This window comes from Heptranchias perlo, chromosome 20 (assembly GCF_035084215.1).
Source record: "Heptranchias perlo isolate sHepPer1 chromosome 20, sHepPer1.hap1, whole genome shotgun sequence".
In the NCBI taxonomy this organism is placed as follows: domain Eukaryota; kingdom Metazoa; phylum Chordata; class Chondrichthyes; order Hexanchiformes; family Hexanchidae; genus Heptranchias; species Heptranchias perlo.
The window spans coordinates 3087413-3212182 of NC_090344.1; the positions used below are offsets into that span (position 1 = coordinate 3087413).

The 124770-nt window shown below is 43.8% G+C and overlaps 16 non-coding genes across 16 annotated transcripts; 9 read left to right on the top strand and 7 right to left on the bottom strand.

Moving 5' to 3' along the window:
• The first annotated feature begins 55595 nt into the window (after nt 1-55595).
• Nucleotides 55596-55669, top strand: trnai-aau (transfer RNA isoleucine (anticodon AAU)). The gene has a single exon. It is a non-coding gene; the product is annotated as a tRNA-Ile (tRNA).
• A 526-nt stretch (nt 55670-56195) lies between these two features.
• trnap-ugg (transfer RNA proline (anticodon UGG)) lies at nt 56196-56285 on the bottom strand. The gene is given in 2 exon segments: nt 56196-56231; nt 56250-56285. It is a non-coding gene; the product is annotated as a tRNA-Pro (tRNA).
• Nucleotides 56286-58159: 1874 nt separating this feature from the next.
• Nucleotides 58160-58233, top strand: trnai-aau (transfer RNA isoleucine (anticodon AAU)). The gene has a single exon. It is a non-coding gene; the product is annotated as a tRNA-Ile (tRNA).
• A 3080-nt stretch (nt 58234-61313) lies between these two features.
• trnap-ugg (transfer RNA proline (anticodon UGG)) lies at nt 61314-61403 on the bottom strand. Its single transcript is given in 2 exon segments — nt 61314-61349; nt 61368-61403. It is a non-coding gene; the product is annotated as a tRNA-Pro (tRNA).
• Nucleotides 61404-63291: 1888 nt separating this feature from the next.
• trnai-aau (transfer RNA isoleucine (anticodon AAU)) lies at nt 63292-63365 on the top strand. The gene has a single exon. It is a non-coding gene; the product is annotated as a tRNA-Ile (tRNA).
• Nucleotides 63366-63891: 526 nt separating this feature from the next.
• On the bottom strand, nt 63892-63981 carry trnap-ugg (transfer RNA proline (anticodon UGG)). The gene is given in 2 exon segments: nt 63892-63927; nt 63946-63981. It is a non-coding gene; the product is annotated as a tRNA-Pro (tRNA).
• Nucleotides 63982-65871: 1890 nt separating this feature from the next.
• On the top strand, nt 65872-65945 carry trnai-aau (transfer RNA isoleucine (anticodon AAU)). The gene has a single exon. It is a non-coding gene; the product is annotated as a tRNA-Ile (tRNA).
• A 526-nt stretch (nt 65946-66471) lies between these two features.
• On the bottom strand, nt 66472-66561 carry trnap-ugg (transfer RNA proline (anticodon UGG)). Its single transcript is given in 2 exon segments — nt 66472-66507; nt 66526-66561. It is a non-coding gene; the product is annotated as a tRNA-Pro (tRNA).
• Nucleotides 66562-73249: 6688 nt separating this feature from the next.
• On the bottom strand, nt 73250-73320 carry trnag-gcc (transfer RNA glycine (anticodon GCC)). The gene has a single exon. It is a non-coding gene; the product is annotated as a tRNA-Gly (tRNA).
• Nucleotides 73321-82084: 8764 nt separating this feature from the next.
• On the top strand, nt 82085-82166 carry trnas-gcu (transfer RNA serine (anticodon GCU)). Its single transcript has one exon. It is a non-coding gene; the product is annotated as a tRNA-Ser (tRNA).
• Nucleotides 82167-91289: 9123 nt separating this feature from the next.
• On the top strand, nt 91290-91363 carry trnai-aau (transfer RNA isoleucine (anticodon AAU)). The gene has a single exon. It is a non-coding gene; the product is annotated as a tRNA-Ile (tRNA).
• A 4376-nt stretch (nt 91364-95739) lies between these two features.
• Nucleotides 95740-95821, bottom strand: trnas-cga (transfer RNA serine (anticodon CGA)). The gene has a single exon. It is a non-coding gene; the product is annotated as a tRNA-Ser (tRNA).
• Nucleotides 95822-100402: 4581 nt separating this feature from the next.
• trnai-aau (transfer RNA isoleucine (anticodon AAU)) lies at nt 100403-100476 on the top strand. The gene has a single exon. It is a non-coding gene; the product is annotated as a tRNA-Ile (tRNA).
• Nucleotides 100477-106916: 6440 nt separating this feature from the next.
• trnan-guu (transfer RNA asparagine (anticodon GUU)) lies at nt 106917-106990 on the bottom strand. Its single transcript has one exon. It is a non-coding gene; the product is annotated as a tRNA-Asn (tRNA).
• Nucleotides 106991-112601: 5611 nt separating this feature from the next.
• Nucleotides 112602-112674, top strand: trnav-aac (transfer RNA valine (anticodon AAC)). The gene has a single exon. It is a non-coding gene; the product is annotated as a tRNA-Val (tRNA).
• Nucleotides 112675-121578: 8904 nt separating this feature from the next.
• Nucleotides 121579-121660, top strand: trnas-gcu (transfer RNA serine (anticodon GCU)). The gene has a single exon. It is a non-coding gene; the product is annotated as a tRNA-Ser (tRNA).
• The last annotated feature ends 3110 nt before the right edge of the window (nt 121661-124770 follow it).

Sequence of the window (124770 nt, forward strand, 5' to 3'; positions counted from 1 at the left end):
TGTGGTGCCCAGAATTGAACACAATACTCCAGCTGCAGCCTAACCAGTGTTTTATAAATGTTTAGCATAACTTTGTTGCTTTTGTACTAGGCCTCTATTAATAAAGACCATTTCACCAGGCTGTCTATGTCCTCCTGAAGTCTGATACTATCCACCACATTGTTTACTACATTCCCGAATTTCATGTCATCTGCAAACTTTGAAATTATACCCTGTATACCCAAGTCCAGGTCATCAATGTATGTATCAAAAATGAAAACTTTTTGCACTGTGACTTGTGTGATTTTAGCCTAGTTTATGTAGCCTCTTCTCATAATTTAACGCATTGCACCCTGGTAACAATCTGGTGAATCTGTGCTGCACTCCTTCCAAGGCCAATATATCCTTTCAGATTCAAAGGGTATAAACTTGAAATAAGTCTCACTGTGGATCATTTTTCGCTCACTCAAAGTTATCTGTTGATTGAAGTAAAAGAAAGAGCTTTGAAAGAATAAGGAAGCAGCCACTCTCGCCCCTTTTGACAAGCCTATTTTGTGGCACTTTGTCAAACGCCTTTTGAAAGGCCTTTTACACAACATCAACCACATTGCCCTCATCGGCCCTCTCTGTTAACTCATCACAAAAACTCAATCATGATTTGCCTTTAACAAATCCACAGTGGCTTTATATTATCAATACACACTTCTTCAAATGACTATTAATTTTGTCCCAGATTATCATTTCCAAAAGCTTCCCACCTCCATGGTTCAACTGGCTGGCCTGTAGTTGCTAGGTTTATCCTTGCACACTTTTTTGAACAGGGGTGTAACATCTGCAATTCTCCAGTCCTCTGGAACCTAAACCTGTATCTAAGAAGGATTGAAAGACTATGGCCAGGACCTCTGCAATTTACATCCTTACTTCCCTCAGCAACCTGGGATGCATCCCATTCGGACCAGGTGACTTATCTACATTAAGAACAGCTAGCCTTTCTAGTACCTTTCTTTATCAATTTTCACCCCATCCAGTATCTCAAAACATCCCCTTTTACCGTGACTTTGGCAGCATGTTCTTCCTCAGTAAAGACAGATGCAAAGTATTTATTTAGTACATCTGCCTCCATGCTTAGATCTCCTTTTTGGTCCCTAATCGGTCTTACCTCTCCTCCTACTAACCGTTTACTATTATTATGCCTATAGAAGACATTTAATGACTTGATGAAGGAACCGAGTGTTATGTATCCAAGTTTGCTGATGGTACAAAGCTAGGTGGGAATGTAAGCTGTGAGCAGGACACAAAGAGTCTGCAAAGGGATATATACAGGGATATATGTAGAAAGAAAAGAAAAACCGAATGTTTTTAAATGGTGAGAAACTATTAAATGTTGATGTCCAGAGAGACTTGGGTGTCCTGGACATCTGAACTCCAGGTTGAGCTAACCTAGTGTAACATACATAACCTGATGACGGACAAAGGCTAAATAAACATTACGACATTAAACAAACCTTCGTGATTTCTGAGAGTCAGCAAAGTGGGATGGTTTACGATCATGAGTTAAGATCAGCGGTGCTTACGTACAGAACAATGCAACCGAATCGTATAAAGATCGGGCATGCTCCCTTCTCAAATGTTCGAGCTCTCAATAGGGGACAGTCAGAAGTCCATTGCCACAGGCAGTCTGCAAATGTCAGGTCTGATCGACCTGGATTCGCAGACAGGTCAGGTTGTGTTGATTGCTTGTCATTAATGTAATCTGTAGACAGTTGTATTATAACTATAATACCGTTGAATGTAATGTTGAAGACAGCTGGAGTGCAACTCTGTTGTAAGTCAATCAATTAAACTTGCAATTTTGTAACCACTCGGGCTAAAATCAAGCGGAAGTTGTTGTTGATGGATTAGCAACCCATAGTTGCGACAGTAACGGGAGAAATCCGCGAACAAACATTCACTTTATATATAAACATCACACCCATAGTTTATATTTTCACACTCTCTTTTTTTGCAGTTCTGACCAAAATCCAAACATCGAAAGTCTAAGTGTTTTTCAGAAGTTTCCCGTCCTGTTATGTATCTTGAGCAGTTTCCTGCATCCTTTGCCTGTGATGTGATAATTCTGGGTGCAGGTTGAATGTAATTGGATTTGCTGCAGTCCGCTGACAGCAGGCGATGGAAGCGAGCGCCGTGCTGCCGCTGACAGGTGAAGGCAACTTCTGATGCTGCCTGACATCCGGTAAAAGTGGGCGGGGATTTGAAAGCCAACCCATTGCACCAATATTGGAGAAATAAAGCGGTGCTTGATAAACATTCACATAAACAAACACTTATAAGTATGCACATATCTTGTGGCGCAACGGTAGCCCGTCTGACTACAGTATTAGAAAGTTGCGTGTTCAAATCACGTCGCGGTTCCACATTTTCCTTCGAGCTGGTTTGTATAATTCCGCAATTAATGTTTTCTTTGCGTCTTCACAATTAACAGAACCCTGCTCTAAAGTCTGCCTCTGGTTCCCCCGTGTCAGGGAGGGAAGCACCTGATGGCCTCATTTATTTAATGTAACAAACAGAAGACAAACACACGTCTTCTTTCAAAAAACAACCTGTAGGTGGACACATAGTGAGATAATCACAGGGCAGAGATGCAGACAGTATCCGGAAACACCGGGAAATAGACAAGAGAAATGGATTGAGTACTTTGTGATCCGAAAATTGTCTGAATCTCCACGGTCAATGAAAGGGTTTTTGTTGGTCGGTCTCCCATTGCACCTTAGAATTCAGGAGAACTTGGCAGGTGATTGTTTAGGTTCCCTTGTCTGCCACCAGCGAAAAAGGTTTGTCGATCCCACCCGAACCAACTCCTTTCAAAAATCCACTCTGTTCAAAGCCAATATATCTATCCAGATGAAAAGGGAATAAAACTTGAAATGAGCGTCACTGTGCATCAGTTTTCTCGCACTCAAAGTTATCTCTTTAATGAAGTAAAAGATGCAGCTTTTAAAGAATAAGGGAAGAGCCACTGTCTCCATTTTCGGCAGGAGAAGAAAATCCGTCAGGATGTTTATGGAGACCAAGTTCCAACATAATGTTTCCACCCGGGATTGAACCGGGACTTTTCGCGTGCAAAGCGAATAAGGATAACGATTACACTGCGGAAACCGGTGGCATCCCACTCTACACAATGGGTAACTGAATGGTGTTTTCTCTCTGCTCTTATTTGGCATGTGTTGTTTCAAGTACAGCAAGAGATACAGACAGTGGCTGCTTCACCTTTTCTTTAAGAACTCTTCCCTTTACTTCAATAAGTAAATAACTTTGAACAAGAGAAAACTGATCTGCAGCGACGCTCATTGCGAGAGCATGAGATCTCAGGGTGGTGGGTTTGAGCCCCACGTTGGGCGAGTACCGTTTTAAACTTTTATGCTGCTTCCCCTGGTGAGCCCCAGCTCTGACAACCGCCCCCGCCCCCCCCCCCGCCACTTCGCAACCTGCACCCCCACCCCGTCTCACCGCGCACGAAAGGGGCCGCGCCCGGGCTGAATCTCTCCAATTTGGTGTCCGCCCCTGTCGCAGCATGAAATGGTCCTTATCAAAGTCACAATTGATATCCGATGTGACTTCCACCATGATAAACTATCCCTCCTCATCCTTCTCAAGTATAATATCTCACCGTGCTGTTATGCTGTTCGACTAGTTTCCTCTCTCTGCTCCTATTTGGAATGTGTTGCTTTTCTGTCCGACAACACTTAGTATCATCGTATTATGTTTGTCCACAAGATGAGATCATTCGGCCCATCGTGCCTGTGCCGGGTCAAACGCACGGATTCGTTCAAAGTTAGTTCAAAGAGAGATAGACAAAGTGCTTTGTTCGCAGAAAATTGCCTGAACCCTCACAGTCTACAGCTTTCCTCCTCGCTATCAACCACGCGGCCTATTTTTGTTTCACCCGCAAATTTCGTAATCATGCCCCCTACGTTTAAGTCCAAATCGTTAATGTATACCACAAAAAGCAAAGGACCTGATACCGAGCCTTGCGGCACCCCACTGCAAACAGCCTTCCAGCCGCAAAAACACCCGTCGACCATTACCCTTTGCTTCCTGCTACTGAGCTAATTTTGGATCCAACAAGCTACATTGCCTTGGATCCCATGGGCCTTTAATTTTTGACCAATCTGCTTTGTGGGAACTTTTTCAAAGACTTGCTAAATTCCGTTCCGACGACATCAATTGCGCTACCCTCATCGATCCTCCTTATCAACTCGTCGAAAAATTCAACCAAGTTAGTCAGACACGACCTCCTCTTAACAAATCCGTGCTGACTGTCCATGATAAGTCCATGCCTTTCTCAGTGACAGTTTATCCTGTCCCTCAGAATTGATTCCAATAATTTGGAAATGGAGTCTTCTGCTTGCTACAATAAGAGATAAGGCGGCTGAGTGCATATAAGCCCGGCTAGCTCAGTCAGTAGGGTCTGATACTTTTAATTTCAAGGTCGTGGGTTCGAGCCCCACGTTAAAAAAAATGCCATTTTAAACTTTTGTGCTGCCTTCACTGGCGAACAGTGCAGAAATGATGGAGAATGAAAAACTCAAATGCTCGTCAGAATGGCCGAGTGGTCTAAGGCGCTGCGTTCATGTCGCAGTTTTTTATGGAGGCGTAGGTTCGAATCCCCCTTCCGACGTTTCCCATTTTTACTGCTCCATGGAAATATTTTATTTGCGGATTGGGCTGCAGCTAATTTTTCTGCCAAGTCGATTTGCTCCTCCCATAAAAGCAACTGGCTTTGTCATGGATTTGTGACTTGAGAAGTTTTGAACGGTGAAATGTTTGACATATTAATGACCTGGACAAAGAAATAGAACAGCAATGGGAAACATTTAAAACGGTGATCAATAACGTCCAGGAGAAATATATCCCACTAAAATACAAGAACAAACTAGCCAGAAATGATACACCAGGGATGAATAAAGAAATACGGGCAAAATTGAAACGATTGAAAAAGGCACAAACTAGACAATAAAGGAGAGGATGACAAATGGGAATGTGAGAAGACTGGGAAAGAAGTCAAACGAACTGTTAGAAAGGCAAAAAGGAATATCAAAAAAGCAAAGTATTCTGGACACATTAACAGCCAAAGAAAATTTAGGATAGGAATAGGGCCACCCAGGGATGAACGCGACAAACTCAAAGGCAATGACAGCGAAATGGCAGAAATATTTAATAATCACCTTGCTTCAGTATTTACCAGGGACACTAATATTGTGGGCATGACGGTAGATGACGAGATCAAAAAAATATGTAAAGACATTTAAGATCGAAAGGGGGCAGATAATTGATAAACTTATCAAATTTAGAGAGGAAATTTCATGTTAGGAGCATAACCAGTTTTAAACCGCTCAGCCACGCTAATTTCCGAATTACTGTTCAGGAGCTCATTTCACAGGGACACGATTACTGCGCTCCATTTAGGGAGGCTCAGTGAAAGGCGGAAATCGATCTATTAATAGAATCATAGAATAAGACAGCGCCATTCGGCCCATCGTGCCTGTGCCAGCTCTCTGAAAGAGCTGTCCAGTTAATCCCACTCGCCTGCTGTTTCCCCATCGTCCAGAAAATGTTTCCATCCAAGCGTTTATCCAATTCACTTTTGAAAACTGTGAGTTAAGAAAAACAATATTGAAAGGGGTGCTGGGGCCTCTGAAGCGTCGATGTGGAGCGTGTGATGATTGGAGTTATCAAGATGGTTGCTTTACACGTGGTATGTTGTGCAATCATCCTGAAATTGGAATATCTTCAATATCCAATAAAAATTGAATTGCAAACCTGACGGACAAACATTGGAAAACAAATCACGAGTGAACGCAAATCAACTGGAACCTGTTTTCAGCCTCACGGCAGTCGCCTTTTAAGTAAAGTGAAATAACTTTGCATTGAAAAGATTTGGAACTTGCATCTGTGCCTTTATCTGTTATATTTCTTAAAGTTGCTGGCGTCTGATAATGCACACGCCTCTGCTCCCTCTATTGAATAAGGAAGGAGATGTTTGACGTTTCCAGGACCTGCTGGTTATGAGCTTATCCTTCACATTCAGTGGGTTCGCGTCCTTTGAACGGCGTCAGCTTTAGCCCAGCGGTTACTTCATAGCAAACAAGTTCTCATGTTTTTATACATATGACTGATTCTCAAACACCGTTTCATTTATCCTACTTTGGTTGAATCGATAGGGCTTATCAAATCTCCGCCAGGTCCCACCGGGTGTGAGAGAGTGTTAGATGCAGCCTTCACCCCCAATATCACACTGGCTTTCATCGCCTGCTGCCAGCGGACTGCAATAACAGGGCTGGGAGATACGCACTTGTCCACATTTAATCAGCAGTGTGAATCGTTCAGTATTTTAGCATTTGAAATGGAACAAGTTTTCAAAATGTTGCCGCCTGGTTTTGAACCGGGGACATTTCGTGCCTTAGGCGAACGTGATAACCACTACACAACGGAAACTTGTTTGCTAAAACTTTGTGTTAGGGACATAATCCCTCAGCCAAACTAATTTCCGTATTACTGTCCAGGAGCTCAATTCACGGGGATACATTTCCTGTGGTGCATTCGGAGCGCTGCAGAGACGGATCGGTGGCGATGGTTCGTCACAAAAAGGATAAGGGGAGATGTAATAGAGGTGTTCAAAATTATGAGGGGATTTTGACAGAATGGATGGGGAGAAGCTGTTTCCATTGGCAGGAGGGTCGATAACCAGAGGACACAACAATAGCAACCCGCATTTATAAAGCGCCTTTAACGTAGTAAAATGTCACAAGGCGCTTCACATGAGCGTTATGAAACAAAACTTGACACTAAGCCACATAAGGAGATATTGGGACCGGTGACCAAAAGCTTAGTCGAAGAGGTAGGTTTTAAGGTATGTGTTAAAGGAGAGAGAGGCGGAGAAGTTTAGGGAGGGAATTCCAGAGCTTAGGGCCGAGGCAGCTGAAGGCACGGCCGCCAATGGTGGAGCGATTGAAATAGGGGATGCGCAAGACGCCAGAATTGGAGGAGCGCAGAGATTGTTTTCATTTGTTCATGGGATGTGGGCGTCGCTGGCGATGCCGGCATTTATTGCCCATTCCGAATTGCCCTTGAGAAGGTGGTGGTGAGCTGCCTTCTTGAACCGCTGCAGTCCGTGTCGTGAAGGCTCTCCCACAGTGCTGTTAGGTAGGGAGTTCCAGGATTTTGACCCAGCAACGTTGAAGGAACGGCCAATATATTTCCAAGTCTGGATGGTGTGTGACTTGGAGGGGAACGTGTAGGTGGTGTTGTTGCCATGTGTCTGCTGCCCTTGTCCTTCTAGGTTTTAAAGGTCGCGGGTGTGGGAGGTGCTGTCGACGAAGCCTTGGCGAGTTGCTGCAGTGCATCCTATGGAAGGTACCCACAGCAGCCACTGCAGAGAGACGGATATAGAGACAGAGAGGGAGAGGGACAGAGTGAGAAGCAGAGAGAGAGAGAGCGAGACAGGGAGAGGGTGTGAGAAAAAAACAGAGAGTGATTGACAGAAAAAGGGAAACAATGAGAGGGAGAAACAGCGAGAGACGCAAACAGAGAGAGACACATAGAGTGAGACTCGCACAAATACATATATACAGAAACAGAGACAGAAAGAGAGAGACACAGACAGGGAATGACCCAGAGGGATAGAGGCAGGGGTGAGAGAGGGGGGGAGACAGACAGACAGACAGAGGAGCAGTGAGAGAGAAGAAGAAAGCGACAGAGAGAGAAACGGTGAAAGAGAAAGATCACAGTGAGCGAGAGAAAGGCAGAGGAACGGAGAAAGAGAGAGCGAGATAGAGAAAGGGAAAGAGAGCGGCACAGAGACAGAGAGAGAGAGAGACAAAGAGAGTCAGAGAGAGAGAAGGAAAGAGTGAGACAGAGAGAAAGAAATAGACACAGAGCAAGATAGAGAAAAAAAGAGAGACATTCAGACAGTGAGTGATAAACACAGAGAGCGGGTGAAACACAGAGAGACACACTGAGAGAGAGAGGCACTGAGAGGAAGAGAGACACAGGGAGAGAGACAGAGAGAGAGAAAGAGGGAGAGAGTTAGGGAGAGACAGACATGGACAGAGAGACTGAGAGAAAGAGAGAGAGAGAAAGTGAGAAAGAGACGCAGAGCGATGGACAGAGAGAGATACGGAGAGAGAGATAGACAGAGATAGTGACACGCAGAGAGACAGAGAGAGTCATAAGCAAGAGAGAGAGAGATTCAGAGAGAGAGAGACAGAGAGAGAGATATGCTCAGAAAGATAATTACAGAGAACGAAACATAGTACATAGAAAATAGCAGCAGGAGTAGTCCATTCGGCCCTTCGAGCCTGCTCCACCATTCAATATGATCATGGCTGATCCTTGATCTTAATACCATATTCCCGCTCTCTCTCCATACCCCTTGACGCCTTTTGTGCTTAGAAATCTATCTCGCTCCTTCTCAAATATATTCAGTGACTTGGCCTCCACAGCCTCCTGTGGTAGAGAATTCCATAGGTTCACCACCCTCTGAGTGAAGCAATTTCTCCTTATCTCAGTCCGAAATGTCCTATCCCGTATCCTGAGGCTGTGACCCTTGTTCGGGACGCCCCAGGGGGAAACATCCTCCCTGCATCCAGTCTATCTCGTCCTGTCAGAATTTTATATATTTCGTTGAGATCCCCTCTCATTCTTCTAAACTCGAGTGAATACAGACCGAGTCGACCGAATCTCTCATTACATGACAGTCCTGCCATCCCAGGGATCACTCTGGTGAACCTTCGCTGCACTCCCTCTATGGCAAGTATATCTTTTCTCAGCTAAGGAGGCCAAAACTGCACACAATACTCCAGATGTGGTCTCACCAAGGTCCTGTATAGCTGCAGTAAGACATCCGTTTCCTATACTCAAATCCTCTTGCAATGAAGGCCAACATACCATTTGCCTTCCTAATTGCTTGCTGCACCTGCATGTTTGCTTTCAGTGACTGATGTACTAGGACACCCAGGTCCTTTTGTACATCAACATTCCCCAATCTATCACCATTTAAATAATACTCTGCCTTTCTGTTTTTTCCTTCTGAAGTGGATAACTTCACATTCATCCACTTAATACTGCATCTGCCATATTTTTGCCCACTCACTCAACTTGTCTAAATCACCTTGAAGCCTCTTTGCATTCTCCTCACAATTCACGATCCCACCTAGTTTCGTGTCATCAGTAAACTTGGAAATATTACATTTGGTTCCCTCATCCAAATCATTGATATATATTGTGAATATCTGGGACTCAAGCACTGATACCTGCGGTGCCCCACTAGTCACTGCCTGCCACCCCGAAAAGACGCATTTACTCCTACTCTCTATTTCCTGTCTGTTAACCAATTTTCAATCCATGCCAGTGTAATACCACCAATCCGATGTGCTTTAATTTTCTGCACAAACCTCTGATGTGGGACTTTATCAAAGGCCTTCTGAAAATACAAAAAAACACATTCAGTGGTTCTCCCTTATTTATTCTACCAGTTACATCCTCGAAAAACACCGGTAGGTTTGTCAAACATGATTTCCCTTTCATAAATCCATGTTGACTTTGTCTAATCCCGTTGATACTTTATAAATGTCCTGTGATCACATCCTTTATAATGGACTCCAGCATTCTCCCTACTACTGATGTTCGGCTAACCGGTCTATAGTTCCCTCTTTTCTCTCTCCATCCTTTTTTAAATCGTGGGATTACTTTTGCCACCCTCCAATCTGCAGGAACTGTTCCATAATCTATCGAATTTTGGAAGATGACAAGTAACGCATCCATTATTTCCATGGCTACCTCTTTTATTACTCTGGGATGCAGATTAGCAGGCCCTGGGGATTTATAAGCGTTCAGTCCCATTAATTTATCCAGCACTAGTGATTTACTAATACTAATTTCCTTTAATTCCTCCTTCTCACCAGTCCCTTGTCTCCCTAGCTTTTCTGGGAAGTCATTTGTGTCCTCTTCCGTGAAGACAGAACTAAAGTATGTGTTTAATTGCTCTGCCATTTCCTTGTTCCCCATTATAAATTCTCCCGTTTCTGTTCTTAAGGAACCTACATTTGTCTTCACTAATCGTTTTCTTTTTACATACATGTAGAAGCTTTTACAGTCCACTTTTATGTTTCTTCCAAGTTTATTCTCATATTCTATTTTCCCCTCTTATTCAATCTTTTGGTCCTTTTTTGCTTAATTCTAAACTGCTCCCAAATCTCAGGCTTGCTAATTTTTCTGGCAACTTGATATGACTCCTCTTTGGATCTAATACTATCCTTAATTTATTTTGTTAGCCATGGTTTCGCCGATGTTCCTTTTGTGTTTTTGCACCAGAAAGGAATGTATAAAATTGTTGCAATTCATGCATTCGTTCCTTAAATGTCAGCCATTGCTTAACCACCATCATTCATTTCGATGAAGCTTCACAAACTATCATAGCCAACTCACTCCTCATACCTTCCCAGTTTCATTTTCTTAGATTTAGGACCCTCGTTTCGGATTGGACAACTTGACAACTTCACTATCCATCATAATGAAGAATTCTATCATGTTATGGTCACTCTTCCCGAAAGGACCGCGCACGACAAGATTATTAATCAACCCCTTCTCATTATCTGATTCGCCATAAGGGTACGGTAGCATAGTGGTTAAGTTACAGCCCTAGTAATCTGGAGTTGTAAATTGAAAACCCACTACTACTGCTGGGGAATTTAATCCAAAACAATTAATTAAATAAAATGTGCAATTAAAATACTAGTGTCAGTAATGGTGGCCGTGAAATTAATGGATTGTGGTAAAAATGTGCTGTCCCTTCCAGGTTTGGCCTCTGTGTGATTCCCCACCCCGAACAATGTGGTTGATTCTGAAATGACCTAGCAAGCAACTCAGTTGTTAAATCTCGCTTTAAAAAAAAGTCGTAATTAACATTGAACCGGACACCACAAAAACCAACTCACGCACCATCCCGACTTGGAAATATGTCGCCGTTCCCTTATCGTCGCTGGTTCAATCCTGGAGCTCCATTCTCAACAGCACTATGGGAGAAACCATCACCACACAGACTGCTGCGGTTGAAGAAGATCAGTCAGCACCACCTTCTCAAGGGCAATTCGGGATGGGCATGAAATGCCGTTATAACCAGCGACGCCCACATCCTATGAACAAAATGAAAATCGAGAATCCGTGATTGGTACAGAGCCAATAGAAAGGAGGAGAGGCACTGAGATAGAAACAATGAAAAGGAGAGATGCAGATCAGAGAGGGACGCAAGGAGAGTGAAGGGCAGACAAAGAAATGCTCACTGAGAAAGAAACGAAGAGATGCAGGCACCAAGCACAAAGATAGAGGTATGGTGAGAGATAGCGGAAAATGTCGAGGGTCAGAGAGGCGAGGAAAATAGAATGATAGCGGAATGGAAGGCAGTAAAACAGGATACTGAGCCGGAGAGTGGCGAGAGAGAAAAAATATAAACGGTGCACAGGGCGCTGCTTCCACTAGGCTACACATCATCTCGAATTGCCGGTCCCCAGATTAGAGTGAGGAGGAAGGCGGATAGAGAATCACATGAGAGAAAGAAAAACAAACAGAGGAGATAGCGTGTGAGAGAATGAAACAAAAATAGTGGGAGAGACTGTCGAGGACAAAAAGAGAGAGGGAAATAGGATTGTAAGGGGAGAGAGAAAATATAAAGGGTGCAATTCTCCCACTCGGCTGCACATCATCTCGAGAGAGAAGGGAGAAATGCAGATAGAGGTACAAGCAAGGAGAAAGAGGTAGATAGCGTGAGAGAGAGAATGAAACAAAGATAGTGGGAGAAACAGCGAGACAAAGGTGGAGGATCGGAGATAAAAGGAGAGGGAAATATCCTGGGGAGGAATGGAGGCAGTGAAACAGGATAATGAGAACCGAGACAGTAAGATAAAGAATACAATTCTCACAGAGCACTGCTACACATCGTCTCAGAGACACACACCATCCCACTTAAAATACCTGCACACTGAGACAGCGAGTTTAAAGATGCACACACCATCGTCTCAGCCGCAGGACATTAGTCTACTTTCCAGATTTTGCAGCTCAGTTCACGAGATTGTTTGTTATTATCTAGTTTGGCTCGGTTCCTTATTCTCTCTTTTCCCCTCTGTCCTGCATCTATTCCGCTTTCCTCACATGTTTCAACCCCACAGCACTCAATCTGTTTCCGTGTTTAGACTAACCAATTAGGCCCCTTGCCGAATTTTCAGAGTACACTTGGCCGTCTGCACCATGCCACAGAGATACCAAATCAATGGTTTCCCTCAGGGATCAGTCCTAGCATCTATCCTTTCTAATCTGTACATAAACTCCCCGAGACCAGATTACGGAAATTAATTTCTGCTGATGACAGTGCCTTTGTTACTGAAATTCGTGAGTTTTCTACCCTGTCAACCACAGTCATGAATGATATGAAACGCATGGCAGAGAACTGTCTGAAATGACGTCTTCATCCGAGTATCACAAGAACTGTGAGATCCATCTTACATTTGCTCTCTGTTAGTGTCTCTCCTGAACTTATTATAAACTTTGGTCAACTTTTGAAACATGCAAAATTGAAGCCCACGGAATAAAATAGCAGAGGCAGCATGGATACTACATTTGGTAAGTGACAGGTTACAGAGAGTTGTGGTGAACAGTTGTTATTCGGACTAGAGGAAGGTATATAGGGGTATTCCCCAGGGGTTAGTACTAGGACCATTGAATGTTGATATATATTAATGACTTCAACTTGAGTGTGCAGGCACAATTTCAAATTGCAGAAGACACAAACTTGGAAGTGTAATAAACAGTGAGGAGGATAGTGATAGAATTCAAGAGGATATAGACAGGCTGGTGCAATGGCGGACACATGGCAAATGAAATTGAACACAGAGATATGCGAGCTGATTACATTTTGGCAGGAAGAATGAGGAGAGGCAATATAAACTAAATGTTACAAATCTAAAGGGGGTGCAGGAACAGAGAGACCTGGGAGTACGTGTACTCAAAACTTTGAAGGTAGCAGGACAGGTTGTGAAAGTGTTTAAAAATCATACTGGACCTTGGGCTGTATAAATAGAGGCATAGAGTACAAAAGCAAGTGAGTTATGTTGAACCTTTATACAACACTGGTTCGGCCACAACTTTAGAATTGTGTTCAATTATGGGCACCGTACATTAGGGAGCATGTAAAGGTTTTGGAGAGGGTGCAGAAAAGATTTAATAGAATCGTTCCAGGGATGAGTGATTACATTTATGCGGATAGACTGGAGAAGCTGAGGTTGTTCTCCTTAGAGCAGAGAAGGCGAAGAGGAGATTTGACACAAGTATTCAAAATCATGAAGGTTTTAGATAAAGTAAATAAAGAGAAACTGTTCCCATTGGTGGACGGGTTGAGAATTAGGGGACACAGATTTAAGGTGATTGGCAAAAGAACCACCGACGACATGAGGGAAAACTTCTTTACCCAGAGAGTAATTTTGAACTGGAATACGTTGCCTGAAAGGGTGGTGGAAGCAGATTCAATCGTGGCTTTCAAAGTGGAATTTGGTAAATAATTAATGGGAAAACATTTGAAGGGCTACAGGGAAAGTGTGGGGAAATGCGACGAACTGGAATGCTCTTGTAAATAGCCGGCAGGGGCTGGGTGGGCCGAATGGCATGCTTATGCGCTGTAACCATTTGTTGATTCTATGATAATCCCAAATTGCTTGCTGAAATATCGAACATTGTTAATTTGTAATCGCAGAGACCGCAGTGAATGGATTGGACAAACTAACAGACCACATTTGAAAGAAAAGTTATGCAGATTATGGATGAAGATGAAAAGGCTCCATTATTGTCCAGGCTTAGTTACTTGGGAAGATGAAGGAGGACATCTTGTGGGTTGTATATACAGTAACCACTGTGCGTCATTTTGGGAGAATGGATGTTCAGGGGAGAGGATGAATCGAATAGCGTCCAAGTAAGAATCTAATGTCAGGAATTCTTCCATTCTGTAAATTATTTAATTAACCTGACAATTACAATGAATGGATATTTCACCACATTTTTCAACTGCTTTCTGAATTTAGTCTGTGTTATTGCATAAATACAGGTGTTTGTACAACAGCTCAGAAGCTGAAGTATGAATCCCATTTCTCTTACGAATGTAGGGAGATATACAGAGGAATACCCCATAAACCACATTCGCTCAGAAACTACAAACACCAGAAACAGCGCCCATAACAGGATGAAATTCCCCGAGATAACAAACAGTAAAATGATGGATTTCCTTCGGTTCTCCATCTCTGGGTCACGGGGACTCTCCCCACTGCTGTGAACCCGGAGTCTGCTGCGGGCTCTGCTGGCCACTAAAATGTGTCTGACAGTTGAAGCATTGAGCAACAGAATCAGAACAAATGGGACACCCGGAGTTAGAATATAATGGAGGAATTCAATGCCTGCCCATATCTGCGAATATACAGCACCGCTTGTCACACCACAGAACCAGGGGCTATTGGATAACATATAATCACGGGTATAGAAAAAGTACCAAAAAATATTCTTTAAACAGAACAGAACAGTCACTGTTGCTAAAACCACATCCGCCGTTTTCTCGGTGCAATATTTTGTTTTCAACTTCTGACAACAAATGGCTACAAATCGATCAAAGGTGAAAGTGACGGTGAACCAGACAGAACAGTCTGTGGCTGCATAAAGCAGGACGGCGTGAATATTGCACACTGGAATGTGGTATAGAAAAGTAAACTGTGAACGATAAGTAATGGGGATCCGCCTCAATACCAGATCAGTGATAACGACCAATAGATCCGCCGCTGCCATGGCCACCAGGTAGCGAGTGACACATTTGGAGAGTCCGCACATTCCACGAGACAGGACAATGATTGTCATTAAGTTAACTGCAATTCAGCGGAAGACAAGCAAATTATAGTAAACTCAGAACAAAGGCGAGAGTGTGACAGAAATAATCATAGGTTCACAGTGTTATAGAATCGTAGAATCATAAAATCAGAGAATCACAGAATCAGAGAATCACAGTACTATAGAATCGTCGAATCATAGAATCCTGAAGCACAGAATGAGGCACTTCGGCCCGTCGTGCTCCTGCCAGCTCTCTGAATGAGCCATCATGTAAGCCAATTTCCCCATTATTCTGCATTTCTTTATTTTCAAGTATAAGTCCAATTGATTATTGTACCTTAATGAAATGTGATAAATACACGTTCTCTCATTGCTCAAGTAATATGTTTGTTACATAGTGAAAATCAAGTCAATGTCTTGTGTAGTCTGATTCCATGCACTCCATGCAGGATCATTTGACAGCGCTGATGCAATCAATAGCAACATTCTAAGGAATCTCTTTAATAGTTTGATGGACGTGCTCAGAATTAGACTGTGATTCTTGGGCAAAGATACATCAATGTGAAACAGACAAGACACTTATTTCTACAGTAAAAAGGAACGACGAAGTTGTTAAAACATCGCACCCACACCCAGAGGTAAGCATGGGATGTGGAACGGTTACTCTGTAAGGTGACTGTGGACATGAGGCACGGACAGGAGAGGAACTATTTGGGACTTTAAGGTGATCGTTTACAGTAACTACAACCACTAATGGAATAATTAGTAAAATCAGAACATTCACATAACGTTTATAAGAATGAACAGTTATTTCAAACAGTCTGACAACATTAAAACATTAAAGATCTGAACTCAGTGGCAGCGCTGGGCTTCTGGGTTTCATCAGTTGATGAGCATCAAATGTTTCACGAAATGAAACAGGGAATGTGGGAAAATAAAACATGAATTTAGTTAATAATTCATCGCAGTCCAGTAAGGATCGTGTGGTTACATACCCATATAATAAACAGGTAAAAATTAAGTTAACTCATTTGTATTGTGGAATAGCAGGAGATGGTAGAAAATCAGCGTGAGACTCGCTGATAGATCCATTGAACCGTGTTAGACTGGTCTGGGACGAAATGGTTATTTCAGAGCAATGATTGGAGATAGATCCACAGCAATATAATAAAATGAAGAATTGATCCTGATACATGTAGCACTTGCATTCCTGTCCTCAGCAACCGGGGTCAGTGACACTGGTGCAGTGAGGGAGATGGAGAGAAGTGAGGCAGCTGACGGGAACTGAATTATTAGAACATAAGAACATAAGAAATTGGAGCAGGAGTAGGCCAATCGGCCCCTCGAGCCTGCTCCGCCATTTAATAAGATCATGGCTGATCTGATCCCAACCACAAATCTAAAGAACACAAGAAGTCGGAGCAGGACCCGGCCACATAGCCCCTGGGCCCTCTCCGCCACCCACAGGGCATTGACCGATCCGAACTCAGCTTCATGTCCAATTTCCTGCCCGCTCCCCATAACCCCTAATTCCCTTTACTTCGAGGAAACTGTCTATTTCTATTTTAAATTTATCTAATGATGTAGCTTCCACAGCTTCCTGGGGCAGCATATTCCACAGACCTACCACCCTCTGAGTGAAGAAGTTTCTCCTCATCTCAGTTTTGAAAGAGCAGCCCCTTATTCTAAGATTATGCCCCCTAGTTCTAGTTTCACCCATCTTTGGGAACATCCTTACTGCATCCACCCGATCAAGACCCCTCACAATCTTATATGTTTCAATAAGATCGCCTCTCATTCTTCTGAACTCCAATGAGTAGAGTCCCAATCTGCTCAACCTCTCCTCATATGTGCGCCCCTTCATCCCCGGGATTAACCGAGTGAACCTTCTTTGTACTGCCTCGAGAGCAAGTATGTCTTTTCTTAAGTATGGAGACCAAAACTGTATGCAGTAAATTCCTCCCACAAACTGAACCACTTGGAGCTGGAGTTAAAGGTCCCTGGCAAACACATGCTGAGAATTTGTGAACTGACACAGGTTTCATTGGAGACCAAAGAGAGTAATCTGATGAAGGCAGGGAATCGTTCAGTGAAATTGCTGATTTTAGAACCTCAAAGAGTTTTTGAACCACGTAGAGCAAACAGCGGTAAATAAGGGCGGACTATTCATTCAGCTGATTCCAGTAAATGGGTGACTATCGAATAATCGCAGCGAGGAAGCTCGAGTATTGTATCAAACACAGGAAGGGGAACGCGGAATTATTCCCAACACTGCAAGAGGAGCGCGGTATTAGACTAAAAACCCAAAAGGCGCGCATAATTATACCAAATACAATAAGAGGAGCGCGGTATCATACCAAACACAGTAAGAGGAGCGGGGTGTTATACCAATCACAGTAAGAGGAGCGCCGTATTATACCAATCATAGCAAAGAGAAGCGTCATATTATATCTAACACAGTAAGATGAGTGATCTGAATGTAACAGTTAGCTGGATGTCATGATGTACATCACAAGACCAGTGTTACAGTATTACATTGGTGACAGAATCAATAACTGGAAATAGAGGCTTACCAGGAATCCCAAAAGCGGCAACGAGGGGATAGTAAATAACAAGAATAGCAATACATTGAAACATGGTTTATAGAATTAATAACTGGATAAAAGACTTACCAGTAACACCAACAGCTGCGAGGATGGGATAGTAAATCTTTTGGAAATCGTAAAGTGTCCAGAGTATCAGATATTTTATCATGAAGAACGAATCCATTCGTTCAGTTTGTTGGTGGACTGATGATTCCAGTTGATGCTGGAGGCGATGCTCTCCTGACACTTTGAGGTAAGATGATGAATTAAGCGCCGTATTTATTGTAGAGAAATCCTCTCCTGGGAGAATTGTATTCCATGGTGACGGATATTAATCACGTCATTGAACAAACAGGTTACACTAACCACTGTTACACTAACAATTTTCACTGGTATTGCAGAAAGGTATAATCCAGCGCTATGACGATCAGAATATAATCTTAGTAACTTTGAAAGAACAGAACATGAATGTGAAAGTCACGGTCTTGCAGCAATTATACCAAGTGACAGGTCAGAAATACTAGATGATAAAAGACCAAGGTCCATCTAGTTCAACTTCTACCATCCTGATACAATGATAATGGTGTTATTGACTATTCATAAAAAACAATTTCTATCAATTAGACTACAACAGACCCAGAAATAACACGAGGAAAACCCCAGTAGTGGAGTGCTTTGGGAACCATCGGTCCAAAGTCACCCTTTGAGCCTAAATATGGTACACTTACCGCATGTCTTGTCTCAAATTATTCATACAAAGTACACCAAAATATATTTTAAAATTTAAATCTATCAAATTTACATTTGCATGAATAAATATTGACTGCTTCACCTACTCCATAGTGCGTCTGTTCCATCGAGGTATCACTCGCACACTGAAATTTTATTTCTGCAGTTTAGTTTTGAATTCACCACCCTTCAAGCGCAGGCCATGTCCTCTGATACTATGTTTCTGGAAAGGTGCAATAACTTTTCATGGTCCACATTATCTAGTCCATTTAGAATCCTAAAACCTGGAATCAAATAAACTCTCAACCTTCTCTGTTCCAGGGAGAACTTATACAATTAACATAAACGCTCCTCAGAACTGAATCCCTCCATCCGCTCACTCATTCTGGTTGCTCTCTACTGTATCCATTCATCAGCTGCAGTATCCTTTTCCTACTGTGGCGACCAGTACTGTAAACAAATTCTAATTGAGGTCGCAGTAATGATTTATGAAATGACAGGGTGACCTCACCATTTCAGCTCAACGTTGACCATTTATTGCATCCCAACAGTTATATTATTCAGTGTCACCGAGCATTTTTACGACAGCTTCAATTTATTGTCAATCAGGGCTGACAGATCGCTTTCATTTTCCATGTTTATTATTCATCGTACACTGATAGAATCACAGAATGACACAGCACGGGATGCAATTCGCCCGATCGTGCTGTGCTGTCTCTTTGAAAGAGCTATTCAATTCGTCCCATCAACGTGCTCTTTCCCCATAGCCCTGCAAAATTGTCCACTTCCAGTATTTATCCAATTCCCTTTTGAAAGTTATTATTGAATCTGCTTCTACCATTCCAGTTCATAACAAATAACTGCGGATTTTCTTTCCTCAAATCACATCTTGTTCTTTTGTCAATTACCATAAATCTCTGTCTTCTGGTTAACAACCATTCTGCCAATGCGAACAGTTTCACGTTATTTACTCGACCAAAACTCTTCATGATTTTGAACAGCTCTATCAAATCTCCCCTTAATCTTGTCTGCTCCAAGGAGAACAAGCTCAGTTTTTCCAGTCTTTCCACGAAAGACGACCTCATAACTGGTACCATTCCAGTAAATCTTCTCTGCACCCTCTCCAAGGTCTAGAATATAGTGCTCAGAATTTGGAACAATGCCACAGCTGGGGCCCAACAGGTCCTTTATAAAAGTTTAGCAAAACGTTCTTGCTTTAGCACTCTATGCCTCTATTTATAAAGCCAAAGATCTCGTGTGTTTTTTTAACAGCCTTCTTAAATTGTCCTGCCAATACTTGTGTAGGTACACCATTTCACCTGTCTGACTAGATCGTCCTCAAGTCTGTCACCATCTTCCTCACTGTTCACCACATTTCCGATTTTCCTGTCATCAACAAACTTAGAAATTTTCGGAACATAGCAACAGGAGTTGGCCATTCAGCCCCTCGAGCCTGCTCCGCCATTTGATTAGACCATGGATGATCTGTGATCTAACTCCATTTACCTGCCTTTGGCCCACATCCCTTAACACCTTTGGTTGCCAAAAAGCTATCTATCTCAAATTTAAATTTAACAATTGAGCTAGTATCAATTGCTGTTTGCGGAAGAGAGTACCAAACTTCTACCACACTTTGTGTGTAGAAATGTTTTCTAAACTCACTCCTGAAAGGTCTAGGTCTAATTTTAGAATGTGCCCCCTACTTCTAGAATCCCCAACCAGTGGAAATAGTTTCTCTCTATCCACCCTATCTGTTCCCCTTAATATCTTACAAACTTCGATCAGATCACCCCTTAGCCTTCTAAACTCGAGAGAATACAACCCCAATTTGTGTAATCTCTCCTCGTAACTTAACCACTGTAGTTCGGGTATCATTCTAGTAAAACTACGCTGCACTCCCTCCAAGGCCAATATGTCCTTCAGAAGGTGCGGTGCCCAGAACTGCTCACATTACTCCAGGGTTTTGTATAGCTGCAGCATAACTTCCGCTCCCTTGCCCTCCAGTCCTCTCGATATGAAGGCCAGCATTCCATTAGCCTTATTGCTTATTTTCTGCATCTGTTCATGACACTTCAATGAACAATGTACCTGAACCCCGAAGTCTCTTTGGACATCCACTGTTTTTAACGTCTCACATTTAGAAAGTACCCTGTTCTATCCTTTTTTGATCCAAAGTGGATGACCTCACATTTGCCTGCATTGAATTCCATTTGCCACAGTTTTGCCAATTCATCTAATCTATCAATATCCCTTTGTAATTTTATGTTTTCATCTATACTGCTTACAATGCCACCAATCTTTGTGTCATCAGCAAAATTAGATATGAGACTTTCTATGCCTTCATCTAAGTCGTTAATAAATATTTTGAATAATTGAGGCCCCAAGACGGATCCCTGCGGGACTCCACTAGTCACATCCTGCCAATGTGAGTACCTACCCATTATCCCTACTGTCTGTCGCCTTTTGCTCAGCCAACTTTCTCACCAAGGCTGTACTTTTCACTCGATTCAATGGGCTTCCATCTTAGCTAACATCTCTTATGTGAGACTTTATCAAATGTCTTCTGGAAGTCCATATAAATAACATCCATTGTCATTCCCCTGTCCACTACATCAGTCACCTCTTCAAAAAATTCAATCAGGTTTGTCAGGCACGACCTACCTTTCACAAATCCATGCTGGCTCGCTCTGATGAATTGAAATTTCTCGAGGTGTTCAGTCACCCTATCCTTAATTATAGACTCCAGCATTTTCCCCACAACAGATGACAGGCTAACTGGTCTATACTTCCCTGGTTTCCCTCTCTCTCCTTTTCTAAAAAGCGGAGTGACGTGCAATTTTCCAATCTAGAGGGACAGTTCCTGAATCTAGAGAACTTAGAAAGATTATAGTTAGAGCACCTGTAATGTGCTCAGCTACTTCCTTTAAAACCCTGGGATGGAAACCACCTGGTCCTGGGGATTTGTCACTCATTAGTGCTATTATTTGCTTCATTACTGTTATTTTACTGATGTTAATTTTATCGAGTCCCTGTCCCCGATTCAATATTAGTTATCTTGGGATTTCTTACGTTCTATCCTCTGTTTCGACTGTAAATACTGAGGCAAAGTTATTGTTCAACATGTCCGCCATTTCCCCATTGTCAATGACAATATCCCCACTTTCATTTTTTTATGGGCCAACACTGCTCCTGACCACCCTCTTTTTCCGAATATAACTATCAAAGTTCTTCGGATTGGTTTTGATATCCCTTGCAAGTTTATTTTCATACTCTCTTTTGTTGCTCTTACTATCTGTTTTGTGACCCTTTGTTGATCTTTGTATCTTTCCCATTCACCATGACCTGTGCCATTTTTGCCTTTTTGTGTGTTCTTTCCTTATGTCTTATACTGTCCCTTACCACTTTATTTGTCCACGGCTGTTTCTTTTTTGGCAAGTAGAGTTCTTGCCCCTCGCGGGAATACACAGATTCTGTATCACATTAAATATTTCTTTAAACATTTCCCACTGATCATCAGTGGTTTTACTCATTAACAGATTTGCCCAGTTTACTGTGGACAGTCTCTGTCTCATCCCATTGAAGTCAGCCTTACGCAAGTCTGGAATCTTAGCAGCTGATTCACTTTTTTCCGGTTCAAACACTACCTTGAACTCGATCATGTTATGACCACGATTGGATAGATTTTCACGCACAGTTAAGCTGTTAACTAAATCTGGTTCATTACTTATTACTAAATCTAGTATGGCTGCCCCCTTGTTACCTCTCGGACATACTGCTGTGGAAAACTATCCCGGACACACTCAAGAAATTCACTTCCTTCTGGACAGTTGCTAGTCTGCTTTTCCCAATCTATTGAAGGTTAAAGTCCCCCATTTAGACCACTTTGGCTTTGTTACACCCTTGTCTAATCTTTGCATTTATACAATCTAGCACTTCAGAACTGCTGCCAGGGGTCCTATACACAACTCCCACTATAGTCTGAGATCCTTTCCTATTTCTCAATTCAACCCATAAGGTCTCTGTTGGCTGCTTACCTCTCGTTATATCCTCCTTTATCATTGAAGTGATTTCATCTCTAATCACTAAGGCTACTGCTTCCCCTCTTCCATTTTCCCTGTCTCTCCTGTAGACCTTATAACCCGGTATATTTAGTTCCTAATCCTGACCATCCTGCAGCCAAGCCTCAGTCATAGCTATCATGTCATACCCTCCAAATTGAATTTGAACCTGTAGTTAATTTAATTTATTCCTTATACTCCGTGCATTTGTTTATAGAACTTTTCTTTGAGCCACACACCCGAGCCTGACCTTCAGCTTTGAAGCTGGGTTAATCGCTTTATGCATTCTAGTTTTCTCTTGATCTGTAGTGCCTAAAGTGCACTTTCTTTCTGCTGCTCTACGCGTTTTGATTTCACATGTTCTTGAACAAATGTTTGTGCTATTTGTATTTCATATTTCCCCTGTGTCGTCCCCTCTCTTGCCGCTCTCAACTTTACTCCCTTCTGGCTCCCTGCTCACGTTCCCATCCCCCTGCCACTCTCGTTTAAACCTTCCCCAACTGCACTAGCAAACACCCCCGCTAGGACATCGGTTCCGTTGCTGCTCGGGTGTAATCCGTCTCGCTTGTACAGGTCCCACCTTCCCCAGAACCGGTCCCAATATCCCAGGAATCTAAATCTCTCCCTCCTCCATCATCCCTGCAGCCATGCATTCATCCGGTCTATTCTCCTGTTCCTATACTCACTAGCATGTTCCACTGGTCGTAATCCTGAGATCACTACCTTCGAGGTCCTGCTTTTTAATTTATCTCCTAACTCCTTAAATTCACTTTGCAGGATCTCATCCCTTTTTTTACCTATGTCGTTGGTACCGATATGGACCACGACTACTGGCTGTTCACCCTCCCCTTCCGGAATTCCCTGCAGCCGCTCCGTGACATCCTTGACCCTAGCACCAGGGAGGCAACATGCCATCCTGGAGTCACACTTGCGGCCGCAGAAACGCCTATCTGTTCCCCATACAGTTGATTCCACCATCACTATAGCCCTGCCACTTTTCTCTCTCCCCTCCTGTGCGGCAGAACCACCAGTGCTGCCACGAACTTGGCTCTTGCTGCTTTCCCCTGATAAGCCAGCTCTCCAAACAATATCCAAAGCGATATATCTGTTTGAGAGGGAGATGTCCCCAGGAGACTCCTGCTCTACCTGCCTAGTCCCTTTACTCTGCCTGGCGCTCACCCATTTCCCTTCTGCCTTCGTAATCTTTAACTGAGGTGTGACCACCTCACTGAACGTGTTATCCAAGATGGTCTCAGCATCACGGATGCTCCACAATGAACCCACCCCCAGCTGCAGCTCCGAAATGCGGTTCGCCAGTAGCTGCAGCTAGACACACATCCTGCAAACATGGTCGCCAGGGACACAGGAGGAGCATATCTGCATCCAAGTCCAGGTCATTAATATATATTAAAATGGGCAGTGCTCCCAACACCGACCCCTAGAGGACACTACTGCACATTTCCTCCAGTCTCACAAACAAACGTTCACCACGACTCTCTGCTTTCTGTCCATTTGACAATTTCTTTTCAATGTAGCGACTGGCCCTTTAATCCTATAGGCTTCAATTTTGCTAACAAGTCTATTATGTGGTACATTATCAAACGCCTTTTGAAAGTTTATATACACAACATGAACTCCACTGCCCTCACCAACTCTCCGTTAGATCATCAACTAACTCATTCAAGTTAGTCAAACACGATTTGCCTTTAACTTATCCGTGCTGGCTTACATTTATTAACCAATGTTTTCCAAGAGCAAATTAATTTTGTGCCTGATAAATGTCTCTAAAATTTTCCTCACCACTGACGTTCGGCGGACTGGCCTGTAGTTGCCAGGTTTGACCCTCCCCTTTTTTGAATAGGGGTGTAACATTTGGATTCCTCCCGCCCTCTGGCACCACTCCCATATCAAATGAGGATTGAAAGCCTTGGCCAGGTCCTCCGCAATTTCCACCCTTACTTCCAACCAATTCGGACCGGGTGACTTTTCTACTTTGAGCACTGACAACCTTTTAGTATCTCCTCTTTATCTTTCTCTATCCTATTAAATTTCGCTACTCCCTCCTCCTTTACTGCTAAATTAGCAGCATCCTCTTCTCTAGAAAAGACAGAAGAAAAGTTATCATTCACTACCTAAACCACGTTCCCTGCCTGCAAAGAAGATTTCCTTATTGGTCCCTAGTCACCCCACCCCCTTCCTTTGATCGCCCTTTTACAATTTATATATTTATAAAAGACTTTCACTTTTATGTAACCCATTAATCTAATCTCATCAATTATCTTTGCCCCTCCAATTTCCTTTTTGAGATCTCCTCTGTACTTTCTGGATTCAGATTGATTCTCTACTGAATTGTGAACCGGACTTTTACAATAAGAATCCTTTATCAGTTTCATTTCAATCTCTGTATTTTTAGTCAATCAGCGAGCTCTAGCTTTGGATGTCTTTCCTTTCCCCCTCTTTGGAAAGTGTCTACGCTGTCACCAAACTATCTCCTCTTTGAAGGCCTCCCATTGCTCAGTTACTACTTTACCTGCAATCTTTGATTCCAATTCACCTGGGCCAGGTCCATTTTCAACTCACTGAAATTAGCCAGTTAAGTATTTTCACATTTGATTGTTCCTGATCCTTTTCCATAAACACGCTAAACCTAATGAGATTGAGCTCGGAAATTGCTCTGAGCGGCGAACGAATGTCGCCCACCGTTGCGAAGTAACTGACTCACACATAAAATTTCTGCGGTCTGGAAAGCGACAACTTTTTTCAATTGAGTGCTGCAAGAAGTGCAGCGTCATTTCCTGGGCTTCTCTGAGAGGAGGAAATGGTTACCATGTCCCCTCCACCAATCATTGCAGCGTCATTTCCTGGGCTTCTCTGAGCGGTGAGAGCAGGAAATGATCATCGTGTCCCCTCCACCAATCAGCTTGAAGCAAGCCTCTGTGGAACCAGGAACTGAAATTCATTCACAAACCGCCCAGAATAAGATCCAGGTAATGCTTGATAGGAAAATAAGAATATCATAAATAATAGCAGGCGTAGTCGATAAGGCCCCTCGAGCCCGCTCTGAAATTCAATCAGATCACGGCTAATCTTCGACTTCAACTCCACTTTCCAGCCCAATCCCCATATCCCTTGATTGATTCTACTAGACTCCAATAATCTATCCATCTCAGCCTTGAATATATTCAATGTCTCAGCACCCACAGTACATTGGGGTAGAGAATTCCAAAGATTCACAACACTGCGTGAAGAAATTCCTCCTCATCTCAGTCTTAAATGGCCGACCCATAACCCTGAGATTATGCCCCCTCGTTCCAGGATCTCTAGCCAGGGGAAACAATCTCTCAAGCTCACTCGTAATCTTATATGTTTCAATGATATCACCTCTCATTCTTCTCAACTCCAGAGAGTTTAAACCCATTCTATTCAACCTTTATTCATAGTACAACCCCCTCATATCTGGAATTAATCTCGTAAACCTTCATTGCACCGCCTCCATGGTAAGAATATAATTCCTTAGATGAGGAGACCAAAACTGTACGCTGTACTCCAGTTGAGGTCTCAATAAAGCCCTGTACAACTGTAGGAAGACTTCCTTACTCTTTTACTTCCCCTGGCAATACCGGCCAAAATGACATTTGCTTTCCTAATTGCTTACTGCATCTGCATACTAACTTTTTGTGTTTCTTGTATGAGGACACCCATGTCTTTCTCAACACCAACATATAATAGTTCCTCACCATTTAAAAAAATATTTTGTTTTTCCATTCGAACTACCAAAATGAATAAACACATTTCCCCACATTCTAATCCATTTGTCACCTTCTTGCCCACACTCTTAACCAGCCTATATCCCTTTGCAGACTCGTTGTGTCCTTCTCACGGTTTACTTTCCACCTTGTTTTGTATCGTCAGCAAACTTGGATATATTACACTCAGTCCCATCATCTAAGTCATTTATATAAACCATAATTAGTTGAGGCCCATGCACCAATCCTTGCGGCACCCATTACTTACAGCCTGCCAACCTGAGAATGATAAATTTATCCCTACATTCCGTTTTCTGTCCTTTAACCAATCGTCCATCCATGCCTCTACATACCTCTATATTACCCCAACCCCATAAGCCCTAAACTTGTGTAACAACCTTTTATTTGTCACCTTATCGAATGCCTTTTGAAAACCCAAATATACTACGTCCAATGTTTTCCCTTTATCTACAGTGCTGGTTACATCTTCAAAAGTCTATAATAAATTTGTTCAGTACGATTTCCCCTCCAAAAAACCATGTTGACTCTGCGTAATCATATTTTGATATTCTAAGTGCCCTGTTACCACTTCCTTAATAATGGATTCCGGCATTTTCCCGACAACCGATGTCAGGCTAACTGGCCTGAAGTTGCCTGTTTTCTCTCACCCTCCGTTCTTGAATAGCGGGGTTACATTTGCTACCTTCCGGTCCACTGGGACCGTTCCAGAATCTGGAGAATTTTGGAAGGTCATAACCAAAGCATCCACTATCTCTGCAGCCATCTCTTTTCCAACCCGAGGATGTAGACAATCAGGTCCGAGCGATTTGTCGACTTTTAGTCTGGTTCGTTTGAGCAGTACTTTTTCTCTACTGATATTAATTGTTTTAAGTTCCTCACTCTCATTTAACCTTTGGTTCCACACCATTTTTGGCATGTTTGTTGTGTCTTGTACCGTGAAGACAGGCACATAATATTTGTTGAACGCATCCACCATTTCTTGATTCCCCATTATAATTTATCCTGTCTCAGCCTCGAAGGGACCAGCGTTTACTTTTGCTACTCTCTTCCGTTTTACATACTTGCAGCAGCTCTTACAATCCGTTTATATATTTCTTGCCAGCTTACTTTCATATTCTATTTTCTCCCTTTTTATCAATTTTTGGACGTCCTTTGTTGGTTTCTAATACTTTCCCAATCCCCAGGCTTATTACTCTTCTTGACAATATTACAGGCTTCTTATTTCAATCTATTACTCTCCTTAACTTCTTCAGTTCGTCACGGATGGATCACTTTTCCCGTGTAGTTTTCAATTTTTCAATGGAATGTACATTTTTTGAGAATATTGAAATATTTATTTAAAAGTTTGCCGTTGCTTTACAACTGTTAAACCCTTTAATTTAATTTCCCAATCTAGCTTTGACAAATCGCCCATCATACCTATGGAATTGGCTTTCTTTAAGTTTAAGACTTTAGTTTCTGACATAAGTACGTTACTATCCAACTCAATGTGAAATTCTATCCTATTATGATCACTCTTACCAAGAGGTTCTTTTACTGTGAGATTACTAATTAAACCTATCTCATTAAATAATACAGGATCTATGATAGCATGTTTTCTGATTTGTTCCATGATGTATTGCACTAGGAAACCTTCTCGAATACATCTCATGAATTCGTCTTCCAAACTGCATTTGCCAATTTGATTTGCCCAGTCGATATGCAGATTAAAGTCCCCCATGATGACTGCATTTCCTTTGTTACAAAATCCCATTATTTCATGAGTACTAGTCTGTCCAACTGTATATCTTCTATGAGGGGGCCTATAAACTACTCCCACCAGTGTTTACTGCCCTTGTTATTTCTTATTTTCACCCATATTGATTCCACTTCCTGACCTTCCGAGCAAGATCCTTTCTCACTGCTGTCCTTAAGTCATCCTTTATTATTAGGGCTGCACCCCCTCCTTTTCTATTCTGCCTGTCTTTTCCAAATGGCACACTGCCTGGAATATTTAGTTCCGAACCTTGGTCATTTTGCAACCATGTCTCTGTAATGGCTCTTAGTTCAAAGTCATTTATCTCTATTTGTGCAATTAATTCATCTATCTTGTTACGAATGATGTGGAGATGCCGGTGATGGACTGGGGTTGACAAAAGTAAGGGATCTTACAACACCAAGTTATAGTCCAACTGTTTTATTTGAAAATCACAAGCTTTCGGAGGCTTTCTCCTTCGTCAGGTGAGCAAGTGTGGGATTCCATGGAAGGTTACCGCATTGATAGTCAGAGAACAATACCTGGTGATTACAGATAATCTTTCCGACTGCCCGTTGTCAAGGCAATCAAAGTGTTCAGACAGAGTGATGTTACCTACAGGACCACCGAATAAACAAACGGCCATAACAAAAGACAGACACAGAGAGAGAGAGAAACATCCGAAAGGAAGGGAAAGACAGAGAATGACCCGTTGTGTTAAAAACAGATAACTTTTTTTTCGCTGGTGGGGTTATGTGTAGCGTGACATGAACCCAAGATCCCGGTTGAGGCCGTCCTCATGGGTGCGGAACTTGGCTATCAATTTCTGTTCGAGGATTTTGCGTTGTCATGTGTCTCGAAGGCCGCCTTGGAGAACGCTTACCCGAAGATCGGTGGCTGAATGTCCTTGACTGCTGAAGTGTTCCCCGACTGGGAGGGAACCCTCCTGTCTGGCGATTGTTGCGTGGTGTCCGTTCATCCGTTGTCGCAGTGTCTGCATGGTCTCGCCAATGTACCATGCTCCGGGGCATCCTTTCCTGCAACGTATGAGGAAGAAAACGTTGGCCGAGTCACAGGAGTATGAACCATGTACCTGGTGGGTGGTGTCCTCTCGTGTGATGGTGGTGTCTTTGTCGATGATCTTGCATGTCTTGCAGAGGTTACCGTGGCAGGGTTGTGTGGTGTCGTGGACGCTGTTCTCCTGAAAGCTGGGTAATTTGCTGCGAACGATGGTCTGTTTGAGGAACACCTCGCTAAGGCCATCCCCACACCTCCACTACTCGCCTTCAAACAGCCACCCAACCTCAAACAGACCATCGTTCGCAGCAAATTACCCAGCTTTCAGGAGAACAGCGTCCACGACACCACACAATCCTGCCACGGTAACCTCTGCAAGACATGCCAGATCATCGACACAGACACCACCATCACACGAGAGGACACCACCCACCAGGTACATGGTTCATACTCCTGTGACTCGGCCAACGTTGTCCACCTTATACGTTGCAGGAAAGAATGCCCCAGAGCATGGTACATTGGCGAGACCATGCAGACACTGCGACAACGGATGAACGGACACCGCGCAACAATCGCCAGACAGGAGGGTTCCCTCCCAGTCGGGGAACACTTCAGCAGTCAAGGACATTCAGCCACTGATCTTCGGGTAAGCGTTCTCCAAGGCGGCCTTCGAGGCACACGACAACGCAAAATCGTCGAGCAGAAATTGATAGCCAAGTTCCGCACCCATGAGGACGGCCTCAACCGGGATCTTGGGTTCATGTCACGCTACATTTACCCCCACCAGCGAAAAAACGTTATCTGTTTTTAACACAACGGGTCATTCTCTGTCTTTCTCTTGCTTTCGGATGTTTCTCTCTCTCTCTGTCTTTTGTCATGGCTGTTTGTTTATTCGGTGGTCCTGTAGGTAACATCACTCTGTATGAACACTTTGATTGCCTTGAAATCGGGCAATTGGAAAGATTATCTGTAATCACCGGGTATTGTTCTCTGACTATAAATGCGGTAACCTTCCATGGAATCCCACACTTGCTCACCTGACGAAGGAGAAAGCCTCCGAAAGCTTGTGATTTTCAAATAAATCTGTTGGACTATAACCTGGTGTTTTAAGATTCTTTACATTTGTTACGAATGCTTCGTACATTCAGACAAAGAGCCTTTACATTTGACTTTTTACCATTTTTCCTGCTTTTACCTTACTTATTGTTGCACTATGATTGGTAAATTCTCTGTACCTTCCTGCCACACTTTGCTTATCTTTACCCAAGGCACTGCACTGTTCTATTGTCTTAACTTTTCTCATTAGATTTGTAAATTTCCCCTCACCTGACTCCTCCCACAACCCCCTAATTTTAGTTCAAAGCTCCATCCACAGCCCGAGTTATTCAATTGATCAGAACGCTGGTTCCAGCCTGGTTCAAGTGGAGCAATACAATTTGCACGTGGCTCAGGACGTAATCCAGAGATTATTACTTTTGAGGTTCTGCTTATTAATTTAGGCCCTAGCTCAACAAACTTTCTCACCGGAACCTCATTCTTAGTTCTACCTATATCGTTGGTTCGTACGTGGACCACGACAATTAGATCCTTACCCTCAGCTCCAAATTATTTTCCAGCCCTGAGGAGATGTCCTTAACCCTGGCACTGGGCAAGCAACAAAGTCTTCAGGAATCTCGATCACGGCCACTGAGAACAGTGTCTATCCCTCTGACTATGCTATCCCCTACGACCATCGCATTCCTTTTTGCTGCTCCCCACCGCTTGATTGGTCTCCTCTACCACAGCACTGTCGTCAGTTTGCCCATCCTCCATGTAGTCCTTGCTCCCTGTCCAGGTGACTCTCCCCCTCCCTGATGCATTGCAATGTCTGCAGCTCAGACTCCAGCTCAATAACTCTGAGCCGAATTTCCTCGAGTTACTGCAGATGTGGTTGCCGGGGATCTCGCTGGTTTCCAGCAACTCCCACATGCTGCTTTTATGACACATCACCTGCTCTGCCATCGCTTGGCGAACAAACATTTCTTTATATATTTTATTTAATTTTAGTCGCTCGTTTTTTTTTAGTTATATTAACGAATTAAATTATCCAGTTACATTTATTGATTTGAGTTCTAAGTTAACCCTCCGCCCTAACTTAGAGTGAAAACAAAACTCACCATTCAATTTCAACTCTTTCAATTTCAACTGTGGTCAGTTGACTCCAACTCGATCTGCCGGCCGCTGCTTTATCGCCTCCCGCTCTCGCTCCACTCTCGGGCTTTATCGCCTCCGACTCTTGCTCTACTGTCGGGCTTTCACCCGCCGCTGCTTTATCGCCACCCGCTCACGCTCTCTTGATAACCTCTCATTTTTCTAAATTCCAGAGAATACAGGCCCATTCCACTCAATCTCTCCTCATCAGGCAACCCCCTCGACCCAGGAATTAACCGAATGAACCTTTATTGCACCTCCTCTAGGGCAAGTATATCCTTCCTTAGTTAAGGAGACCAAAATTGTACACGGTATTCCAGGTGAGGTCTCACCAGAGCTCTATCGAATTGCAGCAAGACCTCCTTACTCTTATATTCCAACCAACTTACAATAAAGGCTATCATACCAATTGCCTTCATAATTGATCTTTGAACTTGCATGTTAACTTGCTGTGATTCATGTACAAGGACACCGAAATCCCTCTGGATACCAACAATTCTTTGTCTCACACCTTTTAAAAAATATTCTGCTTTTCTATTCTTCCTCCCGAAGTGGATAATTTCACATTTCCCCACAATATACTCCATCTGCCATCTACGCGCCCACTCTCTTAACTTATCTATATTCGTTTGCAGACTCATTGCGTCCTCCTCACAGCTTACTTTCCCAACCAGCTATGTAACGCTAGACCTGAATCGAATCCCAAGTATCCGTTCCAACGCTTACTTTTTATATCTTTTCCTTACCCCTCCTACCTGACAATCTACAGTTTCTGCATTACGAAATACAAATCCACATACGCAGAATGTCAATGAGCTTCTCTCTTATCAATATCTTTCGATCTTTTTCCACGAACCGGTACAATTCCCCAACTTTATCTTGACGATAGTTTCACTCTTGTTGCTATTCTCCCAAGTGAAACCTCTAATTATCAATCTGCACCATTCCATCCCAATCTCCAGCTTTCTGAAAAGGATGATCGAATCGCAGATTTATACTGTCTGCTGAACTAACTTGTTATCAACTGAATAAAGTTCTCTGGAATATTAACATCTTTACTGGTGACTAAACTGATCAGTGCTTTAGGTTTTGACTCAATAGTTCATTGGCCACTGCATCGAAACTGACCAATAGCAGTATAACATTAGTGGACTGAGGGCAGTCTGATTAACACTTTCCTGCTTAAAAGTTTGACAGTGCCCAAATTAGAAACTTGGAAATGCAGTAAATATTGAGTAGGATGATAGCAGATTGCAGGAGGACATAGACAGACTGAAGAATTGGGCAGACACATGACAGATGAAACTTAATGCAGGGAAGTCCGAATTGGTACATTTTGGAAGGAAGGACGAGGAGAAGAAATATAAACTAAATGGTACATTCTCAAATGTGGTGCAGGAGGAGAAAGAACTAGGGATGTGGGCGTCGCTGGCGAGGCCAGCATTTAATACCCATCCCGAATTGCCCTTGAGAAGGTGGTGGTGAGCCGCCTTCTTGAACCGCTGCAGTCTATGTGGTGAAGGTTCTCCCACAGTGCTGCTGAAAAGGAGTTCCAGGATTTTGACCCAGCAACGATGAAGGAACAGCAATATATTTCCAAGTCGGCATGGTGTGTGACTTGGAGGGGAACGTGCAGGTGGTGTTGTTCCCATGTGCCTGCTGCACTTGTCATTCTAGGTGGTAGAGGTCGCGGGTTTGGGAGCCGTTGTCGAAGATGCCTTGGCGAGTTGCTGCAGTGCATCCTGTGGATGGTACATACAGCAGCCACCGTGTGCCGGTGGTGAAGGGAGTCAATGTTCCGAGCGGTGGATGGGTTTCCACTCAAGCGGGCTGCTTTCTCCTGGATGGAGTCGAACTTCTTGAGTGTTGTTGGAGCTGTACTCATCCAGGCAAGTGGAGAGTATTCCATTCCACTCCTGACGTGTGCCTTGTAGTCAACGGGAAATTGAGGAGCAAATATGTAAGAAGATTACAGACAGCTGCAAGAAAAATAGGGTGGTAATAGTAGGGGACTTTAACTTTCCCAACATTGACTGTGACAGCAATAGCATTAGCGGCTTGGATGGAGAGAAATTTGTTGAGTGTATTCACGAGGAATTTTTAATTCAGTATGTGGTTGGCCCGACTAGAGAGGGGGCAAAACTTGACGTCCTCTTGGGAAGTAAGGAAGGGCAGGTGACAGAAGTGTTAGTGAGGGATCACTTTGGCACCAGTGATCATAATTCCATTAGTTTTAAGATAGCTATGGAGAATGATAGGTCTGGCCCAAAAGTTAAATTCTAAATTGGGGAAAGGCCAATTTTGATGGTGTTAGACAGGAACTTTCAGAAGTTGATTGGGAGAGTCTGTTGGCAGGCAAAGGGACGTCTGGTAAGTGGGAGGCCTTCAAAAGTGTGTTAACCAGGGTTCAGGGTAAGCACATTCCTTATAAAGTGAAGGGCAAGGCTGGTAGAAGTAGGGACCTTGGATGACTCGGGAGATTGAGGCCCTAGTCAAAAAGAAGAAGGAGGCATATGACATGCATAGGCAGCTGGGATCAAGTGGATCCGTTAAAGAGTATAGAGATTGCCGTAGTAGAGTTAAGAGAGAAATCAGGAGGGCAAAAAGGGGACATGCGATTGCTTTGGCAGATAAGGCAAAGGAGAATCCAAAGAGCTTCTACAAATACATAAAGGGCAAAAGATTAACGAGGGAGAGAGTAGGGCCTCTTAAGGATCAACAAGGTCATCTATGTGCGGAACCACAAGAGATGAGTGAGATCCAAAATGAATATTTCACATCGGTATTTACGGTTGAGAAAGGCATGGATGTTAGGGAACTTGGGGAAATAAATAGTGATGTCTTGAGGAGTGTACATATTACAGAGAGGGAGGTGCTGGAAGTCTTAACGCGCATCAAGGTAGATAAATCTCGGGGACCTGATGAAATGTATCCCAGGACGTTATGGGAGGATCGGGAGGAAATTGCGGGTTCTCTAGCAGAGATATTTGAATCATGTACAGCTACAGGTGAGGTGCCTGAAGATTGGAGGGTAGCAAATGTTGTGCCTTTGTTTAAGAAGGGCGGCAGGGAAAAGCCTGGGAACTACAGACCGGTGAGCCTGACATCTGTAGTGGGTAAGTTGTTAGAGGGTATTATGAGAGACAGGATCCGCAGGCATTTGGAGAGGCAGGGACTGATTAGCAACAGTCAGCATGGTTTCGTGAGAGGAACATCATGTCTCACGAATTTGATTGAGTTTTTTGAAGGGGTAACCAAGAAGATAGATGAGGGCTGTGCAGTAGACGTGGTCTACACGGACTTTAGCAAAGCCTTTGACAAGGTACCGCATGGTAGGTTGTTACATAAGGTTAAATCTCACGGGATCCAAGGTGAGGTAGCCAATTGGATACAAAATTGGATTAACGACAGAAGACAGAGGGTGGTTGCAGAGCGTTGTTTTTCAAACTGGAGACCTGTGACCAGCGGTGTGCCTCAGGGATCGGTGCTGGATCCGCTGTTATTTGTTATTTATATTAATGATTTGGATGAGAATTTAGGAGGCATGGTTGGTAAGTTTGCAGATGACACCAAGATTGGTGGCATTGTGGACAGTGAAGAAGGTTATCTAGGATTGCAACGGGATCTTGATAAATTGGGCCAGTGGGCCGATGAATGGCAGATGGAGTTTAATTTAGATAAATGTGAGGTGATGCATTTTGGTCGATCGAATCGTGCCAGGACCTACTCCGTTAATGGTAGGGCGTTAGGGAGAGTTATAGAACAAAGAGATCTGGGAGCACAGGTTCATAGCTCCTTGAAAGTGGAGTCACAGGTGGATAGGATGGTGAAGAAGGCATTCAGCATGCTTGGTTTCATTGGTCAGAACATTGAATACAGGAGTTGGGATGTCTTGTTGAAGTTGTACAAGACATTAGTAAGGCCACACTTGGAATACTGTGTACAGTTCTGGTCACCCTATTATAGAAAGGGTATTATTAAACTAGAAAGAGTGCAGAAAAGATTTAATAGGATGCTACCGGGACTTGATGGTTTGACTTATAGGGAGAGGTTGGATAGACTGAGACTTTTCTCCCAGGAGAGTAGGAGGTTAAGGGGTGATCTTATAGAAGTCTATAAAATAATGAGGGGCATAGATAAGGCAGATAGTCAAAATCTTTTCCCAAAGGTAGGGGAGTCTATAACGAGGGGGCATAGATTTAAGGTGAGAGGGGAGAGATAGGAAAGGGTCCAGAGGGGCAATGTTTTCACTCAAAGGGTGGTGAGTGTCTGGAACGAGCTGCCAGAGGCAGTAGTAGACGCGCGTACAATTTTGTCTTTTAAAAAGCATTTGGACAGTTCCATGGGTAAGATGGGTATAGAGGGATATGGGACTAACTTAGTGGTATAAACTGGGCGACATGGACATGTTGGGCCGAAGGGCCTGTTTCCATGTTGTAAACTTCTATGGTTCTATGATTCTATAATATACAGGATGCTGAAAATGAGATGAAATGAAATGAGCAGGTCCAACGAGCCGGTCTGTGACACTACACGGTGTCCACAAAGTTGTCGCTTGCACGTACAGTGAAGTGGACGGCAGTTTTCGCTATTAACCCGGTAACAATGATGATAAGAAAAAATGTGGCCGAGAAATACTCGATTTCAGAGCGGTGACACTGGGCGAGAAGGTGGATTTGGAACTCCTGTGCGGCTGCGCTGCGCATTGTCCAGATTTGCTTGGAGCGATATTCCCTTCAATTCTTCACTTACAGGGACAGTTTGATTCTAAGTTTCTTTTTCCCGGTGCTTGGTGAGATTTCAAAAATAAAGGCGACCCGTGCTTACCCCAAACTCGTCAATTACACGCTGACAGATACAAGGCGGTCACATTCTTCACTTCGGTGAGATGAAAGTCGGGAGCGATTGCACGTCGATTGCAATGGCGAACAAAACTCATTCAATTAAAGGGCAGGTCATTGAGGTGCCTTTAACGTCCTGATTGTTTGCACTGAACTTCTTCCGAAAGCGTTTGAGATTCAAGTGGAGTGATTTGGAGACTTCTTCTCCCTCTTTGCAAACGTTTCATCCGCAGCACAAGATTAAAATTCGAGGTCAGAATGAAACGATTGGCTGACATTTGAGAATCAGAGAAGCAGATTTAAGAGCAAGGTTCTGGTATTGAGAAAAATCAGATGAAACATTCATTCCGGAACGATCCAGAATCCTATCAGCTCCGAAAGCAACGGTTACCCTCTATTTTGAATACGCAGCCTTCTGGTGGCGCAATAAGTCATGTTGATAGAAGCAGGAAATTGAAAAGTGAGAATTGATAGATTAAGTGTGTTGGCAAAACTGCGCCAAATAGAGTTCAATATGGGGAGAGCGAGATCATCCACTTTCAATCTAAGAAAGATAAATCAGAGTATTTTCTAAATGGTGAGAAACTCGGAACTTTGGAGGAGCAGAGAGATTAGGGGTCCAAGTACAGAAATCGCTGCAGGTACAAAAATTAAGTAAACAGCCTAATGTGCCGCTGGTACGGCCGGTTAACTCATTTGCAAACAGTATACTGTAATATCATGATCAGGGATTCGATTCTTGTAATGTACTTTATTTATTTCGGGTTTTTGTAATTTTTAACTTCGAACCTTTACAAATAAAATCCATGGACAAATTCACGGGTAGTTTTTTTGAATAACATCCATTGTAACTTTGCCCCTGGGCCGGAGAAGCACGTCTTTCTTTTTATTTGTCTTTCTCCAGTTTGCAGATAAAAGTTGAACTCGCGGCCTGTTCCCATTAATGATCATCAGCAGCAACAGACAGACAGAGCGGGTCTGACCGCCCAGAAATGTGGAAAAGGCATCAGTTTAGTACAAATCAAATCGTCACCCGGCACCGAGAGAGACAAAACCAAGAGAAAAAGGCTGAAGGTAACAGATAAATAATAGCCAAATACAAACGATATAAATATTTCCCATCCTTGATGTCTCTCTATTCCATCCCCAATCCTTCTGTGGCGGGTATGAAATTTCACTATAAATAAATGCGAGAATCGAAGCAAGGAAGAAGAAACTAAACAAGCAAAAACTGCCGAAACGAGGGATTGAACCAAGGACTTTTACATCTTTACTCTAACGCTCTCCCAACTGAGCTATTTCAACCCCATGATAAAGTTTCCCTTTATGTCATTGTCCTAGAAGAAAATATAACCGCAGGAGTAATTGCCCCTCCTGTTCATTCCGCAATTCACAGAAAAACATCGCACTCATATATACACACCCACATTTCATATATAAACATCACATTCATATATAAACACCCACAGTTCATATATAAACATCACATTCATATATACACACCCACAGTTCATATATAAACATCACACTCATATATACACACCCACAGTTCATATATAAACATCACATTCATATATACACACCCACAGTTCAGAAAAAAACATCACATTCATATATACACACCCATAGTTCATATATAAACATCACACTCATATATACACACCCACATTTCATATATAAACATCACATTCATATATACATACCCACATTTCATATATAAACATCACATTCATATATACACATCCACAGTTCATATATAAACATCACACTCATATAAACACATCCACAGTTCATATGTCAACATCATACTCATATCTACACTCCCACACTTTATAAAACAACATCGCACTCTTACAACACACCGACTTAATATCTACCCAAAGTCCTGTTTATCGTTCTCACTAAAGTCTGAACACGGAAAGTTTTACTGTTTTCCAGAAACTGTCCGTCCTGGTTTGTCTTTTCATCGTTGAATTTGCTGAAGTCCGGCAAAGGTAGCGCGATATCGATCCTGGTGGTGAATACTGCTTCGACGGATGTGTCGGTGTCCAGAATCTGGAGGGGTTTGGAAAGTTCTTGTGTCACACGAAGTGTCTGAAAGGCCCAGATACACATGAAGGTCATCAGCGCGGTGCCGACACCTCGTGCTGCAATGTTAGCGAGCCTGACATCAACTTAAAAGGCGGCTTTTTGGAAACTCGTTGTGGTCACAGTTTCCTTTTGTACAAAACTGAACCTAAATCATTCAAAATGAAATGTGTTCTTTGCTGCTTCACAATAAACAATATGTTGTTATAAAGTTTCGCTCATTGGTTCCCGAGTGTCAGAGGGAGAATTGTCTTAAATCCCTCATTTATTTCATTGTTCATTCAGAATCAGCCAACGGATTGACACAGAGAGATAAACACAGCGAGAGATACAGAGTATCGGTAAACACAGCGAGAGATACAGGGTATCGGTAAACACAGCGAGAGACACAGAGTATCGGTAAACACAGCGAGAGATGCAGGGTATCGGTAAACACAGCGAGAGATACAGAGTTTCGGTAAACACAGCGAGAGATACAGATCATCGGTAAACACAGCGAGAGATACAGGGTATCGGTAAACACAGCGAGAGATACAGAGTTTCGGTAAACACAGCGAGAGATACAGAGTATCGGTAAACACAGCGAGAGACACAGAGTATCGGTAAACACAGCGAGAGATGCAGGGTATCGGTAAACACAGCGAGAGATACAGAGTTTCGGTAAACACAGCGAGAGATACAGATCATCGGTAAACACAGCGAGAGATGCAGGGTATCGGTAAACACAGCGAGAGATACAGAGTTTCGGTAAACACAGCGAGAGATACAGAGTATCGGTAAACACAGCGAGAGACACAGAGTATCGGTAAACACAGCGAGAGATGCAGGGTATCGGTAAACACAGCGAGAGATACAGAGTTTCGGTAAACACAGCGAGAGATACAGATCATCGGTAAACACAGCGAGAGATGCAGGGTATCGGTAAACACAGCGAGAGATACAGAGTTTCGGTAAACACAGCGAGAGATACAGAGTATCGGTAAACACAGCGAGAGACACAGAGTATCGGTAAACACAGCGAGAGATGCAGGGTATCGGTAAACACAGCGAGAGATACAGAGTTTCGGTAAACACAGCGAGAGATACAGATCATCGGTAAACACAGCGAGAGATACAGAGTTTCGGTAAACACAGCGAGAGATACAGATCATCGGTAAACACAGCGAGAGATACAGGGTATCGGTAAACACAGCGAGAGATACAGGGTATCGGTAAACACAGCGAGAGATACAGAGTATCGGTAAACACAGCGAGAGATACAGGGTATCGGTAAACACAGCGAGAGATACAGAGTATCGGTCAACACAGCGAGAGATACAGATCATCGGTAAACGCAGCGAGAGACATCGATAGTAATGGTGAACACAGCAAGAGATACAGAGTATCGGTAAACACAGCGAGAGATACAGAGTATCGGTAAACACAGCGAGAGATACAGAGTATCGGTCAACACAGCGAGAGATACAGATCATCGGTAAACGCAGCGAGAGACATCGATAGTAATAGTGAACACAGCAAGAGATACAGAGTATCGGTAAACACAGCGAGAGATACAGCGTATCGGTAAACACAGTAAAATGGACAAGAGAAATAGAAAAATACAAACTGCCTCAAACGCTAACAGACAGTGACAGGTAGATATCAGGAAGAGGAGGTGGGGTCGTTGCAGCTTAATTTATCTCCTTATTTTGCAAAAGCTGAGCAAATTGCCTTTTTCGTGACAAGGTGTCCCGGTTCGATTCCCAGTGGAGCCTTTTTATTCTATTTGATATTTAGTTCATTTGTGAATTAAACAACAAAATAACACAGGGCGGTATTTGTATTAATTCCGGAGCCAACAAGGAAAGGACTGCTGAACTGTAACGCGGAAGTGCTCGTTCTTTGTACAGCCAGAGCTTTCATTGAAGCAGCAAGCACTTTGAGCTTGACAAATCATAATATCGTTAGAGCAATAAAGGAGGTCATTCGGCCCATCGAGTCATTGATCGATTACATTTTCGACTGCCAATCTTTGATTCCAATTTACACTGGCCAGGTACGTTCTCAACCCACTAAAATTGGTCCTTCTCCTGTTAAGTACTTTACTCGAGATATCTCCTTCTCCTTTTTCATAACTCATCTAAATCTTATGATACTATGATCACCGTTCTCTAAATATGACACTGACACTTGCTCCACGTGACCCAGCTCATTCTCCAGAACCAGATCCACCAATGCCTCCTTCCTCGTATCATTATGTGTTAATCTTAACACCTGTGACGTATTTGTATATTTGTTATATTTAATGTAAGTTATTTGATCTGCGAATGTGTCCAAAACACGTTTTGTGGATACTGCTCTCGAGGGCTTATTTTACAAACTTCTTGACCTGGAACCAGCAAACAATCTCCATTAAAGGTTGTAAAGTGAAACTGGTTTCAGAGCAGTTTTCGGCGTTCAGCTTTTGTCCGCAATGTGCAATTAGTAGAAACTCATTTAAAGCACATCTCAGTATCAATGAGAATGTCAGGCACAGGACAGTTGCGATGGAACCGTCTCTTATAATAATTACAAAGTGTAATAGATTACTAAGTGAAAAAGCCAATCCAATCTCTCAGTCTCTCTCTCTGTCACTATCTCTGTGAGTGAACGTAAACCAGCAGAAGAAGCTAAAACAAAGAACCGAGCAGTTTTGTTTGTTTCCTTTTCCTTCGGACGAGTACAGTTGAAGAGAATGATTTCTGTTTACTGCTGAGCAAATAACTGGAATGATCAGTGTATCTGGTTCCCATGGTACCCAGTGAAACATCCACGTTTATATCTCACATTTACACTGATACCTTCCTTCCTTACTAATTATAGGAAACTTTTGGTAAGGTTCAATCATACTTCAGAACTCCAGAAGCGCAAAGGAAGGTGATCATCTCATGGTGACGTCACCCACGGGCGAGAGAGGTTTGCAGGTTTACCTGGAGCTGTAAATGTATAAACTCCTGCCACTGTAAAATCTCCCTTCACCAACAGCAATTCAATTCTAACTGATCTGAGACTTTGGTCATTGATGGTGATTATACTTTGTGGAGTTAAAGCAGCAGCAAAATCCGTTGTGTCTTGTATGCATAGCAGTTCAGTCAATATAAAACATTGTCATCCGACCTACCATGAGCAATGCCACAGAGGGTATGTGAGGTTACGGACAGTCCTGCCTCCTGCAGTTGGTCTCTCGGTCACACATCCGGCATCACCTCTCGGCCCCACACTTCAGAGTCACGCCTAAATATAAACACATTTCTGCTTCAGACTTTTACATGGAGATCAACAGTTCACAAGTCAAGATGGAGAGAGCAAACAAATCAAATATTTAAGAACGTTAACGGATAGAAAATTCATCATAAATGACTGAGGAAAAAATGAAGCAAACGGATCAAGATGAACAATTCGCAAAAGGTAACAATTAAAGAAAGGAGAAGGGGAACCGATCAAATCGCTCCAAATAGTTTTTGAAAAATCCTTTCGGTTTTCATCTTAGTTTCTCCATTAAGTTGGGGACGGACATCGAGAAATATTTCTCGTAACATCATAAAGACAATTAGAATAAACATTTCACAAAGTAGGCCTTAATCTTACTTATACGATAGCATGTTATGTGATTGTAAAATCTGCAATTGTTTTACCATTCTTCAAGTTTCGAGGGATGCTCTGAATATATGTTCTTCATTGAAACGTAAGTGGATTAATAAAATAAAATGAGGAAATTTGTTTATGAACATGAAGAGCTGCTTTTCCATCTTACATATCGCAATATATTTATTTACACAACTGTCGTTTGTGAAATGATGGAATATATTTATTTCTATATCTGTACGGTTAAGGAAATCCCCACTGGATCATTTCCAGGAACCAGTCAATTCCTTAAATTAGTTTGTGAAACCCAAAATACCCGTTGGGAATTGCTGATCGAAAATTTGAATGGAAATCGAGACCATCACAAAGCATTGGAACAAATATACCCACTGAGGTTTCAGAGTTGTTCCTGATTTATTTCTATCACTGAGTAACCTATTTTAAACAGGGTGAAGGTACAAATCTAATGATAAGGGTCTGGGTTGGAGAAGGAACAGATGAAAGTATCAAATTTAATTACACTGATTCCACAAACACTGCACACCACATCCCTTAAACGTTGTTAACTGTTTCTCCATAAAACTGGAGAGGGTGTAAACAGAAAGTAACAGAAAAAAAGCTCATTATTGTATCAAAATTAATGTTGATATTGTTGTACAAACACTGAACATCCCATCCCTAAAACACTGTCCCGATCTAAAATCAGTCGGCAGGACCCTGAGCCACATTGAAAATGCTGTGATTTCAACCTGGTTCAAAACACGAAACCTTCTGATGTGGTGTCAGACACGACTGTTCTTGCACCAGGCCCACAACAAGCGGCTGGAGCCGGATCCATTGGACGGCGATCGGTGCAGACTGCCGCCGCGGCTCTCGGAATGTGAGAGGCGGAAGCAGGAGTCGCCTGACCGCCTCAACCACAGCAGAGGATCCCCGCTCTCGCTCACATTGCACAATTGACTCTGTGGCGCAATGGACAGCGTGTTGGATTTCTACGTTTAACAGTTTAAGAAGTGGTATTCAAAGGTTGTGGGTTCAAGTCCCACCAGCGTTGTGTTTTAGTTCAGAGCTGGGGAGTGAAATTTTGCAGCAAATCCAAAACAGGGTCTTTAATGTCCGTCAAGGACGGGAAACTGCCCCCTGCACTTCATCTTACACCAGTGGCTCCAGTCACACCCGAATTCATGATTCTAAATCCATTCTGAGCTGAATTGGCGAAACAGGAGGAGGCTCATCATCTGCTCAGACCGAAAGTCAATCTGCTGGACTTCCGGCTCTGTCAGACTGCATGTTCCTTCAGACAGGTTTCTAACTGGACACATGCATCCTGCTGCCGTGTGAGAATTTTGCTTCAGGGGTAGAATTCTTGCTTGCAGTAATTCTATTCCTGTAAAAATACCTCCTGAAGTGCAGGATGGAAAGTATCCTGCCTGAGCGGTCGAAGGCGCTGGTTCAAAGCTCCAGTTAAATCCCACAATTTGTAGATGGATCAAAATCATAGTTTGTGTCTCCAAAACCGTAGCCTCCCTCCTGTATACAAGTAATACTAAACATCTCATCTGCTATTGCAACAGCGTAGTCCGGAGGAATCACATGGCAATACAAATAAGTAGATGCACTTTGGAACAAACCAATTGTACCTTCAACTCCGGTCGTAATGTTCACAAGGCAAAGGATTCTTTGACTTAGCTGAGACTCGATTTAACAACCTCGGCTTTTCCCGATCCTGTACTGTTGTATAAGGACCGCGCACTGACCGATTGCGCCGCTCGAGTCCGGTCACTCTGATCACCTGTCCAACTCTACTGGAAAGAAACTTAAGGTGAGAGGTCCTTACCTGTGGAAACGTGTCCAGTAACTGTGATGAAACTAATATCTGCACTTTCACTTTCAGCTTCTTTCACATCCTCTGCTCTATCGCACAACAATCGGGTTTTCTGCGAACAGGTCAAAACGAACATTGCCAGAGATTCTATCAGTAGTAGGATTTGAACTCTGCTCCCTCGCAGCCATTGGATTTATTGTCTTAAAGCAGTGATTTCCGTTCGCACAATGCCTTGCTCGTCTTTCACGTTTTGTTTAATGCCCAAAAAAATAAATTGGAGCTAATTGACCGCATTTACGCCGTGCTGGGGGTGTTCTCCTTGGAGCAGAGAAGGTTCAGAGGAGATTTGATAGAAGTGTTCAAAGTCATGTGGGGTTCAGATAAAGTTAATAAAGAGAAGCTGCTCCCATTGGCGGAAGTGTCGAGAATCAGAGGACACAGATTTGAGGTGATTGCAAAAGAACGAAAGGCGACATGAGGAAAATCTTTTTTACGCAGCGAATAGTTATGATCTGGAATGCGCTGCCTGAAAAAGGTGATGGAAGCAGATTCAATCGTGGCTTTCAAAAAGGAATTTGATAAATACTTGAAGAGGAAAATGCAGGGCCAGGGGGAAAGGGACCGGGAATGGGACCAATGGGATTGTTCTTACAAAAGGCAGGTAAGGAATTGATGGGTCGAATGGCCTCCTTCTGTGGTGTGTTCATTCTATGATAAATATTATTTTACATACAGTGAATGGACCATCCCTGAAAGACTGCCCCGCGATAAAACAGAGTGACACTGAAACGTTGCGAAAATGCAAAATTCCCAACATAATTCGAACACGCATTTTTTGGATTTAGAATCAAACGCGCTACCGTTGCGCCACGAGGTTCACAACGAAAGCTTGGAGCCGGATCCATAAGAGGGAAATCAGTACCGGCCGCCGCAGGGACTCACAGAGGCGGAAGCAGTCGCAGCAACAGCGCAGGAGCCCCGCTCTCTCATCCAGCCGCTGCCCGGTCCCGGCCTGAGCCCTGTCTGGGATCCGCCTGCCGGTCTCTTTTACTGAACGGGACCGATCCAGTTTCAGCTCACACACAGGCTCAGGAATCCCACTCCTGAAAGATTCACTTATTTAAACCTTGTTTAGATTCAGTGAATTGGGATTTAATTCAATCCTCATCTTCCCTCCCCTCTGTCAGTTCAGGACTTTATTTAAACCGATACTTGGCGCTCTGTTTTACAGGGTGCCGGCTGTTTAAGCATTTCTCAGTCCCACTACTCCCATTAATAACACTTTTTGCTGCTCAACCCTCAAATCCACAAAGTTATTGTCACTGCTGCTGCACAGGATTAAAGGAAGGGATGGATCCAGAAGCTGTTTAAAATTATTACTGACAAATCAGGAAAAAAGGCAAAGGATACGGTCTGCTTCTCTGCCTGTCTGTCTGTCTATCTTCCTGTCTACCTGTATATCCGTCTGAATGCGTCTCTGCCTTATTCTCAGGCTTTTTGATTGCTGGCTGCAGGCCTCACTCCCCGACTGAATGACCAAGTACCGCATTGTGTGTCGGAATGAATGACTTTGACTGACTGTCTGCCTTTTTATGGACCTGAATGGCCACATTTCTGTGTTCATGTCTTCGCTCTGTGTCACAATCCTGTCTCTGTCTCTCAGGAAGACAATACACACACAACATTCACACACCGACTTTGACTGAACGCAACTTTAATCTGCTGCAGTGTGTACCATCCACAAGATGCACTGCACCAACTCGCCAAGGCTTCTTCGACAGCACCTCCCAAGCCTGCGACCTCCAACACCTAGAAAGACAACGGCTGCAGACACATGGGAAGAGCACGTTCACCTCCAAGTCACACACCATCCCGACTTGGAGTGCTGTCGTCATTCGTCATTCCTTCATCGTCGCTGGGTCAAAATCCTGGAATTCCCTATCTAACAGCATTGTGGGAGAACTTTCACCACACGGACTGCAGCGGTTCAAGGAGGCGGCTCACCACCACATTCTCAAGGGCAATTAGGGATGGGCAATTAATGCTGGCCTTGCCAGCGACGCCTAAATCCCATGAATTAACATCTTAGTTCCTTCTGGAGTTTAATGATTTTGAAATTTGGAAGATTTTTTCCTGTGTAACTTGTGAGGTTTTGATCATTGAGATGTTTGTGAAGGAAAGCGGAAGAGGATTGGCGGCGTTTCGTGTGGGACAGAAGTGATGTTGTCTAACGGAGAAGCGACACAGTGCTATAAACTGAGCAACGGTTTCCCTAGTTTAGCGGTCGTCACGTTCGCCTGACATGCGAAAAGTCCCCGGTTAGATCCCAGGCGGAAAAGTTATTTGGGAAGTTACTCCTGATGGCCCTCCAGGGCTGAGCTTCACCTTTGAAAATGCGCCGCCAATTGTTTGTTCCTGTTCAATTTAACAACGGCTCTATCACAGTCCTGGTGTCATAAACACTGAACATTTTAAACAGACTCTTAAATTACTGTCTGGGAAATGAGAACCGATGAAAGTTCGTAACATGCAAAGCACAAAGTTTCGCTGTCACTTGTTAACCATGTCAGTATTTGCACCGGTCTGCAGCAGAAATTTATCGTTTCATTAATGACGATTACAATTATTCATCTTTCACAGAGAATCATCGCTTTCGTGTATTAAATTCGTAATGTTCATAATTGGTTTGTTAAAATTATTTCCTTGACCGAGAATCGAACCCGCAGCACAAAAGTGAAACCATTCTCTCGTGAACACCAGCTGCCAGCCAGAAGATCAGTAAAAAACTCAGTTGACGCAATGATTTCTGGAGTTGCACCCCTGAATTTCTCCGCTCCTCGATAGTTCCTAACTTCTCTCCATTTAGAAAATACTCTGATCTTTCTTAGTTTCTCAGTGGATTATATCACACTTCCCCACATTGGACTCCATCTGTCACAGTTTTAGCCTCTCATTTAATCATCAATGGCCCTTTGCTGCTTTCTGCTCCAATCTACACTATTTACCGTGTCACCTAACTTGCTGGTTTAAGGGTGAAAACTGCCCTCCGCTTCACTGTAAGTGCAAAGAGGCAACTTTGTAGATGCCGTGTCGTGTTACAGAACGGCAGGTTAGACCTGCTCGTTTCATCTCATCTCATTTTCTGGTAACGGGAATATTACTGAAATGGAGCCTGGTCAAATAACAGCTAAAAAACCAATCCTCTCTACCACCAAGAGCTGAGCCTTCAAACATACAGGTATTTATGGGGCAAAGTGGGTTTGATGCTCAGAAATAATACAGCACAGATCTTCACTCGTGCTAGCTGTACACCTTTTATTTTAGAAAAGTGAACCGATTGTAGACAGCTGCTGTATTGGTCGCTGCAAACTCAAGCTTTCGCGCGGTGAATTAATGGTTTAGTATAAAGCACATGGTGTTTCTGTGGCGTAATCGGTTAGCGCGTTCGGCTTTGATTTGCAAGGTTGCTGGTTTAAGCCCGCCCAGGATAACTTTTACCTCAGGATGCATTGCCTCACAGCGCCAGGTTTCCAATGTGTGTTTCGTCTGCAAGAAAATGCACGGTCAAAATTGCCAGCGGAGCACGGCTGATATTCCACCATTGACCCTACGGTCCGATAGCAGACACATGACAAATATTTAAAAATCCGAGATTGGCTGTACGGAACTCAGAATTCTTCTTCACAGACAAGGTCCGAAGGGAGGACTCAATGGTTGCCGTAGAGCTGGTTCATTCAGATATTGATATCTGTGCAGTGAGCGAGACCAGACTGCTACCGTGTTTTCACAATGAACGTCACTCCTTTATTTCGGAAAAGCAATATGGTTTGCACATTCCGACCGTGTTCAGCTGATTTGTGAGTGATCATTAAAGGCTCCTGCAGCGCTGTCTCGGCGAAAAACACCAGTTCAAAACCGCATTCCAGATGGGACAACAAACCCACCAGTTTTCCGTTATTCCCCAGCTCCCGGAGTGAGAGAGGCTGCGACAGCAGGATTTATGGAGGACCGAAGAGAGTGAAACTTTATTTCGGCTTTCGTGGGAAATCAAGTGAAAGTGGATAAGAGCTCCAGGATTTGAACCAGTGAAACTCCCTGAGCGAGAATCAGATGCAAAGACCAACTGGCAACAGAGCCGTGCAGCCACTGTAAAATTTCGCTGCCACGCAGCCGATCAGCCATCCTTTCAGAACACCATGGACATCCATTCTCGCTTTCTTCTACAATATATGATGTACAGCGAGATCAGATTCAACACCAATTATTTTAAGTCAACAATATTATCCTCTCTTCAACAAATTCGTTTTGAATGTACGACTTGTATTATAATGAAACACATTGCAGAATGAATTGCTCTGAAGCTCCATAAATGTGGAGACATTGGCTATGAATTCATCAGCTGGGTTGTAACTTTAACATTCCTAACATCTCAGCCTGCTGGTGTTGCCGGTTAGATCAGCTTTCACATTCCTGGAAGCCTGAGAATTCTAAAAGGGAACGAAACCGAGAGACAAGAGACAGAGTCAGTGACAGATACAGAGATGCATGCAAATAAACAAAGAGTATAAATGCCAGGTTCTGCAAACTAGCAGAATTCAAGATACTGATTGGGAGATATTCCTTCTCGTGTCTTGAAATCTTGCTGGAGAACAATGGGCGCCCGCCACGGTGGAATGCCTCTCCTGCTTTGAAAAAGGTAAATGCGGTCAATTAGTTCCAGTTTATTCATTTGGACATTGAACAGATCGTTGAACAGTAACTAACCGAGTAGAATTTAAACCGGTGCAAGAAAATTCCAGTGGGGTATGAGTCTAACTCTTCAAACACTGGGCCATCGCAGATGCACACAGCAGTTCTTGCACAGCTGCAGGCCAGTCTGCGTCGGGTTGTCACAGGACCTCCGCCAGACTGCATGTGTTTTCAAACAGGATTCCAAATGGACACATGCAGCAAATAGCCAAGTGAGGATTGGTGGTATTGGTGTTGAATTCTCGCCTGCTGATTATGCGACCCGGGTTTGATACCTGGCCAATGCAGGATCGTTTTACATTCTGCACCAATGAGGAACACGGGAACAGGAGTCGGCCATTTCGCCCAACGAGCCTGTTCCGCCATTCAGTTCACAAAAAGCAGGACAAATCGAATCCGGCCAATTGCCGCACCATCAGTCTGCTCTCCATCAACAGCAAAGTGATGGAAGGTGTCGTCGACAGTGCTATCAAGCGGCACGAACCCACCAATAACCTATTAATCGATGCTCAGTTTGGGTTCCAACAGGACAAACAGGCTCGAGATCTTATGACAGCCTTGGTCCAAACATGGACAAAAGAGCTGAATTCTAGAGGTGAGGTGAGAGTGACTGCCCTTGACATCATGGCAGCATGTGACATCAAGAAGCCCTATTAAAATTGAAGTCAATGCGAATTAAGGAGAAAACTCTCCAGTGTCTGGAGTCATACCTAGCACAAAGGAAGACGGTAGTGGTTGTTGGAGGCCAATCATCTCAGCCCCAGGTCATTGCTGCAGGAGTTCCTCAGGACAGTGTCCTAGGCCCAACCATCTTCAGCTGCTTCATCAATGACCTTCCCTCCATCATAAGGTCAGAAATCGCGGTGTTCGCTGCTGCTAATGTTTAATTTGATTCGCAACCCCTCAGATAGTGAAGCAGTCCGTGCACGCATGCAGCAAGACTTGGATAAAATGCAGGCTTGGGCTGATAAGTGGCAAGTAACATTCGTGCCAGACAAGTGCCAGGCAAGAGACTTTCTAACCACCTCCCCTTGACTTTCAACGGCATTACCATCGCACAATCCCTCACATCAACATCCTGAGGGTCATAATTGATCAGAAACTTAACTGGACCAGCCATATAAGTACTGTGGCTACAAGAGCAGGTTAGAGGCTGGGTATTCTGCGGCGAGTGAATCACCTCTTCACTCCCCAAAGCCTTTCCATCATCAACAAAGCACAAGTCAGAAGTGTGATGGAATGCTCTCTACTTGCCTGGATGGATGCAGCTCCAACAACACTCAAGAAGCTCGATACCATCCAGGACAAAGCAGCCCGCTTGATTGGCACCCCATCCACCACACTAAACATTCACTACCTTCACCACCGTCGCCCCGCTGCTCCAGTGTATACCATCCTCCAGATGCACTGCAGCAACTCGTCAAGGCTTCTTCAACGGCGCCTCCCAAACCCACGACCTCTACCACCTAGAAGGACAAGGGCAGCATGTACATGGGAACAACACCGCCTGCACGTTCCTCTCCAAGTCACGCACCATGCCGACTTGGAAATATATTGCCGTTCCTTCATCGTCACTGGGTAAAAATCCTGGAATTCCCAATTTAAGAGCATTGTGTGAGAACCTTCACCGCACTTAGTGCGGCGGCTCAAGATGGCGACTCACCACCACCTTCTCAAAGGCAATTGGAGATGGACAATAAATGCTGGCCTTGCCAGAGACGCCCACATCCCATGAATATTCAAAAAAATGGCTGACCTGTGACCTAACTCCAAAAACCCACCTTAGCCCCATATCTCTTAATACCTTTGGTTCGCAAAAACTTGTCAATCTCAGATTTAAAATTTACAATTGATCTCGCATCAACTGCCGTTTGCAGAACTGTGTTCCATACTTCTACCAACCTTTGCGTGTAGAAGTGTTTTTTAACTTTTCTCCTGAAAGTCCTGGCTCTAATTTTTAGACGATGTTCCCTAATCCTTGACTCCCAACCAGCAGAAATAGTTCATCTCTATCTACCCCTTCAGTTCCCCTTAATATCTTGAAACTTCGATCAAATCATCCCTTAATCTTCTGAATTCCAGGGAATGCAACCCTAGTTTGTATAATCTCTCCTCGTAATTTAACGCTTGGAATCCAGGTATCATTCTAGTAAATCTATGCTTCACTCTTTCGAAGGCCGATATATCCTTCCTAAGGTGCGGTGCCCAGAATTGATCACAGTACTCCAGGTTTGGTCTAACCAGAAGCTTCATATAGCTGCAGCATGACTTTTACCCCCTTTGTATTCTAGCCCTCCAGATATAAGGGGCAACATTCCATTAGCCTTTTTGATAATTTTATGTACCTGTCCATGACATTTTAATGATGGATGTACATAGACCCCTAAGTCCCTTTGAACCTCAATAGTTTCGAGTAATTCACCATTTCGAAAGTATTCTGATCTAAACTTTTTGGGTCCAAAGTGGACGGCCTCACACGTCCTTCCATTGAAATCCATTTGCCACAGTTTTGCCCATTCACTTAATCTAGTAATATCTCTCTGTAATCTCATTCTTCCATCTACACTGCTTCCGATTCTATGTATCTTTGTGTCATTAGCAAACTTGGATATGTGGTTCTCGATCCCGTCATCGAATATCAATGAGACCGCCCAAACTGGGTTAAATTCACATTCAGCTTCAATTTCCACATCATCTTGAGACATTTTATTTACTCCGCGTGTGTTGCGCCTTGGGAAACTTCTGCACTTTATCATCTGGACATCAACTATCATTCAATTCTCACAACTGCAAAGATGTCAGAATCCAATTGGTGACTTTTCACTAAAAACATTGATATAACAGGAATCGTCTGGAATTTGAACCCGGGACCTCTCGCATATTCAATTAATGAAACGCCCAAAGCGAGAATCATACCCCTAGACCAACGAGCCACTGGGTGCAAGGCCGTGCAGCCAGTTTAAAATTTCACCACCCTCTTCAGCCGATCGGCCATCCTTTCAAACCGCTCTTGTCCATCCAATCTCGTTCTCGATTCCGATGTACAGCAATATCAAGTAGTACACTAACTATTTCCAGTCACCAATATTAGCCTCTCTTTACTAAATTCGTTTACAATGTACGACTTGTTTTATCAAATAAGACTTTTCAGAATTAGTTAATCTGAAGCTACATTGGCATCTGTCTCGGCATCGTCAGAGTATACAAGCTACCAGAGGTATACTTTACTCAAATTGCTGTTTTCTATCGCTGTGAGGGCGAAGAGACACAAATGTGGAGACATTAGCTACGAATTGATCAGCTGGGTTTCACCTTTACTTTTCCGACCGTCTCAGTCTTTTTTTCCTTTACCTTTCGCTGCTGGTGTTGCAGGTTAGATCAGCCTTTACCGTTCCAGGAAGCCTGAGAATTCCATCAGCGGACAAAACAAAGAGACAAGAGACAGGGAGAGATAGAGAGATACATGTAAATAAAGTAGAGTATAAATGGGTGGTTCTGCAAAGTAGCAGAATTTTAGTTGCAGATTGGGCAAGATTCTTTCTTGTGTATTTGAATTTTGCAAGCTTACATTGGGCACCCAATTAAAAACGCCAGCTACGCTCGAGTATCTCTCATGGTCTGAGAGAGATAAATGAAGTCAATCAGATCTAGTTCATTCATTTGAGCAATGAACGGATCTTTCAATAATAATTTAGCCACCAGAATTCGAACCTGCGAAGGAAAACTCCATTTGATCTTTAATTTATTGCTTCAACCACTCGGCGATCGCAGCGGCACATGGCAGTTCTTGCATGGCTCTCGGTCAGACTGAGTTGGGTTATCACAGGAGCTCTGTCCGACTGCATGTTCTTTCAGATAAGATTTCAAAAGGACACATGCATTTACTGATGATGTAAGTATTGGTGGTTCAGGGGGCGAATTCTCGCTCACCACCTGAAAGGTTTGATTTCTGACCAATGCGGGATCCTTTTGCCTTCCAACAGCATCCACCGAAAACCGGACCACGTGAAACTTTCTTGGCGCCTCATTGGGCAAATCAGGGTCAGTAAATCACAGTTTCGGAGTTTGGACAGCCGAACGGGTCTCAGGCGTTGCTTTTCGGTCTCCACCTCTCCTGGAGGCGTGGGTTGGATTCTGAATTCCGGCATTTAATCCTTTACAATTACCGAGATTTTTTTGTTCCTTTGGCTTTAGTTGATTTTTCTGAGCTGTTGATTTGATCCTTCCAGAAAATTAACCCGATATCCGTCCACGGCAGGTTTATTTTTAAGTAAACCAGCAAGAAATATAAGAACGAATTGTCCTTCACAGCAGCTGCTTCGCACTCGCCTCCAAGCACCTCCACGACCAGCAGAGAAATCTTGCCTTGGGTTGGCTCGCTCCCTGAATACATTAATTACTTTGCTACAATCGACGGTATCAAGTATCAGCAAGTGAACAACAGCAGAACGGAAAACCACACTAATCATGAATGATGCTGAGAAGAGCCCGAGCCTGTGGAAGACAGACCAGGTTACCGGAAAGAAACAGCCGCCCCGAGCTTTCGGAAGCAGGGAAAGTCTGTCTGTCTGACTGACTGGGAAAAGATTTTTTGCATGAAAGTGAGTGCGGTTTGACGTGTTGCAGCTCGAAGGCGCTCCCTTCTGGTGAGGAGAGGCAAATGCTCCAGCAAAACAGCCGTGTTCGAGCAGACACAGAAAGCCTTAAGATTTGAGAAAGGAAAAGAGGCGTCCTGATCCACAGCGCCAAAATTTTGAGCTGTAAACTTCCGAGAGCGGCCTTGAGCTAATTGCTGCTTGATCGCTCCTGTGAGCCGGAATTGAACCAACGATCGTAAAGATCTACTCCTTTGAAGTGTTCTGTTCGACCAGCAAAGCTGTCGGAGGCCGAAAAAAAACGTACCTCTCTTTGGTAATTGTTTAGTGAGCGCCTTTTGATGCTCTCAGACTCGTGGTGTCCCGTGCTCATGACCGAGGCTGACTCGGGACCTGTTCATCTCGCAGCGCTGTGAGAGTGTGAGCTGCTGCTTACTTCTGCAATCTGAGCCAGTGGTGCAGTAAATAACGCATCTTCTAATAGGTTTAAAACATTATAGGTTCGACTCTAACTCGGTTTAAAGGCTTCTGATTTTTTTGTATTACTTTATGACTTACAATGTGTAAAATGATAAAAATTCATCACATGCAAAGAGCAAAAATCTTATTAAAGTTTTGACTGTCTCTTGATGACCATGTCAGTATCTCCTTCAGTCTGAAATAAAAACGTATCTGTTGATTAATGTTGATTCAAACAATGATGCAACGACGAACTGCGATTAATTTGCTTCATGCAGTTAATTCAATAGGTTCTCAATTCTTCGATAACGTTCATTCCCTGACTGGGAATCGAACCACGTGGCGGTGAAATCACCGAATTCGAACCACCAGCCCACCGGGGAGTTCTCAACATTCCGCACCAAACACTGTGGAACTGATGCCATTTATTTCTCTTTCACTCTTTCGTGGTTCATTCAGCTCTGTGTTTATTCTCAGGCCTCTTATCTCTCCATTCCTTTCAGCATTTAATTCCGGATATTCTTGTAGTTAAATATGAATAAGATACCATATCTCACAGCCCCGGTATATTTGCTGTTTCTCTCTGCAGTTCTGTACAAAATCAAACTGTACGCAGATACTGACAGTCTCTCTCTCTCTCTCTCACTCCCCACAGAAGCAGCAGGAGATGCCACTTTAAACTGCCAGTTGCTTCAAACGATGCCCGATAGACCTGCGTTGTCTTGCAGCTTTCCCAGGAGCTACATTTGATTCGGTGGGTCAATTTAGGGAAATTGAATGATTTTCACCGGCAGCTTGTGGTAGTATATTACCTCACTTTCTATTTCGTGTATATGGCTACTTGCACTTGGTGCTGTCATTGCCTGAACATCACCTTTTGTCCCGATCGTAGTTCGAATAGAAAATGCTGTTTTGTGCGAGCAGCTTGCCTGGCCCGAAAATGACAAGTGGGAAAGGCCGCGTTTGTCAGCTTGTTCACAGCAAAGAATTTTCAGCGTTACCTTGTGATCGAGTGTTTAGCATTGGGCGCTTTCATCACCACGACAACAGTTCGATTGGTGTCTGTCTCAACATCTGCCGATTATACGCTCTACCAAAAGTATACTGCACTCAAATTGCTGATTTTTTTCACTGTGAGGGCGAAGAAACATTAGTGGACATTAGTTATGAATTCATCAGCTGGGTTGCAACTTTGCTTCTCCTACCGTCTCAGTCTTCCTATCTTTACACTTCTCTGCAGCTTCGATCATCCTTGGCCGTTTAATAAAGCCTGAGAAGTCCATGAGGTGAAAACACAAAGAGTCAAGAGACAGATTAAAGTATAGAAACAAATGTCAAGTTCTGCGAACGAGCAAGAATTTAACATGGAGCTCGGGAGAGATTCCTTCAAATGTCTTGTAAGAGACGATTGGACACACGTCTGCTGAAATATCTGTTTGAAGGAGAGAAATGTGGTTGGTTAAATCTGGTTCATATTCATTTGAGCTTCAAACAACATTGAAAAACTGGACCTCGCTCAGAATCAATCGTCAAATATTCCAAAGCGAGAATCATACCCCAAGCCTAACAAGCCACCGGTAACAAACCACCGGGAATAAACCACCGGTAATAAACCACTGCAGCCACTGCACAATTAAGTACCAGCCGCAGCCGATCGGTTATCCTTTAAGATCTCTTCGATCCATCCAATCACGTTTTCTATTCCGATGAAGAGAAATGTCGAGTTGCACACTAATTATGACCTCCGTGCTCTTTCGCAAACATATCACTGAACGAAACTTCACAAGTCAGCAAGGAAAAATAATTCAGTTCAACATCATTAGCTTCCGAAGGACCTGCGAGGATAGGCTGACCAAACCTGCGTTCAGTCGTGAAGCTTGTGGGTGTTTTGTCACCCGAAGGGACAGAGACAGGCCTGTGAGAAAGGGCGAAGTCAGGAACTCAGAAATGTGGCCATTCAGGGCCATAAATGGGCAGACAGTCAGTCACAGTCATTGATTCCGACACACGGCCCGGTAGTTGTTCAGTCAGTCGGGGAGCGAGGCCTGCAGCCAGCAAACAAAAAGCCTGGCCTGAGAATAAGGCAGAGACCCAATCAGACGGATAGACAGACAGACATGTGACTCAACGTCAAAACGCAGCGTGATCGAATCACGTTGCGGTGATATCATTTTCACAGTAGCTCAGGGTCCTGCCCACAGGTTTTATAGCGGGGCAGTGTTTTATGCATGGGCTGTTCATTGTTAGTAAAATAATATTGATCGGAATTTAATTTGTGACATTAAAGTGCTCTTTGTTTGTTAATTTTGATCTACATCCTAGACAGTATATACAGAAACAAGTAACAATGTTTAAGGGATGTGATTTATTCAATATTCGTTGTAAAACCCTGTCAGATGGTGTAAAAATAAACACAAACTACCCAACACGCGGGTAAGCCCATAAAGCTAAGATGTATACATGGCCGGTTAGCTCAGTTGGTTAGAGCGTGGTGCTAATAACGCCAAGGTCGCGGGTTCGATCCCCGTACGGGTCATAAGGTTCCTATTGCAATATTTTGGTAACTTTTAAAAGTTTGGCAGACTTGAGAAACAAACGAATCCACACAAAATGTCATGTGGTCAATTTTTTGGAGTAACATCCATTAATATGTTTTCTGATCTATCTTTTTGAGGTCCAATGTGGACGGCCTCAAACTTGCTTACGTTGAAATCCATTTGCCGCAGTTTTGCCCATTCATTTCATCTAGTAATATCTCTCTGTGATCTCATTCTTCCATCCAAACTGCTTATAATTCTGTCTATCTTTGTGTCATCGGCAAACTTGGATATGTGGTTCTCGATCCCGTCATCTAATATCAATGAGACCGCCTAAATTGGGGTAAATTCACATTCAGCTTCAATCTCCACATCATCTTGAGACATTTTATTTACTCCGTGTGTGTTGCGCCTTGGAAACTTCTGCACTTTGTCCTCTGGAGCTCAAATATAATTCAATTCGAACAACTGCAAAGATGTCAGAATCCAATTGGTGGCTTTTCACTAAAAAGCAGTGAGATAACAGGGCTCGTCCGGGATTTGAACCCGGGACCTCTCGCATATTCCAGTAGAAAAACGCCCAAAGCGAGAATCATACCCCTAGACCAACGAGCCGCTTGCTAGAAAGCCCTGCAGCCGGTCTAAAATGTCACCATAGTCTTGAGCCGATCGGCTATCCTTTCCAACCGATTCTGTGCACCCACTCTCGTTTTCTGTTCCTATTTTCAGCAATATCAAGTTGTACACTACCTATTTCCAGTCACCAATATTAGCCTCTCTTTACTAAATTCTTTTACAATGTACGACTTGTTTCTTCAAATAATACTTTTCAGAATTAGTTAATCTGAAGCTACATTGGCATCTGTCTCGGCATCGTCAGATTATACAAGCTACCAAAAGTATATTTTACTCACATTGCTGTTTCCTTTCACTGTGAGGGCGAAGAGACAAAAATGTGGAGACATTAGCTACGAATTTATCAGCTGGGTTGCACCTTTACTTTTCCGACCGTCTCAATCTTTTTTTCCTTTAACTTTCCCTGCTGGTGTTGCAGGTTCGATCAGCCTTTACCGTTCCAGGAAGCCTGAGAAGTCCATCAGGGGACAACATCGAGACAAGAGACAAGGCGAGATAGTGAGATTCATCTAAATAAAGTCGCTTATAAATGGGTGGTTCTGCAAAGTAGCAGAATTTTAGTTGCAGATTGGGCAAGATTCTTTCTTGTCGATTTGAATTTTGCAAGAGTACATTGGGCACCCAATTAAAAGCGCCGGCCACGGTCGAGTATCTCTCATGCTCTGAGAGAGATAAATGAAGTGAATTAGATCCAGTTCATTCATTTGAGCATTGAACGGATCTTTAAACAATAATTCAGCGAGCAGAAATCAAACCTGCGAAGGAAAACTCCATTTGATCTTGAATTTAACGCTTCAACCACTCGGCGATCGCAGCGGCACGTGGCAGTACTTGCATGGCTGTAGATGCCACTTTAAACTGCCAGTTTCTTCAAAAACGATGCCCGATAGACCGGCGTTGTCTTGTAGCTTTCCCAGGAGCTTCATTTGATTCGGTGGGTCAAGTTTGGGAAATTGAATGATTTTCACCGGCAGCTTGTGGTAGTATATTACCTCATTTTCATTACCGGTAATGAACCACTGCAGCCACTGCAGAATTCGGTGCCACCCACAGCCGATCGGCCATCCTTTCAGATCTCTTCTATCCATCCAATCACGTTTTCTATTCCGATGTAGAGAAATGTCGAGTTGCACACTAACTATTTCCTCCGTTCTCTTTCGCAAACATATCACTGAACAAAGCTTCACAAGTCACTCAGGAAAAATAATTCAGTTCAAAATCATTAGCTTCCGAAGGACCTGCGAGGACAGACTGACCAAACCTGCATTCAGTCGTGAAGCTTGTGGGTGTGTTGTGATCCGAAGGGACAGAGACAGGCCTGCGACACAGAGCGATTTGGAACTCAGAAATGTGGCCATAAATGGGCAGACAGTCAGTCACAGTCATTGATTCTGACACACGGCCCGGTAGTTGTTCAGTCAGTCGGGGAGCGAGGCCTGCAGCCAGCAAACAAAAAACCTGGCCTGAGAATAAGGCAGAGACCCAATCAGACGGATAGACAGACAGACATGTGACTCAACGTCAAAACGCAGCGTGTTCGAATCACGTTGCGGTGATATCATTTTCACAGTAGCTCAGGGTCCTGGCCACAGGCTTTTTTGCGGGGCAGTGTTTTATGGATGGGCTGTTCATTGTTCGTAAAATAATATTGATCGGAATTTAATTTGTTACATTAAATTGCTCTTTGTTTGTTAATTTTGATCTACATCCTCGACAGTATATACAGAAACAAGTAACAATGTTTGAGGGATGTGATTTATTCAATATTCGTTGTAAAACCCTGTCAGATGGTGTAAAAATAAACACAAACTACCCAACACGCGGGTAAGCCCATGAAGCTAAGCTGTATACATGGCCGGTTAGCTCAGTTGGTTAGAGCGTGGTGCTAATAACGCCAAGGTCGCGCGTTCGATCCCCGTACGGGCTATAAGGTTCCTGTTGCAATAATTTGGTAACTTTTAAAAGTTTGCCAGACTTGAGAAACAAGCGAATCCACACAAAATGTCATGTGGTCAATTTTTTGGAGTAACATCCATTAATATGTTTTCTCATCTATCTTTTTGAGGTCCAAAGTGGACGGCCTCAAACTTGCTTACGTTGAAATCCATTTGCCGCAGTTTTGCCCATTCACTTAATCTAGTGATATCTCTCTGTAATCTCATTCTTCCATCCACACTGCTTATAATTCTGTCTATCTTTGTGTCATCGGCAAACTTGGATATGTGGTTCTCGATCCCGTCATCTAATATCAATGAGACCGCCTAAATTGGGGTAAATTCACATTCAGCTTCAATCTCCACATCATCTTGAGACATTTTATTTACTCCGTGTGTGTTGCGCCTTGGAAACTTCTGCACTTTGTCCTCTGGAGCTCAAATATAATTCAATTCGAACAACTGCAAAGATGTCAGAATCCAATTGGTGACTTTTCACTAAAAAGCAGTGAGATAACAGGTCTCGACCGGGATTTGAACCCGGGAACTCTCGCATATTCCATTAGAAAAACACCCAAAGCGAGAATCATACCCCTAGACCAACGAGCCGCTTGCTAAAAAGCCCTGCAGCTGGTCTAAAATTTCACCATAGTCTTCAGCCGATCGGCTATCCTTTCCAACCGCTTCTGTCCACCCAATCTCGTTTTCTATTCCTATTTGCAGCAATATCAAGTTGTACACTACCTTATTCCAGTCACCAATATTAGCCTCTCTTTACTAAATTCGTTTACAATGTACGACTTGTTTCTTCAAATAATACTTTTCAGAATTAGTTAATCTGAAGCTACATTGGCATCTGTCTCGGCATCGTCAGAGTATACAAGCTACCATAAGTATATTTTACTCACATTGCTGTTTCCTTTCACTGTGAGGGCGAAGAGACAAAAATGTGGAGACATTAGCTACGAATTTATCAGCTGGGTTGCACCTTTACTTTTCCGACCGTCTCAATCTTTTTTTTCCTTTACCTTTCCCTGCTGGTGTTGCAGGTTCGATCAGCCTTTACCGTTCCAGGAAGCCTGAGAAGTCCATCAGGGGACAACATCGAGACAAGAGACAAGGAGAGATAGTGAGATTCATCTAAATAAAGTCGCTTATAAATGGATGGTTCTGCAAAGTAGCAGAATTTTAGTTGCAGATTGGGCAAGATTCTTTCTTGTGTATTTCAATTTTGCAAGAGTACATTGGGCACCCAATTAAAAGCGCCGGCCAAGTTCGAGTATCTCTCATGCTCTGAGAGAGATAAATGAAGTGAGTTAGATCCAGTTCATTCATTTGAGCATTGAACGGATCTTTAAACAATAATTCAGCGAGCAGAAATCAAACCTGCGAAGGAAAACTCCATTTGATCTTGAATTTAACGCTTCAACCACTCGGCGATCGCAGCGGCACATGGCAGTACTTGCATGGCTGTTGATGCCACTTTAAACTGCCAGTTGCTTCAAACGATGCCCGATAGACCGGCGTTGTCTTGTAGCTTTCCCAGCAGCTTCATTTGATTCGGTGGGTCAAGTTTGGGAAATTGAATGATTTTCAGCGGCAGCTTGTGGTAGTATATTACCTCATTTTCATTACCGGTAATGAACCACTGCAGCCACTGCAGAATTCGGTGCCACCCACAGCCGATCGGCCATCCTTTCAGACCTCTTCTATCCATCCAATCACGTTTTCTATTCCGATGTAGAGAAATGTCGAGTTGCACACTAACTATTTCCTCCGTTCTCTTTCGCAAACATGTCACTGAACAAAACTTCACAAGTCACTCAGGAAAAATAATTCAGTTCAAAATCATTAGCTTCCGAAAGACCTGCGAGGACAGACTGACCAAACCTGCGTTCTGTCGTGAAGCTTGTGGGTGTGTTGTGATCCTAAGGGACAGAGACAGGCCTGCGACACAGAGCGATGGCAGGAACTCAGAAATGTGGCCATAAATGGGCAGACAGTCAGTCACAGTCATTGATTCTGACACACGGCCCGGTAGTTGTTCAGTCAGTCGGGGAGCGAGGCCTGCAGCCAGCAAAGAAAAAGACTGGCCTGAGAATAAGGCAGAGACCCAATCAGACGGATAAACAGACAGACAGATAGACAGACAGACAACGTCAACGTCTAAACGCAGCGTGTTCGAATCACGTTGCGGTGATGTCATTTTCACAGTAGCTCAGGGTCCTGCCCACAGGTTTTATAGCGGGGCAGTGTTTTATGGATGGGCTGTTCATTGTTGGTAAAATAATATTGATCGGAATTTAATTTGTTACATTAAAGTGCTCTTTGTTTGTTAATTTTGATCTACATCCTCGACAGTATATACAGAAACAAGTAACAATGTTTAAGGGATGTGATTTATTCAATATTCGTTGTAAAACCCTGTCAGATGGTGTAAAAATAAACACAAACTACCCAACACGCGGGTAAGCCCATAAAGCTAAGATGTATACATGGCCGGTTAGCTCAGTTGGTTAGAGCGTGGTGCTAATAACGCCAAGGTCGCGGGTTCCTATTGCAATATTTTGGTAACTTTTAAAAGTTTGGCAGACTTGAGAAACAAGCGAATCCACACAAAATGTCATGTGGTCAATTTTTTGGAGTAACATCCATTAATATGTTTTTCTCATCTATCTTTTTGAGGTCCAAAGTGGACGGCCTCAAACTTGCTTACGTTGAAATCCATTTGCCGCAGTTTTGCCCATTCACTTAATCGAGTAATATCTCTCTGTAATCTCATTCTTCCATCCAAACTGCTATGAATTCTGTCTATCTTTGTGTCATCGGCAAACTTGGATATGTGGTTCTCGATCCCGTCATCTAATATCAATGAGACCGCCTAAATTGGGGTAAATTCACATTCAGAGTCAATCTCCACATCATCTTGAGACATTTTATTTACTCCGTGTGTGTTGCGCCTTGGAAACTTCTGCACTTTGTCCTCTGGAGCTCAAATATAATTCAATTCGAACAACTGCAAAGATGTCAGAATCCAATTGGTGACTTTTCACTAAAAAGCAGTGAGATAACAGGGCTCGTCCGGGATTTGAACCCGGGACCTCTCGCATATTCCATTAGAAAAACGACCAAAGCGAGAATCATACCCCTAGACCAACGAGCCGCTTGCTAGAAAGCCCTGCAGCCGGTCTAAAATTTCACCATAGTCTTCAGCCGATCGGCTATCCTTTCCAACCGCTTCTGTCCACCCAATCTCGTTTTCTATTCCTATTTGCAGCAATATCAAGTTGTACACTACCTATTTCCAGTCACCAATATTAGCCTCTCTTTACTAAATTCGTTTACAATGTACGACTTGTTTCTTCAAATAATACTTTTCAGAATTAGTTAATCTGAAGCTACATTGGCATCTGTCTCGGCATCGTCAGAGTATACAAGCTACCATAAGTATATTTTACTCACATTGCTGTTTCCTTTCACTGTGAGGGCGAAGAGACAAAAATGTGGAGACATTAGCTACGAATTTATCAGCTGGGTTGCACCTTTACTTTTCCGACCGTCTCAATCTTTTTTTCCTTTACCTTTCCCTGCTGGTGTTGCAGGTTCGATCAGCCTTTACCGTTCCAGGAAGCCTGAGAAGACCATCAGGGGACAACATGGAGACAAGAGACAAGGAGAGATAGTGAGATTAATGTAAATAAAGTCGCTTATAAATGGGTGGTTCTGCAAAGTAGCAGAATTTTAGTTGCAGATTGGGCAAGATTCTTTCTTGTGTATTTGAATTTTGCAAGAGTGCATTGGGCACCCAATTAAAAGCGCCGGCCACGCTCGAGTATCTCTCATGCACTGAGAGAGATAAATGAAGTGAGTTAGATCCAGTTCATTCATTTGAGCATTGAACGGATCTTTAAACAATAATTCAGCGAGCAGAAATCAAACCTGCGAAGGAAAACTCCATTTGATCTTGAATTTAACGCTTCAACCACTCGGCGATCGCAGCGGCACATGGCAGTACTTGCATGGCTATCGATGCCACTTTAAACTGCCAGTTGCTTCAAACGATGCCCGATAGACCGGCGTTGTCTTGTAGCTTTCCCAGGAGCTTCATTTGATTCGGTGGGTCAAGTTTGGGAAATTGAATGATTTTCAGCGGCAGCTTGTGGTAGTATATTACCTCATTTTCATTACCGGTAATGAACCACTGCAGCCACTGCAGAATTCGGTGCCACCCACAGCCGATCGGCCATCCTTTCAGACCTCTTCTATCCATCCAATCACGTTTTCTATTCCGATGTAGAGAAATGTCGAGTTGCACACTAACTATTTCCTCCGTTCTCTTTCGCAAACATATCACTGAACAAAGCTTCACAAGTCACTCAGGAAAAATAATTCAGTTCAAAATCATTAGCTTCCGAAGGACCTGCGAAGACAGACTGACCAAACCTGCGTTCAGTCGTGAAGCTTGTGGGTGTGTTGTGATCCGAAGGGACAGAGACAGGCCTGCGACACAGAGCGATTTGGAACTCAGAAATGTGGCCATAAATGGGCAGACAGTCAGTCACAGTCATTGATTCTGACACACGGCCCGGTAGTTGTTCAGTCAGTCGGGGAGCGAGGCCTGCAGCCAGCAAACAAAAAGCCTGGTCTGAGAATAAGGCAGAGACCCAATCAGACGGATAAACAGACAGACAGATAGACAGACAGATATCTGACTCAACGTCAAAACGCAGCGTGATCGAATCACGTTGCGGTGATATCATTTTCACAGTCGCTCTGGGTCCTGGCCACAGGTTTTATAGCGGGGCAGTGTTTTATGGATGGGCTGTTCATTGTTAGTAAAATAATATTGATCGGAATTTAATTTGTTGCATTAAAGTGCTCTTTGTTTGTTAATTTTGATCTACATCCTCGACAGTATATACAGAAACAAGTAACAATGTTTAAGGGATGTGATTTATTCAATATTCGTTGTAAAACCCTGTCAGATGGTGTAAAAATAAACACAAACTACCCAACACGCGGGTAAGCCCATAAAGCTAAGATGTATACATGGCCGGTTAGCTCAGTTGGTTAGAGCGTGGTGCTAATAACGCCAAGGTCGCGGGTTCGATCCCCGTACGGGCCATAAGGTTCCTATTGCAATATTTTGGTAACTTTTAAAAGTTTGGCAGACTTGAGAAACAAGCGAATCCACACAAAATGTCATGTGGTCAATTTTTTGGAGTAACATCCATTAATATGTTTTCTCATCTATCTTTTTGAGGTCCAAAGTGGACGGCCTCACACTTGCTTATGTTGAAATCCATTTGCCGCAGTTTTGCCCATTCACTTAATCTAGTGATATCTCTCTGTAATCTCATTCTTCCATCCAAACTGCTGTGAATTCTGTCTATCTTTGTGTCATCGGCAAACTTGGATATGTGGTTCTCGATCCCGTCATCTAATATCAATGAGACCGCCGAAATTGGGGTAAATTCACATTCAGCTTCAATCTCCACATCATCTTGAGACATTTTATTTACTCCGTGTGTGTTGCGCCTTGGAAACTTCTGCACTTTGTCCTCTGGAGCTCAAATATAATTCAATTCGAACAACTGCAAAGATGTCAGAATCCAATTGGTGACTTTTCACTAAAAAGCAGTGAGATAACAGGGCTCGTCCGGGATTTGAACCCGGGACCTCTCGCATATTCCATTAGAAAAACGCCCAAAGCGAGAATCATACCCCTAGACCAACGAGCCGCTTGCTAAAAAGCCCTGCAGCCGGTCTAAAATTTCACCATAGTCTTCAGCCGATCGGCTATCCTTTCCAACCGCTTCTGTCCACCCAATCTCGTTTTCTATTCCTATTTGCAGCAATATCAAGTTGTACACTACCTATTTCCAGTCACCAATATTAGCCTCTCTTTACTAAATTCGTTTACAATGTACGACTTGTTTCTTCAAATAATACTTTTCAGAATTAGTTAATCTGAAGCTACATTGGCATCTGTCTCGGCATCGTCAGAGTATACAAGCTACCATAAGTATATTTTACTCACATTGCTGTTTCCTTTCACTGTGAGGGCGAAGAGACAAAAATGTGGAGACATTAGCTACGAATTTATCAGCTGGGTTGCACCTTTACTTTTCCGACCGTCTCAATCTTTTTTTCCTTTACCTTTCCCTGCTGGTGTTGCAGGTTCGATCAGCCTTTACCGTTCCAGGAAGCCTGAGAAGTCCATCAGGGGACAACATAGAGACAAGAGACAAGGAGAGATAGAGAGATTCATGTAAATAAAGTCGCTTATAAATGGGTGGTTCTGCAAAGTAGCAGAATTTTAGTTGCAGATTGGGCAAGATTCTTTCTTGTGTATTTGAATTTTGCAAGAGTACATTGGGCACCCAATTAAAAGCGCCGGTCACGCTCGAGTATCTCTCATGCTCTGAGAGAGATAAATGAAGTGAGTTAGATCCAGTTCATTCATTTGAGCATTGAACGGATCTTTAAACAATAATTCAGCGAGCAGAAATCAAACCTGCGAAGGAAAACTCCATTTGATCTTGAATTTAACGCTTCAACCACTCGGCGATCGCAGCGGCACCTGGCAGGACTTGCATGGCTGCAGATGCTACTTTAAACTGCCAGTTGCTTCAAACGATGCCCGATAGACCGGCGTTGTCTTGTAGCTTTCCCAGCAGCTTCATTTGATTCGGTGGGTCAAGTTTGGGAAATTGAATGATTTTCACCGGCAGCTTGTGGCAGTATATTACCTCATTTTCATTACCGGTAATAAACCACTGCAGCCACTGCAGAATTCGGTGCCACCCACAGCCGATCGGCCATCCTTTCAGACCTCTTCTATCCATCCAATCACGTCTTCTATTCCGATGTAGAGAAATGTCGAGTTGCACACTAACTATTACCTCCGTTCTCTTTCGCAAACATATCACTGAACAAAACTTCACAAGTCACTCAGGAAAAATAATTCAGTTCAAAATCATTAGCTTCCGAAGGACCTGCGAGGACAGACTGACCAAACCTGCGTTCAGTCGTGAAGCTTGTGGGTGTGTTGTGATCCTAAGGGACAGAGACAGGCCTGCGACACAGAGCGAAGGCAGGAACTCAGAAATGTGGCCATAAATGGGCAGACCGTCAGTCACAGTCATTGATTCTGACACACGGCCCGGCAGTTGTTCAGTCAGTCGGGGAGCGAGGCCTGCAGCCAGCAAACAAAAAGCCTGGCCTGAGAATAAGGCCGAGACCCAATCAGACGGATAAACAGACAGACAGATAGACAGACAGACATCTGACTCAACGTCAAAACGCAGCGTGATCGAATCACGTTGCGGTGATATCATTTTCACAGTAGCTCAGGGTCCTGCCCACAGGTTTTATAGCGGGGCAGTGTTTTATGGATGGGCTGTTCATTGTTAGTAAAATAATATTGATCGGAATTTAATTTGTTACATTAAAATGCTCTTTGTTTGTTAATTTTGATCTACATCCTCGACAGTATATACAGAAACAAGTAACAATGTTTAAGGGATGTGGTTTATTCAATATTCGTTGTGAAACCCTGTCAGCTGGTGTAAAAATAAACACAAACTACCCAACACGCGGGTAAGCCCATAAAGCTAAGTTGTCTACATGGCTGGTTAGCTCAGTTGGTTAGAGCGTGGTGCTAATAACGCCAAGCTCGCGGGTTCGATCCCCGTACGGGCCATAAGGTTCCTATTGCAATATTTTGGTAACTTTTAAAAGTTTGGCAGACTTTGGAAACAAGCGAATCCACACAAAATGTCATGAGGTCAATTTTTTGGAGTAACATCCATTAATATGTTTTCTGATCTATCTTTTTGAGGTCCAAAGTGGACGGCCTCAAACTTGCTTACGTTGAAATCCATTTGCCGCAGTTTTGCCCATTCACTTAATCGAGTAATATCTCTCTGTCATCTCATTCTTCCATCCACACTGCTTATAATTCTGTCGATCTTTGTGTCATCGGCAAACTTGGATATGTGGTTCTCGATCCCGTCATCTAATATCAATGAGACCGCCTAAATTGGGGTAAATTCACATTCAGCTTCAATCTCCACATCATCTTGAGACATTTTATTTACTCCGTGTGTGTTGCGCCTTGGAAACTTCTGCACTTTGTCCTCTGGAGCTCAAATATAATTCAATTCGAACAACTGCAAAGATGTCAGAATCCAATTGGTGACTTTTCACTAAAAAGCAGTGAGATAACAGGGCTCGTCCGGGATTTGAACCCGGGACCTCTCGCATATTCCATTAGAAAAACGCCCAAAGCGAGAATCATACCCCTAGACCAACGAGCCGCTTGCTAGAAAGCCCTGCAGCCGGTCTAAAATCTCACCATAGTCTTCAGCCGATCGGCTATCCTTTCCAACCGCTTCTGTCCACCCAATCTCGTTTTCTATTCCTATATACAGCAATATCAAGTTGTACACTCCCTATTTCCAGTCACCAATATTAGCCTCTCTTTACTAAATTCGTTTACAATGTACGACTTGATTTTTCAAATAATACTTTTCAGAATTAGTTAATCTGAAGCTGCATTGGCATCTGTCTCGGCATCTTCAGAGTATACAAGCTACCATCAGTCTATTTTACTCACATTGCTGTTTTCTTTCACTGTGAGGGCGAAGAGACAAAAATGTGGAGACATTAGCTACGAATTTATCAGCTGGGTTGCACCTTTACTTTTCCGACCGTCTCAGTCTTTTTTTCCTTTACCTTTCCCTGCTGGTGTTGCAGGTTAGATCAGCCTTTACCGTTCCAGGAAGCCTGAGAAGTCCATCAGGTGACAACATAGAGACAAGAGACAAGGAGAGATAGAGAGATTCATGTAAATAAAGTCGCTTATAAATGGGTGGTTCTGCAAAGTAGCAGAATTTTAGTTGCAGATTGGGCAAGATTCTTTCTTGTGTATTTGAATTTTGCAAGAGTACATTGGGCACCCAATTAAAAGCGCCGGCCATGCTCGAGTATCTCTCATGCTCTGAGAGAGATAAATGAAGTGAGTTCGATCCAGTTCATTCATTTGAGCATTGAACGGATCTTTAAACAATAATTCAGCGAGCAGAAATCAAACCTGCGAAGGAAAACTCCTTTTGATCTTGAATTTAACGCTTCAACCACTCGGCGATCGCAGCGGCACATGGCAGTACTTGCATAGCTGTAGATGCGACTTTAAACTGCCAGTTGCTTCCAACGATGCCCGATAGACCGGCGTTGTCTTGTATCTTTCCCAGCAGCTTCATTTGATTCGGTTGGTCAAGTATAGGAAATTGAATGATTTTCAGCGGCAGCTTGTGGTAGTATATTACCTCATTTTCATTACCGGTAATGAACCACTGCAGCCACTGCAGAATTCGGTGCCACCCACGGCCGATCGGCCATCCTTTCAGACCTCTTCTATCCATCCAATCACGTTTTCTATTCCGATGTAGAGAAATGTCGAGTTGCACACTAACTATTTCCTCCGTTCTCTTTCGCAAACATATCACTGAACCAAACTTCACAAGTCACTCAGGAAAAATAATTCAGTTCAAAATCATTAGCTTCCGAAGGACCTGCGAGGACAGACTGACCAAACCTGCGTTCAGTCGTGAAGCTTGTGGGTGTGTTGTGATCCTAAGGGACAGAGACAGGCCTGCGACACAGAGCGAAGGCAGGAACTCAGAAATGTGGCCATAAATGGGCAGACAGTCAGTCACAGTCATTGATTCTGACACACGGCCCGGCAGTTCTTCAGTCAGTCGGGGAGCGAGGCCTGCAGCCAGCAAACAAAAAGCCTGGCCTGAGAATGAGGCCGAGACCCAATCAGACGGATAAACAGACAGACAGATAGACAGACAGACATCTGACTCAACGTCAAAACGCAGCGTGATCGAATCAGAAAATGCCACTTTGTGCGAGCAGTTTGTCCGGCCTGGGCTGCAATGAGGTAGGACACTGGGAGTATTCAATTAATGAAATCAGTACTTCAAACAGAAAACATTCTTCACTCACTCATCCTGAGACATTAGGGTCTCTATACTTGAATTATTGTTCCATTCATTGGAACTTGGGAACATGAGTAGGCCATTCAGCCCCTCGAGCATCCTTCCTGAGGTGGGTGCCCGGAACTGAATGCAATCCTCCAGATGGGGTCTCACCAGAGCTCTGTGCAGCTGTAACATAACATCCACCCCTTGTTTTCCAGCCCTCTTGAGATAAACGGGGAGAGTCAGAGCTCAAGAGAGAAAGCGAGAGTGAGCAAATGGGAGTGAGAGAGAGGACTATGCATTGCACAAACCGTCCCTGTGTCGATTTCTCAGGAGCGCTGTGAATCCCCACTGAGCTTTTCAATCAGTTGCTGCACCGCAGCAAAAGTTCCAAAGCAGCATATGGGTAACGTGAAATAACCTAATCGATAGCCGATTTGTGGTGCCATGGATAGCACGTGGGACTTCTTCTAATCACTGCAAAGGTGGTGTGTCCGAATCTCACCATCGTTGAATTTTAGTTCAGGGTTCGGTGATTTCGGCGCTGGGAAGTGAAATTTTGCAGCAAAACAGCAACAGGATCATTCATGTTGGTAAAGGAAGGGAAATAACCCCCTCCACTTCCTCTTATACAAGTGGCTCCAGTCCCACTCGAATTTATAATGCTTAATCCTCTCTGAGCTGGATTGGTGAAACACTCTCAAGATGGAGGCACATCATCTGCTCACCGCAAAAGTCAATCTGCTGGACCTCCGGCTCTGTCAGACTGCATGTTCCTTCAGTCAGGTTTCCAACTGGACACATGCACCCTGCTGCCGTGCGAGCATTGGTGCTTGAGGGGTAGAATTCTTGCTTGCAGTCATTCTATTCCTGTGAAAGTAGCTCCTGAAGATCGCAAGATGGAAAGTATCGTGACTGAGCGGTCGAACGCGCAGGGTTAAAGCTCAGGCTAAATTCCATAATTTGTAGATGGATCAAAATCATAGTTTGCGGCTCCAATACCGCAGCCTCCCTCCTGTAAACTAATAACACGAAATATCTCATCTGATATTGCAACAAGAGGAACCACGTGGCGAGACAAATAATTGATGCATTTTGGAACACTCAATTATACGTTCAGCTCCGTTCGAAATGTTCACAAGGAAAAGGATTTGTTGATCTAGGTGAGACTCGACTAACAACCTCGCCATTTCCCGACCTTGTCCGGTCATATAAGGACCGCGCACTGACTGATTGCACTGCTCGAGCCCGGTCACTTTGATCACCTCTCCGACTCTGCTGCAAAGAATCTTAAGGTGAGAAAGGTGTCCTGTCCCCGTGATGAAAATAATATCTGCACTTTCACTTTCAGCTTCTTTCACATTCTCTGCTCCATCGCACTACAATCGGGTTTTCTGTGAACAGATCAAAATAAACACTGGCAGAAATTCTAAGAGCAGTGGGATTCAAACCCACGCCTCTATAGAAATTAAATTTAACACCTTCGACCGCGAGGCCGCGCTACCATAATGTCACAGTAATGTTTAAAGAGCTGTTTAATGCTCCAATAAATGAATTGAAGCTAATTGACCGCATTTAGCCGGTGCTGGGGTTGTTCTCCTTCGAGCAGAGAACGTTAAGAGGAGATTTGATCGAAGTGTTCAAAATCATGAAGGGTTTGGATAAAGTAAATAAAGAGAAACTGTTCCCATTGGCGGAAGGGTCGAGAACCAGAGGACACAGATTTAAGGTGATTGGCAAAAGAACCAAAGGCGATATGAGGAAACAGTTCTTTACCCGGCGAGTAGTTATAATCTGGAATGCGCTGATTGAAAGGTGGCTTTCAAAAAGGAATTGGATAAATACTTGAAGGGAAATAAATTCAGGGCTAACGGGAAGGAGCGGGGGAATGGGACTATCTTGACTGCTTTAACAACGAGCCGGCACGAGCTCGATGGGCCGAATGGCCTCCCTCTCTGCTGTAACCATTTTATGATTCTATGATTCTGTTTATACTCTTTATTTTCTTTGCATGCATTTCTCTATCTCTCCCTGTCTCTGTCTCTTGTTTTGTCCTCTAATGGACTTCTCAGGTTCCGTGAACGGCGACGGCTGATCGATCCTGCAACACCAGCAGAGAAGGTTAAAGAAAGGTTGAGACGGTAGGAAAAGTAAAGGTGCAACCCAGCTGCTGCAGTCAATGTCTAAACATTAAGATCTCTTCGCTCTCACAGTAAAACAAAGCACCAATTTGATTAAAGTATACTTATGGGAGAGTGTATGTTATCACCATGCCGAGACAGACGGCAAAACATATCATAGAATCATTAAAATTTACGTTAGCGGAGGCCATTCGGCCCATCATGTTTGTACCGGCCGGAAAAGAGATATCCAGCATCACCCGACTTACCAGCGTTTAGTCCGTAGTCTTGTCGGTTACGGCTCTTCAAGTGCATATTGATGTGCTTTTTAAACCCGATGAGGGTTTCTGCTTCTCTCACCCTCTCAGGCAGTGAGTTCCAGACCCCCACCACCCGCTGGGTGGAACAAAATTCCCCTCTGCTCCAATCTAATCCTTCTACCAATTACCTTAAATCTATGACCCTTTTTATTGAACTCTCTGCTACGTGAATCAGGTCCTTCCTATCCACTCTATCGAGACCCGTGATAATTTTATGCACCTCAATTAAATCTCGCCTCAGCCTCGTCGGTTCCAGAGAAAACAACCTCAGCCTATCCAATCTATCCTCTTGGCCAAAATTCTCCACGCTTCGCAACATCTTCGTAAATCTCTGTACCATTTCGAGTGTCGTCCCATCTTTCCTGTAATGTGGTGACCAAAACTGTACGCAATACTCCAGCTGTAGCCGAACTAGTGCTTTATTCAGTTCCAGAATAACCTCCCTGCTCTTACATTCTATGCCTCGGCTAATAAAGCAAAGTATCCTTTATACCTTTTTAACCACTTTAACCACCTCTCCTCTTCCCTTCAGGGATCTGTGGACATGCACTCCAAGGTCTCTCTTTTTAACGACACCTCTCAGTATCCTCCAAAGCAATGTAGTTTCCGAGCAACTAATTCTGAAACGTCTTGTTTGATAATATAAGTCGTAGAGACGAAACCAATTTAGTAAAGGGAAACTAATATTGGTGACTGGAAATAGTTCGTGTACAACTTGATATTGCTGTGTACCGGAATAGAAAACGAGATTGGATGGACAGAAGAGGTCTGAAAGGGTAGCCGATCGGCTATGGGAGACAGCGAAACTTTAAACTAGCTGCATGACGTAAGTAACAGCGTCTGGTTGGTCTAGATGTATGATTCTTGTTTCGGGGGCTTTGGTTGATTAATATCTGAGAGTCCCGGGGTAAAATCCCCAATAAGCTCTTGCTGTTCAGCTACGTTGAGTGTAAAATTCACCAATTGGCTTCTGACATCTTTTCAGTGTTCCTGTTGGTAGGATTAAAGTGCATGTTTGAGCTCCAGAGGACAGAGTGCTGAAGTTTCCAAAGTGCAACACATGTGAAGTAAATAAAATGTCTCAAGATGATGCAGAGATTGATGCTGAATGTGAATCTCCCCCTATTCAGGTGGTCTCATTGATATTGGATGACGGGACAGGGAACGACATATGGAAGTTTGCCGATGACACCAAAATGGGCAGCGTTATAAGCAGTGCAGATTTTTAAGGAAGAGGAACACAGGAACAGGAGTAGACCATTCAGCCCCTCGTGGCTGCTCCGCCATTTGATAAGATCATGGCTGATCTGTGATCTAACTCCATATACCTGCCTTTGGCCCATATCCCTTAATACCTTTGGTTGCCAAAAAGCTATCTATCTCAGATTTAAATTTATAAATTGAGCTAGTATCAATTGCCATTTGCGGAAGAGAGTTCCAAACTTCTACAACCTTTTGTGTGTAGAAATGTTTTCAAATCTCGCTCCTGAAAGGTCTGGCTCTAATTTTTAGACTGTGCCCCCTACTTCCAAAACACCCAACCAGCGGAAATAGTTTCTCTCTATCCACCCTATCTGTTCCCCTTAATATCTTATAAACTTCGATCAGATCACCCCTTAACCTTCGAAACTCTGGAGAATGCAACCCCAATTTGTGTAATCTCTCTTCGTAACTTAAAGTCCGGGTATCATTCTGGTAAATTCCAGAGAGACATTAATATAATGAATGAATGGGCAAAACTGTGGCAAATGGATTTCAATTTAGGCAAGTTTGAGGTCATCCACTTTGGACCTCAAAAGGATAGATCAGAATACTTTATAAAAGGTGAAAAATTAGAAACTGTGGAGTTCCAAAGGAACTTCGGTGTCCATGTACATAGATCAATAACAGGTCATGGACAGGAACAGAATATAATCCAAAAGGCTAATGGAATGGTGGCCCATATGTTTAGAGGATGAGAATAGACATTATGCTGCAGCTGCACAAAGCTCTGGTTGGACCACACCTGGAGTACTGTGTTCAGTTTTGGGCACCGCACCTTAGGAAGGATATATTGGCCTTGGAGGGAGTGCAGTGTGATTTACTAGAAAGATAACTGGACTCTAAGCGATAAATTACGAGGAAAGATGACACAAACTATCGTTGTATTCCCTTCAATTTAGTAGATTAAGGGTTGATGTGATCGAAATGTTCAAGATATTAAGAGGAACTGATGTGGTAGATGGATAGAAACTATTTCCGCTCGTTGGGGTGTCTAGGACTTGGGGACATAAGCTAAACATTAGAGTCAGACTTTCAGGAGTGAAGTTAGGAAACACTTCTGCAAGCAAAGTGTTGGAGAAGTTTGGAACTCTCTTCCATAAACAGCAGTTGATGCGAGCTCAATTGTTAATTTCAAACCCGTGATTTATCGATTTTTGTTAACCAAAGATATTTAGAGATATGGGACGAAGGCGGGTACAGGGATTTCGGTCACAACTCAGCCATGATCGTATTGATTTGCGGAACAGGCTCGACGGACCAAATACCACAATCCTGTTCCGAAGTTCCTCATTGGTGCAGAATGCAAAACGATCTTGCATTGGCCGGGAATCGAACCCGGGTCTCCCGCGTGGCAGGCGAGAATTCTACCCCTGAACCACCAATGCTTGCTTTTGTAGAAGTTACATGCTCCTATATGGAATGCTGTCTAAACGAACATGCCGTTCACAGCTGCGATGGCCGAGTGGTTCAAGCGTTGGTCTCAAAACCCCATTTGGGTTTTCCTGCCGAGGTTTGAATTCTGCTCGCAACCCCCAACTGTTGAAAGATCTCTTCAATGCTCAAATAGATTAATTGGAGTTAATTGACCGCATATACCTCTCTCCCAGCATCAGAGATACTTTTAATTGAGCGTCCAATCTTCTCTTGCAAGATTTCAAGACCCGAGAAGGAATCTCTCCCAATCTGTGACTTAAATTCTGGTCGTTTGCAAAACCTGACATTTATACTCTTTATTTTCTTTGCATGCATCTCTCTATCTTTCCCTGTCTCTGTCTCTTCTCTCTCTGTTGTGCCCGACGGGCTTCTCAGGCTTCCTTGAACGGCGAAGGCTGATCTCATCTGCAACACCAGCAGAGAAAGGTAAAAAAAAGGCACTGAGACGGTTGGAAAAGTAAAGGTGCAACCCAGCTGCTGCAGCTAATGTCTACACACTTATGTCTCTTCACTCTCACAGTGAAACAAAGCATCAATTTGATTAAAGTATACTTCTGGTCGAGTGTATATTATCGCGATGCCGAGGTGACGGCAATTATATCATAGAATCCGAGAAAGTTATGCCAAAGAAGGAAGCCATTCTGCACATCGTGCCTGTGCCGGCCGAAAAATCGGTACCGAGCTTCATCTCACTTTCCAGCGTTTGGTCCCTAATCTTGTCGGTTACGGATCTTCACGTGCATATTGAAGTTTTTATTTTTCAATGCGATGAGGGTTTCCGCCTCTCCCACCCTTTCTGGCAGTTATTTTCCGACCCCCACACCCACTACCCTCTGGATGGAAAAAAAAATTCACTCCCCTCGAATCATTCTACCGATTACCTAAGATTGATGTATCCTGATTATTGACCTCCCTACGAAGGGAAATAGGTCCTTACTATACACTCGATCGAGGCCCGTCATAATGTTATGCACCTCAATTAAATCTCCCAACAGCCTCCTCAGTTCCAAAGCAAACAACCCCAGCTTATCCAATCTAATCTCATAGCTAAAATTCTCCAGTTCTGGCAACATTGTCTTAAATCTCCTTTGTACCCTTTCTCGTGCAATCACATCTTTCCTGCAATGTGGTGACCACAACTGTATGCAGTATTCTTGCTGTGGCCTAACTATTGTTTTATAAATTTCGACCAGAACCTCCCCTGCTCTTATATTCTATGCCTCGGCTAATAAAGGAGAATATTCTTTATGGCTTCTTAACCACCTTATCTAGCTGTTCTGCTACCTTCTGTGATCTGTGGACATGCACTCCAATGTTTTGCTGTTTATCTACATCTCTCAGTCTCCTCCCAAGCAATGTAGTTTCAGAGCAACTAATTCTGAAACGTCTTACTTCATAATTCAAGTCGTACAGTCGAAACCAATTTGTTAAACGGAGACTAATATTGGTGACTGGAAATAGTTAATGTACAACTTGATATTGTTGTGCACCGGAACAGAAAACGAGATTGGATGGATAGAAGAGGTCTGAAAGAATGGCCGATCGGCTGTGGGAGGCAGCGCACCTTTCAACTGACTCCACGGCTTCAGCATCAGCGGTTTGTTGGTCTCGGGGTGTGATTTTCGCTTCGAGGGTTGTGTTATCTGATACGCGCGCGATCTCAGCTTCAATCCCGCATGACCCCTCCTCTTTCTGTGCTTTTAGTGAAAAGTCACCAATTAGCTTCCGATATATTTTCAATGTTGCTGTTGGTGGAATTGAATTATATCCAGAGAATGTTTGAGCTCCAGAGGACAGAGTGCGGAAATTTCCAAGGCACAACACAGGTGAAAAAATAAATGTCTCAATATGATGAGGAGATTGAAGCTGAATGTGAATTTACCCCAGTGCAGTCGGTCTCATTGATATAAGATGACGGGATAGAGAGCGACATGTGCAGATGACGCCAAGATGGGCAGCACTGTCAGCAAAGTAGATGGAAGCAGAACATTACAGAGAGTATTTAATATAATAAATGAATGGGCAAAACTGTGGCAAATGGATTTCAATTTAGGTAAGTGTGAGGTCATCCAACTTGGACCTATAGAGCATTGATCAGAATACGTTCTAACTGGTGAAATGCTCGAAACCGTGGAGTTCCAAAGGGACTTAGCGGTCCATATACATAGATCATTAAAATGTGATGGACAGGTACAGAAAATAATCAAAAAGGCTAATGGAAAACTAGCGTTTATATCTAAAGGACCAGAATACAAGGTGATAGACATTATGCTACAGCTGTACAAAGCTCTGGTTAGACCACACCTGGAGTACTGTGTTCAATTCTGGGCACCGCACCTTAGGAAGGATATTTTGGCCGTGGAGGGAGTGCAGTGTAATTTTGCTAGATTGATACCTGGAATCCAAGGGTTAAATTACGAGGGGAGATTACACAAACTCGGGTTGTATTCCCTGGAATTTAGTTGAATAAGGGCTGATTTGATTGAAGTTTTCAAGATATTACGGGGAACTGTTGGTGTTGATGGAAAGAAACTCTTCCCGCTCGTTCGGATGTCCAGGACTCGGGAACCTGGCCTAAAAATTGGAGTCAGGAATTTCAGGAGTGAAATTACTTAACACTTCGACAAGCAAAGGGGGGTAGAAGTTTGGAACTCTCTTCTGCAAGCGACAGTGTTAGCTTAATTGTTGATTTTAAACCTGAGACTGATAGATTTTTTCGTTAACCAGTGGTATTAAGGGATACGGAGCGAAGGCAGTTATATGGAATTAGGTCACAGATCAGCCATGATCTCACTGAATTGCGGAACGGGCTCGAGGGGCTAAATGGCTTACTCATCTTCCTAATTGGTGCAAAACATGAAACGTTCATGCATTGTCCGCGAATCGAATCCGTTTCAGAGGCCAGAATTCTATCCCAGAGCCACCAATACTCATACGTACACGCACTGCATAAGTACATTTATGTTACTCTCATAGTGATTAAAAGCAGCAATTTGAGTAAATTATACTTATGGTAGAATGTAAACTATGACGATGTCGAGACAGACGATTATGTTGTTTCAGAGCAATTCATTCTGCAAAGTGTTACTTGATAATGCAAGTCTTACATTCAAAGCAAATTTGATAATAAGCGAGAAATATTGTTGATATGAAATGATCAGTGTGGAACCTGATATTGCTCTACATCGTGCATCGTAGAAGAAAGCGGGATTGTATGGACAGAGCCTTCTGAAAGGATGGCGGAACGGCTGCATGGCAGCGAAATTTTACAGCGGCTGCACGGCTCTGTTGCTTGTTGGTCTTTGGGTCTGAATGTCGCTCAGGAAGTTCGAATCGTTCAAAATTCCGAATGAGCCCTGTTATGTCCCCATTTTTAGTCAAAAATCACCAATTGGCTTCTTACATCTTTTCAGCGGTGTGGAAGGCAGTTTTGACTTATCTCCAGCAGAGCATGTTTGAGCAGCAGAGGAAAGAAAGCAAAGGGTTTGTCCATGCAACACAAGTAGACGAAATGAAGATCATCTTTCAAGAAGTTGTAGATTGAAGCCGGCACATGAATTTATCCCAATTCAGACAATCTCATGGGTACAGAACAAAAAAGGTAAAGGATGCTGCATTGGCCTGGAACCAAACCTCTGGTTTCCCGCCGGCAGGCGAGGGTTCCACCACTGAACCACCAATGGACACAAGGCTGCAGGCAGCACGTGTAGCTTTGGATACATGTCTAGAACATGCACTCTGGCAGAGTTCCTGTGATTACCCTACGCAATCAAATCTACAGTTGCGCGGTGCCCTTTGTGTTAAATTATGGATCAAGCATGGTCGTGAAATTCACTGGGGGCTCGAAACCAGCTTACACGACGATTGTGAAACAGTCAAATAAATAAGAGCTGTAATTACCAGGCAGTGTTTACTTCTCTCAGAGGTTAAGGGATAATCCAGCCCAATGTTCACCTATGAGATTTCAAGACTTGAGACAGAATTTCAAAAAAGCTGTACCATAAATTCTGCTCAATCATGGAATTTGGAGATTTATACTATTTTATTTCTTTGCATGCATCTCTCTATCGCTGTCTGCGTTTCTTCTCTCTCGGTGTTTAACCCTGATGGACTGATCAGGCTTCCTTGAACGGCCAGGTCTGGAAACCGGGGATGGAAAATACTGTCGGATCTTCCGTCCAATTGTTGGATTTCGGCGGGATGAGCTTTGCTATTTTCCGTCTCCGTTTTCGGAAAATATAAACCCAGATGGGATTTCACCTCCTCGGTCCCGTCACCTGCGGGTAATGGGAATGAACCCGATCTGTCACTCGGTCGGAACATCCGTATTCTTATTGCTTAAGAATAAAATTACGGGGTTACAGCTATTTTCAGGACGCATTTTAGAAATTAACACGTAACAGACTTATGCGAAAACTAGAATCACGTGGAATTGAAGGACCAGTGGTAACGTGGGCACCTAATTGGCTCAGGGATCGGAGGCAGAAAGTAGTGGTGAACGGATACCCTTATACATTAGGGTCTCTATACTTGAATTATTGTTTCATTTATTGGAGCATAGGAACAGGAATAGGCCATTCAGCCCCTCGAGCCTCCAGGTTAACACACCCTTCCTGAGGTGGGGTGCCCAGAACTGAATGATGTCCTCCAGATGGGGTCTCACCAGAGCTCTGTGCAGCTGTATCATAACTTCCGCCCCTTTGTATTCCAGCCTTCTTGAAATAAACAGGGAGAGTGAGAGTTCAAGAGAGAAAGCGAGAGCGAGCAAGACGAATAGAGACAGACAGACAGACAGACAGATCACGAGGCATTGGAGAAACCGTCGCTGCGTAGATTTCTCAGGAGCTGCTGTGAATCCCCACTGAGCTTTCGAATCACTTGCTCCACCGCAGCAAAAAATCATAAGCAGCAAATGGGTAATGTGAAATCACATAATCGATAGCCGATTTGTGGCGCAATGGGTAGCACGTTGGACTTCCAATTAGCAGTTCTAAAGTTGTGGATTCCAATTTCACTACCGTTGAAGTTCAGGGCTGAATTTTGGCGGTGGGAATTCGAACTTTGCAGCAAAACCGCAACAGGATCACGAATGTTCATCAAAGAAGGGAAACAACCCTCTTGTAGCTCCTGAAAATCGCAAGAATTAAAGTATCGTGACTGAGCGGTCGAACCCGCTGGTTTAAAGCTCCAGTTAAATCCCATAATTTGTGGATGGATCAAAATCACGGTTTGCAGCTCCAATTCCGCAGCCTCCTTCCTGTAAACTAATAAAACTAAACATCTCATCTGTTTTTACAGCAGCGTCGGCCGGAGGAACCACATGGCTGAACAAATAACTAGATGCATTTTGTAACACACCAATTGCACATTCTACTCCGTTCGAAATGTTCACAAAGAAAAGGATTGGTTGATCTAGATGAGACTCAATTCACAACCTCGGCATTTCCCGACCCTGCACTGTCATATAAGGACCGCGCACTGACTGATCGCGCCGCAAGAGCCCGGTCACTTTGATCACCCGTCCCACTCTGCTGGAAGGAATATTAAAGAGAGAGGCCCTCTCCTGTGGGAACGTGTCCTGTCCCCGTGATGAAAATAATATCTGCACTTTCACTTTCAGCTTCTTTCATATCCTCTGCTCCATCGCACTACAATCGGGTTTTCTGTGAACAGGTCAAAATAATCATTGGCAGAAATTCTAAGAGCAGTGGGATTCAAACCCACGCCTCCATAGAAATTAAATATAACACCTTAGACCGCGTGGCCGCGCTACCATTATTTCACAGTAACGTTTAAAGAGCTGTTGAATGCACAAATAAATGAATTGAAGCTAATTGACGGCATTTACCCCGTGCTGGGGCTGTTCTCCTTCGAGCAGAGAAGGTTAAGAGGAGATGTGATCGAAGTGTTCAAAATCATGAAGGGTTTGGATAAAGTAAATAAAGAGAAACTCTTCCCATTGGCGGAAGGGTCGAGAACCAGAGGACACAGATTTGAGGTGACTGCCAAAAGAACCAAAGGCGACATGAGGAAACACTTCTTTACCCAGCGAGTAGTTATAATCTGGAATGCGCTGCCTGAAAGGATGGTGGAACCAAATTCAATCGTGAATTTCGAAAAGGAATTGGATAAATACTTGGAGGGAAATAAATGCAGGGCTACCGGGAAGCGGCGCGGGAGTGGGACCAACTGGATCGCTCTTACAATGAGCCGGCACGGGTTCGATGGACCGAATAGCCTCCTTCTGTGCTGTAACCATTTTATGATTGTATGATTCTATTTATTCTCTTTATTTTTTTTGCATGCATTTCTCTATTTCTCCCTGTCTCTGTCTCTTGTGTTGTCTCAGGCTTCCTTGAACGGCGTTGGCTGATCGAACCTGCAAAACCAGCAGAGAAGGGTAAAGAATGACTGAGACGGTAGGAAAAGTAAAGGTGCAACCCAGCTGCTGCAGCCAATGTCTACACAATAATGTCTCTTCGCTCTCAAGTAAGTCACTTTCTTTTCATTCCTCTTCTTTCGTTCTTTTTCTTTCTGCCTCCAGCACCTGTGTCCGTATCCTGTTTTTGTTCTCTCATGTGTCACTGTTGGATGATCAAAAATTCAGACCCGCCGCTTCTTCCAGCTTTTTCTTCCTTCCACAATCATGATCCATTTCATTGAGACTTTACTGCGGCCTTGCCCACTCTAACATTTACTTTCACATTCTTACGCCTTTATGTTTGCTCGACATCGACCGCTGTTTCTCGGGGGCACATGTTCCGTTCGCACCAATGTTCATTTGTGCCTTGAAACCAATCGATACATTTCGATCTCCGTGACTCTTCCAGAGACAAGCACTAAGAAAGCAGGGCAGGCATTCGGAAGGACAGCGGCATACTTTCCCGTGAAATTTCCATGGGGTATCTTGTGACAAGGGGGATGTTAACTGAAGAACTGGGTTTTGTTTTCATGGTCGTTGGCGCTTTTCCCCGAGCAGTTGATGTGCGGGAGAGACGGACGGCACGACATCGCTGCGAATGAGGGCTGAAAGATGCAGTTTTGGCAATCTGAGCGGTGCAGTCAAGTCGGAAATGTTCTGCTTGATCTTAATAGGTCTGTGGAAATGTCCGATTGAAAAGGAATGAGGAGAAATGAGAAGAGCGGGAATGGTGAAAAAGTGTCGATGACAGGATGTTGGCCTTGAGCGAAAGGTCCTTTGAATGTCCGGCGCGGAGGGGATTTTGTTCAGAAACGACAGACTTTAAAGCGCGTGGGGAAAGTGAAGTTCGAGCTTTGTCCTTTGGTCAAACTGGGTGTTTTCAGGAAAACAGCCATTGTGAAATTACAAAAATGAAAACAGAAAATGCTTGAAACACTCAGCAGGTCAGGCAGCGCCTGTGGAGAAAGAACCAGAGGGAAGGTTTCAGCCCTCCGAACTTTTTCATCAGAAATGGATAGACTGGTATGTAGAAGAGTAGCTGAACTGTCTAAGATGCTGGTGTCAATCTTTCAATCATGTGGGTTTGAATTCCCCCTCTGCCACATTTGGTGGAACTGTTTATTTTGGCCGCCTCACCTAAAAATCTTCTTTCCAAAGAAGTGCGTTTCCGCATTGCTGGCTCACATCTGTTTGCACAAATCAGCAAAGTCTGAATTTGCCACCCAAAATGTTTCTTGCACGGAGGTGTTGGGAGTGTAAGGGGTGATCCAGGTGAAGTATCAATCAAAGTGCGCAATGGCCCCCTGGTAAACGAAGTATCTCTTATGGTGAGCAGAAGATGAAAGATATGTACCATAATTATGTATTTCTTCTTTGCATCGCAGTAGGATTTATTATCAGGGAATGGACATGTGAAGGTCCATTTACGTCATGCTCCGGTCGCTTTGCATCGCCCCTGACACATAGATTCGAATCAGAGAAAGGTTACTGCATGGAAAGAGGCCATTCGGCACATCGAGTGCGTGCCGGCTCTCTGCAAGAGCAATCCAGCTGGACCCCACCGCCCCACCCCGCCCTTTCCCTGTCGCCCTGTATTTTTTTTTCGTTTCAAGTACTTATCCAGTTCCCTGTTGAAGGCCATGATTGAATCTGCCTCCACCACCCCTCGGGCAGTGCATTGCAGATCATAAACACTCGCTGTGTAAAAAAGTTTTTCCTCATGTCAACTTTGGCTCTTTTGCCAAACACCTTAAATCTATGTCCTCTGGTCCTTGACCCTTCCGCCAATGGGAACAGTTTCTCTCTATCTGCTCTGTCCAGATCCTTCATGATTTTGAATACCTCTATTAAATCTCCTCGCAACCGTCTCTATTCCAAGGAGAACAAGCCCACCTTCTCCAGTCTATCCATGAAACTAAAGCCCCTCATTCATGGAATCTTTCCAGGAATCACCCACCATCAACATCCCGGTGATCACCATGAACCAGAAAGTGAACTGAACCAGCCATATGAATACTGTGGCCACAAGAGCAGGTCAGAGGTTGGATATTCTGCGCCGAGTAACTCACCACCTGACTCCCCAAAGCCGTCCCACCATCTGCAAGGCGCAAGTCAGGGTTGTAATAGAATACTCATGTGATAGTCACCTACATGAAATATCAACTCTGTTTCTATATCGAAGGATTCTGCCTGACCTGCTGAGGATATCCAGCATTTCCTGTTTTCATTTCAGTTTGGCAACATAGCCAGTATTTCCATTTTGAATAAAGGAGCTTGTGTGAGCTTCTGCATGTGACGAGGTGGCCGAGTGGTTAAAGCGATGGACTGCTAATCCATTGTGCTCTGCACGCGTGGGTTCGAATCCCATTCTCGTCGATGTGATGTTCAATTTTGTTTCTTTCATTCAGTCCATCCAGAAGGTCGGGTCCCTGGAAGGTCGCGAAGAATCAAAGTGTACAGTCGTGTCATTGTAAAAGGAGTAAATCTTATAGTCAACGTAAGAGAAACTTATGGACCATAATTATGATTTATGTCCGGATCATTCCGTGTCTGTGTCTGTTTGAAAGCGATATGCTGTCAGTCCCGGATCATTCCATGTCTCTATCTGTTTAAAAGGGATGTGCTGTAAGTCCCGGATCATTCCGTGTCTGTGTCCGTTTAAAAGGGTTGTGCTGTTAGTCCCGGATCATTCCGTGCCTGTGTCGGTTTAAATGGGATGTGCTGTCAGTCCCGGATCATTCCGTGTCTGTGTCTGTTTAAAAGGGATGTGCTGTCAGTCCCGGATCATTCCGTATCTGTTTCACCCGATTTTCTTGATACCTTTTTCCGACTGAACTGAAATGAAGATCCTCTCTGGAGAAGGAGGTTCACCGCCTGCTGTTGAGATCAAATTCATTCCGCTGGGCTTCCATTCCAATCTCCGCACTCTATCCCCCATTCAGTCCCACCCCGCTTGGACGTTATAATCTGCGATATTCATAAGGGAATGGAGAATCCGTATATCATGGTTATAATTTTTTGGCTCCACAACACTGAATATTATCAATTCCAACGATTCAGAAGGATTCATAGAATCGTAGAATCTTACATCACAGAAGGAGGCCATTCGGCCATCGTACCTGTGCCGGCTATTTTTCGAAGTCCTGTCCAAATTAGACCCACACCCCAGATTTTCCCCATAACCCTGCAAATTAATCCTCCTCAAGTACATGTCCAATTGCCTTTTGAATGATCCTGTGGAATCTGCTTCCACCACCCTTTCAGGAAGTGCGTTCCTGATCTTAACAAACCCTCTGTGTGAAAAAAAATCTCTTAGATTCCTCTCTAGTTATTTTGCCAAATATTTTAAATCTATGACCTTTGGTTACCGACCCACTTGCCAGAGGAAACAGTTTCTCCCTAATTGCTCTTTCAAAACCCCTCATTATTTTGAATACCTCTATTCGGTCTCCCGTTAACCTTCTCTGCTGTAAGGAGAATAATCCCAGCTTCTCCAATCTCTCCATGTAACTGAAGTCCCTCATTCCTGGTATCATCCAGGCCAACCTGCTCTGAACCCTCTTCAATCCCTTTTCATCCATTTTATAGTATGGTGCCCAGAAGTGTAAAATACATCCCAGCTGAGGCCTAATCAGTGATTTGTGAAGGTTTCGTGTGACTTCCATGTATTTAAATTCAATGCCCCCATTTACGAAGCCAAATATCCCATCCGTTTTTTTAACGACCTTATCTACTTGGCCTGTTTTGTGAATATGCTCCCCCAGGTCCCTCTGCTCTTGCAACCCCCCATAAATTGTTCCATTGAGATTATACTGCCTCTTCTTGTTCTTCTTCCAAAAGTGCATCACTTCACACTGATCGACGTTAAATCTGTCACGTGACTGCCCATTTGACCAGTCTGTGCATGTTCTCCTGAAGTCTGCGACTTTCTTCCTCACTATGTTCTCAGTTGCCAAGTTTTGTATCATCCGCAAACTTCGAAACTGTACTCCCTATTCCTACATCCAAGTCATGTATATATAACAAGAAAATCAATAGTCCTAATACCGACCCCTGGGGGATCCCACTGCATATTTCTCTCCAGTCAGAAAAAGATCCGTTCACCACGACTCTCTGCCTCCGATCCTTTAGCTAATTACGTGCTCACGTTGCCACCGGTCCATTGATCCCACGTGCTTCTAGTTTTCGAATAAGTCTGTTATGTGTTAATTTCTAAAATGTGTCCTCAAAATAACTGTAACCCCGTTATTTTTCTTAAGCAATGAGAATACAGATATTTAGACCGAATGATAGATTGGGTTCATTCCCATTACCCGATGTTGACGGGACCCGAGGAGATGAAAACCCATCTGGGTTTATATTTTCCAAAAACGGAGACGAAAATCGCAAAGCCCCTCCCGTCAAAATCCAACAATTGGACTGAAGATCCGACATTCTGGAAACCCGGGCGTTACAGAAACCCTTCTGGAACGCCCGGGTTTCCAGACCTGGCCGTTCAAAGAAGCCGGATAAGTCCATCAGGGGGGTATCAGAGAGAGAGAAGAAACACAGACAGAGAGAGAGATACATGCAAAGAAAAATAGTATAAATCTCCAAATTCTGTGATTGAGCAGAATTTAAGGTACAGCTTAAAGGCAATTCGTGAAATCTTCGAGGTGGACATACGGGAACTCTGCACGACTGCATGTTCTAGACATGTATCCAACGCTACACGTGCAGTGTGCAGCCGTGTGTGCATTGGTGGTTCTGTGTGGAACCCTTGCCTGCCGGCGGGAAACCATGAGTTTGTTTCCAGGACAATGTAGCATCCTTTACCTTTTGTATTCTGTGCCCTTGAGATCGCCTGAATTGGGATAAATTCATGTGACGGCTTCAATCTGTCCAACTTCTTGAAGGATTATCTTCATTTCGTCAACGTGTGTGGCGTGGACATACCCACTGCATTCTGTCCTCTGGTGCTCAAACATGCTCCGCTGGAGATAAGTCAAACCTGCCTTCTGCACCGCTGAAAGGAAATGAGAAGCCAATTGGTGATCTTTGACTAAAAATGGGAACACAACGGGGCTCATCCGGGATTTGAACCAGTGAAACTGCCTGACCGAGAATCAGACCCAAAGACCAACTGGCAACAGAGCCGTGCAGCCACTGTAAAATTTTGCTGCAACGCAGCCGATCCGCCATCCTTTCAGAACGCTCTGTCCATTCAATTCCGCTTTCTTGTACGATATACGATATCGAACAATGTCAGGTTCTGCACCAATTATATCATATCAACAATATCAAATTCGTTTTGAATGTACGACTTGTATTATCAAGTTACACTTTACGGAATGAATTGCTCTGAAACGACATTGTCGTCTGTCTCGGCATCGTCATAGTTTACACTCCACCAGAAGTACACTTCACTCAAATTGCTGCTTTCATTCACTGTGAGAGCGAAGATCCATGAATGTGGAGAGATTAGCTACGAATTTATCAGCTGGGTTGCTCCTTCCCTTTTCCGACTGTCTCAGTCTTTTATTTCTTTACCCTTCTCTGCTGGTCTTGCAGATTAGATCAGCTCTCGCCATTCAAGGAAGCCTGAGAAGTCCATCGGGGACAACACAGAGAGACAAGAGACAGATTCAGGGAGAGATAGAGAGATGCAGGCAAAGAAAATAAAGAGTATAAATGTCAGGTTTTGCAAACTAGCAGAATTTAAGTTACAGATTGGGAGAGATTCCTTCTCGGCTCTTGAAATCTTGCAAGAGAAGATCTGACACTAATTAAAAGCACCGGCCACGCTGTAGAATCTCTCATTCTGGGAGAGAGATAAATGCGGTCAATTAACTCCAATTAATCTATTTCAGCACTGAAGTGATCTTTAAACAGGAGCTCTGCGAGCAGAATTCAAACCTGCGCAGGAAAACCTCAATTGAATTTTGAGTCCAACGCTTTAAACAATCGGCCACCGCAGCTGTAAACGGCATGTTCGTTCAGATAGGATTCCAAATGGACACTTGCCGCTGTTAAGAACGCGCGCATTGGTTGTGCTGGGGTCGAATTCTCACCTCTTCTGCGGGAGACTTTGGTTCGATTTCCGGCCAATGCAGAATCATTCTCACCAATGAGGAGCTGAGGAATATAAGTATGCCATTTCTCCCCTCGAGCCTGTTCCGCAATTCAAACAGATCATGGCTGATATGTGACCGAACTCCAGACAATCGCTTTAGCCCCGTATCGCTTAATAACTTCAGTTAACAAAAATCGATCAATCTCAGGTCTAAAATTAACAATTCAGTTCGCATCAACTGCCGTTTGCGGAAGAGAGTCCCAAACTTCTCCCTCCCTTTGCTTGCAGAGGTGTTTCCCAACTTCACTCCTGAAAGTCCTGACCCTAATGTTCAGGCGATGTCCCCTCGTCCTAGACATCCCAACCGGCGGAAATAGTTTTTCTCTATCTACTCCATCAGTTCCCCTTAATATTTTGAAAAGTTCGATCAAATCAGCCCTTAATCGACTAAATTCGAGGTAAACCCTAGTTTGTGTAATCTCTCCGCGTATTTTAACCCTTGGGGTCCAGGTAACATTCTAGTAAATCGACGCTGCACTCACTCCACAGCCAATACATCCTTCCTTTGGTGCGTTACCCAGAACTGAATACAGTACTTCAGGTGTGGTCTAACCAGGGCTTTGTATAGCTGTCGCATAATGCCTAGCCCCTTGTATTCTCGTCCTCTAGATATAAAGACCAACATTCCATTAACATTTTTGATTATTTTTTGTACCTGTCAATGACATTTTAATGATGTATGTAGATGGACACATCAGTCTTTTTGGACCTCCACTGTTTCGAGCTTTTCACCATTTACAAAGTATTCTGATCTATCCGTTTTGGTCCAAAGTGGATGACCTCACACTTGACTAATTTGATATCGATTTGCCACAGTTTTACCCATTCATTTATTATATTAATGCCTCTCTGTAATTTTATGTTTCCATCTGCACTGCTGACAATGCTGCCCATCTTGGTGTCATCGGCAAACTTGGATATGTGACTTTCTATCCCGTCATCTAATATCCGCCTGAATTCGGAAAAATCCAAATTCAGCTTCAATCTCCTCATCATCTTGAGACATTTTATTTCCTTCACGTGTGTTGCGCCGACGAAACTTCGGCATTGAGTCCACTGGAGCTCAAACATACTCTGGATTTCATTCAGTTCAACCAACAGCAACACTGAAAAGATATCAGAAGCCAATTGGTGACTTTTCACTAAAAGGTGGGCTCGTCCGGGATTTGAACCCGGGACCTCTCGCATATCACGCAATGAAACACCCGAAGCGTACCCCGAGACCAACGAGCCGCTGTTACTTCAGCATTCCAGCCAGTGTAAAAGTTCGTTGCCTCCCACAGCCGATCGGCCATCCTTTCAGACCACGTCTGTACATCCAATCTTGTTTTCTGCTCCGGTGTCCATCAATATCAAGTTGCACACTAAATATTTCCAATCACCAATATTAGTCTCCCTTTACCAAATTGGTTTCGAGTGTACGACTTGAGTTGTCAAGTGAGACGTTTCAGAATTATTTGCTCTTAAACTACATTGCTTGGGAGGATACTGAGAGGTGTGTCGATTTGCGGCACGCTCTGTTCCCTTTGCATCGCCTCATGCACATTGAGTTGAATCATGGAAAGGCTACAGCACGGAAAGAGGCCATTCGGCCCATCGAGTCCGTGCTCGCTCTCTGCAAGAGCAATCCAGCTAGAAACACTCCCCCGCCTTTCCCCGAAGCCCTGCATTTTTTTTCCTTTCAAGTACTTATCCAGTTCCCTTTTGAAGGCCATGATTGAATCTGCCTCCATCACACCCTCGGCCAGTGCATTCCAGATCCGAACCTCTTGCTGTGTGAAAAAGTTTTTCCTCATGTCACCTTTGGTTATTTTGCCAATCACCTTAAACCTATGTCCTCTGGTTCTTTACCCTTCCGCCAATGGGAACAGTTTCTCTCCATCTTCTATGTCGAGATCCTTCATGATTTTGAATACCTCTATCAAATCTCCACAAAACCGTCTCTTTTCCGAGGAGAACAACCTCAGATTCTCCAGTCTATCCACGGAACTAAAGTCCCTCATCCCTGCAATTATGCTGGTAATTTTTTTCTGCACCCCCTCCAAGGCCTTCACATCTTTCCTGAAGTGCGGTGTCCCGAACCGGACACAATACTTCAGTTGTGTTCGAACCAGTGTGTTATAATGTTTCATCCTGACTTCTATATTTTTGTACTCTATACATCTATTTATAAAGCCCAGGACCCCGAATGCTTTTTAACCGCTTTCTCAACCTGCCCTGCCACATTCAACTATTTGTACACATAAACCCCTCTTTGTTCCTGTACCGCTTTCACATTTGTGCCCTGGAGTTTATATTGCCTCTCCTCGTTCTTCCAACCGAAATGTATCACTTCGCATTTTTCAGCGTTAAATTTCATCTGCCACGTCTCCGCCCATGCCACCAGCCTGTCTATGTCATTTGAAGTCTATCACTGTCCTTAACACTGTTTACGACCCTTCCAAGGTTTGTTTCATCTGCAAATTTTGAAATTGTGCCCTGTGCACTGAAGTCCAAGTCATTGATATGTATCAAGAAAATCAGTGGTCCGAGCACTGATCCCTGGGGAACACAACTGTACAACTCTCTCCAGTTCGAAAAAGAACCGTTCCCCAGTAATCTCTGTTTCCTGTCCCTTTCTTGATGATAAGCCTACCATGCAGCACTTTATCAAACACCTTTTGAAAGTCTATATACACCGCATCAACTGAATTGCCTTCATCTATCCTCTCTGTTACCTCATCAAAAACTCTTACAGGTTCGTTAAGCACGATTTGTATTTAGCAAATCCGTGCTGGCTTTCCCTAATCAATTCACCCTCGACCAAGTGACTGTTAATTCTGTCCCGGATTATCGTTTCTAAAAGTTTCCCCACCACTGAGGTTAAACTGACTGGCCTATATTTGCTGGGTTTATCCGTGCAACCATTTCTGAACAAGTGTGCAACCTTTGCAATTCTCCAGTCCTCTGGCACCACCCACATATCTAAGGATGTTGATAGATTATGGCCAGTACCTCTGCAATTTCCACCCTTACTTCCCTCAGCAACCTAGCATGTATCCCATCCGGAACAGGTGATTTACCTACTTTAAGTACAGCCAGCCGTTCAAGTGCCTCTTCTTTATCAATTTTTAGACCATCCAGTATCTCAACTATAAGTTCCTTTGCTGAGACTCTGGCAGCATCTTCTTCCTTGGTAAAGACAGATGCAAAGTACTCATTTGGTATCTCGGCCATCCCCTCTGCCTCCATGAGTAGATCTCCTTGATCGGGCCGAATCCGCCTCTCGCCTCCGCTTACTACCCGTTTACTGTTTACATGCCTGCAGAAGACTTTTGGATTCCCTTTTCTGTTGGCCGTCAGTCCATAGTCATATTTCTCTTTGCCTCTCATTTCCTTTTTCTCTTCCCCTCTGAACTCCCTAATTTCGGCCTGGTGAATGAGAGCATAAAAAAGTTAGCATTTCATTCAGCCGGAAACAGAAAGTTACTGGTTGATTAATGGCGATTTGAACAAGCATTCGTCTTTTTTACAGAGTTTAATGAGTGTTGCGAAATTAATATAGTGAACTAGAATTCCTGATGGGGAACCGCTTCAGATATCACATTACTGCCCACACTGGGAAAAAGGATACTTCCGAAACTTTGACAACACAGAGCAGGTCCCGCTGCAAAGTGACAGCTTGCCAGCTATTCCGAAATTTGGAGCCTGGAAAGGGAGTTAAACGCTGGACCTTCAGCTCACTGCCCACTTTAAAAGTCTGATACTCTACCGACTGAGCTACCCAGGCTCGATACTACATAAGCTCCCATCGTGCATATTCATGGGAGGCCTCTGAATCATCCCTGCAGCCGGCGAGCAAGGGTGAGGTCCGTTTTATAAAATTCTCAGCAACGTGTTGAGGAGAATCCTTGTTCCTGTTGAACATGATGTAAGAAACATGGACAGTGAACTCGTGAGTTTACAATTCTTCTTGTTTGTGCCAAATGTCTTGTCATTCGTCAGCACCAATTAAAATAACACTTTACCCAGCGGCTCAAAAGCTGAACTTGTCCCACACGGGAGCTGGAAAAGGCCTCTCGACCTTTCAGCCTATTAACATCTGTAAGCTGAATAATTTCTTCCGTTACACAGTGACACCAGGCAGTATATTTCCCTTCCAAATTTTGCCAACACGAAACTTCCAACCGACGAATATCGGCTTAACGAAAAGAAGAATTGTTTGTTTGGTTCTTTAGATTTAAAGATCTCGTACCGGCCCCTTTGCCATATGAGCTGCCGCTAAAAGTCCCCTCTCCCCCTATGAACAAGTAAACTGGCACCTCCTATTGCAAGACGGCAGGCCGGAGGAACCCAAGAGCTCCCATGGGAACACTAAGAAGTAGATGCGTTATTGAACATACCAGTTGTACCTTGAACTCCAGTCAAAATGTTTGGAGTAAAAGGTTTGATTGTTTTAGAAGACGCTCGAACTCACAACCTGGTCATTTCTGGAGCCCATACTGCTGTAAATAAGTAACGCACGCTCAATAATTGTGCAACACGAGAGCAGCGAACAACCGACAGCATCAGCGCTCCTGCCAAACAGCTTCATTTTCGGTCTCTCAATTATCACTTCGAGATCTTTCTCAAACAGAAGCCTCCAATCAAGATGCGCTTCATTAAATAACAATTCTTAAATCAAGAGAGTTTTGATCGATCATGACTAAAGCATGTGCAATTTCCTCACTTGTTCCTTTCAATCCCCTGGGATGGGAAACATCAGGTCGTGGAGATTTGTCTATCTTGAGCCTAATTATTTTCTCCATTGCCATCATTTTACTAAAACGAAACCCCTTGATTTATTAACAGTTTTCCTCGTGTCTCTGGTATGTTAGCCTCATCCATTTCTGTGACGACCGATGCAAAGTAAAAATTTAGCAACTCTGCCATTTCCTGATTTTCAATTACAATATCACCTCCATCTGTCTTCAAGCGGCCCACATTACTCCAAGCCTCCCTTCGTTCCCTTAATATATTTGGAAAAACCTTGAGAGTTGTCCTCATTTTCCCTCACAAGTTTTTCTCCTTTTCCCTTTTTGCTCCTCTTACGCTTTTTTTCAGTTTCAGCACTACAATAAACAACACTTCGCTGTAAAGTTCGGCTCAATATTTCTCCAATGTCAGAGCGAGAATTGTCTGATCCCCGAATTTGTTTAATGTAACAAATACAATCACACATAATCATCCGTGTATCAACGCACTGATGGATACACAAAGATAAACACAGCGAGAAATCCAGTCAGTGTCGGAATGCACAGTTCAACGGACAAGTGAAACAGACAAAGATAAAACGGCCTGAACCCCCAACAGTGAAGTGTCGCTGATAGATATTAATGAGAGGAGGTGGAGATAAAGTGTCATCAATTGGTGCTGTGGCTTAGTTGGTTAAAGCGTCTGTCTAATAAACAGAAGATCCTGGATTCAACTCCCAGCAGTGCCTTGTGCAGCTCGTTATTTTACCTAATTTGTGGAATTGAGCGACAAAATAACACTGTGGTGTTTGTTCAGGAGGAAACGGTTACCAGAATGACTGTTCAAAAACGCCCTTTCATTGTCCAGATCGACCTCTCATAGAATGTGTCTGTAACACGTTAATTTAAAGATACGTTCTTGTTTCTGGGCTCGTTGGGGTCGGGGTATATTTCGCGATTTGAGGTTCAAACACGGAAGTAGTCCAAATTTGGATCAAGACTTGTGATCTTGACCAGCGGTGCAAACGTTTGCAAAGAGGGAAAGGAAGTCCCCAAATCACTCCACCTGAATCGCCAGGCCCGGATGAAATACATCCCAGGCTGTTAACAGAAGCAAGGAAGGAAATATCGGAGGCTCTGGCCATCATTTTCCAATCCTCCCTTGTTACAGGTGTGTTGCCGGAGGATTGGAGGACTGCTGAAGTTGTACCGTTGTTTGTAAAGGGAGAAAGGAAGAGATCGAATTATTGCAGGCCAGTCAGCCTAACCTCGGTATTGAGCACAATTCTGGGGGAAAGTATTAATCTTCATTTAGAAAGGGACGGATTAATGAAGGGCAGTCAGCATGGATTTGTTCAGGGAAGGTGGTTTGAATTGAATTTTTTTGGAGGTATCAAGGAAGGTGGATGAGGGTAGTGCGTTTTTTGTAGTCTACATAGATTTTCGCGAGGCTTTTGACAAAGTCCTACATGGCAGATTGGTCAAAAGTGTAAAAGTCCATTGGATCCAAGGGAAATTGGCAAGTTGATCCAAAATTGACTGAGTGGCAGGAAGCAATGGTCGACGGGTGTTTTTGTGACTGCAAGGCTGTCTCGAGTGGGGTTCCACAGGGCTCCGTACTCGGTCGCTGCTTTTCGTAGTACAGATCATTGATTTGGATTTAAATGTACGGGGTATTGTTAACAATTTTGCAGAAGATGCAAAAATTGGTCGTGTGGTTGATGGTGAGGAGGGAAGCTGTGGACTGCAGGAAGATATCAGTGGACTGGACAGGTGGATAGAATAGTGGCAAATGCAATTCAATCTGGAGAATGAGGTAATGCATTTAGGGAGGGCAAACAAGGCAAGGGAATACACAATAAATATTGAAACTAATTTGCCATTTACACGCCCATTTTGCAACTTTACTGACGTCTTCCTGTATTTTTCGCATTTTTCCTTTGCATTAACTACAGCTCCCAATTATGTGCTGTCTGTCAATTTTGAAATTGTATTTCCGATTCCTATGACTAAATCATTAATGTAAATTGTGAACAACAGTGGTCCCATCACCGATAAATTGTGAACAACAGTGGTCCCAGAACCGATAAATTGTGAACAACAGTGGTCCCAGCACCGATAAATTGTGAACAACAGTGGCCCCAGCACCGATAAACTGTGAACAACAGTGGTCCCAGCACCGATATATTGTGAACAACAGTGGTCCCAGCACTGACAAAATTGTGAACAACAGTGGCGCCAGCACCGATAAATTGTGAACAACAGTGGTCCCAGCACCGATAAATTGTGAACAACAGTGGTCGCAGCACCGATAAATTGTGAACAACTGTGAACCCAGCACCGATAAATTGTGAACAACCGTGAACCCAGCACCGATAAATTGTGAACAACAGTGGTCCCAGCACTGGTAAATTGTGAACAACAGTGATCCCAGAACCGATAAATTGCGAACAACAATGGTCGCAGCACCGACAAATTGTAAACAACAGTGGTCCCAACACCGATAAATTGCGAACAACAGTGGTCCCAGCACCGGTAAATTGTGAACAACAGTGGTCCCAGGACTTTTGACCTTGAACTGCATTTGAAACTTCTGCATAAAATGAAATGAAGTCCCCAAATCGCCCCACGTGGCTCTCATACGCAATGGGAAGAAGTTCAATGCGAACAATCAGGAATGTAAAGGCAACTCAACGACCTGCACTTTCTTTGAATAAGTTTTGTTAGCCATTATATTTGAAGGTGAAATCGCTCTCGGCTTTCATCTTGCTGAAGCAGAGTGTGGCCGCTTTGTATCTGCGAGCATGTCGGTGACGTGGTTAGCTTTGACACTGATCGCTTCCAATTTGTAAAATTTCAACAAGCGTCAGCGAAATGAAACCGAGAATCGAATTGTAAGTGATGAATTGAAGGGATTGGTGCTCCAAGCAGATCTGGAAAATGCACAGTGCAATCGGTCAGGAGTTCGAAATCCACCCTCCAGCCACTCACCAATCATATTAACTGAGCTTTACTCTGGCCCAGTGTCACCGCACTGAAAGCGAGTATTTCTCCGGCATGTTTTTCTTCATAGTTGCTGGTTTGAAGTGAAGACCGGCTGTTTGGATTTTCACTCCTACAAGCTTCAACCATTCATTTTGGACTGACTGTGGACAGTTGTTATATTGGTCGCTGCTAACTCAAAGTTTAGCCCAATTAATTATTGGTTTAGCAAGTGACCTCTTCGCCTGTCGAGTTGGTGCTGTCGGTTTGCACGGAAGTTTGATGGTTCGAGCTCTTATTTGATTTTTCGTCAGGATTCTTCGCCTCAAAGTTCCAGGGTTTCAATGTATTTTTTGGAAGCAAGAAAATTACAATTCTCCTTGGCAGACAAGCCCCCGAAATGCCCGAAGGGAGGCCGCACTAGCTGCAGGAGAGCTGTTTCGCTGTGACATGGACATTTCTGTAGTGAGCGAGACCAGACTGTTTCTATGTTCAGAAACTAAATGTCACACCCTTTATGTTGGAAAAGCAAAACGGTGGGGATTTTTGTATCAGATGTTCCTCGTTGCGTTACTTTCATCTTGATCGTAGAATGGGTTCGGGCGTTCTTGTAACAAAAGGCGACAATTGCCTGTTCATTTTAAATTTAACAACAGCTGCACTGAGCTTTTAATCATACTCTTAAGATACAGTCTATAAAATGATGAAATTTGATCACCTGCAAAGCATAAAAATCTTATTAAAGTTTTGACTGTCTCTCGGTAACCACGTCAACATCTCCTTCAGTATGAAATAGAAAGTTATCGTTTGATTAATGGTGAATAAAACAGTCATTCATCTACCAACAGGGTTTAATTAGTTTCATGTAATTAATTTCATAACTTTTGCTAAAGTTAATTCGCTGACTTGGAATCGAACTCATGCGTTGGTGGGAGCATTAAATTCTCACCATCAGTCCATCTGGGAGCGCCCAAGATTGCGCACGGAACACAGCAGAATTGGTAAGATTTACTTTTCTTTCACTCTTCCGTGATTCATTCAGCTCTGTGTTTATTTTCAGGCCTCTTATCTCTCCCTTCTTTTCAGCTTCTGACTGCGGATATTCTTGTGGTTAAATATGAATATAGAATATCTCACAGCCCCAGTATATGTGCTCCTTCTCTGTACAGTTCTGTACAAAATCAAACTGTACGTTTATAACGACGGTGTCTCTCCTTCACCCCCGACAGAAGCAGCAGAAGATGCCACTTTAAACTGCCAGTTGCTTCAAATGATTCATGATGGACCTGCGTGGCCTTGCAGTTTTCCCAGGAGCTGCATTCAGGTTCGTGAATTTTGGAAATGGAAACATGTCCATCAGCAGCTTGAGGGAGTATTTTACCTCACTTTCCATTTCATGTACATGCCTACTTGCACTTGGTGCTGTCATTGCCTGAACATCACCTTCTGTCGCGATAGTGGTTTGAACAGAAAATGCCATTTTGTGCGAGCAGCTTGTCTGGCAGGAAAATTACCTGAATTACGAAGGGGCAAGTGGGAAAGGCCGCGTTGGGCTGCCTGTTCGCAGCAAAGAATTTTCAGCGTTTCCTTGTGGTCCAGTGTTTAGATTCGGTCATCACCATGGCAACGGATCGATTGGTGTCTGTCTCGACATCCGCATTTAAACACTCTACCATAAGTGCACTGTACTCAAATTGCTGATGTTTTCACTGTAAGGGCGAAGAGACATAAATGTGTGTATATTAGCTAAAAATTCATCAGCTGGTTTGCACCTTTGTTTTTCCCCCCGTCTCAGTCTTTCCATCTTTACCCTTCTCTGCTGGAGTTGCAGGTTCGATCATCCTTGGCCGTTCAAGAAAGCCTGAGAAGTCCATCAGGGGAAAATTCAGAGAGTCAAGAGACAGAGACAGGGAGAGATTAAAGTATAGAAACAAATAGTATAAATATCAAGCTCTGCGAACGAGCAGAATTTAAGATGGAGCTTGGGAGAGATTCTTTCACGTGCCGTGCAACTTTGCAAGTGACCATTGGGCTCCGAAATCGAAGAGTTTGCCGCGCTGGAGCATCTCTCTGAGGGAGGGAACACGGTCCGTTAACTCCAGTTCATATTTATTTGAGCATTGAACAAATCTTTAAGAAATAGCGCTACGAGCAGGATTCGAACCTGCGTAGGAAAACCCCATTGGATTTCGAGTCCAACGCCTTAACCACTCGGCCATCGCAGCTGTGAAACAACTTGACAGCTACTGCTACCAAAAGGGTGCAACCAGTGCAGAATTCGGTGCCACCCAGAGCCGATCAGCCATCCGACAATCCATCCGATCACTTTTTCTATTCCGATGTACAGCAATGTGAAGTTGTGCACTGACTATTTCATATCAATAATATTAGCCTCTCCTTACCACATTCGTTTTCAATGTGCGACTTGTAATGCCAAGTGAGACTTTGAAGAATTAATTGCTCTAAAGTTACATTGTTGTCTCCCTCGGCATCCGCAGATTATCCACTCCATCACAAGTATAACAGTGACTACACTTCAAAAATACTCCATTGGTTGTAAAGCACTTTGGGACGTCTTGAGGTCGTGAAAAGCGCTTTATAAATACAAGACTTTCTTTTTATAGTGGAATAAAATTACTGATGTTTACACTGCGAGGACGAAGAGACATTAATGTGTAGACATTAGCTGTGAATTCATCATCTGGGTTGGATTTTTACTTTTCCTACCGTCTCAGTCATTCTATCTTCACCCTTCTCTGCTGGTGTCGCAGGTTCGATCAGCTATGGCCCTTCAAGGCTGCCTGAGAAGTCCATCAGGGGGAAACACAGAGAGACAAAGACAGAGAGAGATAGAGAGATAAAAGTACAGAAAAAACCTAACATCAAGTTAGCAGAATTTAAGATGGAGATTGGGAATCATAGAAGCGTCACTGCACAGATGGAGGCCATTCAGCCCATCGAGCCTGTGCCGGCTCTCTTTAAGTGCAATCCAGATCGTCCCATTCCCCCGTTCTTTCCACGTATACCTGCAAATATTTTCCCTTCAAATACTTATCCAATTCCCTTTAGAAACCACGATTAATTCTGCTTCCACCACCCTTTCAGCCGATGCATTCCCGATTATATCTACTCGCTCGTTTAAATTTTTTTTCCTCATATCGCCTTTGGTTCTTTTGTCAACCACCGTAAATCTGCGTCCTCTGGTTCTCGACCCTTCCGCCAACGGGAGCAGTTTCTCTTTATTTACTTTATCTAAACCCGTCATGATTTTGAACACTTCTATCAAATCTCCACTCAACCTTCTCTGCTCTAAGGGAACAACTTCAGCTTCTCCAGTCGACCTACGTAACTGAAGACCTCATCCCTGGAACCATTCCAGTAAATGTTTCTGCACCCTCTCTGACGCCTTCACATCCTTTATAAAGTGCGGTGCCCAGTTTTGGACAGTTGTGGAAGATTATGAAGTTCCCTTCACGTATCTTGATATTTTGCAAGTGACCACTGGGCTCCCAGTTAAAATGATCTGCCGCGGTGGAGTATCTCTCTGAGGGAAGGAATTGCAGCCCGTTATCTCCAGTTCATATTTATTTGAGCATTGAACAAAACTTTACACAATAGCGCCGATAGCACGGTTCCAACTTCTGCCGGAATACCCCATTGGGTTTCAGATCTAACGTCTGAACCAAGCGACCACCGCAGCTGCGAGCGCCTTTGATGCACGGCTGTTATTCAGAATGCACAGGGTACTCACAGGAGATTTGTGAGACTATATGTTCTTTCAGACAGGTTTCCAACTGGAGACATGCAGCCGCGACCGTCCGGACGTTGCTGTTTCACTGGTAGAATTCTCACCTGCCACCCGAGGAGACGGGGATTGATTCCCGGCCGATGAAGGAGCATTTTCTTTCTGCACCCCTGAAAATAGATAGATTCACATTCAGCTTCAATCTGCACACCACGTTGAGACATTTTCCTTTCCCTATGTGGTGTTGCGTCGACAAACCCTCTGCATTCGAGCCATGAAACGTCAAACATGCTCCAGAATTAAGTCAATCCAAAGTGAAAACCATAATCAGAGACCAACGAGCCGTCAGTAACACAGCCGTGCAACCAGTCGAAAGTTTCCCTGCTACCCACAACCGATCGCCTATCCTTTTAGACCGCTCTGTCCATCCAATCATCGAATCATAGAATGATTACAGCACAGAAGGAAGTCAATTCGGCCCATCCAGACCGTGCTATCTCTTTGTCAGAGCAATCCAGTTCGTCTCATTCCGACACTCTTTCCACGTGGCCCTGCAATTTTTTCCCTTCAAGTATTTATCCCATTCCTTTGTGAAAGCCACGATTGAATCTGCTTCCACCGTTTCAGGCAGCACGTTCTAGATCATAACAAGTCTCTGCGTAAAAAAGTTTTACTCATTTCGCCTTTGGTTTCTTTTGCCAATCACCTTAAATCTGTGTCGTCTGGTTCTCGACCTTTCTGCCAATGGGAACAGCTTCTCTTTATTTACTTTTTCAAAACCCTTCATGATTTTGATCACTTCTATCAAATCTCCTCTCAACCGACTCTGCTCTAAGAACAATCCCAACTTCTCCCGTCTGTCCACGTAACTGAAGTCCCTCATTCCTGAAACCATTCCAGTAAATCTTTTCTGCATGCTCCCTGAGGCCTTCACATCCTTCCTAAAATGCGGTGCCCAGAATTGGACACAATACTCTGGTTGTCGACGAAACAGTGTTTTATAAATGTTCAACATAACTTTCTTGATTTTGTACTCCATGCATCTATTTATAAAGCCCAGAACCACTTTCTCAGCCTGTCCTTCCACCTTCAAATATGTGTGCACATATGCCCCCAGGACTCACTATTCCCGCACCTCATTTAGAATTGTATCATTTAGTTTATATTGCCTGTCCCCATTCTTCCTGCCAAAATATATCACTTCGCACTTCTCTGCATTAAATGTTATCTGCCATGTGTCCGCCCATTCCACCAGCCCGTCTGTGTACTCTTGAAGACTATTATTATCCTCTTCACTGTTTACTCCAATTACTAGTTTTGTGTTATCCGCGAATTTTGAAATTGTTCCTGTCCGGACAAGTCCAATTTATTAATATATATCAAAAAGCAGTGGTCCTAGTCCCGACCCCTGGGAAACAACACTGTCTCCCTTCCTCCAGTCCGAAAAAAAATACCTTCACCACGACTGTTTGTTTCCTGTCATTTATCCAATTTAGTATCCATGCTTTTATTCCATGGGCTTCGATTTTCCTGAGAAGCATATTATGTGGCACTTTACTTCATCGAAAAACTCAATCAAGTTAGTTAAACACGATTTGCCTTTAACAAATTCGTGATGGGTTTCCTTTATTAATCTACACTTGTCGAACTGGCTGTTATTGTTATCCCGTATTTATCGTTTCCAAAAGCTTCCCTGACACCGAGTTTTAACTGACTGTACTGTAGTTGCTGGGTTTATCCTTGCACACGTTTTTAAAAAGGGAGTAACATTTGAGATTTTCCAGTCGTCTGGCACCACCCCCATATCTCAGGACGATTGGAGATTATGGCCAGCAACTCTGAAATTTTCACCCTTACTTCCCTCAGAAACCAAGGATGCATCCGATCGGGACCGTGTGACTTACCCACTTTAAGTACAGCCAGCCTTTCTAGTACCTTTTCTTTATCAATTTTTATCCCATCCAGTATCTCCACGACCTCCTCTTTTACTGACTCTGGCAGCTTCTTCTTCCTTGGTGAAGACAGATGCAAAGTACTCATTTAATACTTCAGCCTTGCCCTCTGCCTCCGTGCATCATCTGCTTTTCTGGCCCCGAATCTGAATTTCGATTCCGATGTGGTGCAATGTCAAGTTGGACACTAACTATTTCAAGTCAACAATATTGGTCACGTTTCATCAAATTCATTTATGGTGCATTTTCTTACAATGAAAACACGCATTGAAATCGGGGATATTGTATCGTCCCTTGGGGAACGCGCTAAATGACTGTGCCAGAGAAAAACATCACATCGCATGAATCACAACATTAATTTTTCACCGAGCTAAAGCTTATGGTTGCAGTAACCAAAGAACGTTATTAAATTAATTGATGAAACTAATGAAATTCTGTGAAAGATGAATAATTGTTGTAACCGATAACTTTGTGCTGCAGAATCACGGAAATACTAACATGGATAGTGAAACCTTAAATAAGTTTTTGTGTTTTGTATGTGATGCACTTTCACCGTTTTCCACTTTCCAGACTGCATTTAAGGGTCTGGTTTCAAATATTGATAGTTTATGACACTTGGAATTTGGTACAGCCGTTGTTAAATTTAACAGGGAGGAACAAGAATTGTCCCTTCTCGAAGCACAAGTTGACGACTGGAGGTTTATCCGAAGCAAGTTCCTCAAAACTATGTTTTTATGCGGGAACTGAAATAGAGCTTTTTCACGTAAAAGGCGAACATGACAAGCATTGCACTACGGAAAACTCAGCACACAATTTTCGCAGTCCCTCAGTGTCCTGCCCACTGTTTTCACAGCGGGGCAGTGTTTCAGGGGTGGGCTTTCAATGTTCAGAACATAATTTTTACCAGAATTAAATTTGTCGCATTAAAGTGCTCCTTATCTGTTAATTTCGATTTACACCCTTGCCAGTTTTATGCAGAAACAAGTAACAATGTTTAAGGGATGTGGTGTGTTCAATGTTCGTGCAATAACCGTATGACGCAGTGTGAGAAGTAAAACACAGACCACCCAATGAGTGCCCCAAACCGATTGCCGTAAGAAAAAAAAAATGGCCGGTTAGCTCAGTTGGGTAGAGCGTGGTGCTAATAACGCCAAGGCCGCGGGTTCGATCCCCTTCCGGGCCATCAGTAATTTATGACATTATTTGAGTGACTTTGAAAATCCAGACTTCACAAACAAGGAAGTTCATGCAAAATTCAGAAGGAATCGTTTTTGGAATAGCATTCATTACAATGTTTGATATACCTTTGCCCCTGGGGCGGAGAAAAAAAATCTTTCCGCTCATTTTGCATTTATCCTTCATTTCTCACTCACCTTTACGTGTCTCCATCTCTTTCTGACTGTCTCTTTTCCTATCTCTCCATTTCTTTCCATTTCCGGGACCATTCTTCCAGGTATGCTAACTGACAAACATTACAACCTGTGTCACTCAGTGTCCGGGTATGTTTACTGACACACATTGCAATCTGTGTCACTCAGTATCAGGGTGTGTTTACTGACACACATTACAATCCGTGTCACGCAGTCTCCGGGTATGTTTACTGACACACATTACAATCTGTGTCACTCAGTATCAGGGTATGTTTACTGACACACATTACAAACTGAGTCACTGAGTATCTAACAATGTGAAGCAACGAGTTTTATTCCCGCTGTGATATCTCTCTGTCGGTTTGCTGAAAAACGTTTAACTCGGGGCCTGTTCCCTTCAACGGTCACAAGCAGTTAGAAACAGACAGAGCGGAGATGAGGAAAAGGCATCAGTTTAGGAATCAAATGCTTCAAATCAAATGTTCGCCGGCGCTGAGAGAGGCAAAAAAAAGAGAAAATTGCAGAAAGAAATAAAGCTAAATAAAGATGCTATCAATATTTCTCATCCTTGATGCTTCTCTGCTCCTTCCCCAAGCCTCCAGCGCCGGTTAATATTTCAGTGTAAATTAATGCGAGATTCGACCCAAAGAATGAGATCCAAACAACCAAATTTTGCTGAAATTCGGAATTGAACTCGGGACTTTCAAATTTTTTATTCTCAACTGAGCTGTATCGGCTCCATCCCAAGTTCGACTGTCTGGCACAGGCCTGGGACTGTGCCTGGGCGTTTCCTGCTCTGTGGGGCTCAGTACCACTCCGGGTGAGATCAGGAAACGCACCCCAGACCGGAAACTGTGGTTTTCCTGTTTTGTGTGGAGCAGGTGAACTGCCTCTGCCCAGTGTGACTACGTCGATGAGTTTCCAGCTCTGATGGGTAATTGAATCCCTTCCCACAGTCCCCACATTTCCACGGTATCTCCGTGGTGCGGGTGTCCTTGTGTCTCTCCAGTTTGGATGATCAGTTGAAGCCTCGTCCACACACAGGACACGTGGACGGTTTCTCCCCGCTGTGAATGGTGCAGTGTTTTTTCAGGCTGTGAAACCGGTGAAAGCTCTTTCCACAGTCAGTGCACTGGAACACTCTCACTCGGGTGTGTGTGTCTCGGTGCTTTTCCAGTCACACTGATGTTTGAAATCTTCTTCCACAGACAGAAAAGACAAACATTTCTCCTTCCACATTCATAGGTCGATGATATTTAAGTCCTGATGAATCAAGTGACTCTGTCAGATCTTGACGTGATCTTTGGTTTGAATTTCCCGTCTGCAAATCCTCCCCTTCTAATACCCTGTAAAAGATTTAAAAAGTCATCACTCCAAATACAGGATCGAAATTTGGAACAGACAATTCTAGTTTCGATGGAACTTTCTATCCTCTCTTTTCCGCCAAAGCCGTAAATCCCCGTCCCACACACTCTCCCTCCTCCCTGTGCTGAAATCCAAACCCATCCCACCATCTCCAATATTTCTTCCCTCCACTCCCAGTTTTCTCCCTCCCTCTCCTCTGATTGGGTTCAGTTCTACACCCGCTGTGGGCAGAGTGAGAATAAAATAAATGAGGCAATGGTTTTCTCTCCTGGTCACTGGGACCCAGAAGCCCCGCCCACTCTTTGTTCCCGGTCACTGGGACCCAGAAGCCCCGCCCACTCTTTGTTCCTGGTCACTGGGACCCAGAAGCCCCGCCCACTCTTTGTGACCGGTGACTGGGACCCTGAAGCCCCGCCCACTCGTTGTTCCAGCGCCAAAATGGCCGCGCATGCGCCAAGATTCTACCATGACTTCCGCTCGCAAGATGGCGGCCAGTCACACTGATTTTCGGACGGCTGCTGGTCGGGCCTGTCACCGAGGTGCAAACACTGGGCCTGTGGACTCGGATTTGTGGCCTCAAGACGCCATCAGGTGCTTGTGATGCTTCTCCGCCTAACAATAGGTCCAATTACTCCCCCGTCTTCTCCCGGCCTCCGACACGCCTGTTCCTCCTCAGTCCTTCGCCGCAACTCGCACTGCGCATGCTCAGAGCACAGCCCGGTCCTGGCACCGCGCACTGGACTCCTGTATTCATTGATAGGGCACATTCTGAGGCGCGGGGGACTGTGGGGAAATGCCCCGCCATTGAAAGCCGGAATTGGTGAACAGAAAATTAATTATTGTCATCCCATCGAGGTTGGTGCCAGGGAAGCAACAAACATAATAAATAAATAAATTATACAGAAACCCGAGTGCTCAGACCTTCCCCATGGTGCGAAGTAAACTGGCCGCTGCTTTTCCGTTAGTAAGTCGCAACTCTGCTGCAGGATATCCTCAGGGCAGTGTCCGAGGCCCAACCATCTTCAGCTGCTTCATCAATGACCTTCCCTCCATCATAAGGTCAGAAATGGGGATGTTCGCTGATGACTGCACAGTGTTCAGTTCCATTCGCAACCCCTCAGATAATGAAGCAGTCCGAGCCTGCATGCAGCAAGACCTGGACAACATCCAGGCTTGGGCTGATAAGTGGCAAGTAACATTCGCGCCAGATAAGTGCCAGGCAATGACCATCTCCAACAAGAGAGAGTCTAACCACCTCCCCTTGACATTCAACGGCATTACCATCGCCGAATCCCCCACCATCAACATCCTGGGGGTCACCATTGACCAGAAACTTAACTGGACCAGCCATATAAATACTGTGGCTACGAGAGCAGGTCAGAGGCTGGGTATTCTGCGGCGAGTGACTCACCTCCTGACTCCCCAAAGCCTTTCCACCATCCACAAGGCACAAGTCAGGAGTGTGATGGAATACTCTCCACTTGCCTGGATGAGTGCAGCTCCAACAACACTCAAGAAGCTCGACACCATCCAAGATAAAGCAGCCCACTTGATTGGCACCCCATCCACCACCCTAAACATTCACTCCCTTCACCACGGGCGCACTGTGGCTGCAGTGTGCACCATCCACAGGATGCACTGCAGCAACTCGCCAAGGCTTCTTCGACAGCACCTCCCAAACCCGCGACCTCTACCACCTAGAAGGACAAGGGCAGCAGGCGCATGGGAACAACACCACCTGCACGTTCCCCTCCAAGTCACACACCATCCCGACTTGGAAATATATCGCCGTTCCTTCATTGTCGCTGGGTCAAAATCCTGGAACATCCTTCCTAACAGCACTGTGGGAGAACCGTCACCACACGGACTGCAGCGGTTGAAGAAGGCGGCTCACCACCACCTTCTCGAGGGCAATTAGGGATGGGCAATAAATGCCGGCCTTGCCAGCGACGCCCACATCCCGTGAACGAATAAAAAAAAACTCAGGCCCGACCCGCCCAGTCTGGTTTAATTGCTAAATGTTCTCTCACTCGAATTCAGACCTGTTATTCTCAGGGAAACTGACGATGTCTCATTTTTTCTGTGCCCTACCCGAGAGCCAGTTAGTGGCTTTAATAAGCTGTCAACAACTTTTGCAAAAGTGGAAGGAGGTGAAAAATTCCACGAGCGATGCCTCAATACACAAGGGACCACGCACACTGTGACACCAAATCTAGGGCAACTTGCACTGGACACCAAATCCGGGAACAACTTACACTGAGACACCAAATCCAGGGACCACTTACACTGGGACACCAAATCCAGGAAACACGAACACTGAGACACCAAATCCAAGGACACGGACACAGGGATACGAAATCTCGAGACCACTTACACAGAGATACCAAATCCAGGGACCACTTGCACTGGGACACCAAATCCAGGGACCACTTACACTGGGACACCAAATCCAGGGACCACTTACACTGGGACACCAAATCCAGGAAACACGAACACTGAGACACCAAATCCAAGGACACGGACACAGGGATACGAAATCTCGAGACCACTTACACAGAGACACCAAATCCAGGGACCACTTGCACTGAGACGCCAAGTCCAGGGATCATTTACATTTGGACACCAAATACAGGGATCAGTTACACAGAGACACCAAATCCAGCGACCACTAAAATGGTGACATCCTTTTTGCACCTTCTCCAGTATCTCTATATCCTTCATATAATATGGAGACCAGAACGGTTCACAGTGTTCCAAGTGTAGTCTAATCAAGGTTCTATACAAGTTTAACATAGCTTTCCAATTCTATCCCCCTCGAATTGAACCCTAGTGTTTGGTTTGCTTTTTAATGGCCATTTTAACCTGCATCACTAATTTTAGTGATTTGTGGATCTGTGTCCCCAGATCTCTCTACTCCTCTACCCCATGTAGACTCTTATTGTCCAAGCATTATGAGGCCTCCTTGTTCTTGCTACCAAAATGCTCCACTTCATCCTCATCTTTATTAAAATTAATTTGCCAATTACACCCCTATTCTGCAAGTTTATTAATGTCTTCTTGTATATTTTTGTAGTCTTGATCAGTATCTACTTTACCCCGCCCCAAACTGGTGTCATCCGTAAATTTTGAAATTGTCCATCCGATTCCCGAGTCCAAATCGTTTATATAAATTGTGAACAGTCGTCCCAGCACCGATCATTGTGGAACACCACTTTCCACCTTTTACCAGTCTGAGTAGCGACCCTTAACCCCTACTTTCTGCTTTAGTGCAGTGATCAAGAGAAATCTCTTTACACAGGGAGTTGTGAAATTGTGGAAATCACTTCCAAAGTTCTTTAATGACAAGTTCTCCTCATGTTTTTATCCAAGACATCACACAGCCAAGTCATTTACTCCAAATGTTGATGCAATGGTTCAAGCTAAGAGGTGCCAGGTATCGGGAGCAGCAGCAGCAATAAATAAAATCTAAACGTAAGTAAGTACCAATATATTTAATCTTCATCTATTTCCAGTTTAATAACTTTTGCGGAATGTGGCCCAGGCCAAGTGCCATGATATCAGATCAGGCTCACCATCGAAAATGAGTTTGACACCCCTGAGATGGACAATGTGAACCGGATTACTCTCATCCACTAACCCAGCCACTTCTTCAAAAAACTCAAGCAAGTTTGTAAGACACGACCTTGTTTTTCGGAAGCCGCGTTGAGTATCTCTAATGGCTCCTTCTCTTTCCCCGTGGTCAAAACAGCATCGCTTAGGATCCATTCAAGCATCTTCCATCTGATCGATGTCACACTGATGGGCCCGTCATCCCCAGTCTCTGATTTGTCCCCTTTAATGAAAATGGGAACTACGTGAGCTACCTTCCAATCTCAGGGGACAATCCCTGACTATTGAGCTGTTGAAGATACAGGCAAGGGGCTCACAGACCACCCGTCCCATCTCTTAAAACACCCGTGGGTAAATATCATCTGGACCTGGAGCACAATCTATTTTGAGATTTCGTATTTTATCCAAGATGACATCACTTTCTATTTTAATATTTATGATGTTATTGTCGACAGCACATCCCACAGCTGGAATCTCAGCATCAATCACAGGAGTGTAGGCTGATGAGAAATAATCATTTAACAGCTCTGCCATAGTCCGGGAATCTGTCCTGAACTGCCTTTCAGTGGACCTAAACTATCTTTCATGGTCTTCTGACTCCCGACGCAGCTGAAAAGGCGTTTGCTTTTATTCCCACAATTGTGCACCATCTTCTTTTCCAATGATCTCGTAGCTTCTCTAATGGCTGATTTTGACCCCCTCGATTGTGGGTGATATTTGACACTATCCTTCTATAAACTGAATTGATCCTGATCTGACCTGAGTTAAATGTAAGACAGTTCGGGGAGTCTGGAATCATTCACCCTGAGACCTAAACTAACAGATAAAACCCCAGACGGTTCCTTCGTAAGGTTTCCTCTGGTTCCTCGGCATATATTTGTCAGGATGCCGAAACCCAGCTTTCTTACAGTCCACTCCTGGAGGTTCCACTCCCTGAGCCTACAACCTTCAGCAGTGTCAGTGGTGGAGTTCACAAATGAACTGAAACCCTTCGGAATGCGAAAACAATTTTGCGTTTCCAAAATAAAAGGACTGACATTTATTGTGGAAACAGTCTGGTGTCGCTCACTGCAGAAACATCCATGTCAGAGTGAAGCGGCTCTCCTGAAATCTTTCGACCTTGTCTGTCAAGAAGAATTCTGATTTCCGTGAAGGCTAAATAGTGGAAGATTGGCCGTGCTCAGCTGGCCATTGAAACCGTGCATTTTTTTGCAGACAAAACATATATTTGAAAACAGGAAATGCGAGACCATGAAACTTAAGGTAAAATTTTCCCTCCCGTCCCTGGGTGGGCTCGAACCACCAACCTTTCAGTTAACAGCCGAACGCGCTAACCGATTGCGCCACAGAGACACGACACGTTTGTTTTTGAGCCATTGATTCAACCAGCTAAAAATTCAGGTTGCCGCGATCAATATAACATCTCTCCACAATCAGTTTACTTTTCCAAAATAAAGGGTGTGAAGCTTGCATGAGTGAAAATCTGTGCTCTATTATTTCTGAACATTAAACTCACCTTGCCATTAAACATTTGTATGTTGGAAGTCTTAGTCGCATCGTGGCAGAGAGGATTGATTTTTCGAGCTGTGATTCTCCATTCTCTGCTCCAGTAATATTCAGGTGTGGTGAAAATGAGAGGAGATGAAACGAGCAGGTCCAACGAGCAGGTCTGTGGCACTACACGGTGTCTACAAAGTTGTCTCTTGTACTTACAGTGCAGCGGACGGCAGTTTTCACCATTAAACCAGTAACTATGATGTTAAGAAAAAATGTGGCTGACAAACATTCGATTTCAGCGCGGTGACACTGGGTCAGAGTAAATTTCAGATAATGCGTTTGCCGAGTGGCGAGAAGGTGGATTTGGAACTCTTGTGCGGCTGCACTGCGCATTGTCCAGATCTGCTTGGAGCGATATTCATTCAATTCATCACTGACAGGGACAGTTTGATTCAATGTCTCTTTTTTCTTGCAATTGGTGAGATTTCAAAAGTTGAAACCGACCCCTGCTGACCCCAACCTCGCCACTTACACGCTGACAGATACAATGCGGTCACAGTCTGGTTCATTGAGATGAAATCCGAAAGCGATTTCACAGTCGAATGCAAAGCGAACTAAACTCATTGAAAGAAAGTGCAGGTCACAGAGGTGCCTTTAAAGTCCCGAATGTTCGAAGCAGAACTGGAAAATGCGCAATGCAGCAGCACAGGAATTCCAAATGAACTCTCCGTGGAGGTAAATGAGTGACAGGAGCAGAAGGAGATGCCACGTGAAAGATTTGGACCCAGACCTGCTGCATGAGACTTTAAATGTTGTTCACCTTTAACTGTCGCTCATAGTGTCAGAACTGTCACTGTTATCATTAGCCTTCTTGCACTGCAACTCCTCAATAGCCCCAGGTTATCACACCATCGCTTTCTTCAAATTGAATCCCAGTGTGAAAACTGACACGATTTCAAACCCAAGCAAAGGTGTGCGAGATTGGAAGGAGAGTGCGAGTGGAGATCATGGGCCGGGGGGCAGTGATATCATCACCTGAGCATTAAGATATCCCACATACCAAAGAAGCAGGGAGATGAGATCTTTGTGTCTATTTTCCCGGCATGTGCAAAATCCATCCCTTCTCAATGGCCAGCACTGTTCTTTCCCTCTCTCCCTGCTGTCCAGGTCAGGATGGGATTCATGAATTCCCCTGTGTTTTCATCAAGCATCTAATTCACCTGGCAGCTGGAGGAGTAGAGGAAGCGGGAGGGGAAAAATAGTCAGAAACAGGAGATGCCACGTGAAACGGGCGGAATCTTTTGCGTTCCAGTTGCTTCAAATGATCCACTGCAGCCCTGCCTCGCCTCGTAGCTTTCCCAGGAGCTGCATCGATTCGTGCATTTTGGAAATGGAAACAGAGACATCCGCTGCTTGTAGGAGTATTTCACCTCAATTTTCCATTTCACGCGCAGGCCTACCCGCACTCGGTACTGTCATGGCCTGAACAAGTCTTTCGTGTTCACAAAGAAAATGCCACTTTGTGCGAGCAGGTGTTTGGACTGGACTGCACTGAGCTGGGACACTGGGAGCATTCAATGAATGAAATCAGTACTTCAAACAGAAAACATTCTTCACTCACTCATCCTGATACATTAGCGTCTCGATTCTTGAATTATTGTTTCATTCATTGCAAAATAGGAACAGGAATAGGCCATTCAGCCCCTCGAGCCTCCAGGTTAATACATACTTCTTGAGGTGGGGTGCCCAGAACTGAATGCAGTCCGCCAGATGGCGTCTCACCAGATCTCTGCGCAGCTGAAACATAACTTCCACCTCTTTGCATTCGACCCCTCTTTCGATAAACGGGGAGAGTGAGAGCTCAAGAGAGAAAGCGAGAGAGAGCAAAAGGAAGAGAAAGAGGGAGAGAGAGCACTATGCATTGACAAACTTTCTCAGGAGTTCATTTGAAACCCCATTGAGCTTTCGAACCACTTGCTCTACCGCATCAAAAGTTCATAAGCAGCATATGGGTAATGTGAAATCATATAATTCATAACCGGTTTAGTCGCGCAATGGGTAGCACATCGGACTTTTCGCTCAGAAATTGTGTGTTCGCATCGCACCACCGTTAAATTTTAGTTCGTTGATTTCGCAGCTGGGAAGTGAAATTTTGCAGCGAAACCGGAACAGGATCATTAATATCTGTCAAGGAAGGGAAACAGCCCCCATCCACTTGCTCTTATACAAGTGGCTCCAGTCCCACCCGAATTTATAATGCTTAATCCACTCTGAGCTGGATTGGCGAAACACTCTTAAGAAGGAGGCTCGTCATCTGCTCACCGCGAAAGTCAATCTGCTGGACTTCCAGCTCTGTCAGACGGGATGTTCCTTCAGACAGGTTTCTAACTGGACACATTCATCCTGCTGCGGTGCGAGCATTGGTGCTTGAGGGGTAGAATTCTTGCTTGCAGTAATTCTATTCCTGTAAAAGTAGCACGTGAAGAACGCAAGATGGAAAGTATCGTGGCTGAGCGGTCTAACGCGCTGGTTTAAAGCTCAAGCTAAATCCCATAATTTGTAGATGGATCAAAATCATAGTTTGTAGCTCCAATTCCGAAGCCTCCCTCTGTAAACGAAGAAGACTAAACATCTCATCTGCGATTGCGACAGAGTAGGCTGGAGGAACCACATGGCTGAACAAATAACTAGATGCATTGCGAAACACACCAATTGTAAATAGAAACTTAGAAAATTGGAGCAGGAGTCGGAAATTCGGCCGTTCGAGCCTGCCCCGCCATTCAATACGTACATGGCTGATCCTGGACCTCAATACCATATTCCCGCTCTCTCCCCATACCCCTTGATGCCTTTTGTGACGAGAAATCTATCCAGCTCCTTCTTACATATATTCATTGACTTGGCCTCCACAGTCTTCTGTGGTAGAGAATTCCATAGGTTCACCACCCTCTGAGTGAAGAAATTTCTCCTCATCTCAGTCCGAAATGTTCTCATCTGCTATTGCAACAGCATACGCCGGAGGAACCACACGGCGATGCAAAGAAGGAGATGCATTTTGGAACGCACCAATTGTACCTTCAACTCCGGCCGAAATTTTCACAAGGAAAAGGATTGGTTGGTTTCGGTGGGCCTCGACTAAGAACCTCGCCATTTCCCGGCCCTGGACTGTCAGATAAGGACCGCGCACTGACTGGTTGCGCCGCTGGAGCCCAGTCACTTTGATCACCTGTCCCACTCTGCTGGAAAGAATCTTAAGGTGAGAGGCCCTTACCTGTGGAAAAGTGTCCAGTCATTGCGATGAAAATAATATCTGAACTTTCACTTTCAGTTTCTTTCACATCCTCTGCTCCATCGCACGTCAATCGGGTTTTCTGCGAACAGGCCAAAATGAACATTGGCAGAAATTCTAACAGCAGTGGGATTCAAACCCACGCCTCCGTAGAAATTTGATGGAGCACCTGAGACCGCGAGGGCACGCTACCATAATGTCACAGTAATGTTCAAAGAGCTGTTTAATGCTCAAATAAATGAATTGAAGCTAATTGACCGCATTTACCCCGTGCTGGGGTTGTTCTCGTTGGAGCAGAGAACATTGAGAGGAGATTTGATAGAAGTGTTCAAAATAATGTAAAGTTGAGATAAAGTAAATAAATAGAAACTGTTCCCATTGGCGGAAGGGTCGAGAAGCAGAGGACACAGATTTAAGGTGATTGTCAAAAGACCCAAAGGCGACATGGGGAAACACTTCTTTACCAACGAGTAGTTGTAATCTGGAACGCGCAGCCTGAAAGGATGGTGGAAGCAGATCCAATCGTGGCTTTCAAAAAGGAATTTGATAAGTACTTGAAGGGAAAAAATGCAGGGCTGCCGGGAAGGAGCGGGGGAATGGGACTAACTGGATTGCTCTTACAATGAGCCTGCACGGGCTCGATTGGCTGAATAACTTCCTTCTGTACTGTAACCATACCTCAAGGGCAATGAGGGATGGGCAATAAATGCTGGCCTCGCCAGCGACGCCCACATCCCATGAACGAACTCAAAAAATAATGACTGTATAATTCTATTTATACAGTTTATTTTCATTGCATGCATTTCTCTATCTCTCCCTGTCTCTGTCTCTTGTGTTATCCCCTGATGGACTTCTCAGGCTTCCTTGAACGGTGATGGCTGATCTAACCTGCAACACCAGCAGAGGAGGTTAAAGAAAGATTGGGACAGGAGGAAAAGTAAAGGGGCAACCCAGCTGCTGCAGTCAATGCCTATACATTAATGCCTCTTCGCTCTCACAGTGAAACAGAGGCACCAATTTGATTAAAGTATACTTATAGTAGATTGTATATTAACACCATTCCGAGACAGACGGCAATCATATCATGGAATCATCGAAAGTTACCCGACAGAAGGAGGCTATTCGGCCCTTCGTGTCTGAGCTGTCCGAAAAAGAGGTATCGAGCCTCAACCCACTTTCCAGAGTTTGGTCCACAGTCTTATGGGCCAACCCCTCTGCCTCCATGAGTCGATCTCCTTGATGCTCCCAAATCAGAGTCGGGTTCTTACTACCCGTTTAATGTTTACATGCCTGTGGAAGACTTTTGGTTTGCCTTTTATGTTGGCCGCCAGTCTATTCTCATACCCTCTCCTTGCCCCTCTTATTTCCCCTTTCAGTTCCCCTCTGAACTTTCCATATTCTGCCTGGTGATTGAATAAAAAAAAAGTTAGGATTTCCGTCAGCCTGAAACAGAAAGTCATTCGTTGATTAATGGCTATTTGAACAACTATTCGTCTTTTTTCAGAGTTTAATGAGTATTGCGAAATTAATACAGTAAACTATTTTGTAGAAGTTAATTCGCTGAACGGGAAAGGGACCCGTCTCCCACACTGAGAGCATTTGCAGACGGCAGCTGTGTTCTGAGGGTTTCCGATAACACCGTGCGCAGTAGAGTTTTTGTAGTGTAGTGGTTATCACGTTCGCCGAACACGCGAAAAGTCCCCGGTTTCAAACCGGGCAGCAACATTTTTGGGCCACCCCCTCTGCCTCCATGAGTCGATCTCCGATATGATCCCGAATCAGCGTCGGGTTCTTCCGACCCGTTTAATGTTTACATGCCTGTGGAAGCCTTTGGGATTACCTTTTATGTTGGCCGCCAGTCTATTCTCATACCCTCTCTTTGCCCCTCTTATTTCCCCTTTCAGTTCCCCTCTGAACTTTCTGTATTCTGCCTGGTGATTGAATAAAAAAAAGTTAGGATTTCCGTCAGCCTGAAACAGAAAGTTATTCGTTGATTAATGGCGATTTGAACAACGAATCGTCTTTTTTCAGAGTTTAATGAGTATTGCGAAATTAATACAGTGAACTATTTTGTTGAAGTTAATCCCCTGAACGGGAAAGGGACCCGTTTCCACACTGAGAGCATTTGCAGTCGGCAGCTATCTTCTGAAGTTTTCCGATAGCGAAATGTATAACAGAGTTTCTGTAGTGTAGTGGTTATCACGTTCGCCTAACACGCGAAAGGTCCCCGGTTCGAAACCGGGCAGAAGCATTTTGAAAAAGTTCCCCACTAAAAATCAATACGTCTGAAAAAAAGCAAGAATTCGGTCTGTGGTTAAATGTGAATAAAATACCACACCTCACAGAACCGATATATTTTCCATTCTCTGCATAGTTCAATACACATTCAAACACTACACATATACAGACAGTGTCTCGCCCTCATTCACGTTTCATGCCCCGACTGTGCAGGAAGCCCCTCTCAAAGCTGCACATTGCGATTGTTTTCAGTTGATTTGTGAGAGGTCATTAAAGGATCCTGCAGCGCTGCCTCGGTTTATAAATACAGTTATAAACAGCATTGCAGCCGCGGCAACAAACAGATCAGTTTTTCGATGTTCGATGTTCCCCAGCTCCCGCATTGAGTGAGGCCACGACAGCAACAATATTCAGGCCGCCTGTCCGGCCCCGCTCTCTCCAATCACACGTTGCTGCCGGGAAGCTACAATTGCCGCTTCAGGCAGCGCATTACTGCCCATCCCTGGGAAAAAAGATAACACCAAAGCTTTGACAACACATCGCAGGCATCGTCTGTCCCGTAGTTGCTGCTCCGCTGCGAAGACAGAACTTGCCAGCTGTTTCAAAATTTACAACCAGAACACTGGATCCTCAGATCACTACCCGTTTTAAAAGTCTGTTACTCTATCTACTGAGCTATGCAGGCTCGCTATTTGTTAAGTTCCTATCGTACATATTCATTGCAGGACTCTGAATTATCCATCGTAGATGTCGAAATTGGGTGAGGGTCCCTGTTATAAAATTGTCAGCAACGTGTTGAGGACAATCCTTGTTTCTGTTGAACATGATGTAAGAAACATGGACAGTGAACTCGTGAGTTTACAGTTCTTCGTGTTTGTGCCAAATAAGAACATAAGAACATAAGACATAGGAGCAGGAGTAGGCCAATCGGCCCCTCGAGCCTGCTCCGCCATTCAATAAGATCATGGCTAATCGATCCTAACCTCAAATCTAAATTCATGTCCAATTTCCTGCCCGCTCCCCGTAACCCCGAATTCCCTTTAATTCTAGGAAACTATCTATTTCTGTTTTAAATTTATTTCATGATGCAGCTATTATTTAACAATATCTTGTCATTCGTTAGCAGGAATTAAAATAACACTTCACCCAGTGGCCCAAAAGCTGAACTTGTCCCACACGGCAGCTGGAAAAGGCCTCTCGACCTTTCAGCATATTAACATCTGTAAGCTGAATAATTTCACCCGTTACACAGTGACACCAGGGAGAATATTTCCCATCCAGATTTTCCCCACACGAAACTTCCAACTGATGAATATCCGCTAAACGAAAAGAAGAACTGTATGTTTAGTTCTTTAGATTGAAAGATCTCATACCGGCCCCTTTGCCATATCAGCTGCCGCTAACCGCTCCCTCTCCCCCAATAAACAAGTAAATTCACACCTACTATTGCAAGACGGTAGGCCAGAGGAACCCAAGTGCTCACATGGGAACACGAAGAAGCAGATGCGTTGTGGAACATACCAGTTGTACCTTGAACTCAAAATGTTCGATTGTTCCAGATGAGGCTCAAACTCACAACCTGGGCATTTCTGGAGTTCATAAAAGTACCGCACGCTGAGCGCTTGCGCCACAAGAGCAGCGCACAATCGGTCCTATCAGTGCTCCCGTCAAACAGCTTCATTTTCCGTCTCTGAATTATCGCTTTGTGATCTTTCTCCGATTTCTCCAAGAAGCCTCCAATCAAGATGCGCTTCGATAAATATCCGCAGTGAACTTTAAAAGCCCTGGAATCTGAAACAAAACCCCAGAAGATAAGAACTTTTATTGATCTTATTATTAAGTAAAGGACAACTTTTGATGGTGCTTTAAGGAGGATTTGGAAAAAGTGTGAAATGAAACTGAGAAACTCTCTCTGAGCTGTCGTTGATTGAAGAGATGGGCCTTATTTCATTTGAAAACCGAGGCTCGGAACTTTCTGATGGAGAATTGTGACAGAAGATTGTGGTTAGTGACAGTTGCCGGGGAGATCTGGAGGAGAGGGAGAAAAGTCAAAGTCACAGCTGTGACAGCTCAAGTGCTCTGCTTATCTGTAATATTTAAAAAGTAATGTAAAATACAGGACAAACCGATTTGGTATTGGTTATCAAAAATACTGAAGGATACAGGTTCAAAAGGGGATTTGTGAAAAGGGAACAGATTTCAACGCCAGACCGTAATCATTCCACATGAATCTGAAGCGTCTTGAGGAAAATGGCAGCGCGAACTGTGATGTTCGTGTCATCACTTCAAAGACCCTCCAATTACCGACAGTATCTTTGAACGAGTTGTGCTGCAAAACCGTGAGTGAAGCCGCTTTGCATTTGTCAAACGTGTAGGTGACGATATTGGCGTTAATAAGGGTCGATTTCAATCATTTGAAATCTCACCATACCTCTTGACCCGAAAATCGACGATAAAATCGGGTTTTTCCTGTAGGTCGTGAATTGAAGGGAAAGCCGCATCAAACAGATCAGAGAAATGAAGAGCAGAAAATGTGGATGAAATTTGCATGAGTGAAAATCCCTGTTTTTCGGAAGACTCAGTCCCCAATGGTGGAGCGGATTGATATTTCGAGCTGTTATTCAACAGCCTTAACTTCAGTAATTTCCTGTTTGCTGACAATGAGATGAGACGGAATGAACAGGTCTAACGAGCCGGTCTGTAACACAGGACAATGATTCAGTGCAGCTCGTTACCCAGTCACTGGGCTCCGTTATCGCCGCTCCTGTCAGTCACACACAAAGATAAATTGTAAATCTGAAACAGAAAGAGTTAATGTACAACACTTAATATCAACCACCAGTATTTCCCTCTTTCCGGCTTCTAAAACAATCTGTTTCACAGTTTGTCAAACCCAAAACAGCCTCTGGTATTTGCTGATCGAGAATTTCAGTGGAAATTGGGACCGTCACTTAGTATCGGAACAAATATACCCGCTGAGGTTTCGGGGTTGTTACTGGTTTATGTATATCAGTGAGTGACTGGTTTTAAACTAGGTGAGGATCTAAAGCTGAGGTAAGAGCCTGGGATAGACAAGAGATTCTACAATGTATCAAGTTAAAATACACTGATTCCACCAACACTGTGCATCACATCCCTGAAACATTGTTACCTTTCACTATGTAAAACTGGTGTGGATGGAAATGGGGAAGAACTGAAAAAAACCTTAATTGTATCCAACTTATTATTATTATACAAACAATGTACAGCCTATCCCATAAAAAAGACTCAATGTAAAACCAGTCGCCAGTTCCAGAGCCGCTGTGCCGGTTATGTGATTTGCATCCGATTCTGACTGACTTAGTATCAGACGCGCTCCCGTCCACAGTAAACGGATGGGGCCGGATCCATAAGAGAAAAATGAGGACCGACCTCCGCATAACCTGTCCTCATAATTTAACCATTTTAGCCCCGGTATCATTCTGGTCATTCTGCGCTGCTCCCCCTCCAAGGCCAATATTTCCTTCCTGATGTGTGGTGCCGAGAGCTGAATGCAGTACTTTAAATGGGGTCTCAGCAGGGATTTCTATCTGTAACATTCTCCCTCTTTGAATACCAGCTTCCTCGAAATAAAGGCCAACATCCCATGAGACATTGAAATTAATGTTTCTACCATTCCACTGGCTTTTAGCGATTTCTGTACTTGGACCCCTAAATCTCTCTGCTCCTCCACAGTTCCTAGCTTCTCACCATTTAGAAAATACTCTGATCGATCTTGCTTCAGTCCAAAGTCGATGAACTCACACTTCTCCATATTGAAAGTTTGAACAGACTGGGGCTCTTCTGTGTAGAAAAGAGAAGGCTGAGGGGTGACCTGATATAGGAATTCAAGATTATGCAAGGGTTTGATAGGTTAGACGTAGATAAGGTGTTTTCATTTGTGGAAGTGGGGACTCCAAATCATTGGAGCCATTAATATCAGGTAGTCACTATTTAATTCAACATGGCATTGAAGAGGAACACATTTACCCAGAGAGTCGCTAGAATGTGTATTCGCTCCCACAAGGAGTAGTTTAGGCGAATAGCATGGATTCGTTTACAGCGAAGCTGGAAAAACAAATGGAGGAGAAAGGAATCTAAGGGTTTGCTCATAGGGTTAGATTAAATGGGGATGGCGGAGTCTTGTTTGCAGCATAAACACCGGCATTGTCCAGTTGGGCCGAATTGCCTGTTTCCGTGATGTACATTCTTTGCAATTCTATGTTACTCCATCTGCCACCGTTTTGCCAACTCACTTATTTTATCAATTTCCCTTGGCAACTTTATGCTTCCATCTACACGACTCACTGTGACACCTATATTGGTGTCAGCGACACACGTAGATATTCGGCTCTCTATTCCTTCGTCTACGTCATTTCTATGCCTGATCTCTGTCTCCCACCTTCTAACCAACTCCCTACCCATTTCATTAGGTTGCCTTAAATTCTACGCACTGTCATTGTCGTTAACAGTCTCTTATATGGTACCTTATCGAATACCTCTGGAAGTCAATATCATATAACAACCATGGACACTCCATTATATACCACGTCAGTTACATCTTCATAAAGTTCAACTAGTTTTGTTAGACTTGACTTACCGTTTACAAACCCATGCTGGCTCTCTCTGATCAATTCATGTTTATCCAAGTGCTCAATCTTTCTTTCCCGAATAACGGATACTGGCAACTTCCCCACAACGGATGTCAGACTAATGGGTCTATAATTTCCAACATCATCTCTGCTGCCCATCCCAAATAATGGAGTGACATTGAAATTGTTTCCATCAAAGGAACAATTCCTGAATCAAGAGAGTTTGAACGATCATGACTAAAGCATGTACAATTTCCTCACCTAGTCCTCTCAGTCCCCTGGGATGGTAACCATCAGGTCCTAGAGATTTGTCTTTCCTTAATCTAATTATTTTCTCCATTGCCATTATTTTACTTATACTGAAACCCCTTGATTTATTTACAGTTTTCCTCATATCTCTGATATGTTAGCCTCATTTATTTCTGTGAAGAACGAAGCAAAGTAAATATTTAGCAACTCTGCCATTTCATGATTTTCAATTACAATATCACCTCCATCTGTCTTTAAGCGGCCCACATTACTCTAAGCCACCATTCTTTCACTTAATATACTGGTAAAAATCTTGACTGTTGTCCTCATTTTCCCTAACAGGTTTTTCTCCTTTTTCCTGTTTGGACCTCTTACGGTGTTTAATTTTCAGCACCAAAATAAACAATACTTTGCTGTAAAGTTCGTCTCAATAGTTCTTCACTTTCAGAGAGAGAATTGTCTAAACCGGTAATTTATTTAATGTAACGATCATAAGGACACATACTCATCCGTTTATCAACGCATTGATGGATACACAAAGATAAACACAACGAGATATGCAGGCAGCATCGGGATGCACAGGTGAACGGACAAGCGAAACAGACAAAGATGAAACGGTCTGAACCCCAAACAGACAGCAACGTATCGCTGATAGATATTAGTGAGAGGAGGTAGGGCTAAATTATCATGGATGGGCGCTGTGGCTTAGTTGGTTAAAGCATCTGTCTTGTAAAGCGGAGATCATGGGTTCAACTCCCAGCAGTGCCTCGTGTTAATAATTATTTTTACCTGATTTGTGTAATCAAGCGACAAAATGGCACTTTGGAATTGGTATTTGTTCAGGTTTGAGGAGGAAACGGATATCAGATTGACTCTTCCATAACGCCCTTTCATTGTGCAGTCAAACCTCTCATAGAATGTGTCTGTAACGGGTTAACTTAAAGACACGTTCTTGTTTCTGGGCTCGTTGGCGTCAGGGTACAATTCACGATTTGAGGTTCAAACCCGGAAGTAGTCCTAATTTGGACCGAGACTTGTGATCTTGACCTGCGGTGAAAATCTTTGCAAAGAGGAAAATGAAGTCCCCAAATCACTCCACCTGAATCTCCAGACCCCGATGAAATATATCCCAGGCTGTTAACAGAAGCAAGGGAGGAAATAACGGAGGCTATGACCATAATTTTCCAATCCTCCCTGGTGACAGGTGATATGCCGAAGGATTGGAGGACTGCTAAAGTTGTACTGTTGTATAAAAAGGGAGAAAAGGATAGATCAAGTAATTACAGGCCAGTCAGCCTAACCTCGGTCAGGCTGAAGGTATTCTATTAAATCTACTCTGCACTTCCTCCGCGGCCAATACAGGGAGGAGGGGACTCTTGACTGACAAGCCTCAGCTCGATCAGGAGAGGGAGACTGACCCATGCTCTCTCTTGCTTCTGGGATGTGCCACTTCTGAAAAAAAAGGTGAATTTCTCTATATCTTTAAACGCTCTGTCTCACTGCACATGATTTAAAGTGTATTGTGGGACGCTGTGAGAGTCTCTGAACCTGTAAACTCTTTGGCTCACTGCACGGATGTTTAATGTGTACTGTCGGATAGTATGTAAGTATCTCTGTATCTTTAAACTCTCTGTCTCTCTGCACAGCATTGACAGTGTATTGTAGGATGGTGTGAATGGGATGAGGGTCTGTGGGGCGAAGTGTAGCCGATTGGGAGCAGCGCCCGTTTGCGGGGTGAGTATTGCACGCTTGATTTTCTCGCTCCCTTCTATCTTTCTTTCTCTCTTTCTCACTTTCACCCCCCTCTCTCCCATTCTTTCTTTCACTCTCGTTTCATTCCTCTTCTTTCTTTCTTTGCCTTTCTGCCCCAGCACCTTTGTCTGTATCCTGTTTTTGTTCTCTCACGTGTCTCTGTTGGATGATCCAAAATTCAGACCCGCCGCTTCTTCCAGCTTTTTCTTCCTTCCACAATCATGGTCTATTTCATTGAGACTTTACTGCGGCCTTGCCTACTCTAACATTTACTTTCACATTCTTACGCCTTTAAGTTTGCTCTCCATCGACCGCTGTTTCTCGGGGACACATGTCCCGTTCGCATCAATGTTCATTTGTGCCTTGAAACCAGTCGATACATTTCGATCTGCTCCAGAGACAAGCTCCAAGAAAGCAGGGCTGGCATTCGGTCGGACAGCGCATACTTTTCCGTGAAATTTCCATGGGTATCTTGTGACACGGGGGATGTTAACTGAAGAACTGGGGTTTGTTTTCATGGTCGTTGGCGCTTTTCCCCGAGCAGTTGATGTGCGGGAGAGACGGGCGGCGCAACAGAGCTGCGAAAGACGGCTGAAATGTGCATTTTTGGCAATCTGGGCGGTGCGGGAAAGTCGGAAATGTTCCGCTTGATCTTAATAGGTCTGTGGAAATGTCCGATTGAAAAGGAATGAGGAGAAATGAAAAGAGCGGCAATGGTGAAAAGGTGTCGATTACAGGAGATTGACCATGAGCGAAAGGACCTTTTAAAGCTCGGCGCGGAGGGGATTTTGTTCGGAAACGACAGACTTTAAAGCGCGTGAGGAAAGTAAAGTGCGAGCTTTGTCCTTGGGTCAAATTGGGTGTTTTCAGGAAAACAGCTATTGTGAAAGCACAAAAATGAAAACAGAAAATGCTGAAAACGCTGAGCAGGTCAGGCAGCACCTGTGGAGAAAGAACCAGAGGGAACGTTCCAGCTCTATGACCTTTATCATTAGAACTGAATGGTTTACTATTTGCGTGAGTAACTGCGCTGTCTAAGATGCGGACTTACATCTCTGAATTATGTAGATTCGTATCTCACTGCTGCCAGAATTTGTAGAGTTTTTCATTTTGGCCGCCTCACCAAAAACCCTTCTTTGACACGAAGTGCTTTTCTGCATTGCTGGTTTACACCTGTTTGAACAATTCAGCAAAGTTTGGATTGCCACCCAACTGTTTCTTAGACGGAGGTGTTGGGAGTGTAAGGTGTGATCTCGGCGAAGTATCAACCAATGTGCACAATGGCGCCCTGGTGAACCGAGTACCTCTTATTGTCAGCATAATATAAAAGATATGGACCATAATTATGAATTTCTTCTTTGCATCACACAAGGATTTATTATCAGGGAATGTACATGAGCAGGTCGAGTTACGTCACGCTCCGGTCGCTTTGCATCGCCTCCCACAAATAGAATAGAATCAGAGAAAGGTCACAGCACGAAAAGAGGCCATTCGGCACATCGAGTCCGTGCCGGCTCTCTGCAAGTGCAATCCAGACAGACCCACTCCCCCACCCTATCCCTGTAGCCCTGTATTTTCTTTCGTTTCAAATACTTATCCAGTTCCTTATCGAAGACTATGAGTGAATCTGCCTCCCCCACCCCCTCGGGCGGTGTATTCCAGACCCTAAACACTCGCTGTGTAGAAAAGTTTTTCCTCATGTCACCTTTGGTTCTTTGGCCAAACACCTTAAATCTATGTTCTCTGGTCCTTGAACCTTCCGCCAATAGGAACAGTTTCTCTCCATCTACTCTGTCCAGATCCTTCATGATTTTGAATAACTCTATCAAATCTCCTCGTCACCGTCTCTGTTCCAAGCAGAACAACCCCAGCTTCTCCAATCTATCCATGAAACTTATACCCCATATCCCTGGACTCTTTACAGTAAATCTCTTCTGTTGGGATTTGGTATTAACATCGCCGAATCCCCCACCATCAACATACTAGTGGTTATCATTAACCAGAAACATAACTGGACCAGCCACATAAATACTGTGGTTACAAGAGCAGATCAGAGGCTGGATATTCTGAGCCAAGTCACTCACCTTCTAATTCCCTAAAGCCGTTCAACCATCTACAAGGCGCAAGTTGAGTGAGTTGGAATACTCATGTGATGGTCATCGACCTGAAACGTTCACTCTGTTTCTGTGTCTGAAGATTCTGCCTGACCTGCTGAGGATAAACACATTTGCAGTTTCTATTTCAGGTTGGCAACATAGCCAGTATTTTCATTTTGAATAAAGGGCCTTTCGGTTATTGCCTCATACGACGAGGTGGCCGAGTGGTTAAGGCGATGGACTGCTAATCCATTGTGCTACGCACGCGTGGGTTCAAATCCCATCCTCGTCGTTATTTTGTTTGAGTTTTGTTTCTCTCATTCAGTCCACCCAGAAGATCGGGTCAAAGTCCCATCCTTCTCGAAACGACAGACCGTGGGTATTGCATTGTTCGCTGAAATCAGCTACAGTTCCTTCCAGGAAGGTGTTGAGATTGTCTGGTCGCGATGTATCACATTGTACATTGGTGTCATTGTAAAAAGAGTAAATCTTATGGTCAACGTAAGAGAAACTTATGTACCATAATGAAGATTTATGACCGGATCATTCCGTATCTGTGTCCGTTAAAAAGGGACGTACTGTTAGTCCCGGATTATTCCGTATCTGTGTCTGATTAAAAGGGGTGTGCTGTAAGTCCCGGATCATTCTGTGTGTGTTTTACCCGATTTTCTTGATACCTTTTTCCTTCTGAACTGAAATGACGATCCTCTCTCGAGAAGAAGGTTCACCGCCTGCTTCGGGCAACTGGGAGGAAAAATAATAAAAACTGATGAGACCAAGTTCATTCTGCTGGGCTTCCATTCCAATCTCCGCACTCTATCCCCCATTCAGTCCCACCCCCGCCTGGACATTATAAGCTGCGATATTCATAAGGGAATGGAAAAGCCGAATATCACGGTTATAATTTTCTTGGTTGCTCTACACTGAGTAGTATCAATTGCAATGATTCAGAAGGTTATCATAGAATCATAGAATATTACAGCACAGAAGGAGGCCATTCGGCCGTCGTGCCAGTGTCAGCTTTTTCGAAGACCTGTCCAAATTAGACCCACACCCCAGATTTTTCCCCAGAACACTGCAAATTAGTCCTCTTCAATTATGCCCAATTGCCTTTTGAATGATCCCATGGAATCGGCTTCCACCATCCTTTCAGGAAGTGCGTTCCTGATCTTAACAACCCGATGTGTGAAAAAAATTATTCTCAATTCCCCTCTTGTTCTTTTGCCAATTATTTTAAATCTGTGATCTCTGGTTACCGACCCACTTGCCAGAGGAAACAGTTTCTCCCTACTTGCTCTTTCAAAACCCCTCATTATTTTGAATATCTCTATTAGGTCTCCCGTTAACCATCTCTGCTGTAAGGAGAACAATCCCAGCTTCTCCAATCTCTCCACAGAACTGAAGTCCCTCATCACTGGTATCATCCAGGTCAACCTGCTCTGAATCCTCTTCAATGCCTTTTCATCCTAAAGTGCAGTGCCCAGATCTGTACAATATACTTCAGCTGAGGGCTAACCAATGATTTGTAAGGATTAGTATGATTTCCCTTTTGAATGCATTCAATGCCCCTATTTACAAAGCCAAGTATCCCATACGCTTTCTTAACCGCCTTATCAACTTGCCCTGTTTACTGAATATGAACCCCCAGGTCCCTCTGCTCTTGGAACCCCCATAAATAGTTCCATTTACATTATACTGCCTCTCCATGTTCTTCTTCTAAAAGTGCATCACTTCACACTGATCGGCGTTAAATCTGTCACGTGACTGGGCATTTCACCAGTCTGTCTTTGTCCTCCTGAAGTCTGCTGCTATCTTCCTCACTATTTACTACGTTACCAAGTTTTGTATCATCCGCAAACTTCGAAATTGTACTCCCTATTGCCACATCCAAGTCATTTATATATAACAAGAAAAGCAATAATCCTAATACCGACACCTGGGGGATCCCACTGCATATTTCTCTCCAGTCAGAAAGACATCCGTTCACCACTAATCTCGGCCTCCTATCCTTTAGCCAATTACTTGCCCACGTTTCCACCGACCCTTTAATCCCACGTGCTTCTAGTTTTCGAATAAGTCTGTAATGTGTTCATTTCTAAAATGTGTCCTCAAAATAAATATATCCTCATAATTTTATTGTTAAACAATGAGAATACAGATATTAAATCCAGTGCTAGATCGGGTTCATTCCCATTACCCGGAGGTGACGGGACCCGAGGACGGGGAATCCCATCTGGGTTTATTCTTTCCGAAAACGGAGACGGAAAATAGCAAATCTCATCCCGTCGAAATCCAACAATTGGACGAAGAACCGACAGCCTTTTCCCATCCCGGGTTTGCAGACCTGGCTGTTGAAGGAAGCATGATAAGTCCATTAGGGATCAACAGCGAAAGTGAAGAAACGCAGACGGAGATAGATAGATACATGCAAAGAAAAATAGTATAAATCTCCAATTCTGTGGTTGAGCAGAATTTAGGTGGCAGCTTAAAGGAAATTTGTCGCATATCGTGAAATCTTAGACGTGTACATAGGGCTGGATTCTTACATTATTTCTGAAAAAAGTAAACGCTGCCTGGTAACTACAGCTCTTATTTATTTGACCCTTTTACAGTGGCGGTGTGAAGTGATTTCGAATCTCAGTGAATTTCAAGACCATGCTTGACCCACTCGTTTGGTCACCCACAGGTAGCACGCGGTTGGAGACTGCGCAGGCTTATCACAGGAACTCTGCCAGACTGCATGTTCCAGACTTGTATCCAACGCTACACGTGCAGCCTGCAGCCGTGTGTGGATTCGTGGTTGAGTGTAGAACCCTCGCCTGCCGACGGGAAACCAGGGGTTTGGTTCCAGGCCAATGCAGCTTCCTTTACCTTTTGTATCTGTACCCATGAGATCGCCTGAATTGGGATAAATTCATGTGCCGGCTTCAATCTGTACAACTTCTTGAAAGATTCTCTTCATTTCGTCTACGTGTCTTTCGTGGACAAACCCTCTGCATTCTGTCCTCTGGTGTTCAAACATGCTCGGCTGGAGATAAATCAAACCTGCCTTCTGCACTTGCTTCAAAGATGTGAGAAGCCAATTGGTGGTTTTTGGCGAAAAATGGGGACGCAAGGGGGCTCATACCGGGATTTGAACCAGTGAAACTCCCTGAGCGAGAATCAGATCCAAAGTCCAACTGGTAACAGAGCCGTGCAGCCACTGTAAAATTTCGCTGCTACGCAGCCGATCCGCCATCCTTTCAGAACACCATGGCCATCCAAACTCGCTTTCTTGTACGATATACGATGTGGAGCAATATCAAGTTCTAAACTAATTATTTCAGATCAACAATATTAGTCTCTCTTTATCAAATTTGTTTTGAATGTACGACTTGTAATATCAAGTAACACTTTACAGAA